Source organism: Aythya fuligula, chromosome 3 (assembly GCF_009819795.1).
Source record: "Aythya fuligula isolate bAytFul2 chromosome 3, bAytFul2.pri, whole genome shotgun sequence".
NCBI lineage: Eukaryota > Metazoa > Chordata > Aves > Anseriformes > Anatidae > Aythya > Aythya fuligula.
Genome location: NC_045561.1, coordinates 60,546,478 through 60,679,410, shown reverse-complemented (window position 1 = coordinate 60,679,410; position 132,933 = coordinate 60,546,478). Strand labels below are relative to the sequence as shown.

At 42.2% G+C, this 132,933-nt stretch overlaps 5 protein-coding genes across 10 annotated transcripts; 2 read left to right on the top strand and 3 right to left on the bottom strand.

Moving 5' to 3' along the window:
- Window positions 1–14,881: 14,881 nt before the first annotated feature.
- Window positions 14,882–24,734, bottom strand: C3H6orf163 (chromosome 3 C6orf163 homolog). 4 transcript variants are annotated; one of them, XM_032185392.1, is made up of 6 exons: window positions 24,403–24,734; window positions 23,971–23,996; window positions 20,845–20,939; window positions 20,171–20,278; window positions 18,373–18,575; window positions 14,882–17,100 (listed from the first exon to the last, which is right to left on the bottom strand). In XM_032185392.1, the coding sequence occupies exons 2-6, from the start codon at window positions 23,981–23,983 to the stop codon at window positions 16,602–16,604; spliced, it is 918 nt and encodes a 305-aa protein (XP_032041283.1). In that variant the 5' UTR covers window positions 23,984–23,996; window positions 24,403–24,734; the 3' UTR covers window positions 14,882–16,601. The 4 variants fall into 4 exon arrangements, 3 of the variants coding, with proteins under 3 accessions (XP_032041283.1, XP_032041281.1, XP_032041282.1); XR_004253129.1 differs by lacking the exons at window positions 23,971–23,996; window positions 24,403–24,734 and adding an exon at window positions 23,136–23,924 and having other exon boundaries at window positions 15,083–15,093; window positions 16,391–17,100; XM_032185390.1 differs by lacking the exons at window positions 23,971–23,996; window positions 24,403–24,734 and adding an exon at window positions 23,136–23,924.
- Window positions 24,735–25,479: 745 nt separating this feature from the next.
- On the bottom strand, window positions 25,480–27,805 carry SMIM8 (small integral membrane protein 8). 2 transcript variants are annotated; one of them, XM_032185393.1, is made up of 3 exons: window positions 27,767–27,805; window positions 26,943–27,084; window positions 25,480–25,820 (listed from the first exon to the last, which is right to left on the bottom strand). In XM_032185393.1, the coding sequence occupies exons 2-3, from the start codon at window positions 27,060–27,062 to the stop codon at window positions 25,662–25,664; spliced, it is 279 nt and encodes a 92-aa protein (XP_032041284.1). In that variant the 5' UTR covers window positions 27,063–27,084; window positions 27,767–27,805; the 3' UTR covers window positions 25,480–25,661. The 2 variants fall into 2 exon arrangements, with proteins under 2 accessions (XP_032041284.1, XP_032041285.1); XM_032185394.1 differs by lacking the exon at window positions 27,767–27,805 and adding an exon at window positions 27,676–27,723.
- An 8,808-nt stretch (window positions 27,806–36,613) lies between these two features.
- On the top strand, window positions 36,614–42,828 carry GJB7 (gap junction protein beta 7). Its single transcript, XM_032185091.1, has 2 exons — window positions 36,614–37,353; window positions 42,738–42,828. Exons 1-2 carry the CDS (start codon window positions 36,614–36,616, stop codon window positions 42,826–42,828), a joined length of 831 nt encoding a protein of 276 aa, XP_032040982.1.
- Window positions 42,829–43,026: 198 nt separating this feature from the next.
- ZNF292 (zinc finger protein 292) lies at window positions 43,027–99,864 on the bottom strand. 2 transcript variants are annotated; one of them, XM_032183784.1, is made up of 8 exons: window positions 99,737–99,864; window positions 70,734–70,888; window positions 69,593–69,671; window positions 67,380–67,515; window positions 57,636–57,838; window positions 54,639–54,775; window positions 52,810–52,951; window positions 43,027–51,129 (listed from the first exon to the last, which is right to left on the bottom strand). In XM_032183784.1, exons 4-8 carry the CDS (start codon window positions 67,495–67,497, stop codon window positions 43,942–43,944), a joined length of 7,788 nt encoding a protein of 2,595 aa, XP_032039675.1. In that variant the 5' UTR covers window positions 67,498–67,515; window positions 69,593–69,671; window positions 70,734–70,888; window positions 99,737–99,864; the 3' UTR covers window positions 43,027–43,941. The 2 variants fall into 2 exon arrangements, with proteins under 2 accessions (XP_032039675.1, XP_032039676.1); XM_032183785.1 differs by lacking the exons at window positions 52,810–52,951; window positions 57,636–57,838; window positions 67,380–67,515; ... (1 more) ...; window positions 70,734–70,888; window positions 99,737–99,864 and having other exon boundaries at window positions 54,639–54,754.
- Window positions 99,865–122,411: 22,547 nt separating this feature from the next.
- On the top strand, window positions 122,412–126,547 carry CGA (glycoprotein hormones, alpha polypeptide). Its single transcript, XM_032185590.1, has 3 exons — window positions 122,412–122,511; window positions 124,858–125,042; window positions 126,470–126,547. The coding sequence occupies exons 1-3, from the start codon at window positions 122,412–122,414 to the stop codon at window positions 126,545–126,547; spliced, it is 363 nt and encodes a 120-aa protein (XP_032041481.1).
- The last annotated feature ends 6,386 nt before the right edge of the window (window positions 126,548–132,933 follow it).

The window sequence follows — 132,933 nt, the reverse complement described above, 5'->3', positions numbered from 1 at the left end:
CCAGGGCGGGCCCGGGCCGCGGGGGGTGTAAAGGGGGGGTCTGGGGGCGTGCGGTGCCTGTGGAGGCATGGAGACATTTGGGTGGGAAGGGTCTTACGGCATCAAGTCCAGCCTAACCTAGCACTGACAGGTCCACCGTGTCCCCAGGCACCGCATCTGAATGGCTTTTGTATACCTCTGGGGATGGTGACGCCACCACCTCCCTGGGCAACCCGTCCCCGTGCCTGACTGCTCTTTCTGAGGAGAAATCTCTCCTCATTGGCAACCTAAACCTCCCCCGGCCATTCCCTCTGGTCCTATCACTGGTTATCTGTGAGCAGAGGCCGACCCCCAGCTCCCCACACCTTCCTTTCAGGCAGCTGTAGAGATCGATGAGGTCTCCCCTGAGCCTCCTCTTCCCCAGACCAAACACCCCCAGCTCCCTCAGCCGCTCCTCACAGGACTTGTGCTCCAGGCCCCTCACCAGCTTCACAGCCCTGCTCTGGACGCACTCCAGCACCTCGATGTCCTTGTAGCGAGGGGCCCAAAGCTGAACCCAGCTCTCGAGGTGCAGCCTCACCACAGCAGAGTACAGGGGGACGATCACCCCCCTGCTCCTGCTGGCTGCACCATTCCTGACACAAGCCAGGATGCTGTTGGCCTTCTTGGCCACCTGGCCACACTGCCGGCTCACGGTCAGCCAGCTATCGATCAATAAATACCTCCAGGTCCCTTTCCATCAGGCAGCTTTCCAGCCACTCTTCCCCCAGCCTGTAGCACTGCATGGGGCTGTTGTGCCACAAGTGCAGTGCCCAGCACTTAGCTGTGTTGAATTTGAGCCCCCCAACATCTTTGCAGTCCTCCTGAGCAGCCTGCCCCTTCCTCCAAAGGTTATAAACCCTGGTTTTCTTCCTGAGCTCTAGCCACAGCTCTGTTCAGCCAGGCCAATCTTCCACGCCGGCTTGTCTTTCGGCATGTAGGGACAGCCTGCTCCTGTGCCTTTAGGATTTCCTTCTTGAAGTGTCCTGCCTTCCTGGGCTCCTTTACCCCCTGGGAATGCTTCCCAAGGGATATTGTCTCCTAAGTCTCCTAAACAGGACAGCCTGCCTTCAGGAAGTCCCAGGCAGCAGTTCTGATACACCTCGTCCTTACTTCTTCTAGAATCGAAAGCTTTTATTTCATGATCACTATGTCCAGGACAGCAGCCAACCCTCACATCACCCCTGTCCACATCAACCCACATCACAAGTCCTCTGTTCACAAGCAAAAGGTCCAGCAGGAGCGACCTTGGCTCACTCACCAGCTGGGTCAGGAAGTTCTCTTCCACACACTCCAGGAACCTCCCAGTTTCTTCTCCGCTGTGTATATACACGTGCATGTCTGCATACATGCAAAGCATATGGATGCAGAGGCATAAGTATAGATGTGCTTGTGTATGTAAACATCAACAGGCAAACCGTGTATATAGAAGCGAAAAGCAAGCAGGCAAGCAAACAAGCAAGCAAGGCAATTATACATTTGCCAAAGAAAAACATGGTTTCAGGAGAGGTTTGCAGTCTCTGTTAGACCACAAAAAAATCATTTAGCTTGTCACTAAGCTACTGAAGTTGCAGAACACTATTTCGCATTAAAAACATTTGGATTGCTCCCCCATAATTTGTGTTAACTTTAAGTTTTAAACAGAGTTTCTGGAAATGGAGGCCTGGTTTATCCAGTGTTCTTGTAGCTAGAATTAAAGACCCATATTCCCTCCTCAAAAATCCCCTATGTCAGCTACATAGAGCCCGTGTCATACTCACTTGAAAGACAGATAAACTATTCCCTCTAGTGGTGTGTCTGAGCCATTCACTTCTAACAAAACATGCACAGTAAAGAGATTCTTAGATTTGTGGTGGAAGGATTTTAAATGTTAGTTTGCAGAATCATTAGAAACAACGCAGTAGTTTTAAAATTACTGCAGAGGTTGAGACCCTGGTCCTTTCTTCAAGGGAAGGCTTATCACCTGCTTGACAAGTCTGCTTGCAGCTCAGTTAGCTTCTACCTGTGCTCAGGCCTCCTTTGCTGGGTGGCTGCAGAAGCAATGCAGGGCACCACCTGCGCCTCTCTGAAGATGCACCCAGGTGCAGGAATTTATAAGACAATCCAGAATGCAAGCAGAAGTTGAGTTACCATTTGTTTCTTCATTGTTGAAGTTAAAACATGAGTTATGCAATGCAGATTTTTGTTTGCTACATTTCAGGGTCCTGAAGCTACCTTGATGCAGAAACTAATGTGCAATTGGTTGCCTTTCCATCTGAGCATCAGGAAGCACTTCTTTCCGTGCAGCTGTTGGAGCACTGGCACAGGTTGCCCAGAGGGGCTGTGGAGTCTCCATCCTTGGAGATCTTCAAAAACCATCCAGACACGGGCCTGGGCAGCCTGCTCTGGGTGGCCCTGCTGGAGCAGGGGTTGGAGCAGGTGGCCTCCAGAGGGCTCTGCCAACCTCAGCCACTCTGAGATTCTGTGATCTCTGCTTCTGTCAAAGGAGCAGTGCAAGGAAAGCACAAGAATGGAAAGCCTGTCTCTTTTAAGAGAGAAATGTCTGGCTTTTAATATTTTTATAGAATCACACAGAAGTCTCACAGTCAGAAATCTACACTGTGAGGGCAGAAGTGTGATGCCACCTTCCTGAATTTGTCTGTTCACAGGAAAACTGCTTTTTGAAGCTGAGAATGTTTTGGTGCATGGATTTTTATCCTCTCTTCCTTCTCAAGCCTGCACATCACCAACCAGAGGCCCTGTCCTCATGGTACCCTGCTCAGAGTACACTGGGATGCCCGCAAGCTGCACTGACCTGCTCTGCTTTAAGGACACCTTCACACAAGAGCATGCAGCACTATTTTAAGTTTCCAGGACTATTTTAAGTCCTGGAAAGCTATGCAAGTGGTAGGTATACACCCATTTCAGCCTCTTCGGGGCAAGATGCAGACTGCTTGTTCACATGTAAGGGAATCCCAGATGACATCTATAGCAATTATTTAAGGTATCATTAAGGGTTTGAGCCTCCCTGTTAAAATACAGTAAAGGAATATTAAATTGTTCTGCTCTCTTCTCCCAGCTCCATCATTTTGCTGCTGGGTATGCCTGCTCCGTGTCTACCCCCAGTTCCTCTGATATCAGACTTTCACCACAAGTATGAGGGTACCTGACATGGAGCACAGCCTTACTCAGTGTACAGAGAACTTGGGTCAGGGAAGCTGACGCTTGTCCCGGTGATGAGAGTCTCCAAGGCAGCAACATTTTGGTGGCCAAAGAAATCCAGTTTGGCTTTTACCTTGAAAATAATAACAAATAAAAAAACCTCCCAGATTTCATTCACAGATAGCACAGCACAAGAGGTTTACCCTTGATTTAAACATTTATAGGAAACAAAACAAAACAGTGATGTATAAACCCAGTTAACAAATACATTATTGTTAGCCAGGATCCTTTGGCCAGCACAATGGATGCACTGTACTTGCTAGGTTACAGAAAGGGTGGGGAGCAGAATTATTTGTCCTTCAAACCTTTTGAGAGGAGGGAGCGGAGAGATTCCAGACATACCATCACTAAGTGCCTCAACTGGAAACTCCTGCAAAAGATGCATTATGCAGCTGCATGCAGATGAATCACTACCTAAGGCTCCACAGCAACTTTAACATTTCAGTTAAGGCATTAATAAAAACAACACAGATCAAGAAATTTTTCCATTTATCATCCCTCTTTAAAAATGCTTTAAATTAGACCTGGGACACATACACTACTTGTTATAGATCAGGTAGTTCCCTTATATACCTTTTGAGTTATGTTTCAAAACAGGTGCAGCTTGGCCAGCAGCCCACGCTGGTATTTCATGGGTTAGCTAGCTATTAACTAGTTCTTATGTCCATACAGCTGATAAAAAATCAGTAACTTTAACATCCTTTTCACAGGAGACTACCTTCTTGCACAATGCTATAATGAGTCCTTGTAACAGTCCCAAATCCCACAAATATGCAAAAGCAGAAAAAAATGCAATACACTGATTTCCCTACAAGTCCAAGAGGTGTAAGAAACTGCTGCTGGGCAGCATCCCATCCTGATGGGACATATCAGGAGATCAAGGACTGGAGACTTTCTTCTTAGGCTATAGGAACCTCTTCCAGAGTCGTAGAAACACAACGTTCCAGCATGCCGACGAAGGAGGGAATTGTCTAGGAAATATGTAGTTATGGCTCTGACCCCATTAGTGGAGAAGAAAACTGCACTAATAATGGGACAGTAAAAATGCTGCAGTTTGTAAATCAACTTCTCACTCAGCTCACTCTTCCAATTACGGATTTCTCACTTCTGTAAAGGGATGCTCACTTCTGTACAAGGATGCTCTTTATTCAGCTGTCAAAATATAAGAGCGTGATCAGTGAGTCAGACTGGGAGGGGAAGAGGATTGTTATCCACACTACCCCAGAAACAGAAACTACCAGAAACTACCTTCCCTGCAGTGTTTTCCCCATGTCAAGACATTAGCTGGGAACCAACCCACCAAATGGATGGATGCCCTTGAAATTATGTACAAATTTGCAAATCTTTCTCCAAAATTCTGGCCTTTGTTGCCCCAAAGCAATTCTATTCCCAGTGCAGCTTCTCTCCCCTGCAGCAGCTATTAAAGCTTAAGATCCTGTAGATTTGTGATGAATACTTGAGTAACACTTTAGACAGCCGTGCCTGTAGCAACCTTCAAAAGGAGTGCTATAGACTGGAAAAAAAGTGATTTTTTAACATCGTGGGGTGCCTGGTAACTGTTAGAGAAGCAAAGAGCAGCTGAGTTAGCAGTTCTTACCTTTTACTTTAAAAAGGGAGTTCTAAGACTCTCCTGCAGATGCACAGCACTGGCCAGCTGCAGTTGTTTTTTTCAGTCTCACATGTCAGCTAATCTTGTTAATGGACATGGAAAAAATACTTAGATAGAAAATGCCACGAGGAGATAGGAATCCAATTTGTGAAATTACAAGTACAGAAAACACCTGACGTAGAAGTAATTTAGTAAAGTCATTTAGCCGTAGAAATAGAATATGATTGAAAAGGAGTTAGAGATGGGCATTAAGTCCATTTTGCTGAAACAAAGAAAGGAGTATTTTCCCTGGCATGCACAAATATTTAAGGACAGTTGGTTTTGCTTTGAATCAAAGGCACGTCGTATACGTATTTGCTGTCCTTGCAGTCTTGTCTAGGCAAAGTAATAGCATTTGTGCAAAGCAAATACAGTAGGGAGTTTTGATTCAAAGTAATCTGCAACACTAATGAACATGAGGCTGGCATTTCCCTGAGAATTCATTAGTTCAGAAGAGATGAGCTATGCTGGTTGGTATATGAGGGGCAGTCTGTATTTGGTGCTCTTGGTTTCCAGGAAAATTTAGGTGATCAGTCTCAGTGCTGAAGACTTGATGAAGCAGCAGGAACAGGGACACCTTGAAAGCATCTCTACAGCCCTGCGGTGACAAACCTCAGCATCGTCAGCCTTGTGCTCTCCAGCAATTCAATGAGGCTGCAAGGCCTATCCTGTTAGGTATTCATGAAATATCCTAATGCTTAGGAATAATATTGATGCTTCGAGTGACTGAATGAATTAAGTCCCTATAATTTTTCTTCCTTCAAAGCTAGCAAATCTTTAGAAACCATGCTGAGTCATTACAGCATGACCTAATAATTTGCCCCAAAAGGAAACAGGTTCTGAGATAGACTCATCCAGGACTAGTGCCAACAGAGACTATGAGATTTGATGTTGTACTTGTCAGCAGCCACATCCAGAAGAACTGTGAATGCTGAGGCAAAATTAGTAATGCTAGAGCTGCAAGGGTTTGTCTCAATGATGTGGAAGAAACATCAGGGAGTTATGTCCCCTTTTTTGCAGAGGTACATAATCTTTCATTTTTATTTGTTTTTTAACAGCTGCAGGTTCATCTTTTTGAATTTAATTTATTACTCTCTACTCGTGTGTCACCATCCAGCTGAAGTTTAAGCAGTGATCTGGAAATACTGCTCCTGGCTCAATTGCAAGCAGTTTCTCTATTCTTAAGTGAGTACAGTTCCTTTAGGCTCCCTATTATCAACTCAGTCTGGTGGTGCGAGCCTTGTTTTATAGCATTTGAACGACGGAGTCATTTGTGTTGATTTGATCTGCGTTAGTTTTCTTTAATCTTGCACACAGCAGGTTGAGAACACCCAGAGATTTCACCTGCCACCTCACTGGAAACCATAGCCTGAAGACAATTTAGCATTTAAATATAACTGTGAAGCTCAGGGTTTCACAACTTCTTTTCAAAGTTCAATTAGGGATAGGACGAAATTAAAAATGTAAGCAGCCTGCAGGCTGAGGTTTAGAAGACAACACACATTGACACAAGTGGATTTCACAGAGACAGAACTCAGGATCTGACCTACAACTGGCAATGTAGTTGGTTGTATATTTCTAAAAAGGGGCACTTTGAGCAAAGCAAGGGATTTCATGCCACCTCCACCACTAGTGGCTGCACTTGATGCAATTCTTTGCTTCAGAAGCTATTCCGCCCTTCCAGCAAGCTCTACTGCTCTGCAAAACAACATCCTGGTTTACTCTATGCTGAATAATATCCACTTTCTCTACAAATTTCCCAAGGAAGGCCTCACTGGCATTAAAGGCAGCTAATTTCTAACCTTTTTGGACAATTGTGAATGTAGAAAGTGATCTCAGAAATACCTGTGAAACTCTGGAAGGATATTTTGCTGGAAGACCACTGGACATTTCCTTGGGCTCTCGCTTAAACTTCCCAGATAATGGACATCGAAATAGGTAAATAAACACAAAATTCCCAAAGCAAGCATGGAAGTTTACAGCCTGCTGAGATCTGTATCCTCCCTACATCAGCGTTGTAGGAGTGCCTGAACCCCAAACCTTGCGTTAATGACTCCGTATCAATGGGTATATCTAGCAGTAAACCTGTTTATGCCTCAGTCAAGCAGAGCGTGCTCAAGCCACACCTTAAAATATGAGCAGCAGATCAAACATTTACACGATACCAGACTGGAATGTTATTGTACTCAGGGCAGGCATGAAATAGCCTCGTGCTTTGTTCCTGCCCTGCACCCCTTGATGCTAATAAAGACAGATATTCCCAGCACCCACATCTGTGGTTATCTAGGGGGTGAGGCAGTCATCGGACTACATTGCTTATAAAAAATTTCCCATCCTGGTAGCTCAGAGCAGCCTTGCAATGAGCTGCAGAAGGGGCTTCTGACCAGCACGTGAAGGAAAAGGCTCTCTCCATATCCCATGAAAGATTTGGGTCTAGCAGGAGGCCTGCACCTCAGGAAAAGGTGCTTCCCTCTTATCCGTCCTGACAGCAGCAGAGTGAACAATTCCACCATGGGGAGCTGAGAAGAGAAAAATGCAACAGGTAAGAGAAATTGGCTACGCATACCTCTTGGGGTGGGGGTGAAATATGCTAAGAGTTGACTGTATATGCGTATAGTAATTCTTCCAAAAGTCTTGTTTGTTAGCTTTCACACTTCTCTGTGCTTGTTCTGGCTTCCCTTGACTCCAGTAGATCAGACAAAACCATGGCAATAGCTTTAAAATTTTAAGTTTCAAGTTTCATTTTAAGTTTTCACCCTTCTGCATGAATCTTGTGTGCACACAGTGACGTTGCAACATGGTCGCTTCCAGGAGGAAGGAGAAAGAAACCACTACCAAGTACTGTTCAAGCTCTTGCCTCCAGCATAGGTTAAAGAAAGTCGCTCTTAGACTGTTCTCAATCCTTTTAAAAGCCTCCACAGATCCACCACTTCTCTGGTCCACGCACATCAGATTCGTTAGGATAGCTTGCAAGGAAAGGGGAAGGGCAAAGAGTTTTGCCAGCCTCTGTATAAAGTCACACTGATACCAGCTGACATCCAGCTTTTCCAGCACATTGAGGTCAGTATCACGTCTGCAGGACTTTTTACAGGATGGACAATTCCAATTTTTAAAAGTATAGTTCACAAGAAGGTGCTGCAAGAACATAAGCACTAGGAGTCCTGGAAGGAGGTTTGTGGTTGCACATGGAGTATTGCTCACAGTGATAAATCCACACAGCATCTTTGAACTTGGACATGCCTTCATGCCATGAATTGGTTTTACCAAAAGACTTGGCATCCAAGAGGAAAGAGGTTTGAGAGGAACATGTTGAGATCCAAGGAGAGGTCACCACCTACCACCAGCTGCTATCCCCCTGTGGGGTCGTGCTGTGTCTCTCAGGTTTTCCATTCCGCGTCCTGTGGCAGCATCTGGGCTGGTACAGATCAGTAAACTGCAGAAGCACAGATCTTTTTCTCCCACGTAATGCTGCAAGGCAATTAAAATAAAATGTATACTGAGTTTATGTTCAGTGTTCTAAAGCCAATTTTTTACTAGAAAAAAATGCAGATTTAGTATTTGCAGAGGAAAAGCGATTTTAGCAAAGGAAAACAACAACAACAACAACAAAACAAGCAGTAGGAACTTCAGAAGCAGCTTGTAGAGCTGAACCCATACTACTCACTTACAAATGAGCCCAGTTCTTTCAAGCAGTCTTTCAGCAACGTGAATGTCCTCTCCCTCTTCCAGCCTTTCAAGCCCCACTCCAAGTCACTCGGCATATTGCTGCTTAGACAGAACCCAGCACAGGAACAGATGAAGCTAAGGCTTTCAAGCTTTTAATATATGAGGAGGTTTTTGTTCAGGAGAATCCCTGAGCAGTGTGCGTTCCAGCATCTTAACCTTGAATTTCAAGCTGCAAAGGCGGGGGGCATGTACTGAAAGACTTCTGCTGGTGTGCACAGAGAATCCCAGGCTATTTTCCTCCTGAATGGAACAAAAGGAAGTTTGGCCGTCTTTTTGGCGGCTCTCCAGGCATCCTCTGGAGGGATCACGCTGGTCCCACGTCACGCTGCCAAAGGGCTGCAGCTCCTCATTGTCCTCGCTGAAAGCCCGGCAGAGGACGGTCACCCTGGGGCTCTGTTCGGGACTGGCAAGCCTGCAGGAGCTTGTGTCAGCTTGTGCAGCGCAGGCACGGCTCGAGGTCTCGGTCCCGGGGCTGCACCTCTAATTGACCAGCAATAATCATGTCAGGCATTACGGGTCGTGTCCCCCATCACACCGGGTGGCTGATGGTGCCTGTAGCAGCGCGGGGTTTTCAGCAGTCAGCCAGGAGCCCTCCAGTAGCCTGCCAACGCAGCCGCTTTTGGCAGCAGAGTTAAAGGCACAAGACCTTTCCCTTGGCAGTAAAATCACGAACTCCGAGCTTCCACTTGCAAAGCTCGGCTTACTGAACTGAACCAAGTGCTGCAGCTTTTTCCATCCAGCCACGCTGTGAAACAGTTTCTGTCACATGGTTTGTGAGAAGCACGGGAATTTTCTGCTCTTGACTACAGCAATTAGTTTCATCTAGCAGGGTGTGTAGCAGAGGGAACTGCTCACGTTTCTCAGCTCATGAGAAAGGTTCTTCTCATCAACAAATAGTTTTCCAAACCATTTAGGAGCCTTTGTCCAGGAGAGGTAAGCGAGTCATGGATGAAGCACTACCAGTTTAATAACCAAGAGATGGCCATTATTCAGTGCATTTATGTTCTTGAACGTTACTCCATTTCCATTCTCAATTATCTATAGAAAAAAATATTGTTTCTATTTAAGCAGCCACCAAATGAAATAGCTAATATAAGCAGGTGATGGAATAACAGTTTAGCAGCTGCTTTCTGATAGTGACTCAGTGCACTGAGGAACGGGAGAGGCGGCTATTTTTCATTTCCTTGAAGAGCCTCCTCTTTCCCATCACAGGGATGGAGTCTCATCTTTACTTTCTGCTTCCTCGTTATTAGCATCTCACCGCATTGTTTGCGTTGAATGTATTTATAGATCAAAGTCAGAAGTCAAACACACTTATAGTTTGTTTTATTTTCTGCTGGGGAATTTAAGAGTTGCCCTTTAAAGGAAGACACCCGAAGCAGTTTGTTTAAACCTAGCATCATCCATGCTATTACTCTTGAGTGTTCACTGGCGTGACGTAGTTTCTAGTGGAGAAACAAGTTTTGTAAAACAAACAAAACAAAACAAAAAAGAGTCAATCCCAGAGATGAAAGAGTTTAGGAAGAGCTTACCACAAACATTGCCGCAGCATCCAGCTCTTCTACATTCTGCACGTGGCTGACAATAATGCATAAAACATGCTAGCGAGCATTTACCTTGTTCTCTGTTGAATCAAGAGCAAAGGTCCTGTTTCATTACAAACGCTGTTACATAAATCTGTGTTGTCTAAACTCTCTGCTCCCCCTTCTCAAGAGGAATCGGGTCCCTGAGTCAGTTCACTGCACCACAGCAAACAGCTGGGCCAAAATAAAAGAAGATGGGGAGAACAATAATTTAATAGTTTTACCATGGGGTGCTTTGTTTGGTGAAAATTTAGCCTTACTTGAAGATAACGCTAATGCCTATTTAACAGAGAGTGCGTACTTTTATCATCTGATTCTGAAAGGGAAGGGGAGAAATGTTTCAAACATGTAGCTCCAAGGCCAGAGTTATTTTCCTTGTACAAAACTCATTTTGTGTAAGTGGGGAGAGTCTGTACGAAGAGTTACCCCAAATGATGCTACCTTTAGCACTCCCTTGTAGCCCTGCAGTACCCTGAATGACATTGACAGCCGAGTTTCAGGGCTGGCCCAAGCCAGCGTTGAGATGCTAGCTTTGCCAGTGCTGGGACCTCAAACCTCAAGCACAGGTCAGAGGTTTGACATACCTGGGATATGTGCACCCTGCCTCTTGTGGGTCAGTGAGTTTGCAGGCCTCTGAGATTTTCTGACGCTCTCCTCTTGTGTTTGCCAGCCACTCTTCATAAAGGTACTCTTTATAAGTACCATAAGCTACACTTCCCTTTTTCTAGGACTGCCCATCTTCATTCAGATAACTTGTGTGCATGTTCAGCCATGACAGCTCCTACGGTAGCCTGGCGAGAACCTCCACAAGTTTCTGCTATGGATTCTTCGCACCTTCTCTGCTGAAGTACCAGGTGAGCAGTACAGATTATTCATTTCTAACACCTTATCTTGCACCCCATCTGTGTTATTGTAAGGACTTCAAAGCAACTTCAGCCTTAGGGTGCCTTAAATATATCACGAGGCAATGCCCAAAAGCAGAAGTGCATTTTTTTTTTTTTTTTAATCTAGCTAGACAAAAATTGAGAAAACATTGGCTTTGAGAATGCAGTTACACAAAACCTTCTGTGTTATGGTTTGGTTCCACTAACTAATGAGCTAGTGACAAGACTCAAAGAAGCATTATGATTTTGCAACACCTTTTCAGCGTTGTACCTTCCTCTTCCTCAAACACAAAATTACACAGGACTTTTTTCTTGTGTATCGCATTTCATGGACAGCTTTGACTTAAAGCAAAATTGGCTTCACACACATTCTCTTTGTGTATTAGGAGCACCTCCTGAATACCACTGAGCTAAGCTCTGAAACTAGACAAGATGGTTAAGGAGGCCTTCTAGTTAGTTTACCTGAGTTATCAAGTGCTAGCACCTTAATTCCTCCGTCCTTGCAGCCAGGGAAAGTCGTAAGTCAAGAAGAACAAGTATCTGGCAGTCAGAAATGTTAGACCTTAGAGGAATGTTCAAGAAACACTTTCCAAGGCTATTTAAAGCTATGTCTGTGAACAACAGCTCATGCAGATCATTTATCAGCTCAGGCAGGGAACACAGGACAATAGGTGTCCTGAGGGTGTTGAGGCAGGCAGCTCTAAAGGTTTAATGCAATTAGATGCTCTAGCCAGGTTACCTTTCAAAGAACTCAGCTCCTCTTATTACAATGACCTTTATTTCAAAACTCTCCAGTTTTCCTTCCCATATAAAAGGAGGTCTTTATAATATGACAATATACGTAGTCATTTTCCTCAAAATATAGGAAAGGATACATGCCAGTAGAGATCATTATTGCTGTTAGAAATGTCCTTCCTAACTGAGAAATGAGATGAAACGTCTAGAAAGTTACCAAGGTGAGGTTCTTCAGCTAGGAGAAGGAGGGCAGCAGACACGTTTTATGGGTGAGATGGAACTGTCTAGTCTGTTGACTCAGAAATAAGCATTTTTTTTCAGACAGACAGACCTAGTATCTTAGAGGAATGTCACAGAAGGGCATTGGGTGCTCAGGGGAACAGCTAAGTGTCTCGTTATCAGAGTCCTTCAGATATAACAACGTTGCAAGATTTTTCTAGGTGATGTTTCAGGTTGAGGGTCCAGGTCACTGACTTTTAAATCCACATTGAAAATCAGAACTAGGTATAAATGGGGATTATAAACCTCATACTAAAGAGGGATAACCAGAAACATGTCAAAGTAAAGGGACGGTTAACACCTTCAATATGGAGTCAAAGTAGCTCAGATGCTAGCCTCAGATTTAGTCTGTTTGCAGTACTTTACAGGTAAGGAAAACAAAAGAAGAAGAAAAGACAACAGAAAAATCAAGAACAACTGTGGGATGCCATAGATAGCACAGGGAAGGGACTGCACCTTCAGAGGCAGTGGTACCCAGAGCCACACAACTAATCCGGCAGTTTAGAGACTAATCTAGAGACTAATTTAACAAAGACCAAGACAAATTGCTGATGATACCTAGAAAAAGAGCCAAGGTTTGGGCAGGCCACGTCACAGTTGGGGTACAGCAGTTTTATTTACCCTTCTACATGGAATTAGTTCTCTAGCCTTTGTTAGTCGAGCTGCTTATCTGGCTCTTGGTTTGCTCACTGGCCCAAAGAAAGCTCGGGTGATGTGTTAACTGCTAGTCCCACGGTCTGCACTGGAAGAGGCACAGGTTTCCTCACCCTCCAGGCTGTTTCTGTCAGTGTTGTTGGCCCATTTCTCCTTCTAGCAGTTGTCCCTTGGTCACTGTTGTCACTTCCACAGCCCAAACCCTGTTTTAAATACCCCCAAATCACTCATATAATGTCCCTACTGGCTAGCATTAATGCCAGTTCTTCCAGAATCTGCATCTCCCACAGTCACTTGATGCATTTTGTGCTTAGTCACCCAAGTTCCTTTACTCAACCTGTATTTCAACTAGCAACAAACCTAACGCTGAGCTGTTGCTAACTGTAACTAAACACAACAAAGGAAATCACGCCAGTAACTTAAATCTCAGTTACCCTTTTATGTGTGTGTGCACAGGCTGGGTGCATTCGTTCTGCGGTCTGTCCCCTGGGAGGCCTCCTCTGAAGACACTACAGAGCTCTTCTGCAGACCTTTGAGGGGCTAATGAGCAAGATGTCTCCAGTTTAATAATTAGCTGCTTATCAGCCATACTCCACAGCTCCCTGCTAGTTCAGCTGCAGCAATTAGACAGCCCATGTTTCAGTCTTTCAGAGCACTGCCATTGGCAGAAAGTTTCACTGTTCCCGAGACACAGAAACGATGGGACTTTCTGGCAATTTCAGACATAGCTTGAATGACTAATAGAGATACCCTGCTGTCTGCATTATTCATTGCAGCTCCCCATTCTAGATTTTGTCTTGTGCACTTGGCCGTCAACATGTGCCATCACCAGTACCCCAGTGCCCAGATGTTATCTGAAAGCTTCTTTATTTGCATCATCCAGGCACTCAAACCCCGTGTATTCATGCCCTCTCTGATTCAGAGTGCAAGTAAAGTGGGCAGTGTGATGTTTCAGTCACTAGTCCTTCTCAAGCAGCAAGAAAACCAGGCCAATGAGCATATATTCTCTCTGCTTCACACAGTAAAAGGCTTCCCTGTGTGTCTGAACTCCCCGTTTTTACTACTTACCCACAGCTCGTGTGCTCACAGATTTCACTAGGTAAGTATCTGACATGCAGGAACCTATGGAGCACCAAAAGCAGGTTTTATTCCTAGTTTACCAGTCACCCATGATAAATATTGTTCCGTGAGTACAACTAGAAGGGAAAAAATCTCATAAACCAGGCTTAGTTAGATACTTCATTTTCTAAAATATTTCAATTAAATACCAAATAGTGTTAATTGCAAATGGTTCTCCAGGTCCAACGCTGATCCTCCTGCTAGCTACCCTGTCTGTCCATTTATACTGCAAAGCTTGGCACTTACACCAAGCTGTGGTTCTTTCCATCTCCACACAGTGCAGGCTTAAAAGGACGCGTTGCTTCTGAGGAGAGCCATCACAATTTCAACTAAACATTTAGAAGCACTAAAAAAAAAACACACATTTTTTGCCTTTCCCAAAAGCTAATGAGAAGCAACACCACTGCCCAACAGGCTGTTATGTGCTGCACATACACTGGTGAGAAAATTCACTCCCAGGGCCTTGGTCTGGTCTGGATGGCCGAGGCTCCCAGGACTGATGTCCCCCCACAGGGTGCCCTGACCACAGGGTGCCCTGACCATGGTGTAGACAGTCCTGGTCTGTACCACCCAATTCACATACCACTACATCCCAGACAGAAGTGGGCTAACCCTACAAGACAGGGCGATTTCTCTCCCCCAGCCCCCTGCTTCTCATGCTGCCTCGTGCACAGACATGCACGCAACCAGCGTGTCTGGTAGCTGGACCAGGCTTACAACCTTACCAGCAAACCTCAGACCTCTCACAGTCTCCTCAGGCACTGGCTTCCATCTCCTGGTTCCTCAGTAGCCAACTTTCAGACCCTCTGTTCCTCTTCAGTATCGGGCCCAGGTTTGCAGCCTCTTGATCACTTGGTGCCTGTACCTCTCATCCTGTTTTTTGGCTAATCTGTCTCGATATTTGCTGGTGATTACGCACTGATTTATGTACCCATGCAATATGCACTCCAGTCTCTCCAGCTGCTGGCACACGGCCCCTGTGATCAGAGGTCCAGGATGACCTTCGTACACACACATGCACACAGGGAAAGTTAGCAAAGGAGTTTAATGAGAAGACAGGGCAGGCTGCACTCATCAGGTGCAGGGCTTGGCCAGGCATGACCAACCTGTTTACATGTGATCAGCGTCGTTTTCCCCCTTATCTCTCTATTTTCCCACCACTTTTCTTCTCCAGAACAACTTGATCTTTTGTTTTGTCCTCTAAAAGTGCCATGGTAAGCCTTGTACAATCCCGAGATGCTCTTCCCTACATCCTAAGGAGTCCCACAGCTCCTAGGCAGCACCCACCCTCTCTTGGAGTCTGCAAGGTGCTCCAGAAAGCCTCCCCCATTTACTCACGGTGACAGGTCTCGCTCCTGGTCCGTGGGGATCTGCTGTGTGTGTGAGATGTGCCTCCAGCCAGCTAACCCGCCAGCACTCCCCAGCTTCAGCTATTTCATGGAGCAGCTGCTAGTGCTCCAGTTAGAGTATTTTCGTGGTACGGTTTCAAAAGACTTTTATGTTTATCACACATGTAAATGTTTTTATAAAATCAGTTGAGAGACTTTATGGAGTGTTTCAGGCTGTTGGAGAACTTTGAGATGTAAACAGGAGTTTTATCTCGGGCTCTGAGCAGTTTATGCATTCAATTAGACAACTGTGAAAGCAAGGCTTGGATTCTTTTCATCTGGATTTCAAGAGGAAAAGTGAGCAGCCAGCATTAGCTGTACGGAAGGAGCTTCCACAGTTCTGTGGGGTAAGGTTTTATAGGCAGCTAGGTTGGAAATAGTATCAGAACATGCCAAACATCTGCTCAAAGTGCTTCATGTGAATTAAGCTGTTCCACAACAAACCAGTGACTTCATTTGTCTTTGCTTCTTGGTTTGGTAGAGCGATGGATTTTCACTCAGATTATTTTTTTGTTTTGTTTTCTGGGGTTGTTTTTGAGCATGAGGAAAAAAAGGCTGCACAGATTAGTCTTTTAAATGTTCTATTAAACAAGATGCATACAGATTTCATGGTATTACACTTCATGTCACCTGCAGTAAAGGGGAAGACCGGCTTGTTTTCATTCCTCAGCTCACTCTCAAGGAGTTCTACAGAAGTTCTACATTCATAATGTATTTTTTATGACTGCCAGCTTTCTGTCTTCTCTATTCATCAACACAACGGAGGCGAGCTCTAAACCTGTCCTACCTCACTTCCCTCTAAGTGACAGCTCAAAAATTGTGCAATAATCCACCTGAACAGACAAGAGGATCCACTTTACAGAAGAAGCATGGGTTGGGTCATCTTGCATAATTAATTACAGAAAATTATCAGATTCTCCCAGTGAACCCTCATTCTCACACTGTACTGCCTTGGGCCGTTTTTACTCCTCCAAGTGACCAGGCACGAACGGATCCAGAGATAATGAGTGTTTTTCATTAAAATTGCATAGAATAACCACCATGTAAATCTCATAACAAAAGCCACAAGTGTTCAAAGCTTGTCTGTGTGACTCCATACATCAGTATCCAGGGCAGAGCCACCAGTCCTCAGCCCTGGTGCTGATGCTTCACTACGAGACAGATTTTCTGGACTCTCTTCAGGAAGGAAGGATTCAGTGGGAACTTCTTCAGGTGCTACATGTTCTAACCTCTTCCACAGCATTTGTAAATGAGAGATTAATGGATAATTTTTAAGGCTTATCGCTCCTGATTATTTTTCTCTGAATCATTCCAACCACGCTCACGTAATGCACTGAACTGACATGACTTTATTTTTCAGCATCACCTACTTGAAGTTCTCTTTACCCACAGCTGTGAATCTCACACTTCCACTACTCCTTCTCTCACATTCCTTGTCACTTCCCTCTGTTTCTTCTGGGGTGTCCCTCTGCTCCAACGTTGTTCTGAAAGGCAGAATAAAATCCGCTTGTCCAGGGGACAAGTCAGGAAATGTGGCATCAATATACTTTTGAAAAGCTTCTCTTGTTGCTTGTATTTCATTTTCCAGGCTGTCCTTCCACGCTGTCATCTTTTCCAGCTTTTGCATGAGAGTCTTTACCTGTTCTTCTGCTGCTTTCAGCGTAGCCATCACTTTTTCCAGCTCATCAAGATGTAGGATCTCTGCTTCTTTGAGCTGCTTTTCAATCTCAATCTGATTCTCTTTTTGTTTGATGCTCAGGGCAATATTCATCTCATTACATTTTTCTTTGTTTAATTGATCTATTCTCTTACGATACAGTGCCTCAGCTAACAGGCTTTCTTCTTTGAGTTGCTCTAGGTGCTTTCTATTAAAAAAAAAAAAAAAAAAAAAAAAGGAAGAAAGGAAGAGAAAAATGGCAGAGAACACCTGCTATTAAATATTATTAAAAAGAAAACAATTTAAGTCTATCCTAAAAACCTTTCTTATTCGACTACAAATATACATGAAATCAGAATTTATGTAACAAAACAGTGTAAAAGAAGGACACTGGTAATAGAGAAGGGTAGCTGGTATCCAGCTGCAGAAGATTCTGTTTCTGCAATTGCCTCCAGTGATATTTTAATCACGATTACTTCCAGATGAAAAATATAACTGAAAGGACTAGTGTTACATGCTTCATTCAGGTCTCTCTTTGAGCTGGCATTTAAGTTCACACTAATTTTCAAATAGAGATTTAGCAGTTCTGCCCCCACGGTAAAAATGCTATCTTGAAGTGAAATCTGAGAGCTGATTTCTAGACTACAGATTCATCCACAATTTTTGATTAGGTTGTCCTGACAACATTTTTGTACAAGCAGGTCAGTAATAAAGGGCAGAATGTATAAGCCAAAATATTACGGGTGCTGTTCACCAGAGCTGGTGTTCTACTAACATGAGAATTAAAGAGGCTAACTAGTTTATGCAGAATGTGATTTCTCTCTGCCAGGAAGGGCAGGTGTTAATAGTGAAAATGAAGGTACTATGAAGGTACTATGTAGTGGATCAAAATTTGAGTGTGACTCTGTCCAGAAAAAGTAAAAAAAAAAATAAAAATCTTAAAATGGAACACTCTGGAAGAACCAATCTTTTCACTATGAAACTATAGTTATTTTGTCATTTGTGCTCTCAAAAATGAAATGCATTCATTTTTGTGTATTGGGGTGTATTACTATTACAAAATCAAAACTGTTTGATTCACAAAACTTTTTCTATATTTGTATATCCTGCTCCACCCTGCAGATCTCCTTAGAAACACTTTTTTTTTCCCCTCCAGTTTTGCACAGTTGTCAAGAATGGCACAACAGGCACATGACCCATTTCCAATTGACTGCAAATGAGATATAAAAAGCAAAACTTTGGGGTCCTCAATTTGATTTAGGATACTTGCATTTAGGAATAAAAATACGTTTCACTTTTACATGGAGTCAGTGAGGCAGAGAGAGCCTAGGACTCTTGCTAGTCACTTGATATTTCCAAGTAGCTTTTTTTTTCTGAAGAGTCTATTGATCTTTTCCTAGAAGACCTGCTACACTGACGAATTTTTTGTTGTTTCCTTTAGCACATCCACCAGCCGAGTCAGGGGAAACACTAAAAGCACCTGTGATGCCTGGCTGCTTCGTTCAGTGCTGCCTCCCGCTCCTGCTTCCTGGCTTCTGCCACTGCTTGAATCTTCTCCTGCGCGCACTCCATCAGGGCGCACCGCAGCCTGTGCGCCATGCGCTGCTCTGCAGCTTCGGCCTCCCTCCTCTGCTGCTCCTCCATGTACTGCTGCATCTCTGCCTTCGCCTTCCTCACCGCTTCCTTGAGTAAAGCGAAAAGTAGGTGTGAGCGGCAGGATTGTTCAGTCGTCTTCAAGCAAAGCCCGGCAAAACAACAAACAGCCTTCAGGGAAACATTACAGGGCAAGTGCAGTGCCTCCTTGCAGGGTCTTAGCTTACGAGTGGCCAGAGCTTAGTCAGCAGCTCAGGACTGTGGTGTAACAGGGGTAACAGTAACTAACACACTGCAATACATGCAACCCAAATAAAATGTTGGGGCTGTTTTTTAAATGTTTTTAAACGTTCGGGTATCCTTATGACTGCCTGGTGCCAGATCTGGAAGTGAAAACTGCCATTTTAGTACCATGCTTTCCACAAAGCTTCCCAGTTTCATGCCCTCTGCTTCCACGCAGCCCCCCTCAACACATCAGTCCCATTGGATATCTGTGTAATGCCTTGCTTGGCATTAAAAGTGCTTCTCTGCATCTTTGATCTCCAGCAAACAGGGCACTAACGCTCTTGCTCTGTCCTTAAGAGCATCATTCCACATCATCCATGCGTTCAGCTTAAGGCACTAAAAGGCACTGATAGATTTTTTGTTTCAGCTGTAGAATTCTGCCTCTGCTCTGCACTTGTACTGTTTGTATGGGAAAAAAAAAAAAAAAAAAAAAGCTCATGTTCAGACCCTGAGCACTCAGGTCTGCAAAGATATGTAATAGGCTTATGGCAAGTAATTGAATGGTTAAACACAAGGAACCCAGCCTCTGCCAACTATTGTTGGCAAGTGCTGTGACAGCAAAAGACAGAGCTGCCTTGGAAAGCAGCTCCATAAAAAGAACTCTGCCAGAAACTTCAGACCACTGTAAACCTCGCTGCTTTTGCTCTTGAAATGCCAAGCACACTGCTTTGACTGTCTGCAGCATAAACAGCTAGCTGTTTAGAAACTTGCACACGATAAAATTCCGAAGGAAAACGCTCCAGCGAGCGATTCCCTGGGGGCACCTCATCCACTGGCAGGTGCTGAGCAGTGCCTGGCCGAGGAGCTCGTGGATGCTGTGTCTTTGAGTCTTCTCCCAGACATCCAAAGAGCCATATAAAGCATGTGCTAAGTGTATATAGAAATATAAAGCTGCACTTGGTGTGCTTAATTTAGAAATATACATATGCTAGCAGTTTTCCTTCTCCTCCGCACCATTTAGGCTCCAAGTTCAGTAAATCAGATAAATATCTAGCTTTACAGGTACAAAGCTTCAGAACAGAGTTAAAGTTAAGCCTGTATTTAACTGCCCTTTAACAGGCACCTCATCAGCTTAAGCAGCTAGGGCCGTAGTATGGGAAATTTCCGACAGGGCCCACAAACTTCATTCAATTACAGAAAAAAGTGAAACATGCTGAAACTGAACTAAAAATCCAGCTAGCCCAAGCTCACATCCCACCTGGCACAAAGGAAACCCAGTCATTTTTCAGGCCAACCACTTCACCTGACGTTGGAGTTCAAACCTCAAATGAATGAAGGTCTTGGGTATGGCAAGCATCAGAAATACGTATATTTTAACGTGGAATGACATTCCTGGTTGTCAAAAAATGATTTTGTCATGATGGCTACTTCCGAGATAATAAAAGCAAAGCAGTTCATACCCTTATTTCCTTTCCAAGTTTTTGTTTAAGGTCTTGTACAAATGTATTGTGGTTAGCGGCTGCCTCTTTGAGAGCTTTATCCACTGCATCTTCTTTGTGCATTTCAGCCTTTAAAAGAAGTTATTATGTAAGTATAGCTGCTCGTGCTCTACTAATGTCCTATTAAGATAAAGCAGAGGTTATGTAATCAATAGTTCTGTATTTTCTCTTTAAAAAATCAGGGCAAGTTAAATTTAAAGCCAGACAGCAAAGCGCATTTTGGCCCCTCTGGCAATTTAATAAGAGCATCTCATTTAACATTTTAACATCTTGTTAAAAATGTGCTCAACAGCAATAGCATTGAGCTGCCACCATACGTACGTATAACACAAAGGGCAGTTTCAGAGTCTTACACAGCACTGTGGGGAACAGCGTTACCAACCATTAACTTTTGTGCTTTTTAAAGGCCGTTTTCTGGCCAGATGTAAAATTTGGTGTTGATTCAGAGTAGGCTTTGTTGGGATCAGAAACTGGGGAAATATGTGCACAGAGAAATCTGTGAGCAAAGGATGAGCAGAAATTAATGACAGCTCTGTAGGAGTGACCTCAGAGGTCTCTATTAACTGTCCTTATGCTAGAGCAATTATTCCAAAACATCGTTGTCATTTAAATGACAATGGTGCAATTTAATTTACCTGAGACCAAAGTTCAGCTTTCATTTTTTCGATGCGCTCTTGTATCTCTGTTTCCTTCCTTTCATGCTGCTCTTGTTGAATGCTCGCTCCAATCTCTGTACAACCAACAGAAGCGAATCATGCTCAGTAAACAAATGGATGCTGAAAACTCTGCCCTGGCCCCTTTGGTCCCACAGATAAACACCACAACACTAAAAGGCTGAAACCCAAGCACTTTCATTTCACATATATTTATGTACTGGTAAATATATTATTGCTTGTGTAGTTCCACAAATGTAATTATAGAAATTTGGCTTTAACAAAGGGCCTTGCCCATGGGGTTAGGATAGGAAACACAAAAAGACTTAGGTCCTTGGCACAGGACTTCAGAATAATTCAGTCTTCTTTCTGAAGGTGCTAATTTGAACTTCTCAAAGCTGAGGAAGGTGCTCAGGTGCCTTCGTGCCACTCCTTGGGGCACATGACAAATATTCCTAGGTGGACATTTTTTGGGTGTTTGGAACAGGGCATGCACATACAAAACTCCTTCTCTGTCTTTGAGGCTGCTGTGCTCATGCAAGACAAGACCCAAGGAAGACCAAGTGCTGCGGGAGCACAGTGAATCCCTTCTGCAAAGGGGGACTGGAGCAGCATGGAAGCGTGCCAAGCTGCTTCACAGGGTCCAAAACACCAACTGCTTCCTTTAATACAGATGGAGTCTAAATAAAATAAATACCAGCACCACCATCTCTTGCTGCAGACACACTATGAAAGAAAGTAGGTAGCTCTTCTAACGTATTCTAAAGAATGGTCTTCAGCACTGGTGGTTGCCCCCCAGAGGAGAAGCTGCTGCAGAGGGAAGTGGGTAAAGTTGACTTTCTGTAACCCCAAACTCCCCCCCAAAAGTGGGATTTCAGATCCTCCCCTCCTACTCGGTGCCTGGCCTGAGCACTGCTTTGGATCCCATTCTCCGTGCTTAGTGGAGCTAAGAGTCACATACTGTTACCCTGCGTTATTAGAAGAACGAAAAAGCACCAGAGCCACGAGACCAAGCTCTCAAACAGCCACTGGAGGGCTGAGTCTTGACATCAGTCTTCTTCCCCACTCCGCTTCTTGGGTGGGCAGAGCCCTTTTGTGGAGCTCACATGAAGCACACGCGGAATGGCAGCAGGATGGGGCACAGGGGCCAAGTGACTGCAATCAGCAAACTGAACAAGTCCAACAAGGCAGAAACCTTACCGAGCATGCTGGGCCCTGCCTGCATCGCTTTGCCCCAGTCCGATACGCTAAGCAGCAGCGAGAAAATAACCTAAGAAGACTTTCTGTGGCCTTCTGCATGTGGTTTACGTTGTGTATGTCAACACAGGGCTGAGGATTTGTCTCCTGAGGAATGTCCGGCATTCACCCAGTCCCTGGGGCTCTCAGCACACGGATCGATGATTTCTTGGCATTGTTTAAAGCACAAACCAAGCATACTCCTTGTGCACCACACGGTGATTAAAATGCACAATATAATTTCTACAAAACTTTACACCAGTGATCAGAAACCTCTAGGATAATTCGGCATAGCGTATGAAGGTGCTGCAGGCTCCTGTTAGATCCTCAGACATGGGACTCCCGCCACACGCTTCCCCTCCTCATTTTGTGGTGCCAGAAAAATCAACCCACAGCTCTGGAGCGTGTTCCTATCAGCACAGCATGCTTCGGAGAGGTTTGTCAGCTGCTTACCTCTTTCCAAAAATTAAGACAATAATTATGCTTATTTTTATTTTTCAAGTTGTGCAATGTGTAACAGAAGACGGAGATTTAGGATAACTATGCTAAAACTAGCAAGATGAAGGATATTTTTGGTCCTTATTCCATCAAAACTCTTTGTTGACTTAAATACAGTTTGAACCTGGGCTCTTTAGAGGCTCAAGCGATGGTCAGCTGCCAGAATCAGGTGTGAGAAGTTAGGAATCGGGTTTAAACATCCCAGCTGTGTCCTGTTGAAAGATGAGGGGATGATCTTTGCAAATGCCAGACAGGCGTAGTTCTTTCCAAAGTATGTGAGCTTTGAAAAACATTTGCAAAGTCTTACAGCGAATTCTGTTTTGCACCTCATTATGCACAAATCTGAGTGCGTTCATGCACCACAGGACAGCTGACCCCGCCTCCCTCTGAACACGCAGCATTTATTTATGTTCAGGAGGTCAGTGCAGTTTCCTTACCAAGATTCGGGTGCCTTCAGGACTCTCAACAACACGTGGATACTGCCACACTTGGAGTTTTCCTAAATCTGAGCTCGCCAGGAAAGGAATTCAGAAACTCACCCAGTATATCACGATGAGTGTAATACCGTGTCCTGAAGGGCTTATACTCCCGGATCCGATCAAAAGTGGCGTTAGAAGGCGGCGGTGGTATTATTTTTGAACATACAGCGCAACAAACAAAAGACTCCAGATCCGGACTTCTAATCATTGTGGTGTTCTAAGATCTTTCTGTAACACACTCACGAAAACACCAGGGCTCTGCTCCAGAGAGATCTCTTGCTCGCAGGCGAAACGCTTCTTGTTGCTACAGACAACACGCAAGCCAGAGAAGGGAGACAAATCACCGGCTGGTGTTTTGTATTATATGAAGCTTTTGCCTTCAGATTCAGACTCGCGCATGCTGAGAGCTCGGTGGCAGGCGGGTGCTGCAGGCAGATGATGAGGGAGGCTGGTATGAGGTGACCCCTTTCAGCCCCGAGGCGTAGCAACTGTTACCAGGCGGGACTCGGTGCTCACAAAGCTCCGGCAGCGGGCTCAGGCTCTGTAGTGCCTTTTTTCGTTGTCGAATTTCCACGATTCCTGAACAAACCGTGTCCTCGGAGGAGGTTTGAGGAGCAGAAGAACAGCCACTGCTTCAGATGTTTTAATCATAGCGTGTTGTTGCCCTTACTGGTAAAGATGTGAAAGCAGAGATGATGAGGGACTGGCAAAAGCTGAAAAAGCCTCTGCCCAGGAAATCATTTTGTTGCAGTTCCTGTCAAGCCAGCTATCATGCCTTGTAAATATTTACTGCTATACTGAAAACTAAATTCAGAATCAGGGAGAAAACAGAGAAAACAAGGAGAAAACAGGGAGAAACAGGGCAAAAGAGGCTGTATCAGTGCTGTTTACTTACCCTCCAGATGCATAAGGGGAACTGTCCTGTTAAAGTGAACAAATTGTTACTGATGTAGTTTTGTTTGGTGTATTTTTTTCACTTAAATCCCAATTCACACACAGTTTTTATGTGCATAAATAGCATTAAGAGTCACCTGTGCAACAGCTACCACAAATAAATACAGAGAAGATACTTGAAAATATGAACAAGTCTCAATATTAATCCTTCCTCCAGTCTGGCCACCAAACATACAAGACTCGTGAATTTTAATGATCTGAAGGGAGCTAAAATCCTGTGTAACCCTTTTTACAAGGCTATTTGTAATGATCCATCACATCCTACCCCCAAAAACATATTTTACAGGTTATGCAGAGCATCTGATAGTTCTGGGTATTTAATCAATTTACCAGGAAATTCTTTCACCCATCACAAGGCAGGTAGTCTGCTCACCTGCAAGCCTTTGGATATGTCCCAGAGCCTTGCTGTTGTGATGTTTCTAGGCTCACGAAGGGGAATATGCTTTTAAAGGCTGCAAAATGCTTTTATACAGCTTCATCAAAGGCAGAGCTCACTTCCCTTCCTGCGAGGGAAGCAGCTAAACCAAGGCCAAGCTGAACTTTGGATACCGATAATTATAAAACATGGGCAGGAAGAAAAACAGCGAGGCTCAAAACAAAGGATTTAGATGGAGACAGAGAAATCCCACAGAGCTACCGCTGTACCTCAAGGCAGCTGGTCACCTTTTTGTTATCTTCAATTAAAAAAAAAAAACACAACACAAACAAACCACTTTCCAAACAAAACAAAACAGAAACAAGTCCCAGAACAGGAAAGCAGATGCCCTTCACATCTTCTTTCTTCTTTGGCCTGACAGAAGCCACCTTGGCCAGAAGGGTTCAACAAGGAGGACTCTCGAGTTCTTGGCCACCTGTGGTGACGGTGTAAATAAGAGTTGCTGAACGGAAAAAACGCGACCAGAACAGTAGTAAGGGTGTGAGGTGGAAAGGGCCCGGCCTGGCACGCAGCCTCCCACCACGTGCTCTGCCTAGGAAGCTTCTGACACACCGACGTCGCTGGAGAAGCGAAGAAGGCCTCAATGCTGCAGCAGGAAAGTACCCACCCGTACAGTTGGCTCAAGGCGAAGGGAAGCAGGAAAGCTCATGCTGGGCAGCCTCACGTGCTAAGGAAACACCACAACTACTACCTGCCCTGCAGCCACCCTCACAGAGGCACCATTTGATAAAGATCTCTATCAGATCTCTCTTGCTTTAGAATTATTTTACTTTTAGCACTGCCATTATCAACTGTCAGCAGGTCAAGAGACCAACTTTTGCTTTTCACACAGTGCACTATATCCTCGTGCTTAAAAAATAAAAGACAAAGCCCCGCTTTCACTTAAGGAAAGAGAAATGACTTGAACCATTATATGAATTTATGAGGCATTTACCAGTCTAGACTGCACATCCAAGTTAATCGTGTCTCTTCTAACATACTGTGGAGATTGCAGATGACAATTCTTAAAACCAGTTTTATGTGTGTGTATATCATAATTACAATTTATTTGTACAGGCGCAGTATTTTATAATGGCACCTCAATTGGATTAAATGCCAACAGAGATATTTAAGCATTATTTTAGTGGGGAGATGAAAAAACAGTAGTTGCCTCGAAAAGTTCTGTGAACACTTTGCTTCTTTCCTTCCTTACGTCATCAGTCCCACTTGGAAGTTTTCCTCCTCATGTATCTGGACCCCTCACTGTCGACTGCTTCATAGAGCTCCTTTTTATTCTCTGCTGTTGCGTGCAAGTAACCAAGGTAGGCCACGCAGAGGGTAATTGCTACGAGCCCGAATGCCATCACAGGTTTGTTCTGACAAGAAAAAAAAAAATGCATTTTAAATTACATTTTTCATTCACCACAAACATTACGTTCTTCAATCTCAGCTTACAAATCAAAGAGTGAACTACTGTGATGTCTGCAACAATTACCATGCCTTCCTTCAGACTACTCCAAATGGCTTTGATCAGCAGCAAGAAGAGAGACACAATTTTCACAAGGCACAATGAATTCCCTCTGAAAAAAAGAGGGCTCTCCATTTCTGGAACATCCCAGAACATCCCACTGCCAGTGCACAGGTCCCTGTGCTGCTTGAGCATGGATGAACTGGCCACAGCCAATTTCTAAGGGTAACTACTACAGACCTCTACCAGAATTTATCTGGATATACTGCTGGGACAACACACTCCACTCCTGCCAAGTAACCTTGATTACATTTTTCTAGAACAAATCACTTATCATCACCAGATCTATTTTTATTATGTGCACAAAATTTCATCAGAGCTAACAATACTAGTAGATTTTCTAACAGCACAGAACCAGGTGACTCAGTCCAACAAAATGTGTGAAATAACTTATGCTACCTCTGGTCAACCAAGATGAAACTGACTATTTTACAAACAATTAAATTAACTCATTTAATAAATGAAAGAAAAACTGCATATACATGGACGGTAATAGAGTTTTATGAAGGATATAAGAAAGCGCACCAGAATTTTGGATTCCTGAAACTTTTGGCATATTAAAAACAGAGAAAAAGAAAAATCCAAAATAATGAAAAGCTACCCAAAAGCCCCTCCTTTCATATCAAAAAGTTTCCATTTTCTAATTTCTTCCTTTTCAAATATTAAAAAGGACTGCTGTGACTTAACCCGTCAAATCACGAGTAGTGACAAATTATTTTCTTCCTGAAGTAACTCAACTAGGTACTAAATAATCAGACAACGTAATAGTGAAATAAAAGCTGGAATAAACAATGCAAATTCTGGGCTCTTAACAATCAGAGTGGAAAAAAAGCAAAAATATTTTTAGTTATGTTACTGGGTGGTTTGCATAACAAGAGAGTTATATAATGCACAAAGCACTGCAATTATTATTTTAAAGCAAACGTGTCTCTCTAAGCACATTTAGTTTCTCTCCGAATAAGCCTCTTACAGGTTTGATGAAAAGCTCGGGGTTCACAGCTCGGAACAACATAGTTGTCTGAACACCCCTCAATCCTGGATTCCTCCCTTTGGGTTTTTCATTCTCATTCAGAGGTTTACTGGAAGACATTGTAATTGATGTTGAACACTTCCTAAAAACAGAACGAAAAATAAACGTCATTTGCATTTTAGAAATAATAATAGAAATACACTGAGCATGACTGCTCACTCTGCTTAGCTTGTCTTCTTCCATTGTGAATTTTAATGTGTTTACGTAATACTGACTGCTTCTGGTGTTAGGTCTAAGATTCCCTGCTTAAGCACACTGATTTTCAATCTTGTCAAATTTGCACATCCTAAAACACACCTCTGGCAGCGTGTAGTTTTATATACTAAATGCATGCCTGGGCTTGTTTTTGTTTCTTACCTTTGGCTAACGCGTTAGCTACCTGCACCCCTAGCACCAGCCTACAAAACACAGTCCGAAAGAACCTTGAAAGAGCTTTGCCACGAGAAACAGTGTCATGGCAGATTGTTTTATTTTTTATTTTTTTAATCTCACGGGTGACAGGACAGCCGGTGTGGGGCCACCCCAGCGAGGCAGCCAGCCCCCCCCCCCCCCCCCCAAGGAGCCCCCGGTCTCATTTCCAAGCACAAGGGCACGTCAGACTCGGCGAGAGGCCACCACCAGACCCTCGGCCAGGGTCTTCTCAAGAAAAATAAATAAATAAAATAATAAAAACCCTGTTGGAAGCGACGCCCCTCAGCGGCCCCTCACGCGGCGGCGGGCGGCCGTTAACGGCCACCTTCCCCCGCCCTTCCCCCACCGCTCACCTCCCGCCGCTGCCGGGGCCCTCCCGGGGCGGGAGGGGGGAGCGGGGCGCGCATGCGCGCTCGCGCCCCCTGCGGGGCGGAGGCCGCCACGCGTCCCCTGAGGGCTGGGGTGGGGGGGACACAAAATGGCGGCCCCAAACCCTCCCCAAATTCCCCTCTATCGCCCCGATCGGGAATCACACGTGCCTCTGGAAGTGCAGTCCGTCTGAGCAGGAAAAAAAAAAAATAAAGTTTTGATTAAAGCTTCCCCTTTCTGTTATTTGGATCCACAATTTAGATTTTGGGCACCCCAGTGCACTGCGCTGCGGTGTTTTGTTAAAATTATCCATATTAAGCTTCCATGGTGAAAATAGGCAGGCAGAAATGCAGTGTGATGCTTAACATTGAAGTTTTGGTATCAGGAGAGAATTCAGTGGTTAATATCTGTGTTTTCTGTCAACATTTAATTCACAATATACCATCTGCTAATCTCATAGCTATTGTTTTGGCACCATATGCCGCACAGCTGATTTTGTTCAGAAACCACTGAGTAGAAAAAAAAAAAGTCACTCTGAGTGAAGATGATTGCTCTCACTTGTTTTGGTTCATGTGTAATTTAAAGAAGCTAATACCAAGTTTTAACATGACCCTTGTGTTTTGGGGGGTATCTTGCTTTCTTGAGGTAAATCAGAGTTTTTACAGTACTGCAGGAGACATTCTGCATAGATCTCCAAAGTAATCGACACGTTTTACGTGGGGACACAAAACTTTTACATCGCCACCATGAGACATGCTCCCTTATCAGCACATGCACCCCTTCACAGCAGGTCACGCCATTGACTGACCGCATCCATGCAGATAAAACTCCTGTCTCAAAGTCAGCCTGGGCCATTATAATATTTTCCAGGTCGTGGTAGGATGGGTTTATGCCAGAAAGTGCAGCCACTTGGCCATGCAGACAGATTGTTAGGCTGCTGGTACTTCTCTGGCGCTTCCCATCTTTCCTATAAGGGGCAGGTAGGTCCCACAGACATCGCTGATGGGGGAAGAAAGCACACACTGTACCAAGAACACCTCTGACTGGAGGGAAATTGTTCTCCATAGGATGAGTTTTGGGATGAAGCATTATGCATACAAAGAGAGGGGCTGAGAAATGGGGTTGGGCTTTGGTGTGAGTGCTGGTGCTCAGCATGCATTATGCAGGTGCTGAATATACAAATTAGCTCTGCAGTGGAGGGAGGCTCGGGCTGCTTGCTGTTTCTAGTTTTGCTCCATGGCTGTGGAAAAGTGTTTTATTTTGTCTGCAGTGTGAATATTATGTTGGTGTATGACACTTCAGGATGTTGAAAAGCTCTGTCCATCAATGCTTATAAAGCTGTCTGGCATCTTTTTTTATAGAAGGTGTTCTTTAAAGGGTAGAACTGTAAACATCTGTGGTATTTCTGAGTCCTTACAAGTCAGCCATCATCTTATTATCTGAGTATCTCTCCTGTAAAGTCAACGCACACACACAAACCCTCCTTTTCAAAATCCAAGGCTGTTACTGAGATTTATTTTCCTTTTAAGCGAATTCCTTCGGGATTTCGCTTTCCCTATTGTGCTGTGTGCTGTGGCCATTCAGAACTTAATAGCAGCTCCTGCTTTTCCCGAGACTCGCATCCCCTTATCGTTTGAGCCGCAGAAGTCTCTGTGGAGGACAGAAGGGATCTGATAGCGCAACCCGCAGACATGGTTAGCATGCAGTAGCCAGCCTAATGCAGCACTCGGCACGGCGGCCTGCGCCTTTGCTGATTCACCTCACAGCTCCTACTCCTTTCAAGTGCCACACAAAGGGGAGAGCTCTGCGCTGTCTTCCAAATGAAGATAGGATGCCTCAAGCTGCCGATAAGCTTCGCCCTGTTTTAGAGACACACGGCTACAGATCTGCCAGGGACACAGAATTCTTCCTTCTGTATAAACACTGGGACTTCAGCACGGGTGTGACTTGCAGAGAGAGGCAATTTACACCATGAATTTGTTAGGATTTTTATACGTGACTGAGTACTGTGTAAATGCATGCCTGTTTTGCCTGCTTTTTGCAATGTTTTAGACACTGTGAGTTTATATTTTAATTAGAGCTGGCAATTGGGACCTTTTTTTTTTTGGCAGAAAAAGCTAAACAAGTCTGGAGGAAAGGACAGTGGGTGGGAAGGAAAAAAGCAAAAAATTGGGAATTACAGGTACTTCCTCTGCCTTAGTCACTGTTAATGGCAAGGGGAACAATAATTTCACTCATATCGAGGAAATAAATGCTGAAGAAGAAACAAACCGATGTGCAGCTAGACAGAGGTGCCATTGAGAGCTCTCTGTGTGCGCTGCTCAGCTCGTGTCAGTCTCAAGAGCCCTTTCAGCGGCTGCTGCTCATTCGTCTCATCCTCGCTGAAAGAAAGCAGAGTTTTCAGACAGCAGCATGCCTCTGCTGGGCCCCTACCACTGGTGATGCAAAATAGTTTGAAGGCAATAAACTCTTTAAAAATGAGAATCTGTTAAAGGGAATCTTTTGTGTTTCATAGCATTATGTATGTGTCTGTTAAAACACTTGTTAACCAGCTTTGTCTCTAGGAGACAGAAAAATCCCCCAGCCATGCTTGCCAGCCAAGATTCAAGCAATTGTTATTCTTCAGCTACTGATCAAGGTTATAAGTCTGTTGAACTGAATTCAATACAGAAGAGAAAACACATTCAGTTGGGCTCTACTTTCATTAAGGAGTGGGCAAATTGTTTCCAGTTGGGAAAAGAATAAAACAAAAACCCAGACCATCCCCTCTGGAAGGAGAAAGCCAGTTTCTCCTGAAAAGGAGGGGCAGAGAAACATTCACAGAGGTGGGATTTTTCTGTTGCTCAGAGCTGGGCACCCTTCAAGTTGGAGTCAGGGAACGCAGCTCCTGGCAGGACTCTGGAGGGCAGGAATTTCGTAGGTTTAACAGAATAAAATCCATCTGTCTCCGTAATCTGTGTGCTTTTTGACTTTCTGCACCTTAGAGTTGTCTTTTTAAATACAAATATCACCGCATACCGAAACACATCGCGGAGCAGCAGTGCCTAACATTTATGTACTGGTTAGGTTGGAAATACAGCAGCCAGTGGCACAAGATACTTAAACAACTTTGACATTTAAGTGACCCGATCACAACCATGCATTTCTGATTAATAAAGAATGGGCTGCCGGGGCTTTTACAGCTTTCTTTTCCATCTCTGTAATTGCTCAGGTGCCTTTAATGCTGTAATAAAGTCTAGCTTTAAAGTTAAATTCTAGCTTTCTCGCTCCCGCAGCGACTGCCCTTCAGGTAATGACAATATTCGTGCCATCGCTCTGGCCTTTCAATCACTGATGCGAATGAAACTTGGCTTGGCTGGTTGTGGCTTTTGTCGGGCACCAAGCTGTGTGCCCGGAGGCTTTTCTGGGGCCAGGAGCATCATGCTAAAAGGCATGTATGTTAGCTAATGACACCCTGCCTCCGCCAGCCTAAAAACACGAGGTGTGCAGCCGGAGAGTGCGCTCAAAGGATGAAAAGAAAGTTAAACAAATGCCTGGGTTTCCTGGCATCTCTCTGCTGATAGCGGCCACGTTAGGGCTCGGGGTGAAGGGTGTGCTGGAGGAGGCGATCACGTTTCACTGGGTTAGTTTGCATTGCCTGGGAGACGGGCGGTTTCCCTTCTCAAGGCTTAGAGCAGTGACTCCCTTTCTGGGAAATGAACCGCTGGAGGTTAATGCCACTAGAAAACGGGGGTCCAGCTGCAATCGCTCACAGCCACACAGGTGAGTTCGGGTTTCTTGTTATAAAATATAGTCTTACCAAACCAGGGGTTGTTTTTGTTTTTTTAAGGTTGAACGGGTTTGATAACAGCCTCGTGGCAGTGTCCCATCTGCCAGCATGAGACACCGATCAAATCCCAGTTTTGGTGCCTTGCTTGTACCTACTAACGAGCTGCAAACTCAGTGTAGCCACGGACAAATGACTTCGTTTCTAACACTTGCTGGTTATCTGTTTGGCATGAAGTTGATGGAAAATGCTCTACCAGTTGCACGGGTGAAATATGGGTGCCATTTCTTTTAAAGTCCTTTTGGCTTCTTCTGAGTTTCTATTTTTAAATTACATGATTTACCGAAGTAACAAAGGCAAGAGTGAACTGCGTCTGCCCTCTCTCAAAAAACATTCATCTGCTGTGGAGGAGAGACCACAGCAATTAGCAGCTGGCAAAGCAGCGCTCTCAGCAGCTGCTGGGTTATTAAGTGGGGTTTGTGGTTTTCCCAAGCACAAAACAAGATGGGATTTTGCCACTGCTGGCTGTGAAAAAGAATGCCACACATTCTTAAGGTTACGGAGCCTACTGAAGACGTAATTTATACGGGATGCTTTCAGAGAAGTGAGTGTTTGGCAGCTAAGGTAGTGAAGCCCAGAAAGGAAAGGGATTTGTCCCAAGCCACTCGGAAAGCCTGTGCCAAAGTCAGATGTAAATCTCCAATCATCCAGATGAACTTCTTTCCATCTAGCCTTTTCTTTTCCTTTTGTAGTCACTTGGCAAATAAATATCTAGGCTGATGTTTTTACACACCACGTCTATTTTAAGCAGGATTTAATTGTCTACAGAATTCTGCATTTAGTATAACTTACTGCAGTACCCTGAGGCTTACATAGGGACACATTTCTTGTTCTGAGGACTTAAAAGTTAATAATAAGCACGAAATAGCGAGAGCCTAAAATCAGTAAGCTAAGGAAGATGAAGGCAATGGACTGGGCTATGAGAGACCCTGGCTCTGTAGCTTTGCCCCTGATGTGTCGGGTGATGTTGGATAAACCCCCTCACCTCCCTTATGGACATCTCCTCCACAGCACGGGTTTTCCCTGTCTAGATTCTTGATGTTTTGAGCAGAGGACTCAATTTTTTATCAAGTTAATGAAGGATTTATGCCGGGGAAGTTCAGTCCAAAGAACCTACAGATTGATCTTAAGTTGATCTGCGAGAGGAAGCAGACGGGTTATCCAAACCACCCAAGGCTAGGTTTTCTGACCTCTATATTTTTTCATTGGCTCTTTCACAAGGACCTGGAAAACCACTCACGTCGGCACGCTGACTGTTGAGCAAGAAGCAAAGGCGCTGCAAGGTGAGTGACCTGCAGCAGTAGTTCTTCAGCTCCTGCTGCTGATGCTCAGCACCGTGAATAGCTGCTGCAGGCCCAGCTTGGCGGGGTGGCTTTGGAGCTGGGCTGTCCCTCTGCGTTCCCAGGAGGTTTCCTGCTGCCTCTTCTCCTGCAGCAGAGCGCTGGAATAGATGCACCACGGTAGGGTGGGAGCGGAGCTTCCATAAATTTCAGAGCAGGCTGAACAAACACCTGTCAGCAAGAGTTATAAGCATGACAAAGCCTTCTTAGGGGAACTGGTGAATCGGTGCTGCTCAGCCTGTGGACCTCAGTAAGGAAGCAGTGGGTAGTCCACGAAACAAGCACAAAGGATCAGCAACAGTAAAACTTCCTTATACCACCAAACAAAGAAAATAAAGGGAAAGTGAAATTACAAAACGAGAATCTGAAGTTAAGTTTCGTTATTTGTTTGGTCATTTACAGAAATCATCGTGCCAATGCTTTTATTCCTTTTCTCAAAATGCAGAGCTGATTGCTGTTTTAAAAGAAAAGGGCTGAGATTATGTTTTGTTTATATATATATATATTTATATATAAACCCTACATATATAAAAGCTCCAGAGGATGACCTCTCAAGATTGCTACCAAGTCTGCTTTATTATGATCCGATACTCTGTGTTCCTCTACTACTGTTCTCTGCTTTATTTTACACTATTTATGATTCTTTCCTTATCAAAAAAAAAAAAAAAGAAAAAAATAAAAAAGACAAGGTTAAGCCATAGGTGCACCAGAAAGCTCCCATTAGCAATGTTTGTATCAGAAAAAGGAATTGACTTTCCATCTCTCAGCCCGCAAGGCTGGTTGTGTCCGCCTGTGCGAGTGCTAGACCCGCAGTGCCCAGACCCATCCTTTCTGCTCTTTCTCACCCTTCCATTTCCATTTCCACTAATGCAGCACCTTTGACCTGTGATGTGCCTGCTTGCTCCGAGCTGCCTGCCCCCTGTGTGCCTTTAACAGTGCGGATGCTTTCCCCTCTTCCTTCTTTCTGAGTAGGTGGTTTTTGCATTTTCATACTTTTTCCCCCAATTCTCCTCTACACAGAGATACCTTGTCTGCTTTTAATGTCATTAAAGTAGCAGAGCCGACAGAAATCTAGATGAACTCATTCTCTGAATGCTCTTCAGCGGATGCATTACTCCACGCACATTAGCCAACCTTCCGTAGACCTCGCTAAAGGATGGAAAGGATTATTGGGTATGTTCAGCAGCAGTGGCGTTACCAAACGCTTTACTCAATGAATTCTGTTCCTCACTCCTGGAGCTGCTGGAGCACTCGGCTTGCTCTGTCTGCTCGGCAGAGCTTGTGGGCAGGCTTGAGGCAGAACTGAAACTACGTCCATATCTGAGGGAAACCAGGTGTGCGAGGGGTCTTCTGGTGACCTGTGTCTCACCAGGGGTGTCCAAGTCACATCCAGGACACACATTTTGTATGTGAAGAGGAGATAGACGTGAAGAGAGGGGATTAGCTGCTCCGGTTCCTGGCAGGGAGCAGAAGCAGCCCAGGAATTTGTTTTCATTCTCATCCCTGCTACATCAGGCAGAAGTCAGCAGAGCACGTCAAGGTATCTCTAGCCTTCATCTTTTGTCCAAGCTGGGGTGTGCGTATGTGCACAGGGAGTTTGAGTTAAATCTAACCTCAAATTCCTGCTCCTCTTGCCACATTCATCTTCTTGAGCACTTGGAGTTAATGATCTGACACTGTAGTGTCTCCTTTACAACTTCCAATAGAAGCTTTTCTATTTTTGGTGGTGGTCTTTATTTCCTTTGTGCCAAACAGATTCCCCTATGACCCATTTGTTGCTCTCTTTCTTGAACCTTTGACTCATTTAAGGGCCAGATTTCTAGGTGCCAGCCTCTGTTGCTGTATTTCTCAATATCTCTGCAGCAATTCCACCCATCCCATCATTTGCCTAGCTGGAATTTGCCCACTGCTCAAGACCTGCTCAAGATTTTTGTCGAGGCCTTGACCACTGCAGTCCCTGGGCAGGGAGACCCAGCCTATCTGCAACTTCTGGCCTCACTCATTCAGCGGGGGGCTCAGGACTGGTGCACCTCCAGCCACTCTGAAGGTGCCTGTAAGCACGGGCTAGTGGGTGACACCGGGCTTTTGGCATCAGGAAAGACAGGCACGGTTCTTATGGCCATTAGCAAAAACCACACTGGTCTTCCATGGAATAATAAAATTCACTCTTCCCTCTGCAGTGCCTGTGCACATCTAAAAATCCCAGAAAAAGGCCTTTGAGGCTTTCCTTCTACAAGAAATCCATTCAGGAGGACAGCTTGTTTGTGAGTATTGACGTGGATGAATGCTTGTACTTGCTCGTGTGAACGCTTTGTTTCCTGGCCCATGCTTTATCGAATAGCAGGGTCGGTAGCATCTTCACCCTTTGCTACTCAGCCCCTTCGAGGCTAATACACATATTACTTGCCTAGAAATCGTTACAGGCATAGTGCTCATACCTCAGAGAGCTTGATTTAAACATCTGCTTGAGCTCTAATTGCAGATGTAGAGGATAGAAATAGCTCCTTAATGAAGTCACCAGTCCACCAAATATATTTAAAAGCATATGTCTGATAGGATACAAGCCAAACGGTATTCCTGTTACTCCTTTATACCCACAGCATAAAAGAGTAGTCTGGTAACAAGTCGTGGTGAGAACATCTTTTCAGCATCCTTCCCAGTGTGAATTGGCCGTATGGCCATTCCTCAGCTCCTCCAGGAAGTCCCCAGCTCTAATGGTGCAAATTATGGTGCTCTAAATCTGCAGCTACAGCAGTGGCAGGAGGGTTCCCAAACACTGGGGCAGCCATAGGTGGGTGCATTTTCTCTCAGTAGATGGGACGAGGCCATGAAGATCTAAAATATGGATCTGGAGGCTTCTCAGATTCCCCTCCTGATGTTTCCCAGCCATTCTGCCTCCCGTGGATGGATGTACTTCTTGCTCGTACGCAGGGGCATCCCTTCGCAAAAGAAAAGCTCCAGAGCTAGGGCAGGGGAAGACTCACATTGAAAAAAACCTGTTATTATTTTTATATATATATATATATAAAATCTATAAATTCTGGGAATAAAGTTGTGCATTTCTTAAATGATAAGAAATTGAAAACAAAGCAACAACAAAACAGCAGTGCAGCAGTACAGGACTTAAAATACTGCATAAATTTACTGAGACAAAAAGAAAACAATTTGCATCCTGGTAGTCAATTTATTCTGGGATACTTGGCTCCTATGCATAAATCTGAAAGCTAAATGGGATTTGGTGATGCCTACTATTTGCAAAATGGATGGTGCTACATGGAGCGTGCCTTGGTGATGGAGCACTCATCTGAACTCAGCCAGGGATGCTCAGGAGGCCCTTAGTAAGAACAGGCACATCTACCTGCAGGGAGCACCGCCTGACAGAACAATTAGGCTTCAGCCTAATTGACAAGAGCCTACTTTAACAGCAAATAGTTTTCGTATGATAGCCTCAGAAGGTACAAGTTATTAGAGGTAGGAGAAGATTTGCTTTTTATTTTTTCCATTTTTTTCCCCCTTCCTTATTAATTGCTTAGTCAGTTTAAATTGCTTCAACTCCTGGCTGCATTTCACCTTGAACACGCTTCCCGTTCTCTTCAGCCAAGAGGAAGCATCTCTGATCTTGTGCTTCTTTTATACAGCACTTCCTTCCTCCCCCGAAGAGAAAGATGAGCTGGGCATTCCTGCGTGACCTGCTGAGTGGAGTGAATAAATATTCAACGGGAATCGGAAGAATCTGGGTAGCAGTTGTGTTCATATTCCGCTTGCTGGTTTACGTTGCGGCTGCAGAAAACATCTGGAAATACGAACACGATGAATTTGAATGCAACATCAAGCAGCCTGGCTGTGAAAATGTTTGCTTTGACCATTTTTTCCCTGTCTCTCACGTCAGGCTCTGGGCTTTGCAGTTAATCCTGGTCTCCACCCCCTCGCTCTTGGTTATTTTCCATGTTGCTTATCGAGAGAACAGAGAAAAAAAGCACAACCAGACACTTTACAAAAGCCCAGGTGAGATAGATGGTGGGTTGCTGTGCACTTACCTCATCAGTCTTGTTTTAAAAACAGGATTTGAAATAGTTTTTCTCATTCTGTTTTACAAATTGTACAACGGATTCAAAATACCACATCTCGTCAAATGCGACGTGAGACCGTGTCCTAATACTGTTGACTGCTATATCTCCAAGCCAACTGAGAAGATGATTTTCCTCTACTTTTTGGTGGCAACTTCATGTCTGTGCATTGTATTAAATTTAAGTGAACTGAGTTACCTCCTTTGCAAATACTCCGTGAAGTGTTATCTGAAGAGGTACACCAAGGAACATCGAGGCTCAGCAAGCGGCTGCCACAAATCGGGAACCATCAGTCACAGGAGAGCAGCAGCTGCAAGACCAGTCCATGACAGCCCCCTGTCCTTGCCTCTGAATGAACAAGATGGACAGGAGAATATCTCCCCACTGACTTGAAAGGTCGGACAACACCTTCCTGTTATACCTGCTGTATCTCGTGAATTGCCCTGTTCCCATCAGTGCTTCACAGAAGCGAAAGGAGAGTTATCTAGGAAGTATTTTTCCTCTATTAGTTCCTTCCCTCTGTTATACAAGCAAATAAATCCACTTGCATTATGTATGTCATGCATAGAATTACCTAGATCTGTTCATGTTGAAGAGGCCTGAAAATTCCACGGGGTTTTGATATCTACGCAAATGTTTAAGATAAATCACACTGAAACAACTGCTCGAACACCTGTGTTTTGCATATTACATGGAATTGCTTTGGTACAAGCAAAAAGGGGATTTTTATATCCAGAGATGGAAGAACCTGGAATTAAGATACCATTATTATTAGAGAACCTGCAATTAAGACATTGGACAGTGAGGGGATTTAGAGCGTTTCCCAGGTAGGTGGATCTGATAAATGTTGAGATAGTGACCAGAAGGTGTTGGCATACAACAGCTACTCGTGTCTCAAAGTAGGCTGGATCATCCCAAGCCCATCCCAGCTGTCCTCCTATGAAGCATTTCAAAAAAACGAAAAAATAATAAGGGGTAAATACATCTAGCTATGCCAATGGCGATAAAGGCAGAGCAGATTATTTAGCTATTTGTGGAACACCTCCTCCTGTAGGTACTTGAGCCCTTTGCAGTCTGTAGGACCTTTATCAGCAGAACACATCCCATAAGAAAAGGTCCTTGCTCACACAGGCATTGCATCCTGGCGTGTGGATTTAACTCCTGGTCACCCACACCGAGCAGCACCCCAGCCACCACACACCTCATCTGCCTGGTGGTTGCAGTGGGTGAAGGAAAAAAATCTTCCACAGTTCTCTAGGATCCAAGCAGAGAAATGTAGACTCTGCAATGCAGCAAAATGTGGGCCAGCGGTCCTAGCATTCAGTAGCCCCAAACCCGGTCCCTTTGGTAGGGCTGAAAACACCACTGCTCCTTCAGCAGATACGTGCTGTTGAAGATGTGCAATGTAAAGACACTCGCAGCCTCCCATGGAAACTCAGTAGACAATAATGACTTACTGCCCCCCAAATTTCAGAACGTCTCTTGAACACTACACATCTCCGCTCTTTGTTACGGTTGTAACATGGGCTAACAGGAAAGGGACAGAAATGAGTCTTCTTTTGAACTCAAGGTTCGGAGATGATAGAAATCATTCCTAAAAAGACTTATTTCAGGCTAGCATTCTCCTTCCTTTGCCGTGATCAAAGACCTGACATCAGTGCTGAGTCTGATCAAAACACACGCTTTTAGAGAAAAAGCTGCCTGCAATAAGCGGAGCTGCCAGGATGTTGCACCGATTTCATTCCAGGATACAGGAGGAAACAGTTAGTGAAAACATGTTAACTGTTTTTTCTCTCCAGAAACTCCAGCTGTGGTTACAAAGCATTACTTTTATGAGTACTGGGGCAGCAATTACACAATTAACTTTAGGAAATATTGAAAAAATTATGTACTTTTGACCATGATTTTCAAGCTCATGCGAGTTGGCTTTTTTTTTTTTTCTTTTTTTTTTCTTTCTATAAACCTGATTTTATAAGAGGTGAAAATACATTGCCTCTGCTGATCTTGCAACAGCAGCATGTCAGATACGACTAGCTTGCCAGCTTGCGGCCAGTTAAAGTTTTACATCTCGCACGGCGCGGTAGCAGCGTGTCTGTCGAGACAACGTGCTTTACAGCTCCAAACGTCTTCTGTTGAGTCTCTACATAGGCAGAGTGGCTCAGGAGAGGGATGCAATTACAATGTCTTTTATAACTACTGCACAAACCCCGTCAAGTACTGTGTGAAGCAAAACCATTGCTGGTCTGCTCCGTGTAACGGTACTGCCACCCTTTCAGTAACTGAGAAAGGAAACCAAAATTATCTCATCCTTCTTGTACACTAATGCATCATCTCTTAAGACAATGGAACACTATCCAAATGAAAAATGCTGCCATAAAGACTATTTTGCAATTATCGAGGACAGATTTGAAGATAGCACGTTAATGAAAAAGCTCTTTATTTTTTAAAGCAGGGTTTATTTGAGAGCAAAAGAAGCAAATGCAGCTTAGCTAACAGGTTTCTGATTAAATTTGTCATAGCTGCTCTCTAATATAAAAAATATGTTTAGTCAGGGCTTGAAGGGCTTCAGAGCATCCCTCCAAACTCTGCAGCTGGCCAGAACTTCCTGCTTGGACCAAAAATTTTCATGTGATACAAGAACTTTTTAAAATGCGTATACAAGTTTTTATTTCTCGCTAATTTCTATCCTCAACAATCATGAAATAATAAATTATATTCCAGATGACAGTGTTTCAAGTCTTGGAAGACATTTCAGGTTTGATACAACTAGAAATTATTTCTCATGTAAACCACTTTATTCTGACAAGGTATTATGGACCAGCTGCGTAAGCCCTGACTCCCTGGTAGCAAACACCCAAGTGGCTTTTGCATCGTGCTGCAAAATGAGAGGAGTATTTAGCAGAGCCATTAATGTAAAGGAAATGAGCATCACACAAGGCAGCTCTGCCAGATTTTACTTAACACGAGAGCAGGAACTCCTCTACTTTCCGAAGCCTTGCTTTTGTCCAGCATTTGGTCTTTTACTGGTTCCCTTCCTACCCCAGCCCCATTCCCACCCTTATCACCTTTACATTCCTTCCTCTCTAGGTTAAATCTTCCTCATCCACCCATCTCTGAAGTCACTCATGCTTGTGTTTTTGGTTCAAATGAGTTTGTAGACTCAAAGCCTAAACTCAAATGGCTTTTTTTTCCCCCCTCATATATCAAACTTCCATGCTACCCAGACAAAAATACCTTTTTTTTTTTTTTTTTTTTTTTTTTTTTTTTTTTTTTTCCCATTCTAATGCTGTATTTCTCTTTTTAAAAGCTAAAAGAACTGTCTCCTTTAACACACAGCAACTGGTAGGAAGCTGACCTCAGCCCTTACTGTAATGGAAAAATACCACAATCCCTCCATACACATTCACACAGAAATATTTACCTCATGCCTTTTTTTAAAACTTCTCCGCAAACATTGAAAAGTTCCAAACCTTTTGTAAACCCTCGTGTCCTTTAAAACCCAAGAAATCTTGTCTTTTGAGAGATAAGTTTTAAAAAAGTAATAGGGGAAAAAAACACTTCCCTATGTGCTGGTAGTTTCAGCACCCGCAGCCTCCTCGCGCCCTGCAGCTCCCCGGGGCCTGGTGTCAGTGCAGGTGGGACCCAGGCCCGGGGGCTCCTGTGGCACAGAACCCAAAGGCAGGAGTATGGCCACCTGCTTCTCCTTACCTGAGCTGAAATCTGCTTTTGGTGTTTCTTAAAAGCTTCTCTCCCTGACCTCATAACAGCCATGGGCAGGACGTGCCTCCAGAACGTCAATGTCGGCCATCCCAAAACAAGTGAGGACCTGCACTGCGCTCGATTAGGGCTCAGACAGTGTAAGACTTTCTTTTTAGGAACACAGTTAACCACAAGAGAGGCTAAAGGAGAGAGAAAGAGGTGGGAGAAGAATGGCGAGAGAGGGAGAAGCAGCAAGAGACAGGGATGGAGTGGGGAGAAGAGAGATGCTGAGGTAGAGAGGAGGCAAGGGGGAATCAGGGAGCGCTCTGGGCACCCCACAGGCTGAGGAGGCATCAATGGGGTTGGCCTCGGCCACCCCCAGAGCCCTGTCCTGTCCCGAAGGCACAGGTAAGGCCCATGGGGCCCTGAGGGGCTGCCAGCACGCTTGAGCAGGAGGCGTGATACATCACTCACGGGGAAAGGCCTAGATGCAAGCACCAGAGAAATTTATTTCATCAGCAACTTTCGTAAGTGGCTTTAGCAAACTACAGTACCCTCTGCAGTCTGTGACATCTCATACCAAACCCTCCTTTCCGTCCCTGTTAAAATTATATATAAATATATATTAAAAAAAAGGAAAAAAATACCATACTAGATTGCCTGTTGGACAGGCTGTCAGTACCTGTCTAACAGGTAATGTGCCACGAAGCTGGCTATGCTGGTCCTCAGAAGTGTGGATTATTGGGCTAAGAGAACATTAAAAATTTACTTCTCAGAAATTCAGGTCCTACATTCAGATCAGAATTTATTTCTTGGATGTTTACGACATTGGATTTTTTTTCCTTTTTTTTTTTTTTTTTTTTTTTTTTGGTTCTGTTTTATAGTATCGTAGTGTAACACTATGTACCTAAATAGTTTTACGCTATTCTCAGTCTAAAAAGTGCAAATGGTGCAGTAACTCTAACCGGGGACATTATGGTTGGAAGTATTTTACTTACAGAACACAAAAAGGGATTAACATCTAAAAAATTAACAACTGTGAGGTCTGTCGACAGTGCCCAGCCAACTGCCTGACAGCAGCGGGTCTCACGAGAGGCTCCGGGATCCCTCTCCGGAGGTGCTCTGCCCTCTCCTCCTGCAGATCCTCTCCTCTCCACACCCAGCTGCTGCCATCCAGCAGGAGCCCGCTCCTGAAGTCCAAGTACCTACAACCATCTCTCCTAGAGAGAAAACCCAAGCGTTTGTTTCGCCTCTATCGTTCTCAGATGGCACTTCTGATTTACTGACTTGTTGGAGCCAGCAGGTCAGTCACTCGGGAGGGACTGAAAGTTGCAGCAGCAAACGGGCCCTGCTCGAAAGGAAGCCTGTGCTTTGTGGGAAGGCGAGCAAGTTAGCACCGACAAACAGGAGCTACTCCCGAGGCTGAAACGCTGCCGCCTTTCTGCTTTCAGAGGTAATTTTCACTCTCCAAACAAGTCACTTCGTGTTGTCGGAGGAATGTGCCCTCTGAACTGGTATGCAAGTCAGCTGTCAAGGATTCCAGGTGAATAGCTTACAAGCAACGAAGCGCAGCATTTAATGCAAAGCGTTACACGGCAAGACAAGTTGATAGAAAAAAAAAAAGCAAGCCGATCTCTCCCAAGATAAAGACTATTTTATATTACTGAAGGTAGGTCACATCCAGTAACGAGAATAATCCAACAAAAAATTTTTGGTACCGCACAATCCAGCTGGCTTGTCCCACGGGAGTTAAGCATAATCCTGTCCTAAAAACACCACGGCAGATTCCTGGATACCGACAGCTCCCACTACCGCCTTCGCTCTCTGGGTTACTCAGCCAACTGGACGCCTGTCGTTTCGGTCAGCAGCAAACAGAGAAATCACTCCAAACCCGGGTGCTTGCTACGCGCAGCGCTGCTTCTGGGGCTCCTTCCAGTGTGGGAAACACCGAGGTGGCAGAAGGGCTGCCGAGCGCAGCCAGCGAGAGGAAAAGGAGTGCAGGGAGAGCCCGTGCCATCGATAGAGCACAAGCACCTCGGTTATCTGTAAGATCACAATCTCACTTCCCTTTCAGAAAGTGCCTCGTTTATTCAGTTTGTAACGGTATGGCATAAGGACTCATGTATTTTATAGATAGATAGATACCAAAGTGGTATTATCAAAATAAACCATCTGTTTTATAAACCCACTATTTACAGAAACGGTTTCTGAAGGTTTTTTTCTTCTTTCTTTTTTTTTCTTTTTTTAACAAAAATTAAACTATACACCAATCTAAGTTACAGAAACAAAAATAACCTTTATAAGATCACATGTATAAAACAAGAAATGAAATGTGATTTTATTTAAGGCAATACTGGGCTACTTCACAAATCACCACCTCAAATATATACACTGCTCCACACTACTAATTTTCTATCACATTCACAACGGATTCTTTAATACCAAATATTGTTTTAAATCTCCAATGTAGCAAACTATTTTTATTCACATTTCCATTTTTATTATGGAATCATAAATGCTTTGTATCCAATTAAAAGCAATGAAAAATGTAGCTATAAGAAAACTATTATATTTATGAGTTAACTACATATGAGTATCATCCATAGATACTGGATGTTAAATTTACAAAAATGAGTGTGTCAGTACGTTTAACCTATGAAATGTTATCTTATCCAGCTCCTCTCCTGTAAAGAAATGCTTTATGCAAAATAAACTGGATATGGCAGACTTACCTAGCTTTAGTTCAAAAGGTCTTAATTTAAAATGATTAAAGGACAGTTTTAAAAACTTGATCACTTAGTTACAAATTAAAATTCCGAATATAAATGTGTCATTTAATAGTTTAGACTTACAGACTGCTGGTGGCAGCAAATGATTTACAATAATAAATATATACAAAAAAAATGTATCTACAAATAAAGAGTACTGTTATACATGAGCAGTGACCTGGTGAAAGATACCAATCACAGACAATTCACAAAGATTTAGTTCATGGAAAGGACAATTTGATAGAAAGTTGAGGTTTTGATCAAGTATTTACAAAGCTGAAGCAATTATTCTGTTCTTCAAGTCCCATAGGGATAAAAACAAATAAGAAATTTACATGACTGATGCCATGTTTTTTGCTAGATTAGATCACTTCAAAATAAAAAGAGCTCCACAGTTACTAGCATGCTTGATGGCTTCCTATTCAAAATAAACTTTATTACAGATCACGGATAAACACACTAGGTTTTCAGTTTTGATTCCCCTTCCTCGTTACCCATAGCAGTTTCTTTTGCAGCTGTAACGTCTGGATTATTCTCCCAGCGTCCATCAAGTTTTCTCAAGCTGACGGTAGGTCTCATTTCCTGAAGCTGCTTCAACACGCGCTCAGTGCAGTCTTTAAGAGCCTTGTCCAAAACGATTTTTACATTTTCACTACACTGAAGCTGGGATGGATTGGCAAACTGTACAAGGGTTTCAGTTTCCGAACACGACCAAGTGACATTATTACTTGCTAGGGAGGAGGTCTTCTCGGTAGATTTCCGTAAGTTTGAATGAGATCCTTTTTTGGTTCCGCCGCCATGGTGGTCTCTTTCAGTGTTTTTCTTTTGCTTCACAGCAGACTCTTCCAGGAACTTGAGGAAGGAAACTTCAAAACCCATAGGCTTAAATGAACTCCAGTCGAAAGCTGCAGGTTGCTCTTCAGCTGTTTGAATAGCAACTGCAGTCTCTTCCTCCCTGTGCGTGCTACTCACTTCGACTGGCGGTACTTCCTCTGTTTTTTCGACTCTCCTCCTCTTACTCTGAGACACATTTTTCTCTTTGCTTGCTCTTTTTAAGTTGTTTGATTTTTGCTTCTCTGCCGGGCAGGAGTTGGTCTCCTGCGAGTCACTATTTACACTGGAAGAGATTTTTGCTTGGTTTTCAGCACTTGAACAATCCTCATTAATCAGTTTAGTAATGAAGAGTTCTGTCAGTTCGTCCACCTCGTCCTTCTCACCTTTTTCACTTTCATTTTGTGGTAACGTAGATGTGCTTGAATCATTATTGCTTGCTAACGGAGCCGGTTCTGCCTCTTTCACATCGCTTTTTTTATCAGTCTCCTCTTGCTCACACGGTGTTTCCTTTACTGGTGACACAGGGTGCTTTTTAGATACAATAAGAAGATTTCTGTGCTGCGAAGTAAATGCCTTGGACAATTTGTGACATTTATAATGCCGTATGATGTTACTTTCACTCGTAACCACAGACGAACATCCTTTAATCATACACGGGTACTGAGTTAGAAACCTGCTCGTACATTCCGACAGGGCATCGTTCCTCGCCTTTATTGAATACACGTGCTTGCCACGTTTCAGTGAATACGCCTTATTTTCTTGAATTTGCATTCCTTTGGAGTTTTTGTTTTCTAAGTTAATGTTTTTCTTTCGTTTTGTTTTCACCGACAGCCTGCTACTTTCTTTCCCCGATCTGTTTTTCAACCCTCTCTGTTTGGACTTCAATGGTTTCTCCTGATTTGCTTTGCTGGAGATGTTTTCCTGACCTGGCGTCAGCCTCCTGGGTCTTATGAGGTGATCTTTATGCCTGTCATTATGTTTATTAAAAATATGCCGGAGGAGGTTAGATCTAGTAGCATAAATACGGTCGCAACCTTCGCAGTCACACTTGAACACGCCATCATCTTCTACCTTGTTTGGCCTTATCTTAACACCATGTTCTGTCTCAAGATGCACGATGTAGTTAAAATACGCTGTAAACGAGGACTTGCATTGAGACTGATCACAAGAAAACCTTCCCACCTCTGGAGCCGCTTTCATGCTTCTGATTTCCTCGGGGGTCATGTTATGAAGCTTCATGTAATGCTGTATCAAGCTGGGCACCTCCTGGAATATTCGAGAGCAGTCGTTCACCTCACACCTGAATTCCCTGACGGCGGGTTTGGTTTCAGCCTCTTCCCGGTCCTCCTTGCCCAGCTCGTTCTCCTCCTCCACCTCAGCAGAGAAGGCAGGAAGGTCTGACTTGTGCACAGCTTGGTAATGAAGGATCAGGTTTTGCTGAATTGTAAACGCCGCGAAGCAGCCCTGATGGACGCATCGGTACGGTCTGTAGGGGCTGTATCTGGTAGGAAACTCCAGAGATTTTGCTACGGGCTTCCGACGTTTCCTCTCCTCTTTTTCCTTCCTGTGTCTCCTCGCTTTGCGCACTTTTGACTGTGCCTGGGAATTACCAAAAGCAGCTGCGTTAGGCTGCTCAGGCTGAACGGAAACCACTTGGGGAGGTTTTTCCAGTCTTTCGGGAATACTTTTTTCTGGTAGTAATTTTTCTAAGACCTTCACAGGCTCTACAGCTTCCTTTATCTGAGCTTCTTTCACCAAGGGAGCCGGAGTTTTGTTTTCTATTATTAGTGTCTGCACATTTTTTATTTCAACAGGGCGCGGGGCTGCGTTTGCGGTTTCATTTTGAGATCTTCTGCCATAAGGCCTTTTAATTTTTAATTTGACCATCTCCTCTGTTGTAAAGTGATGTACAAGCTGGCAGTGTGCTCGGAGGTTAGAGTTTCTTGTGAATGTTTTTGGACAGCTAGCGACAACACATTTAAAAGGAGCGTACTTCAGTTGATGCTTCTTAATTTCGAGTATCATTTCTGCAGTGTACTGATGAACCTTGCCATAGTGTTTAAATAACGCATCTTTTGTCATAGCACTATAGTTGCAGCCTTGGTCCTGACATACAAAGGGCTTATTAACTTTATCACTGAAGTGAATGTGAGTTGTCTCTGAGGCTGTCTGGACCAGGGGTTTACTTTCAGTTGATACAACAGGAACTGCTGGTGCTACTGTATCTGCTGGAGGACACTGGGAAACACTCTCAGAGACCTGGATGGATGAATCATTTTCTAGTTTCAGTTTCTGCAAGCCCTCCAAGATTTCCAGTATTTGAGTATCATCTTTCTGAGATGTTTCAGACTGAGCAGAGTTGCTCTTTGCAGCAGTGGCACTGCCTGCATGCACTGCAAACTGTGCGTGAGTGGGCAGCATTACATTATTGGAAGAGTTTCCTGAAGAAGCCTGTGCGTTACTTACTTGCGAGTTCTGCCCCGAAGCAGTGCCAGCATCCTGAAATTCCGTTTTCACCTCGAGTATCTGTGAGTTCATGGCAGTTTTAATTATTTCAAGGGTTTTTTCAAAATTCTGAATAACGTTGTCTTCTGAAATCTGTTCCTCCGAATTTGTCTGCGTACACGAATTTACAGCCACCATTTGGGAATCCCCATTTTCAGTTTTTACTGTTAATGGGGTATGAGTCTCGAGATTTGTTTTGAAGTTCTCTTTGATACTGGCCATGAATAACTGATTGTCAGCATTACCGAGTTTCTGTGTGAGATTTTCCACCACTGCTTGAGAGTCACAATTTGCCAGCAAGTTGGACTGAAAATTATCTCCCTGTATTTGCACATTTCCGTCAGTGCTTTTGGTTAGAAGTCCCATCGCTGTGATATTATTTACTGCTACTTTCTGTGCTGTGTTAGGTGCAAGCAAGGGTGTAGTTGCTTTTCTCTTCCTCTTTGAAGCACTGGTTCCCTTCTTATTTGAGTTACTCGATCCTGAATTATTGGGACTATTTATAACCGTAACTCGTGAAGTGTTCCCTGCAAAGGTTTGTGCTGCTGCAACAGCATTAGGAAGCGAGCTAGAACATAAGCCATTTTCAATTGTCTTTAGCATTAAGTCATCTGTTGCAAAACCAGGCAAACTCTTGCACTCATTTATTGAAGGTATTTTGGCATTGAGGGTCCTGTTTTGGTCTGTTAGCAGGGTGCTGGGGTTGCAGACTGTCTGCAACAGAGGTGACGCGGTTGAATTGGGGAGAACAGCTGCATTTATTTGCGTTGTACCAGTGACACAACTTGTGGTCACTACATGTGGAAGTACTTCTGTATTATCAAACGTACTTGAGATGCCTGCAGTTTCCAAGGCTTGTTTTATGATTTGATTCCCTTCCTCATTTCCACCGGTATTAAAGTTAGTCACGTTGGCCCGCGGAAACATCGTCTGCAATAAGGCTGTGGAACGATTTTCAGCTGCAAGCAACTGCAGGAAGGATGGGTCCTTAAAACACGACTCTGGATTGAAGGCTGACTCCTGGGGCTGCTGCAAGCTTAACGAATTTGAGGAAAGAATCATACTGGCGAGCAAAGACTGTCCATTAGCCTGCAGAGCTTCCGCAGAGATTTCTGACCCTTCCAGAGGCTTACAGTAAGACCTTTTGGATAAGTGACCACCGAGTGATCTAGGATTAGTAAAAACTCTGAAGCACCTACTACAGATAAATTTGCCGTCCCTAATTATTGCTGGCCATTTTGCCCGCTTGTTATGTTTTGGCTTCCTTTCTTTCCCATTTGGGCCCCGGCCACGGTCCTTTTTTACCTTGTCTGAGGTTGGATGTTGAGAACCAGTTTCATTAAAGTTATTTTCATTGCTCACTCGCAAGGGAAACATTTGATCAACAGTTTCTTCTTTTGGGAAAGCAGAACTAGTGTTCCCTTCTAGCTGAGACGGAAAGTTACTTGAACTATTTTCCAGTTGTGAGAAGACTGAAGTTGGGGCAGTCTCTGCTGGTGAAGGAAAGAGAGACATAGAACCATTTTCTGCGGGCAAAGGAAGAAAAGGATCTGAACCACCGTCAATATTCAGAGGCATGACTGTTTTTGCCAGATCTTCCAACTGGGAAGGTAGAGTTGCACCTGACAGATTTTCCATTTGCGAACACAAAACACTTTCAGGCTCACTTTTAATACGAGTAGACAAACTTGGGTTCATCACGCTCTCCACTACAGGCAGCATAGGATTAGCCAGATTTTCTAAGTGGGTTGGGAACAGCGGGCTGGAGACATGCTGCACTTGACTGGAACAGGTGGGATTCACATTGGTTTTGTTCTGCGCAGTGAAAGCAGCACCACTGGGATTGCCTGCTTGCGGTGGCATCAGATAGACGATCTTCCCATCATTTCCCACGGTTGGTAAATTGCTGGACTTCCGTGGTTTCTTGTTTTTACGCTGCATTTTAAAAGCAGCGTACTGATCGGGGTGTGCTGCCTTCATATGCTTGCCAATGCTCTGCGATGAGTTGTATGTTCGAGTGCACCCCTCGACCTGACAACTGAATTTCTGAACTGGGGCTGCCGGTGAGGCAGCTGGAACTAACGAGCTATTTATGTTAGGCTGCGATGGAACGAACGTAATACTTTCTAAAGTTTTTAGAGGCAGGTTATATAGATTAGCTGCAGCTTTAATACTGTCTTCAATTTCAAGCTTGGAAATGGGTACGCTGTTTCGGTACCCTGCCTGATTCTGCACGCTGAAGGGATTTACAATGCTCACTTGCCTTTCTAAGCTTTTGGATTCAAGGGCTTCTGGTTTTAGTGTGTCTGCACTCACAGGAATATTTTGACTATTTTGGGACTGACTGAGACAATTCTCTTCCTTTCTCTCCTGGAAAACTGGAAGACAAGAATCAACTGGTGAGCACAACTGCTGGGCTCCAGGTTTAGTGGTATCTGCTTTACTGGTAGCAGCAGCCAATTTACCTCTTTTTACAAAGTTTTCTCGGACCTTCTGGTTAACAGCAGGCACCTTAACACTGCCTGCTGGAGCTGCTACTTCTGTCTTCACCGAACCTGCAGCAGACTGCTCTGGACCAGCATTTGGCAAGGAATCACTCTGCCGCAGAGCGCCTGCAGGTGCGCTTACGCTTCCATTCCCCACGGGTTCTGCTTTGATTGGATTCCAGATGTTGTTTTCTCCTTCAGTAAAACCGCTGCGGTTGTCAGCCGGAGCAGATGTCAACTCCTCTTTAACAGCAACTCCAACAGTACTTTCATTAGCATTACAAGGTTGACCAAGATCAGATGGATTAGTCTGGCCTTCGGGCTGCTGCACTTTTTCAGGCTGCTTGTTGTGATCTTCAACGTGCTTTTCCAGTTCGTTCTGGGAACGGTACACTTTTCCGCAGCCTGTGAACTTGCAGGTATAGGTATTATAGTGTTGTGCTTCGTGATCATACAGTAAATAGGCTTCAGAAAAAACTCTGCCACATTTAGGAAACATACACTTGGCTCTGAAGACTTGATGCTCCTTCCTGTGAGTCAGCAGCTCAGCGTAACTGTTGAAACCAGCCTTACATTTCATCTGTATGCAGATGTAAGGCTTGCTGCCACAGTGCATTTGTAAATGATCATTCAGGTGAGTAACACTTACAAAATGTCGCCTACAGTACTGGCAAATCACTTTTTTGCTTTGCATTTCAAGAAAACGCTTAGCCTCCTCATTATCTTTATGCCCCTTTGCATGTGCTATTAGGTTTTTAAAATACTTAAAGCCTTTTTTGCAAAACGTTACAGGGCAAGTGAATTCATTAACAGGTAGTGGCTTTTGAACTGGCACTATCTCTGGTACATAAGGTTTATCTTTGTCATCATTTTCATCATCGGAGCCGTCATTATCATTGAACACAATGAAGTCTGTTGAATAGAGACTGTTCTTTTTAATGGGTCGCTGCTCCTGTTTGGATACAGAATCAGTTTTCTGATTCTCATTGGCAGTTGCTACTTTTGGAGGCCTTCCCAACCTTCTCAGTGGTTTCATAGCAGCCAGTCTCTCTTTGCTGGATTTTTTAACATGCAAAGTTACATGGGGAACAAAGTTTTCTTTAGAATTAAAATTTTGGGCACAAATAGGGCAACTGTAAATTCCATCTTTATAATGTTTCTGCGCATGCCGAACTATTCTATGACCTAGGAATTCTTTGTCGCATAACACACAATACTGCATATAAGCTTGCCAATTCCTAAATCTAGCTGATATGAAACCCCTCTCTCTGAGTTTTTTAATTTCTCTCTTTTTCTGCTTTTCGTCTCTGATACCCTTAAGAAGGCTTGTAGCGTCATCAAAAGTGCCAGCAAGCCCATTCACAGAAGTTTCTTTAGTCTCTTCTTGGCAATCCTCAACCTTCTCATAAACTTCGCTGTCGTTAAGTTCATCTATTGATGACACGATCGACGCCTCCTCTCCCATCAATGCCAGACACTGACGCTTTAGAGTTTTCCAGTCCCAGAATTCGGGATCAAAAGGCCACTGAGTTTTCAGTACAAGTAAGAGCTCACAGCGCAAGGAATTTGGTATTGGAAGATTCTCTTCATCGTACTTCTGGTCAGGCTGATTATAAAGCATTTCAACAGCATAATATGCATCCACAGTGGGTTCGAGAAGAAATTCGCTCAGCTGACAAGCACGTTTAACCTCCAAATCATCTGGAAGCAGACAGGAGATAGTCTTGCAAATAGATATCTTGACATCCGCATTTTCACTGGATTCCAAGCGCAAGGCTTTCACGCACAGCTCAATGCAGGTTGCAAGTCCAGCACCATCAATCTGTAAAGCAAGATTAAACTTAGTAAGTCAGCTTACCATAACCCTTCTTACATTTGTAAGTAAAAGGTATCATTATTTAATCCTCAGTGTCAGGAAAATACACTTATAGAATACTTTTTACTTTAAGAAACATGGTGGTTTATCTTTAGATGCTATTCTTTTAAGTTATGTCATTTGTCTTCATGCTGCTAAAAACCGTGGAAGTTTTCATACAACTAAAATACTCATCAATTTTATGCTCTGCCTAGTTTGATGACTTTTGGCTTGCATGGTAGGGGTGTTCAGTTTATATTAGAGAGCAATACTGAGACTTTTCTGTAACATAAAACCTGCCAGTTGTGTTATAGTTATTTGAGATAAGCTTCTATGGAGCACTAAGTTAACACTAGGTAGAATTAAATGATTAAAAGTGCTACGGCTACAGGAAGAGAAGCACATCATTTTCGAAAAGCTCTGTAATTTGGAAATCCTTTAAGGTGTAAGGGTTTATTTTTGTTTTTAAAGATTATACCACTTCAAAATCAACTGACTATAATTGAACACAAGGGCTCATTCCAACCGAAAGTAGTAAGTACAGGTAAATGTTCCATCACTTAAGTGTTTCAAAGTTCATGTAGATAGCCCTTTATCATTTATGCCCTCCAGCAAAGAAAATTATATTTATGTTCACTTTACACTTCCTCTATGCTGCCAAGGATACATAGAGAGGCCACAGTATACATGAGTATAAAGTCAAGTAAATTTATGAATGCATATGGCTTCTACACATATGGCTTCAAATTTCAGCCATCAGTAAAATAACCTACAGTTCACTAGGGAAAAATCAGTATGGCATGGAGCAGACAGCTCTTAATATCACAAGCCTTTTCAAAAATCATCTCCCCCCCTCTGATTTAGTTCAGGTCTAGAGGAAAAATCATCTTTAAGATTAGAAGCCCATGATGAGCCATGCCAGAGCACTGCAAAAAGAAAAAAGCAACTTTCATACTTAAACTGCATGGACTTACAGAAATCCTCCAACTAAAAACTTTTGGAAGAGTTAAACTTAGCTATAAACCTGAAATAATGCAACTACTGATAAGAAACTAGGAAAATGAGATAAAAAAGTAACTGAGATATATGAACTGAATTTTTAATGCAACACTGGCTCTAAGTCCACAAAAGGTAAGTACTGCATTTATCAAAACAAACCGTATTCTTTGTGGCTTTGGCTTTTGTGGGATTGACTTTTTTTTTCCTCTTTCAACGATTTTCTTATATATTAATACAGAGCCTTCATTTAGTCTCCATCTTTTAAAATATTTGAAATATGGAAAATAATGAAGGGGAATATTAGGACCTGGCAAAAAAAAAAAAATTACCGGACATAGACAATTGCAGAAGTCTACAACTTCACCTTTACATTTTATTTCATCTCAGTTGTGGCATCCAGATCCTTTGTTTATCCTTTTTTTTTTTTTTCATTCCACTGGAACGAAGAGTTCTAATGATTTAAAATGAATCAACTTAGAGTTTACCTACGCGAGGAGGTTGCTATGGTCTTTCCTAAAACCAATTATGATTGCTCCACAGCTGATTCTATACAAAGAGACTGCATGTCTAAAAGCAGCTATCATTAATTTTCCTGCTTACAGTTCCATTTAAAGTCCCATCAAAATATTCTTTCAGGATTGTCCTTACCTCTGAATTAATTACTTTAATCAGGAAGAAAATGTGATAAACAGTCTTAGTTAACACAGAAAGTTGACGACATCTCTCTAGATACACTTGAATAGAAGGCTCTACCCTTTGCTGCAGTTTACTCCAGAAAAGAGTCAGTTCCCTAGAACAAGAGAACAATATTTCAAGGCCAGCAACACAACCACTAATCTGATCAGAAGAAATGCAAGGTTGAGAACAGTATCTATTTTGTGTTTGGGAAAATAATAATATGAATTTATTCACACCTTATCATATAGAGAAAAGCTTTTATACTCACATGATTAATATTTAACTTTCAAAACTATCACAATGGCTCAATTCCAGAAGAACAGATCAGAAGAAAAGCAGTAATGCCACATATTATGCTACAGAATTTGCAGACTCATGATGTTGTCTTGAAAAACATCTTGCAAAGTAGTTTATTCTTTACTAACTGGAATTTTATGCTTCTGTATTCTTAGTAATAACTAATAGCTATAAGAGGATGGCTTTTCTCTGTGGTACCAACATTTTTCTTGATCTGCTCTGCTTTAAGAGCTGAATTTTACTCTGTTTTAGTGAGAAATTAATCAGAAAAGACAAACAGTAATACTGTATCTACATTAACGCACTACTTCACCCCTGACATTAAACATTTCCTAAGTAACAGGTCCTCCTTAGGTGCAAATACCAAGGAGTGCTTAGTATCCTACAGAATGGTGTAACCCACAAATATTTATTATTATCTGTTAATGCAAAATCCTGCATGCACAGGTGCTCTGCTGCTGCTGCACATGGAAAAGAGGTGCACAAACAGAGCACAGCAAATCCTTCAGGAACTGTACAGGTTTGGAAGCACAACCACGCTGCGAGCAGATGGGAGCTCAGACTAGCAGCTCCAGTATCTGCCAACAAAGACCAGTTATTTGTTCCCACATCACTGAAAGCAAGCCCTAAACAACAAATATTTTAATCTAGCTGCTTACTCCAGTTATAGAGTGAACAGCACCTCCTTTTCCAGAAATTTGACAGAGGAAGAAATATTGTGTTATGAAATAAGGACAGAAGGGAAAAGTATTTATGCGTTAAATTCATCATAATGCTGACTAGCTGCCTGCAGATATTAAATTCCTCATTTCTACAACACAAGATTATTGTCAAGAAAAATGATTAGTCAGCTACTAGTATTTGTTAATGCCTCCTCACACAGTACAGCCTTCAACCTCCCATAATGGAAGCTAATCTGATCAAAATCTTTTTTTTTTTTAAAGTCTAATTTTTTTAATCATAGACTGGTTTGGATCGTAAGCGACCTTAAAGGTTGTTTAATTCCAACTCCCTTGGCACGGGCAGGGACGCCTCCCACCAGCCCAGGTTGCCCAAAGCCCCATCCAGCCTGGCCTTGAGCAACTCCAGGGATGGGGCATCCACAGAGTCTCTGGGCAGCCTGTGCTAGGGCCTCACCACCCTCTGAGTAAAAAAATTTCTTCCTAACATCTAATCTAAACCTACCCTCTTTTAGTTTAAAACCATTACTCCTTGTCCTATCCTTACACTCCCTGACAGAGTCCCTCAACACTCTCCTGTGGGCCCCCTTCAGGTATTGTAAAGTTGCTCTAAGCTGCCCTGAAGCCTTCTCCTCTCCAAGCTTTTTTTTTTCTTTCTTTTTTTTTTTTTTTTAATTCAAACTTTCCAACAGCATTATCTCGTTCCTGTTTAGCTCAGATTTTATCAAATAAAGAATGTTAACCTATGGCTTAAGCATCAGTTCTATCTTCGCGAAATATTTTTTGTTGTTGCACTAGACATAAAACAATATCCAAACTCACCAGGCACAGTACATCTCTCCTTGCTGCAGTTGGCGAGACAAAAATGCTGCACATAAAATTAGAGCACTTTTTTCATCTCCATCAGATTCTAGGTTACAGATCATTTCTAGAGCATCTTTGCAATCTACTTCTGCAATCTGGGAGGAAAGAAAACAAGACCAAGACTAAGCAAGTGGTTTCATTTACAGACATAAATGAATCTAAACCTTTACAAAAAGACAATTTAGAACTTAGTGGGTAGTTAAATATCAAACTGAGATACATTTGAAAGCAAATCAGTGTGTTTCTAGACAGCATCAAAATTCATTATGCTAAGAGAAAAACTTTTTTTTTTTCCTGAATTGAATACAAACTTGTTTCTCAAAGACATTAGTCGTATGTCTGATGTCCCAGTTACTTAAACTTTTTGAAGTACAGCATTAGTTTTTCCTACATACTACATGCATATGGTAAGCGGAATAATAAGCAGATTTAGAACATTAAATCGCAGCCTAACACAAAAAGACTACTATTACCTGAAGTTCTAACCCAGTCACTGATGTTACTACTGTTTGAATACAGCAGGCGGTCGATAAATGAAGTTTAATGTGAGCATTCCAGTATTTTTTAAAAATCAAAGACTAAAAGAAAAGTGAAGCTATACAGCAAGGAGCAGATCAAGTAAATGCTTTCCTACAGGAATACTACAGTCTGCGCCATGTAATTTAAGCCACAATGTAAGCACTTAGTTTCATAGCACAACAAAGCAAAAACCAGTCACTCAGTAGTACTAGGCAATTGCATCAATAATGAATCAGCATCGTTGTTGTAACTACTACTGTCTATTTTGATTCTCAGCAGACTGATTTGATTACATCAATTAGCACATCTGGCAGGACATGCTGGTATTTATTCTTCGATGTTGGCAGCTGAAATTAAACTTGGCCATTCCAACAGCACTACCGAAAGTCTCTTTTGAGTAATCAGAAGAAATCCCAAAGCAAGAAACAAAAGCCCCAACCCAAATAACAAGATACTTTAGTACTTTGGATAGGGTGACAGCCCAGCTTGGTTTGGCATGATGGTTATCTAGCTATTTCCCCAGCAATTAAGCTACCATTCTGAAGAGTACAGCAACTCATTTTTTTCCTCTAAATTGACACTGTAAATCTGCTAATAACCCTTCACTGAACTTAGGCTTAAGAATCTCAAATTCATCTTCTAAAGAAAACCGTTTCTCTCAAAACCTCAGAGAGGATGGATAAACATAATTGTCATACCAATTCAGACTGAAGGTCTGCTTCACTCAGCACCCTCTCTCAGACAGAGACTCTCAGTTAAAAGCTTAGGGAAGAACACATGAAGCTGGTTTTAAAAATAAAAGGATTTTTTTTTTTTCTGATACGTTTTTCCAGCCTCTCTGGATTTATATGGACCCAGCTTCCAGCAATAGTCTGTACAGATCAAGCCACTAAGTCTGTCAGTCTAAGCACTTCAACGTCCTGCAGATTACAATTCTCCACATTTTTTAGCAATTTAAGATGAAAATGATTGCAAATGCAACTTTTCTGCCTATTCCGAATTGATATCAAAAGCTCCATAACGTTTCCGAGTGATCTGTGCTTTTTGTATTTACCTTGAATTTCCATTTTCTCCTACCATTCTCAGGCTATGGAAGGGCTACGAGCCCTTTCAGTTCAGAAGCCCACCTTGACACATTAATAGTGTACCTGCCTTCTGTTTGTAATACGTGAACTTCCCAAAACAATTAGTAATACTGCAAACAGTGCTGCCACTGAAGCTTCAAAGCTAAGCAAGCCAAGCTAAGCAAGCCAAGAAATACCTGCATTAGGTTATCTGGGATACCTCAGTTCTAACTCTTCTGTGTGCTAAGAAACACGGGATTCACGATTCATTCACTGACTGAGCCCAGTCTGCTTTGGGAGCGTGGCAGGGCTGAGTAATGAAGGAAGCATGTTTGCAGGGTCACACATTCCAAGTTTAGCACGCTAACACAAGTACAGTCCTGTCACAGCCTCTCCTACGGAGTTCCTGCTGGGATCACTGAGCCTGTTCTGAAATGGCCCCCTGCAGCCAGAGGTGGGAGTGTAAGACCGATCCTACCTCCGTCAGAAGAACATGCCCAGGGAGATGCTGTCATCTTAGAATTTAGTCTATATCTCGGGTAGGAAGCTCTTCCAACTCTAATCATTGCATAATTTTCATCCCTTTAAGACCAATTTCAACATGCTTAATACTTATTACGAACATAAAAGATGATAGAGACAAAAAACAGCAAAGAGATGCAGACAGACAAAAAACCCCGACAACTGAAGTTAGTTTTCCTTTATTTTCCTTTAAGAAGGAAAAAAAAAAAAAAAAAAAAAGCTCCAGTAAAATTTTGGGGTTGAGTGAGAAATGGAGATGTCACCTGAAAGAATGCAGAATAGCAAAGCTGTCATCTCTTTTTTGACTTTTGCATTTAAAAATGAGAAGAATTTTGTATTTCGAACCAGATCAAATATCTGATTTCACCTGCAATTTCACCTCCTATTAGAAGTAAATTGTGATTTCCTGACATGGGTCAAAACCATTCAATTCAGAGGAAGAATGTACAGTAGCACCTAAAGGGCTCCACTCTACGTGCTAGATATTATGCAGAAAGTTACAGTTAAATCAGTAAGAGTAGAAAAATCATTATCTCCACTTCAGGAAAAGGAACTGAGGTACAGATTTAAAATACTCTATGCAAAATTAAACGTAACGTTGTGGCAGAGGCACAAAATGCCTTCTAGTGACCTAATACTGCACCTCCACAAGCGTTCCAGTCAGGAATTATTTCTGATCAGTTTAGAAGTGCCTTAAACACAAAGAAAAGCAGAACACCCAAAGTATGTTAGATCATATTTTAAAACTAAACATCTTCTACATAAAAAACAGCCTAACTATATCTAGTGAGTTTATTATTATTAAAGAAAGAAGTCTAAAAAAAAAGTTCTTTATTTTTTTTTTACTTACTTCTTCCATTAGCTTTTCATTTGGTGATCCTGAACAAAGACAGACCAGGTAGGTTTGCTTGAAATTGCCTTTTGCACTAATTTCTGGATGATCAGAGCACAGTTTTGCCAGGGCAGTAGCTTGCATTAATTGCTTTGTTTTCATTAGGTGCTTAATACGCATATCCAGCAGGACAGGGCCTTCAAACACTAAAAATTCATTCACTTCAAAGAAAAACAAGCCAAAATGTTACATACACGTTTCATAGCAGATTACAGAATTAACAAATCACATTTACTCATTTGTGGTTAGCCCAGAAATTCTATGCAAATCGTAACAGGTACAAAAGGTACGAAGCACAGACGATAGAAAATCTGAGAACTGTACTTGTTTATTTATTACAAGGACTCCCTGCTACAGCAGACTTTTTATCTATCTGCAGGTTCTAATTCATTCTAATTTCTTGGTAAACAGCTGCACACAAAACAGATTTAGGAAGCATTTAAAAATTAAAATGATTAGGTACCATTTAATTATAGCTCTACAGAAAGACAACAGAAAGTCCCAGCTCTCACATCCATCTTCATGCTTTTCTGCCATGCCATTGCTAAAAGTTGCTTTTTAAAGACCTTGATAGAAGGATGAAGGTGACAAATTATCTGAAATTCTCTGAAATGCTGTTAAATACTGCATGTTAAGCACTTACACAGTGCAGTCAAATTCTCTTTTTTTCAGTCAGGTTTTTTACAAAAAGAGGCATGTCTTGGATGCATACATTTGACTGTATATAGGTTAAAATTCAAAGAGACACGAAGGGCTCGATTTCATTCAACTATATCATGTAGATGCTCTGTTACCAGAGTTAAAACTCCAGTGTGCTGCTCATACAATCCAAAGTTAAGTGCGTCAGTGGAAGGCTTATGAATCCTACAGAAAAGGAGAGCACAGAGCACGGGTTGTTCCAACTCTTTATGAATACAGCTCAGGTGCCATCAAGGTCTTCAAGATCAAAATTACTCGAGCTCTGAAGCATGAGATATACTACTACTTCCAAAATATTTAAAGCTAATTATTTAATCTAGATATACACAATCAGTTTTATTTAATCCTTTTGACATCAACCACTACCCTGTGACAACTGTTTCCACAAGCCAGTTATGTACTGCATGATTTTTTTTTTTCAATTTCCCATATCTTAATTTAATGAAACAGCATTTTAAACAATAAACACATGCTTTCCCTAAATACCTCCTCTGTACCATTCTTTTGTGAAAAATTCATGATATTCTCCCAGTGTTAGGGTAAACTCTTGGTCTTTACTAAATGGGATTTTTTCCAGCCTTTGAGGATTTGCATCACCCCTTCCTGAAACCTTCTGGGCATTTGCAATGCTCATTTTTTGATACATATTGGTAGAAACATTCATTATATTCTCCTGAATTTACTTGCATTGAATTTCACTTGCATCGTGTAGCCCATTCACCTGATTTATTATATTCTCTTGATTTCCAATGTCCTGTTTGGTCTTGATGAAATAATTAAATAATTTCAGCATCTGTAACATTGATTAATTCAGTCTAGTATTTGAAATTTTAGTATATTGAACATGATGTTTACTGAAAGGAAAAACGATCCATCTTTTATTCTTTACTTCTTCCCATCCTAGTTAGCTTTTGATTCATGACTGTCTTTCATTTTATCTCATGATTTCTCCTTCTTCTAGCTGCTCATACAGGATATTACCGAAAGACTATCTTACAATCAAAATTAGGTCAACCATTTTTTTTTTTAATCATTTTAGTGCACAGAATTTTAGGGCAGGAAATACTGCCTTTTGCAAAGGGCAGGCCTGTTACACCCCTTCATTATTTTTACGCATGAAGATATCTGGTTGAATTATCTCAACCAACTTGGTAGTTATTTGTTCAGGATTCTTGTGCAACATGACAAATGATCATCCAGGGCTCACTGATGCGTAAGAACATTCAATCAAGTAAGACTTCTTTCTTCCCTTCTCTCTGTCGATGAAGATATAGCCAGTTCTTGAAGATACAGCCAGTTTTTTATCCACATGGAAACAAAGTAAGACTACGTAGCACACAACAGACAATTGATAGATGGTAGCCATTTTCATGTTTATTATAGTGCATTTCTGTTTTAAACAGCAGAGATGTTCTTTCAGTGTCCTTTCAGGTGCCTTATTACAAATGTTCACACTCTTGTCAACCCACACCTGACCTACTGATTAATTACAGCTGATAGGCTTCGCTTTGCTCTTCCTCCTACCAGGTAGGACCCGTAATCCCTTCACCCACAGTGTTTACGGTCAGCTAGTCTGCTTGGAATAACACTGGAACATTTTACCTTATTTCTGTAACACAATACAGGAAGACCATGGAGACTTTAAGCTAGGTTGGTAGCGCAGGACATTTCATTCTGATTTAATTACTACACTTAATATTTTAGAGACTTTGTTCTATCTACTAATCCTCAGTAATCCTTCCCTTTAGTGTTTACTGCTTCAGTTAGCTTACCTTACGTAATCATTAGAACATTTTCTGTTATCTCCTCAACAAGACACAGGAAGACCTTAGGGTTAAAGCTACATATTAGCTCTTAAGTCTTTATTCTAATCCAACTGATTATAATCATTACAGTTATGTTTTGAGTGAGCTGTCAAACGTTAAGTTTTAATTATATTTATTTCGTAACTGAATTACGTGGTGTATTTAAAGACAAAAGACAGGACCAAGGTTGAGGGAGTAAGTCCATGGTGGTGAACAGCCTCAAGTGTAAGATTTTATTTGTTCCTGGATTTATTTTTTGCATTTTATAAATGTGTTTTATAGTATGATGTCTTGTTTAAAAGTTAGTGCAGACAAATTGCTAGTTTACTGTAACAAATATAACTTTATAAAAATACTCTGCTTTACATCTTTACAGGTCAAGGCAGTTAATCTCTGTGAGTACAGAACTTGAAGTATTTAATAAGAATGACAGTTTAATGATAGCATCATTCTTTGAAGAATTATTAAATGCTGTTTCTGAGCACTGTTCATTGAAATTCACAAACTTGTTTGTACAAGCCACGTGAAACATTCATTTAAAATATCCAGTTAACAGGAGAAGAAAAAAAACAAGCAGGTGACATCTGATGGATGGTACTCTGACCTGGGAACTCTGTCAAACCCGGTGATACTGGAATCTAACCTTTTGGGAGAGTTTCCCCATTATTCCCTTGCATGCCACAGTTGCTGTCTCAGGTCATACTACCAAGTGTTTCTACAGCAAGTCCACAAGAACTACTATGAGCTTTTATTACAGGTAATGCTTATAGCATACACACAAAAAAAAAAAAAAAGAGAAGAGGTAATCCTGAGATTAGTAGCACACAAGAGCGCACTAGCTGTGAGCACAGTTTTGTAAGTAAGAAGTTCTCCATGTGGACAGTCCACATGCATGTCACGTTTTGGCTGACTGGAAGACTTCCAGAACACAAAGCAATGAACATCTGCCTTAATCAAAGCACTCATAATCCTACTATCCTACCCTTTGCCAATTCTTGAGTAAGTCAATCTGCCAAAGACCTTTATTTCTTCTCAACCTCGCTCTGGCCAAGAAGGATGAAGGCAGGAGGTGAACGTACATGAAGACTATCCATCTCAAATCACTTCAGTTACTAGGGAAGTAACCTTCTTAGTCATCTTCAAGCATTAGCCCACGTGTGCGTTCACACTGGGGGTGACTCTGATCTGTACTTGATGCTTTGTTAATTACCTGGAGCTGAGTCTCAGAATCCTTCATGCAAACAACATCTCAGCACAATTCTGCTGAATGCAGCACCCATCCAGTATGCTTCTACGAGGGCACACTGTCTGATGAAAGGGTAGAAGTTCCAGGTGGCTGCTTTGCATATACCCAGGATGAAAACACTTTTTTTTTTTTTTTTTTAAGTGATGCTGTTGGTATCATTTGACTTCTGGTAGCAGCGCTCTGATTACCCAAAATAGTTCCGTGCTGGCTATTTAAATTCTAGCCTGCCCTTTATCCACCTTGATATTCTCCAAATAGTGATGGTTGTGTCCTTGAACATCTCTTCAGTGGACTGTACTTCAGAAGTCTGCCTGCTACATTTAAATCTATGAAAAATTCAATAACTTCATTCTTGACATCAAGGTTTAAATCTCTAAGGATAATTGGAATGAGATTTAATAAATGCAGCCGCCTCACTTTCTGTACTGTTATCTCAGATCATTTTCCTCTGGACAATTCTTCCACTCACCCTCAGTACCAGATGAGGCGATACCAACGACAGTACAGCCTTAGGTTTTGGAGGATTTCATGATCACTGCAAGGAAATGACAACCTCTAGGATGGAAAGAAGGTTCATGCTGAAGAGCACAAGCCACACTGACAGAAACTGGTAGCAGAAGTGTAATAGTAGAGCATTTTTAGCCATTGTAAAGGTTATTACATAACTCAAAATACATAAGCCATATTTCAATTTTCAGTCTTTCAGACACTAAGCATTAAGACTGACCAGATCAGACATACAACTTCAAGAAAGGTAAATTCTGGTTGTGTAAATTCTAATTGTCATGAATTCAGGTGAGTTTTGATTCAAGACCAAAATCAGTACTGACCTAAAATTAAAATCAATAGTTCATTCAAAATTAAAATGGTAGTTCAGGAGGCAGTAAGACAAAGGACTCACTATCACTTGAAGAATTAATACTGGACTGGTTAGGTAAGATAATGAAGCAGGGAAACATGAAAAATTCCTCACTCCAGATATAAACATCGACTGTTCATCAGCATTCTGATGCAATCTCAAAAAAAAAAAAAAAAAAAAAAAGCCTTGCAGTTGAAACCTGTAGTAGTGACAGGTCCAGTCATCTTGAATTTCATGATGTGGAGGAGATTATATTTTCATGTCTAGTACGTATCTCCCAGTTTTTTCCTGCTTTGGTGCTGGGACTGGTTACTCCCATTATCTGAGGGATATGGGAACTGGTTGAGTGTTGGTCCACAGTAAAGAATGTTAGCAACACATTCACAAGGCATCCCTGAAATGTTGTATGAGAACACCGGTACTTTGCTATTGTCATGACCCAATGGGTTCATGTAACTCTGGGTGATCTCTGAAGTGTCCCCTTTAGAGATTATATGTACGTATGGTGCTACATAGCCAAAACATAAATTTGACGCATTCTTTAAAGGCACAGGAGACAGGTTTAGGTAGAAAAAGAACAAGAAAATTTGCATGAGGAATTTACAGATCCCAAGCACACTTTTAAGAGAAAATTCTCTTAAAGAACCACGATTTGAATCAAGAAGTTGCAGGGCTGTTTGTTGTGCATCAAACATTTTTGTGCGTCATTTTGGATGGGCAAGGCTCAGGAAAGAGAAGGAAGAAGTTTGTGGAACCGATGGGAGAATCTCTTTTTGGGCACTGAACTGCTCTGAGGGCAGTGGAAGATGGTGTGGGTGTTCTTCAAATGACTGTAGGTTGATTCATGACAGACCATTCCAAGCAGGTTCAGGAAACTCAAAAGGAGATTCTCACAGCAAATCTCATGTGACAGCCAAAAGCAGTGCTATCGACTCAGACGTCCATCCAAGGGGCCCCACAAATGACATCCCAAGTCCCTATTGACACTTCGGTTTGTGAAAATAAGTTATCTTCAGAGTCACGGGTCAACAATAACAACAAAAAAAATATACCCCTCAGCTCATTAGGAATCCAAACTCCCATTTCCACCCTAGGACTCAAAGGCATAAAGAGAAAGCAAAAAGACAGTGCTGATGTTCCAGTTGTAGGAGGAGAGATTCGTTTTCTTCAGAAACAACTCAAGTGGGATTTCAGCATTGTAAGACTCGCCGTAGAGGAGATTCTCTTTTATTTGGTAACATCTATCACACAGAGTATGATAGCTTGTTGACAAATTTGTCAACATTTGTAATCACCAGTGTGCTAATGAATTAGGGCAATTCCAATGTTTGTCACTCAAAGAGGTGACAAATCAAGCACCTAGAGAATATTTACAGTTTGAAAAGATTTTATGCATGTATACACACAAATCTGTACCCGTATCTCTTTTCCCAGGTGACAAGTGACAGGGCACAATAAAATGGTCTCAAATTGCATCAGGGAATTGGACACTAGAATTTCTTTGTGGAGAGGGTGCTCAAACATTGGAACAGGCTACCCAGGGAAATGGCAGAGTCTCCTTGCCTGCAGGTATTTAAAGACACGTGGCCATGGCCCTCAGGGATGTGCTTTGGTGATAGGACTTGGTAGGTCAGATTCATGGCTGGACTTAATGATCTCAAAGATCTTTTCCAACCTATATGATTCTACAATACCAAACAGATAAATGCTTACACTAATTGTTATTTAAAGACTGAACTGATCAAACTTGACAAATGATAACATCTCAGTGTAACAACACTTGGGAACTTCTGCAATGTTGCCTTCACTGTTTGATGTTAAGAACAAGAACAAGATCTTGTAAAGAAAGTTTACTAATATTCTGAAGATTGTTATACAAAAATTAATGTTGAAAACTGCTGAGAGGCAGCTGTCCAGTGAAAGAGTGCTAATTGGTAACCAGTGGGAGTGCTGGATTACAGACAAGAAAGAAAACTCCCTGTGTTTTTGAGTTTTTATATTACTAAAATATCCTTCAAATTAGCAAGAGAGCACAAAACAATGCAGTATTACAGAACAGCAGTAGCTAAAGTACAGCTTATCCATATTCTTGATATTCAGTTGATATGTAATATTACAATCTTGCCACTGATAGAAGAGATTAAAAAAAACATAGCAACAGGACCAAACGGTTCACATTGGTTAAATGGATGAGAACATGGTATAAAATGATGGAAGGCAGACTGACAATCACCAGACTACAAACCTACCAACCTGGACCTTCAAGTTGAACAGAATGAGGTTACAACATGAAAATAACTTGAGTTATACTAACATCTAGGCTTAACGAGTCTCAAAGCCATACAGAAATACTAGTACAGACGTCAAATATGTTTTGCACATTGGAATCATTACCTGAATGGGGATGCAAACACCTTCCAATACAAAAAAAAAAAAGAGTCAGAGAAACTCATAAGCACCAAGCACACTATCAATGGCTTTTTTTTAAAAAAATAATCAATTTTAACACTGAACAGAATTCAGAAACAGAAAAACTCATCAGTAGCTTCAGAATTCTCTCTCTCCTGAATGTCATGTACACTGCTGTTTGGCTTTCTTTGTGGAAGGGGTAACTCTTTCTTTTGATGAGATTTTATCATGACATGTAATCTTTTGTAATTTAGGTAGGTACCATTTTCTACCATCAAGACAAGTAATGACTAACAGGAGTTGCTCAAAAGAGCAGTCAGTCGTAGGAAGAGATGTCCTTGAGCAAAAAACGTTCAGGACTAAAAGGAATCCAGAAACATCAGGAGAAGTCTTCATAGGAAAACACTGATAAAATGAATACTCATCACAAGATCCACAAGCAAGTTCTAAAGGAACTCAAATATAAGACAACTATACACTAATTCCAAATTTCTCATAGAAGTACCCTATTGTTGCTAAAAGGCTCTTGACGTGAAGCTAGTAAAACAGTATCCAAGGGGATTCTGAGAACTGTGTAACAATCCAACAACTGTATGAGGTACATAATAAATGATTAAGTGGCAAAATGCAAATCCTGCAGAAGACTAAATATAAGCTTTTTTTTTTTGATTTAAAACAGAATCGTGCTATACATTTATTGTATTTATCTGAGGGAGTTACGAGACTGAGGATAAGGAAGATCCAATTAATGTTCTAAGGGCATTAAAAGAAGTCCCTCAGAACCTGTAAATATACCAATCTTGTTATTAGAAACCAGATTGTTATATGGATAAACTATTAGTTAAATGAAAAAAAAAAAAAAAAGAAAAACTCTCAGTGGGTTCTATGAGGATCTCTACCAGGACCTCTGCTGTCCAGCATTTCCATAAGTATTTGGAAAAAGGGGAAGAGTACAAGCTGACAAAATCTGCTGACAAAGTTTATTTAAAAAGTCTATTGCAGAAGACCGGAGGACCACAGTACATTAAGTGACATAATGCAAAATGCACAGAACCACAGAATGGTTTGTGTTGGAAAGGACCTTGAAGACCATCTACTTCTATCCCCCCTGCCATGGACAGGGAGACCTTCCACCAGACCAGGTTGCTCAGAGCCCCATCCAGCCTGGCCTTGAATGCTTCTAGGGATGAGGTATCCACAACTGCTCTGGGCAACCTGTGCCAGGGCCTCACCACCCTCTGAGTAAAGAGTTTCTTCCTAATATCAAAGCTAAATCTCACCTCTTTTAGTTTAAAGCCATTCCCCCTTGTTCTATCACTACACTTTTTGATGAAGAGTCCCTCCCCAGCCTTCCTGTAGGCCCCCTCTAGATACTGGAAGGCCACTATAAGGCCTCTCCCCAAAGCCTTTTCTTCACCAGGCCTAACAACCTCAACTCCTTCAGCCTCTCTTCACAGGAGAAGTACTCCAGGCCCCTTGACCATCCTTGTGGTCCTTCTCTGGACTAGTTCTAACAACTTGTTCTATCAACATTCAAATGTTAATAAAACACTAAAGTGATTTTTGTAGGGTAAAAACACAATAACAACCTTATATGCAGAAAAATAGGCTGTGTGTCAGGGAAAAAATCTAATACTGTAAATTAAATATTCAAGAAACAAAGTGGTACTAAACCATTCAGTTTTAAGAAAAAACTGGTCTCTTGTATCTCAAGCAAAAAGCAAGTCTAAAGTTAGGAAATAACATGATAGGAACACAGAACGAAGCAGGAATTCACTACATATACATGTTGACTCATCTCATTTAGAAATGGGACGGTAGAACTGGAAGACAGTGTGAAAGACTGAAGAAACTACAGGAGAAACAGAAGCATAGGGATATGATAGCAGTCTAATGAATCATGTCTTACTGAAAGGATGCATTCATTAAAAGATCTGAGTAACAGTTCACCTTTTTTTTTTTTTTGTCAGTAGAGAATACCACACAAAATAAGCAGGTGTTGGGCTAAAAGGAGGCTGACAGTAAGAGGAACTGCTTTACTTGACGTGAGAACTGTTCAACTCTGCCACAGACACTTCTGTATGCCAGTTCATACAGATTCTAAACCAATTAGGCAGCCTCAAAGAATCATACCAATCAGCCAAGACTCATTAACACAAGGATACCAACTCTGAATTGCAAATCTCTGGCACCTGAAATAAAACATTGGGAAAATATCATTGTACACCTAACACTGTTCCTATACCTTTCCCTTTTCAACTGCTGGGAGCCAATCTCAGAACTGTGCTATAAATTAATTTTCAGTGCTATCCCACTTTGCATTTCATAGCTCAGTAAATACCACCCATTTTAAATATATTTTATGTAAAATAGTTTTTGAATACCAATACTGAACTAATCCCATCACAGAATAACCTATATGCAACCTCCCTTTCACGTAAGTTATAAAGAAAATGGCAAGAGATACCCATCTATTATTACATTTTATGCAAATTACTAACATGAAATTATTCGTACATTCTTAGGAACATACTGTTTTAATAATTCAAAGAGTCATACAAGTGCATTTTATTTAAAAAGCTTATAAATTATCACAAGCTATGTTGAAGATTAATTTAACAAAATAATATTCCGGAGTATTATAATAACGAGGCATATTTTTTTCTAATCATTTTGAATTTTACCTTTATCTGGATCCAACTGTTCCTGGGAAAGAATGCCACACAATATTGGGTTCTTCCACACTCCCTTCTCTTGAGTAAGTGTAGTTAAAATATGCAGTTCCCGGCTGCCATTTTCCATCAAATTTTTATGAGCCACCTGAAGGATACATTTTACAAAATGAAATGTTATAAAAAAAAAAAAAGAACATGTCTTTAATATTCCTTTATACCTTATGCTGATAACAAAACATCCACTCACCTACCAGATAAAGACTTGAATGTATATCAAAACTATCTTAACATTTATCCTATCAGTGTTACTTCTGCCTCCGTCTCCTAAGATTTAGGCAGAAAACCAAAGAGATGGAGCATCCCAAACTCACACTGTCATTTATCAACTAGAGATGCTACTTACATTTCTGAAACTAACTTTTGAAATATGCCCCCCTTTTGAAAACGGAGGTTGAGAAATCTCTTGCCCACATCTTTGTGTGGCATCAGCTGCCTCAACTCTTCAGCACTTGACTGTTTTTATGCACTGGGCACACTGAACAAAGTATTTTTGCAAAGGCAAAGTCTTAAGCTGTAAGACTTCACTTGATGGTTCTATACAAGGCAGACTGAATTCCTAAATCCAACCAAAATACCTTTTACTTCACTTAGATAGCAAGATTGATTCTGGAACCAGAGTTGTGTTTGGGAGCAAAGTAAATAGTCTAAATACTCCATGGATTAAATAGAAATGCGCAACTAACACTGGTCCTAGAATGAAGGGCTCATTTCAAGCTCTTCATTTTTCTTTTACTTCAAACCTGATCAGAAAGCTACAGAGCTTCCTGGCTCAAGCACAGCTCTTAAGAATTAATTTACATTAGGCAGATGCTAGTAAAAAGAATTGTTCTGAAAATCGCTTTGATTTTTTCTGCATTATTTAGGCTCAGAATCCTGTGGTAACTGTATCTCATCTTTTTCACTGTCATTATTTCATTCTCCTTACATCTCCCAGCCCCCATATTTCCAGCAAATTGCAGAATACCTTGAGTTGGAAAGGAGCCACAAAACCCCTGCACCCCTCTCTGCAGGGCTGCAATCAAGCCACTTGTACCCCAACCTACATGTACACATCCAGGATTGCACACCACCTCTGGTGCAGCATCTGGTATTTGTTCTTGGCAATTTTCATACAATTTGTTATTGCCCAGTGCTCTTACCTATCAAGATGTCACTCTAAGGCTTCTTTACCCTCAAGGGAATTAACAACTCTTCCTAATTCAGTACCTCCTAATTTAGGCACTCAAACCCAGTGTCCAGGTCACTGATAGTGACATCAGCCAGTACTGATGAGTACTGGCTCTAAAACTGAGCCCCGGAGAACACAGTGACTGTCTGCAAGCCTGATCTCACCCCATTTACTACAACTCTGTGAGCCCTACCCATAAGCTAATTGTTCACCCATGATACTGCGTGCATGTTTAGCTGTATTTTGGACATTTTATCTAAAAGGATACCGTGAGAGACAGTATCAGAAGCTTTGCTAAAATCCCCCCAAATCCATGTCCACTGCCTTCCCTTTGCCCACTAAGTGGGATAGTAAGATAGTAAGGCATGACTTTCCCTTCATGAACCCATATTGTCTTTAACTGATGAATTCAGTGTTGTTCAAGTATTTTGCAATAACTCCCAGAATAATCTTTCCCATAATTTTGCCAGGCACCAAAGTGAGACTGACAGGCCTATAATTACCAGGGTCATCTTTCTTGCCTTTCTTGAAAATTGGAATAACATTTACTAGCTTCCAGTCGACAAAAAAGCAGAACTTGCTTCAACGCCCTTCTCTGAAAGCAGAGCTCTAATCATTAACCAACTACTGCCCTGTGGAAGATCTAAAAATCCTGAAGCATCTTTCATTCATAAAATAAACCTCAAATGAACAACAGCAAACAGTAAAAAAAAAATAAAAAATAATAATAATAATAACTTCCACAACATTCAATTTCTAACAGTGTTGAGAGACAAGCAGCTTTTAAAACATGACTTCCTTTGAAGCATCTAAAAATATTTTTTCTCCAAAGCTGCTACATGAACTATGACATAGAGAAGTGATATGATTGACAGCAATTGCTTTGGAGTACATTGAATTTATAGCTGAAGGGCTTGATCTTTATCATCCAACAGGAAACAAGTCTTCAGCCATATTACATAATGTTACATGACATTACATGACCCAAACTCACCTGTACAAAAGCCTGAAATTCTTCCCATTTAGTTTCAGGTAAATCAAGAGGCAGACACAGTAAAAGTTCAATACAGCTTCTGGAATGCAAATGTAAATATTATTTGAGGCATCTTTTTTAAATGGATACTAAAATAAAGAATTGTTGATCATACAAAATGTCGAAGTCACAAAATTATTTTTGTCTGAACATATAAAGAGAAGGTCCTGCATACTCTTGCAGAACCTATAAAAGCAGGTTTTCTAAAAACAACTAATTCCAGCAAAACAATGGATTTGTCACTGAAGTCCAACCTTGTAATAACCTTTGTAAATTGATGCATTTTCAGACTGCAGGTGGATCAGTAGCGACAAAAATGCTTCAAGCTAGAGATGCTGGCTTTTCCTACATCAGGGGAGTCCTTCTGAAGACAGCTCCATTGCTAACAACCAAAGACATTCTTTCTCAGATACACCATTCACCATGAGGAATGTTTTTGCAACTGTTATTATGCTGGCTGGGATAGAGTTAATTTTCTTCATAGCTGCTTGTATGGTGCTGTGTTTTAAGAGCTGTGACCAAAACAGTGCTGATAACACAGCCATGTTTTAACTATTGCTCAACAATGTTTGCACAGCATCAAGGCCCTCTCTGTTTCTCACTCTGCCTCCCATGAAGAGACCAGGGGGTGTGCACAAGGTTGAGAGGGGACACTGCCAGGCAGATGGAGTGTTCCATGCCATATAATGTCATGCTCAGCAATACAATAGGAAAAAAAGGAGATTTACGTAAGCTAGTTGTCTTTTGCTGAGGAACTGTCCAGGCATCAGTCTACCAGGGGGAAGTAGCGACTGCCTTTACATCCCTTGATTTCTTCTGTTTTCTTTCTCCCATTCAGCTTTTCCTTTGCTTATTAAACAATTATCTTGGCACACAAGTTTTCTTGCTTTTATTCTTTTCTTCTTCTCCTGTTACATTGGGAGTGTGTGTGTGTGGGGGAAGTCAGCAAGTAACTGTGTGGTGCTTAGCTGTCCAACAGGCTTAACCCACACCACCAACCTATTTAGATTTTTTTATAGATTGCAAACTGAACTGAGAGTATTTAGGAAGCAAAAAGTTAATACTATACAGGTTGGTATTAGTAACTGAAAAAAATACTCACAGTGCTAAACGTTCAAGCACAAAGGCTACATTTTCACACTCGGAGGTAAGATAAGGTCGTGCTTTGACATAGCTTCGGATAGCCACTGTATACACCTCTAAGAGGGGCAGAGGATCTTCTGATGTTTTCCATTTTTCTGCATATTCCAGCAAAGTCTGTTTAGGAAGAGAAACAAACACAAAATTCAGGAACAATTACAGGTTTTTAATTTTATACTCCTCCCTAATAAAAAGTAACCATCAAGAAGGGTTATCCATCTCCTTAATATGAATTACATGTTCTCAAAACATACTTTTTGCTTAAAATGTATTGTTTCATTAAAGATTGAAACTTAACCCCCACACCCCCTAAAAATCGTTCTCTGATAATCCAGTAATATTATGGCTGACACTTCCCCCAGTTGTATCACTGTGTAATTCAGTTTACATTCATTTTTGTCCAAATATGAAGCCCAAAGAGCACGCCTGGGAACAAAGATACTCCTGTCCCCACCCTCTTCAATATTCACAATTGATGGACTGAAGTGTTTGTTTTTTTTTTTTTTGTTTTTTTTTTTTTTAAAGACACTCATCTCTACAGTTCAGCTTCTAAAGCAAGTAAATAACTTCTACATTTTTGGTAAGTTTTAATTTTCCTCTCTATTGCCATTTTGTTAATATAGGTATTTTCAGGATATTGCTTTTCAGGAACTAAGCATTTTAAAGACAGCATATACACCTGAAACTCAGTCAAAAAGCTGTTTTCCTATTTGCCATGTGAATACCTACAAAGGATGACTTAGAAATAAAACTAATTACAGTGATGCATACCAAACTGCAAGAGACGGAATAGCTACCACCACCAGAAGTACAAAAGGCTTCCATTTGTTTCAGACACACGTTAAGTTGAATTAGGCAAGCCTTGGGCAGTGCCATCTGACTGCAAGCCAATTCCTACGCTGTTGCATGTTGCCAACTGATGTAGTAAGATGATCAATGTTGCTGTATGCTTCTTGGGGGTGTAACAGGTAGAAAAATCACAATTTAGGTTGTCTAACAACCTGCTCAAAGCAAAGCTATTAGAGTAAGATGTCTGGAGTAACATCCAATGGATCTGTGAGTATCCTGAAGGACAGACATCCTACAGCTTCTGCGGGCAACCTCTTCCTGTGTAGGACTAACATTTACTGTGATTCTTCCCCGCCAGTACCCAGATGCAGTCCCATAAACATAAAGGGATTATTTCCCTCAGCGTGCTGGCTGCAGTGCTGTTAACACAGCTCAGGGTGCAGCAGCACTGCTGTGCGGGCACACCGCTGGCTGTTCAGCTTTCTGTGCACCAGTTCTCTGGGGCTGTCCCAGAGAACTGCTCCCCAGGCTGCAGAAGCACAGGGCTGGGCTGTTCCTTCCTGCACGCAGGGTTCTGCATCAGCAATTCCTCCAGGCTGCTGAGGTCCCTCTCAAACAATATCCTTGACCTGTAGCGTACTGAGTGCTTCCACCTAGTCAGTATCACCTGCAAGCCTGCTGACAGCGTGCTCTGTCCCCTCAGCCAGTTCACCAGTAAGTCAGCGGGACAGGATTTTCACCAGTGTTGAGCCTTGACAGGACGCCACAAGTAGCCTGCTGCCATCTGGACTTCGTACTACTAATTACAAGTCTTGGAGACCCACAGTTCAGCCACCTCGTTATATTGCCTGGGTGAGCGGACTATTTCATGGTTTATAAGGAGACTGGGAGACAAAGTTCAAGGCATTGCTGATGTCAGGTAAAAAAACCCATCTGCTGCTGTCCCCCCATCTGCAGAACCAGCTGGTTCAGTGTAGAAAGAAATAAAGTTTGCCAATGTGAAAGCATTTTACATAGCTCCTACCATCAAGGCCATTTACCAAAATTCATGCTTTCCTTTTTTTTTTTTATTAAGGTCACCCGTAATTAAAGCTTTTCTAGACAATATTGGTTCAACTCTGACAAGGTTTTTTCTGGCAAAGAAAATCAATCCTGTCAGAGCCCTCTGGGGCCCTCAAACCTCTTCTGCTAAAGAACCTCCCATACACCCGAGTAAAAACCAGAACCAAGTGTTTCTCAGCTAATTTGAAATATGCAAATATTACATTTTTATTTTAGCATGCAAATATAACAATCTTAATGAACTCTTTATGCCTGGGATATGATGCAATTCAAACTATAAAATCCAACTTCGAGCAGGCTGACTCTGGCGTTATGTGTTAGAAGAGAGCAGAACATTAGTTCTTCAGGAGAGACAAGTCCATCGCTTTTAAAGACAAGACAAAAGAAAACTAGGTTTATTCTAGTCTTCGACTCTACTAAATTGAGCATGAGTTACATTCAGTATTGCCTTGTCTACGTTATACATCTGCCCTCAGTTAGCTAGCGGTACTACTCAGAACATGCTTAAAATTCTTATTTGGTGGTATCCAAAACAAGCTCTCTCCATAAAAACTTTATCTGTATTAAATTCAATCAAAAAACCCACCCTGTTTAATGTGGTTATTTGCAGTCATTGTACCAAAGCCTGGTTAGAGCACAGACAAAACATAGACCCAGGGTATTCCCGTCAAGGATAACAGAGAAAAACATGCATTTTTTGGCAAACAGCTTCATTGAAACTGATTTTATCTTAAAAGGAAGCCTCAATACAAAGCCACCTTTAAGAGAAGTCACACACTCTACCTTCTGCTGCAGCAGAAGATAGCTTCTGTAGCACCTAGTGCTCCCTGCTGGAACCCTGGATGCTACCAGAATATTGTCTGCTTTACGATAGCAAATAATCTGATCCTCTTACAACAGCAGCTTAAAGGCACCACAGACCATGGCAGAGCAATCAAGGGAGAGCAAAACACAGCAGAAGCAATGAAGAGGCAGCAGCAGAGGAGGACAGGATAAACAAGCCACCAGTGCTAGAAAATGTCTATTCCTGCATCATTTGGCAAATCTGATCAATGTACTAGAACAACAAGATCATAAGAAGTCAGCTTCAAGGAATCAGAAAATCACAGAACAGTTTGGGTTAGAAGGGCTCTGAAAATCATTTACTTCCAGCCCTCTGCAGTGGGCAGGGACACCTCTCACTTGACCGGGTGCTCACAGCCCCAGGCAGCCTGTTCAAGGCCAGGAAGCCTGCACGTCCTTGGAGGCATTCAGCCTCCTGGGATCCACAGGATGGGTGCTGCAACCACCCACAGCTTCTCTGGGCAACCTGTGCCAGGGCCTCACCACCCTTTGAGTAAACAATTTCTTCCTTTTAGCTACACTAAATCTCTCCTTCTTGTGCTGGGGCCCCAGAGCTGAATGCAAGGCTCCAGGTAGTCTCACAAGAGCAGAGCAGAGGGGGAGAATCACCTCCCTTGACCTGCTGGCCACCTGCTTTTGGTGCAGCCCAGGATACAGTTGGCTTTCTGGGCTGCAAGCACACACTGCCAGCTTCAAACTTCTCAACAACCAACACCCCCAGGTCCTTCTCAGGGCTGTTCTCAATCCATTCCCTGCCCAGCCTGTATTTGTGCTTGGGATTGCCCTGGCCCAGGTGCAGGACCTTGCACTTGGCCTTGTTGAACCTCATGAGGTTCGCACAGGCCCACCTCTCAGGCCTGTCCAGGTCCCTCAGGATGGCAGCCCTTCCCTGCTGCGTGTTGGCCACACCACACAGCTTGGTGTCATCGGCAAGCTTGGTAAGGGTGCACTTGATCCCACTGCCTGTGTCACCAACAAAGATCTTAAATAGCATCAGCTCCAATATTGAACCCCAAGGAACACCGCTCGTTACTGAGCTCCACCTGCATCTTCTAAGAAACTCCAGCAAAGAGTCTCCCTCTTCCCAAATACTCACGCAGCCAGACATACTGTGATTTCTATTACTGATTTATCCTAGGTGACACGTTTAAGGATGCCAGTGGTAAAATTGCAAACCTGAAGAACAAGAACTGTAAGAATATCTTTTACATCATTCACTTTTTGGGTCAAGGAGCAACTGTTTGGACAGTATGCACAACAATACATCCACCTAGTTGAGTTGACAGAAGCATTCACGTTCAAAGAATGAACTGGATCTGAAGCTTTATTTGAATGCCACAGTTTTGCAGAAGAAAATGTTTTCTCATTAACCTGTTTCTTTCTTAAGAACACATCAGAGAAATCAATGCAGTATCTTTCACAGAGTATTACAGTATAGCATACAACGCACAAAATTTAGAAAAAGCATAACTGTGTAATCCTTTTTTGAAAAGGAATAAACTTCTCCTTTTAAGCACTCAGCGATGACATTTTTGCACTAGAAAAAACACGCAAGCACTTTGCATTAAAAATGAACAATATGGCTTAACTAATTCTACACTTTTTTGAAAGAAGTGAATCTTCCTCTCTGGTGAAAATGTGAAAGTTGTTGGTGACATTATGAGTAAGTGAGGAACAAACATGGTAATAAAGCATCCAGCACTGCTTACTGTTCACATGGATTCTTAAATTAGCCAGGAAACTTGCCTGCATTAGCACTGAATACAACCTCGCTGAAACAGTGAGGCAGCTTCATAATTAGGGATGAATTATTAAAGCTAATGTTGTCATGAATTACATTCCATTTTGATTAATTTGAAACAAGCTATTTCTCCTTTGTTTTGACTTAGAGCAAACAACAACAAAAAAATACAACTTGGTGGTAATCACCATATCAGATCACAGCAGTAGCAGGTTGTCGTACCACTGCCCTTTACTCTTATTCAGCTGATAGTTTAAACCCTTTACAGCCAACTTGGCCAAATGCATCTTCAGAAGCCCACAGCAAGCACCAAGATTAACACAGGCTTTGACACAGGAAAGAAGAAAGGGAGTGAGGAAGCAGGGAGATGTAACTTAAGCAACTGTTCATCTGAGAAGCATGACTGGAGAGGATTCTGGCCAGCTGCTGCGAAGAGACAGCAACACCTCGAAGAAGAAATTAATTGTGCTGGTAGACAGAAACCGAAGCAAGCTATGAAAAGTGACCACGCAGACAGCCCTGTAACAACCAGATCAGATCTCAAGTTTCATGGGGCAGGAAAGAGAGAGCTTGTAGGTAATCAGGATGCTGACAGATCTCCAGTAGGCACTATCGCAGTCTGATCTGAGTCAGGGAGGGTATTTAAGACCGCAGGCCTATTATGACAGAGCCCGGCTGGGATTCTCCCAGGTAATTAGGAACTTCACAGAATTATCACGTAGTCATTAACACCAGAAAACTGGACTGAGGAGGAATCACTGAAGCACTTGCAGAACCTACGAAAGCCCTACCAACACTATTCCAGTCCAAGTGCAGCTTAATAAATTGAAGTAAAGTTTTATTTTGAAAAAATGAGGTTTATAAGTAATCAACCAAATTAGAAGTAGACTTCATCAACAAATTGGCAAGTTTCAAAAATTATTTGGCATATTGGCCATCTGTTACTACCGCTACTGCTCTTTAAAAGTAGCAAGTGCAGACGCATACACACTGCACAAAGCGAGCAGGGAGGCTTGCACTCTAACATAGCGACACTGATTTCAGCATTAAATAGTGTTATTTGTATCTCACGTATATAGATCACCACTTCCAAGCCATTACATGAACTATATTAAGCACTTACGCCCACCACGCCCTTCAAAAGTATTCTTCAGGATGACAGATTTCCTTGTCTGGATGTCCCCAGACTATACAGCACTGCCACTGTACAAAGAAAATCAAATACATTCTGCTTTGCTAATGAATCATTGTTGTGTTCCGTTTACGACCATAAAAAGAAAGAATTTTACCCCCAGCCCTGGGCCTCATTAAGTTATTTATCTCCCTAGTCAGGACATGCTTGTTAATCAAGCCAAGTGCTGTATTCAGAGCACAGCAGCGAAGTTTTGTTCCTCTGTGAGACCCAAACTGCATTTTATTTCAGCTGCAGCGTACACACGAGAATGCTCAAAAAATGGAAGCATTTCAATTTGTGCAATTAAAAAAAAAAAACAAAACAGAAATGTCCTATCTGTGATTTAAGCTGTGGAAAGTACTTAGCCATGGGTAACGTTCAGACAATACATTTTTATCTTTTCCAACCTTTATCAGAGCACTTACACAAATGCTTGCAGTAGCAATGCACCTACCAGAGGATGTGTTTGTTTCTACTTCCAAATGTTACACTGGGCAACCTCCTCTGCTGAGAGCAGCCCTACAGTACTGCAGCTGTGGGAAAAATCCGTCCCATACAAAAGGAAGGGATTACTTGCTATTAACTGCAGTTCCACATGTGCAGTCCACACCTACATGTTTCTTCAGCTCCTCAGCTCGGATTCTTTCCCCTTGTAGACAGCTGAGTAAAGGCAAGCTTGCCCCGGTATGCAGGAACGTGCCTGGAGCTGCTGCCTCCATACCTGCCCAAGCCCAGGGGACTAACCAGAGGGGACACCAGCACATCCTTGCTGGAAAAAGAGCACAAGCAACAAGTCCGAGCAAACAGCCAGGCTGAAGGGTGACAGCAGCACTCCCTGAGATGCCCCAGACACCTTCCCACCACGGCAGGGCTCACCCTTAGCTGGCGCACCACCGACCTCTCCTCCAGCACGTGTCAGTCACTGGCTGATCCAAAACCAAAGCCATCTTCACAAGAAGCATCAGAAGGGGCTGATTCAAGAAATAGGGCAAGCTTTATTCATTCACAGCTTGTGTTGTCAGCCTGATCGTGAGCGAATTAGAATGAAGCATGCTGCAGCTGTAAGCGTGTGGTCACGGCCTGCCAGGTCCCACTGCTGGGCAGAAAGCTGATCCACGTGGGGCTTGGTACAAGAAGGTGCCAAGAGCTGGATGGCACCAAAGATCGCCAGCAGCGATGCCAGAGATGCAGCAGCTTGAGCAGGGAACCTAAGGCACTGCGGCAGTGACTCCTGAGTACTCGGTCTTGATGTCTCCTTCAGGAACGGCAAGGCCAGGTGAATTCTCCTTCACGTACCCAAATACTGAACTGGATAGGGCAGGGGAACAACCTCTAGCAACACTTCAAGGGTAAAGAAGTTTCTCTCTTCCATCAATGTGTACCTAAATCCACACACATGCAAATACACATGCAGGTGATCATATTAAGACAAGTTGCCTTTCAGTTACATTTTTCTTCATTTGGGACTACAATAATTCTGCTATTCTCAAGCCAGGCAAATTTGTTTGTTACCTGAAAATAAATTAATTTTACAAATGAGCTTAAACAACCACAGAAAGTCTAAGTAAGTCTATCTTGGAAACGATTCTAATTTCTTAGAAGTCATAAACTGTGTTTTCTGTAAAGCATTTCTGTAATAACTCAAAAAGACTCGAGTCTTAGAGCTCCCCTACAAGCAAACTCCACTCCTTCTCCAAATCTCACAGTACCAATTACTCTGACAGATCAAGACAACCACATCTGAACATTTCTGGCTAACGTACCACGTGAGCAAAGCTCAAAACTACACTACTTGGCATCTGAACATTTTATACAGCAAAATACATACTCTGTGGTATGTAAGAAGCTAAGTTCAGCAATAAGGAAAAAGCCAAGCTAAACAGGGAACCATTTATTATTTGAAACAGTGCATACTACTTTGGTGGGTGAAGAAGAGGACTTGAGATGTTTATTGGTGGTGGAGACTGTAGGGATAAAGTATCTATAATAAGAGCATAAGAGAAATTTCAAGTTCTAAACTCTCTCATGGACTCCTATCCAATTGGTATGTTCTGGAGTCATGCGACTTAGGGAATTCTTGCAAAGTGTTATATGAATGCAAGCAAAAAAATTCACACTTCATCTTCAAGCTGCTTTGCCAGCGCTCCTCCTCTCTCAGATACGACTGCTGTGCTTGCCCTCGATGTGGCAGGAAGCAATTTAAACCCCAAAACAATAAAAGTAAGGAATCCTGCTTCTTTTATGTGCATGGCCAAACCTATAGACACCACCATGGGATCCAGTGGTTAACACCTCCACTTATAAACACAAACCCCATCGTATCCACATGTTATCTAAGTAGCTACGGCAAGTAACATTACATAATTATAAAAATGATTAAGATAAGGTGGGTGTGACACCCTAGGGTGTTCACTGACACACAGACACCTAGCAGGTCTGTGATGTACGTAAGCCAAGCTCACAAACTTTAACTTTGAATCCACTCAAATCAAAACTCATCCATAATTAAGTTTTTAAACAAACAATGTTTCTCCACCTGTCAGTGGGACCAGCAAGTAGCTCAGTACAGGAATAAATCTTCCAGACGTAAGAAGTATCAGCACCACAAAACTTACAGCAGTTTTGATTTTTTACACTATTCAGCTGGCAATTGAACGAACATTGGGTACGCACCATTTTAAAATGTGACTATTTAGTGCTTAATTTCTGATGTTGCAGCACCTCATACTTGAACAAAAACTTTTGGTCGACTGTCCAACTCAAAAGCCACCCAGACTTTGGGTATCTTGATAAATTTCCAGCTTCACGGGACTTCTAACATTACAGCACTTACAGTTTATTATAAAGGATGCCTTGATTTAAGAATTAGCAAGTCCTGAAAATATTTGTTTTGCCACCGCTCATCTTTTCTTGAAGCTCTAGACTTGGAAAAGACTTAGGATTACATAAAACAGCGTATCTCAGAGAGGTATATAACAAGACATAGGCAACAGTAGAACAGATCTAATTTTTAACATGTATGTACACAAAAATATATGTAAATCCAGGTCTCAATACAAGGATCCAGCCCACAAAATTAACTCTGGAACCTGATCTGTGGGCTGTAAGCCCACAACGTCTTGGCTTCTGTTTAAAAGAAAATCATTTCTAGTTCTTTGATTTTTTTCCTGATGTTAGCTGATACAGTGGTGGCTATTTAACTCTTCAAATGGCATACCAGCCACCCTTCCCCACAAAACACCCGTACTGATCAAGGTCCTTGAGGCAACGCTTTGAATTCAATGAGCTCATTGCCCCTCTCTTGTTCTGCGGTGTCATCATGATTTCAAAAACAGAAAACCCAAGAAGTAGTGGGAAGGGGTACAGGGTATAGGTCTAAGCCAATAAATCCAGTTTCTTGCATAGGGGAACATCACAGTCCTCCTCACTTGGTTTCCAACTCTCAGGGGTTGAACACAAAAACAAACCACCAAAAATCACCACCACCATGGCCAGCTCCCAGTACAGACCAAGTTACACAGAGCAGAGGTGACCCCAGTTCTCTGCCCTGTCTCCGTCTCCTCCAGTTTAAGGGCATGGGAACATCTTCATTCTTTCCCTGCTCCACATGCAGTTCACTGCTAGAAGAACAGCTTTACATAGGTTAATACAAACAGAGAAGGAACAGTTTTTCTCAGCATCACTGACACTACTGTCAATTGAAACAAGCAGCGATTCTGTGCTTACTAGCACTAGCAAGCTTTACTTGCACTGTATGCAGCCCTTTACTTTCCTAACATTCACTCGTTATCATCTCTTAAATACCATTTATAGGGTAAGGGTTGTTTGGACCTTGAGGAAATCTGTGACCAGAGCTAATCCTTAATCAGCGAGAAACAGAACAAGATTTAATTCCTATCAGCTCCCCAAATACATTCAGCGTGTAGACTCAAGTGCTTGTGCTAGCACAAAGCAAAGAATGCAGAATTATTTCTTTGGAGGAAAGCGTTGTCTTAAGACTCTTTAACTACTGCATGAAATCAGTAGGACAACATGGACAGATATATCTGATTTCTTCTCTGAAGAACACTAATACCAACTAACAGGCAGTGAGTTTCATGGTAACTGCCTTGCAGACTGTACACTGTACGCTTTCTGAAACTAGTGACCAGAATTTGCTCTGAAATTGAATGAAAATTAAGAACTGGCCACAGATGTTTCTGTAGTATGTTAGGTATGCTTCATATACCTAATTAATGAATTGAGTAAGACCCGTAATTAAACTACTGGCCATAGAATTTCACTGGCCACAAAGTTAAAGCTCTCCTTTTGTTTTCTTTTAGGAGTCTTCTGAATTAATTTTCTAATTCCCTTCCATATCCTTCTCCCACCTCAGCGTGACTGCGCAGCTGGGCTGAAGACCAGCGACAGTCGTACAGAAACCGCATGCTATCCTGAGCGACGCTCTCAGGCATTATTTGCAAAGCAACAAGCCTAGATACAAACACCAAAGAATTAATTCTCATTGCACTGTACAGGCCCATTCTGGTTTTGTATCTTTCTTGCACCTGCTTCATTTCTCCATTTTTAATCCAACTGTGTACCAATACTGATACATTCAAACCACTCCGATAAATTTTCATTTCTCTTGATTTAGTGAAACAATACAAAACGTTGACCTGTGAGATTCTTTTTCCTCCCTAGAAGATTACAACTTCGGGAGTAGAAATTAAAGTGCACGGGAAGATGGGAAGCAACATATCCATGATTTTCCTTCTGTATTTGAACCTCTGAAGTTTGCCTTTGTAAGGCTTTGAGTTCACAAGACTGCTTTGAAAAAAATCTCAATTATTTTTGCCTTAGAGTTAGTTCAAAAACATCAACTGCCACAATCTTTATCCTTCTTTGTACTTTTTGTAGAAGGAGTTTCCTGTCAAAATCCTACATTTCAGATAGTGGGAAAAACAGACAATCCTCTTTATTTAGCTTTGAGTGCCAGAGACACACACACCTCATACAGAAACGCGTAAACCATCAGTCAGAAGCCTGAAAAAATTCTTTTCATTTGAAGGCTAAATCACTTTACTGTGGTGCTACTATTATCTGGCTTTAAGAGCAGCAGAGCATGCCACACATATGTATATGATTTAAATACATATTCGTTGGAAACTGCTGCCTTCTGTATTAGCTCTCATTATAAACTCATATTCATTGGCAGACACTGACTTTTGGAAACGCACAGCAAAAGTGAGCGGGAATATTAGCTGAAGTGCTGTGAACTGTTTGCTCCCTGTAAGTACTGCTCAAATGGTACTCACCAGCCGAGGCACTTTCTTTTTCCATACAAACCGGGGAAGGATAAAGGCTGTGGTATTTACTTCTTTCAGGTCATGAAATATATTGGCTGTGGTCAGCTACTGAACTATGCACAAAGAGTTTTAGTAACTTTAATACTCTAGCCTCCAGGAACTCCACATTACTATCTGCCTGCAATTATTTCACCTCTCGGCCTTAAATTTCATGTGTACTACCTCAATTGAGCAAGAACTGCCTTCTGAATTGACGCAGCTGCATTTTTAAGAACATAATGCACAATAAGGAGTCTAAGATGCCTCCTGCTTGTCAGTCTCTAAGTTACTAAAGCATGCAATGATGTGCCAGGTGAATTGGGCAATGCCAGATGACACAGCAGCTCTAAGGCCATGAAAATGCTTGTTGTGTCTTTTTGGAGTCTTCCTATCCCAAGTGACTGCTGCTGGATGTGACAAACACTGACAACGCAGCCATACTGACCTCTGGAGAAAGGAAGGGATGATTCCAACCAAGTCTGTATTACCAGGACAACCCACTCTTTTGGATTACAAAGTTAAAATGTAGTCTTGAAAGCAAGCTTTAACACTTCTACCAAAACTTCAACTGAAAACAAACATCACCTGCTGTATCCCAATATCCAGTATCCTATGTGTCCTCATTCTAGCACTAACTGCCATCTTTTTGGTTTTGACACTTCAAAAATAATTTTACTGAAGCTTATACAAGTGAGATTTACTGTGTCTCTTTTTTTTAAAAAAATCATTTCTTCCCCTTCAAGTATCAGTATTTCATTTTTTTGCCTTTTTCATCCATCTCTGTACCTTGCAGATGATCATTAACAGAACGTAAGGATTTAGAAGTCTGACTAGGTCACTCCTCTGATGTATTTTTTCTCCGACAAAGGAACTGCGTACTATTCAGAAACAAAAAATAGCCCAGTTAGTACATTAAAGACCCCCAATACCAACTCCAAGGGTCTGCAACATTAGGGCAGTTTTCATTCCCCAAACCCAAATCTGCTTCTCTTTGAAACAGTATTTCCTACATGCATGTTTCACGCTGGTGACTTCCCTTTAGGTGCAATAGTTATGAGCTCCAACTAATTGGCTGTTTAACTCTGGTTCAAAAGAAAAGAGACCAGTATTTCAGACAGGGCAGCTGGAGCAGATGATCGTTGTAGGTCCCTTCCGAATAACTCTCCTAAAGATTTTATTTATAGTAACACTTCCAGAAGTGAGCTATTTGTGCAGCAGGGAATAAGAATGCCACAAACCATTTGCTACACGGGTCTGTGAGATGAATTGTTCACCAGTGCTGGAAACACACATACAGGCACATGTCCATGCTCAGTCTTCAAAGTCTCTGCCGGTCACTTCTTACACGGTACACGTGGTCACTGAAAGCTCCTACATTCGGGACCAGTACCATAAACGAAAGACACTGATACATCTCAGAGGTACAGCACGGAGAAGGAAGCAGGGAGGGTAACTGAGCACAAACAACAGAGAACATCATAGTGCATATATTGGGATTCTGTGGACACCACAGCATTTTGAGATCTCAAGAAACTGGCAATTGAATTTCCATTTCAACAGTTAAGCCATCATATAAAGAAGCTTCAAGAACAGTCTCTTGAATGTACAGGCTTATATGCTTGCTCCAAGATGAGATTAACATGTTTCTTTAAAAAATAAATAGAATGGTGCTTTTTAATACGGATAGATTCATTAGCGCAACACCTACAGGAAACCCATATAAACCCCAAGTACTTCACAGATTAATGAGTTAGAATATTTCAAACTATTCTATAGCATGCGAACAGCAATATGAAAATAAAGCTATTATACACAACAAACCAATTGCTTAGATCAGGGGCAGAGCAACATGGTGAGAAATAAAATGCCTTTATCAAAGGAGTGGAAAAACACTGAATGGCTGTTGTAAGAAAGACTTCTCTTTATGGGAATAAGTACACCAGGAGGAAACGCTCTCTATTCTTTTTAAGGATATTTTTTCCTCCCTCTTCAAGAGGGAATTTCTCAATGTGCAAGCAGAGGTGACAAGTCCTTGAACAGCATCAGAGCATGGGTAATCAAGTGCTACAAATTGCAAGACAGCCTAATTCCTGACAGAGCCCCTGAACCTAGGTGATAAAACACGAGGAACATAACTATATCTGAATTGATCTGCATTCGGATCGAGTAGGCAGCTGCTGACGTCTCCTTCAACAGTGGGATAAGAACTTTTTCAGGTAACAAAGCTGGTATCTTGCTGGTTCTTCCGAAGAACCTGAAGTTCACCAGAACCTCAGGTTCTTCTGTTCACCTAAAGGAACAACAGAACCATCTTTATAGCTGTTTAAATATCATCACTCTCAGACTTAGTGATGTACAGCTCCTTAAAGCTGAAGACCACCTTTCTTGTGAGCTGCTTTCTCTCCTCCTTGTTGTTCAGTGTTTTACCAGAAGATGGAGAACAAACCTTTCATCATGTATAAGGAGTCTTGAGAAGTGCTTAAACTCGCCTATGATTTGCAACTTGGGAGAAATAGAAGAAGTTGATGCTTTTAAAAGCATTCTTCAGTTGCGGGTCCCATGCATTTGGGTTTGCTGCTATGAGAAGGAAGCTAGAGGCAGCTAAGGAACTACTGGGATGCAACAAGCATTAAGGTGCACATTGTGTGAGCACAGACCACTGAAGTGAGATGTCAGTCAAATGGAATATTCAAGGAGAAATTTGAATAGTTCTTGAACTAGTTCCACACGTTGAAGAAAACTTAATAAAATAATATCTAATTCAAACAAAGTCTACCTCAGATTTCCTGTGAGACTTCAATATCGAAGACATTTAAACAAGTACTACGGCTGAGATGATTTTCAAGGAGTTTTAAAGAGCAAACTACACCTCTACATTATCTTGCCTATCCATGACATCTCTGTAATGCATTAACCCTCTGGATCAAGGTATTTTTCCCCTACCACCATCACTGCAATCCACCTTTCCTTTCATTTCACATTGCCTCCAACACAGAAGCTCACACAAACAGCCTGTTCTCCTTTTGCTTTTTCAGTTGGCATGCTTTATATGCAAAGGGATTCTAAGCCTAGCACAAAAATTACACAGAAAGCCATAGACATTCACAAAAGCTTCAGACAGAACGGAAACCTCTGACATGACCCAGCCCTCACAGATACGCCTAAATAAAGAACCAGATCATATCAAGAAGACAACAACATTAGTTTTTATCTTCATTATTTAGATCTGTGCACGGAGAGGTTGTTTTTACAAAAAGTCAGAGAACTGCACTTCTAATTCATTTCCAAACCAGCTTAATTATGGAAATTAAGACTTATACCAGTTAACTTATTCTGTATTTGTTTACCAATTTGTTTACCACTGTTATCTTAATTTTGTAGCTACACAAACACTGTGAGAGTATTAGCTCTTACCTGTTTGGTATTATCATGCCATATAATCCAGAACAGAACAAAACTGCAGCAGGTATGGAACACAAGACTGCATTTACAAAATAAAGGATTACATCACCAAATACGATCACCTCTTCTACTGTGCAGGTACTATCTAAATTACAGTTAGGATTAACACATGATGGAAGAACATCAGTTCCAATTTTTACTCAGTTTTAGTTTTCAAAACCTTTCAAAATTAAGTTGCCAATGAACTATTTTTATTTTGAGTGCTGCTTTTGAATTGTTTCACAGTAAAGTTAAGCAAAGCACAGCTCTGGAAAGTCAAGATGTCCTTGGCTGAAGAGTCAGCTGATGCTGCTTTAATTCTTGTGGTGATATTGACTTGTGCCCAGAAGGGAGGGCTGAAGCCAGACTCAATTCTATCACTTACTACGAGATTGCATTTAGGCAATTATTTTCATTCTCAGTTTCTGCAGGCATCGTACAGAACTATCTAATTTTTTCCTCATTACTATTCCTCTTCTCCACTGAAAGGCAGCAGTTCCAACACTCCCTGTTTTTACCTTTTCCTTCAAACAAAAAATTCCAGCTGCTCTACACCCCCATCCTTACACCATCAGCTGCTCTATCCTGCAGTTAAAAGCAGAGCAAAGTCAAGATTACTAAGCACTGAATTAGCGAATCCAAACACTACTCAGCAAAGTCGAGAGACTCATTCAGAAATGCAGGTTAGCAGCAAAAACTTCTAAACTACACACCATGGGAGTTTGCAGGTAACTGCTGGTCCACAAAGAGCTCACAGCGACTTCAGCACGATGCGTTGCAATGAAGACGGATCCACACAGCAGAAGAGCTGGTGCTGAGTCCACAACACATCCACCCGTGGCTGACTAAGCCCCTCGGGGTGGAATGTGACTGACCAATAAATCCCTACGACAGAAAAAGGCTCCGCAGAGATGGGCAAGGAGGATGTGCCCGTGCAGCTCAGGGAATAACGCCGGGTGTGACTGAGCACTGCTGCTGCAAAGAAGCTGATTTTACCTCAGCACAAAGGGGACTGGAGAGTGGCCTTGGTTTTAGATAAGCAGCTATGAGCAGTTGAGTGGACCAACTGGCTGAATAAATCTTCCTCCCTATGTTCATTAAGCAAGTGTTAATGTCTCCCTGAGTTAGCCAGAGTGGCAAGTTGGGGGAGAGAATACATGGCTCAGCCCAAAGCACAGGATAATGTCTTAACAACTAGAAGAGCTCTGAACAGAGCAGTGGGCTTGAGCTTGCTTCAACCCACACTCCTCCCCAGCATCTGGGACACCCAAAATTGTGAAAGCAAAGCACAGAGACCAGTAACGGGCACACTTGTGTTAAGATCCTACCATCTACTGCAGTTGCTCTCTTGTGTTTGTATAGTTATTTCAGTGCACTGCTGTATCACTTTTCTAAATTAAAGCCCTGTGTAACATCATACATCTTCCAAGAAGAACACCTGGTATTAAGCATCCCACCGTCCATGCAGGGGATACCTGAAAGAACCTGGTCAGAGAGCACTGGACTCCGACAGCACCACCAGAGATCCCACCTGGGGCTGGCTTTCAGCTGGTTCCAGTCGCTAGATAACCTTGTAGTGGCTGAATTAGACCGCCTGCAATCACTTCTGAGGCACAGCTCCTGGTTTAGTTTCACCCCAAACGCAGCCAATTTCCACACTGCCAGAATGCTCCACGCTGTGAAATAATGTATGGTAAGCAGGGCTGCTGAGATCACCACTTTCAAAACAAAGTTCTGGTCTGAGCCACACTGCTAACGTACAGGCACCTGCTATTTTGGTGCACGCAGCCTTTATGGATATGCTACGTTATCTGGAAGCTGTTCTTTCAGCCATTTACTTTCATTCATCTACTGAACACAGATGTTCACGACACTATTTTTGTTAGTGTATAAACACGTTTACATGCCCTTGCCTCTATTAATGTTTCTCCTTCTGGAACACAAACAGTCCACTCTGTACGCAGTGTGAAGTACCACATAGGTGATGGCACTGAGATGTTGTATGGTATCTGCTGTACCCAGACACATAGGTATCCACGCTCTGCTGTAAATGACTGTCACTTCTCAAGAACTAATATGGTTAGGTGTTAGCTCAAGCACTTTCTACTTGCAGTTTTCTGAGCAGTTTTAAAGGTAATCCGTAAAACAGTATTGCAAAATTCCATACGTCTGCAAGCCTTGGGCAATATACAATATATATATTTTAAATAAGCATTCTCTCCTCACCACCCTCTTCGTTTTTCTTCAGTCTGAGTTTCCAGAACAACCACATAAAGCTGAATTGTTGTCTATCACACCAGAACACAAAGAATACATTGCATTACAATGGCACAATTTTCTTGCTGCAGAACTGCAGAAATAAGACACAGACCTAAGGTTTATGCTCAAGCCTTGCCATAAAGGGAAAAGGAGATGCACAGAAACAGCAGGAAATCAAGCCCTGTATGCTTATCTTGCAGTAACTCATTTGTATACCCATACTGAAGGAAAGCTCTCCTGGAGATTTTCAAAGGCAACAGTAAGTTAGTTCAGAAAAATAACTTTTCCAGGAAAAGGTACCTGCCAAAGAACTAACTTCTAATTAATTTTCATGTAATAAAGAGAATTAGAATATTCCTGAAATCCAGTAAAGTTTATCAATTACCCTGCAATGAATGATTCACCTTCTCATTGTTTTCAACCCCTTCATACATCCCTATGTACAAAATATATATAATGTATACGTACATCCACTATATACAGTAGTTTATTATACAAAATAAGTTTCTTGAATATCATCCTATGAAAATTAAAAAATATGGAAATTGAGGAAGAAGATAAAAACTCAATAATCACAGAATCACCATAGGGTTGGAAGGGACCCTTAAGGCCCACCCAGTCCCACCCCCTGCCATGGGCAGGGACACCTCCCACCAGCCCAGGTTGCCCAAAGCCCCATCCAGCCTGGCCTTGAGCACCTCCAGGGATGGGGCATCCACAGCTCCTCTGGGCAGCCTGAGCCAGGGCCTCACTACCCTTTGAATGAAGAATTTCCTCCTAACCTCTAATCTAAATCTTCCCTCTTTTAGTTTAAAACCATATCCTCTTGTCCTGTCATTATCTGACTGAGCAAAAAGTTGCTTTCCATCTTTTTTATAAGCCCCCTTTAAATATTGAAAAGCTGCAATGAGGTCACCCTAGAGCCTTCTCTTCTCCAGGCTGAACAAGCCCATCTCCCTCAGCCTGTCCTCAAAGGAGAGGTGTTTCAGCCCCTTGATCCCTCACGGCCCTCCCTCGCCCTGCTGGCCACACTTCTTTTGATGCAGCCCATTATGCCGTTGGCTTTCTGGGCTGCAAGTGCACACTGACAGCTCATGGAGAGCTTCTCATCAACCAACACCCCCAGGTCCTGCTCCTCAGGGCTGTTCTCAATCCATTCCCTGCCCAGCCTGTATTTGTCCTTGGGATTGCCCTGGCCCAGGTGCAGGACCTTGCACTGGGCCTTGTTGAACCTCATGAGGTTCGCACAGGCCCACCTCTCAGGCCTGTCCAGGTCCCTCAGGATGGCAGCCCTTCCCTCCTGCGTGTTGGCCACACCACATGGCTTGGTGTTGTCTGGACGATAATGATAATTGTCATGAGCTACTTTTATTTTTTTTTTTATTATTATTATTTTTTTCCCCTAAAAACATACTCACAGATCTATTTAGGTCTTCTTCATGGAAGTCTTTTACAAATCTCATAGTTACCATGATCATGTACTAACTGAACAGCTTTCATTACTCCCAAAGATGCAGGAGTACAACCATTATTTGAACTCCCTCCTCCTTTCCCTACATTCGTTTCCATCATGTTATTTAATGATCTTGGTGGTTCTCTACAACTACATGATTATAGCTCACATCTCTCTGTTGCACATCTACATGAAGGAGACTTAGGACTAATTGCAGGAAGAATCCATGCAATGATGATTGACAAAGAAACTCACACTGTGATTAATTTAATTTTAAATTCTTCTTAGAAGTCCATTTGTAAGGAGACGAGTGCCTAAGTCTCCAGTGCACAAGCATATGTAGTTAACCAGGCCTCTTACCACCTATTTCTACTTCACTTTGCAGGTAAAGTAATTGCCGTGACAAAGGAAAAGATTATCCAGCTGCATTTTCCAATGCATGCAACTTCACAGCAAATTACCACTGCCCCCAAATCACTGATGCTAAACCAGGACAGATACAAGAACGCCACCCGAAGACATATTTACATTTCTAAGGCAGAGTCTGCACTGGAGCAGGGGCTGACAGAAGCACCTCAGCTGCCACAGAGGCAGAAACAGAAGAAAGGCTTGAGGGGCTCAAGGCTGCCACAACTCTCAGAGCCATAATTAGGCTGCCTACCATCACCAAGAAAATATCACAAATAAAGACAGCGAGGAACGGAGACGACTCTCTCTGGAAAGTTAATTAGCAAACACGGAACTTGCTGTTAATTGATAGAGAGATGCTTTTCTCCCCAGATATATGTTAAAGGAGCAAGTACGCTGTATGTCTTTCATCAGGGCACGCTGCACATACTTCATGAGCTCAGACTGCTAATTATTAAATTGAGAGAGGCAAAATAAAAGGTGCCTTTCTTCCCATTGATTTTTAGTCACTATTTTGATTATGATTTGAAACCCAGCTAGTTTTAGAAACAGAAGTAGAATTACCTACAAAATGAATGGCCACTCTCTGCTTAAATCCATAAACTGCTTCAAAAAAAAAAAAAAAAGGTAATTACTTAAAATATCAGGAAATGACTTCATTAAGTCTCATCCTTTGTCACACACAGTAGCAGAAAGCAGAAATTATCCTTCCTTAGGCTTGCCTTTAATCTTTTAGCATTTTGCATTCAATATGCTCTTTCTGATCTTGTCAGCGGTTACGATTTCTCTCTTGCGTCCTTACATAAGGGGAGAAGTTACAATAGTGCCAGGCTACATTTCTCTCTACTCGAGTTCTCATCCAGGCCTCAGATTAATGTTGTCCTCCCAACCTTCATGTTTTGGTGTGTTTAGTTAAAAACAACATTCAGCAGTTGGCTATTAAACAGGCATTTCAGGAATGTGGTGGGATGTTCATTACAGTAAACTTTTATCCACTGCCAGGAAATGCAATTTACCTATTCTTTTAATTATCAGACTGGCATATGGGCAGATTAAAAATAGGAAGACAGCCAAAAATAACTATTACTAATCTGAAAAGATGTGTATTTCCTGGAATATAGATGACTTGAACCTGTTCTGGTGGGTCAAGTAAAATGAGATGTTACAAATATTTCTGTAGTTCATCTGCTTAACATACTTGCATTAGCCGTCTATCAGCCGTATGCAACTTCTTCTAGCACTACTGAAGACCTTTTTTAATTCTGATGAGAACCTAATTGATGATCTCCTCCTCCACAGAAAGGTTACTTGTCATTTTAGCTTGCCTGTTCAGTACGGTCAAACTGGCATCCCAGAGGATGCTTCCATCTGATCCAAATTTCCTGTGCAAGAACAAGGCAACGTCTGCCTGATTCAGAGGGAGTCCAATAACCAAGCGTGTCCTTACAGCAGTGCCAAGGTACAGCCACTACGTCCACGTGTGAGGAAGGAGAGGAGCCAAGTTTACACTCTATCCCATTAACAAACAGCCCATAGCAGAACCGGGAGCTCCTGCCATCACACCAGTAGGATTTGTAAAGTCCGCCTGGGTATCCAGAAGCAGGATTTAATTGCCACACCAGTTTCAACTAGATTGGTATGTAAGTTCCAGGGCTGCAGGACGTGGAGATGAAAAAAACGTACATCTTCACTATTATGTACTCATATGGATTTTTATCCCAGCTATTCCCTTTGTAACTATTGTCCCCCAACAATAAAAGAAACAAGTTCAGATTTTGTTTTCTGAGTTTCTAAATATTTTCTCTGCTTGTCCTCTTCCTTGTGTTCGTTCTGTTACAAAACAGCGTACTATCACAAATTCCTGAGGCAAGCAGCAATCACAGGACAGAGGAACTCCTTATTCATAATTTGATTTAATGCCCGGTCACTGAACGTACTTCACTGATTCACGGAAGTGATATTCAGTGCATTGTACGCATAAATATCCAACGTGATTTACCTGCTCCCCAGAATAAATAGCTCCAGACAGGGAATCATCAAGCCAGAAATATAACATACTACAAGACTACATAACCGCTATAGAAGAGAAGATAGAGAAAAAAATTGATTGGAATAAACCTGCAAAATTTACAGCCACGGTGTTTTTGCAGGTTTAGTCCTATTTCCTACTGGATGAGACTTATTGTCATGGAATAATTGTATAAAGTCCCATCACCTTTTTGATGTCACATATGCCTTTCTTTGTGAATGCCTTTGTTCTGCCGAGTACTAGGTATTATTAGATTAACTCTTCCCAAATGAAAGCAGTGCAGTTCATCCGTAGAGATGAAAGATCCCAGAAGCAATACCACAGAGTTGTCTTTAATGCATATTTGGAAAGGCAAATAGAATAGAAAAAAAGCATTCCACGCCTCAGAGAAACACCTGCATGCTTCTTAAAACACATTAAGTTCTTAACGTGTACAAAGACACAGACCTAATAAACAGGGCATACTATTTTACAAGGCAGTTCTAACCCACATTTTTACCTATTAACTTTCCAAGTCATTATACATCTCTATTTAAGAGATGCTGATGACACAAGAACATCATGCCAGCTTCCCTGACAAAAACTGAAGCATTGTAACACCCTGTACTGTAACTGCTCAAGGATTTTCACAGAGACCTTTATAAACAGTACTAGTATAATAAAGATATAAAATCAATGCCTGGAGCACTATTTCCTGACAATATGCTCTGTACATACACAAATTTCCAATAGCATTTGTGGCTTGTGTAAGACTTCAGAAACAACATCTTGCTGCCTCCTACTCGTGGTACCAGTTTGATCCCTAATCCAACAAAGTCTTACAGAGAATCACCTGCTATATAGACCCTGTATGTATAAAGTCTCGAGTGAATATCCACACACAGATATATATCATTTAAATGGCAAAGCAAGTGGAAAAGGCCACATGAAACTCCTTGTTTCTCAGTCACAGTGGAAGTAAAAGATTCTCCTAAAAAGCATTTTTTTTTGCTGCCTTCCCTGAAGTTTTAAAGTCACGAGCTGTTCATTCTCTAACGAAATAATAAAAAGTTTCAGAAAGTGTCCTGAACAAAGAGATAGATGCCTTCCTTACAAGAAACACAACATGGGTGTTTTGATATTATGAGATACCTTACTGAACATTAATATTATCAAAAATACACTCCTTATACAGTCCTGCACAATAAAGATATTCAGCATTCATCATTTTGTGTTTTTTTAAGCAGGGAAGGCTAAACAGTAAAGCTTAGATAATTGCCCTTTTACAAAGCAACATTATTGATATTGCTTCAAAAGTGAGGTAAAAAAGTCTGGATTTGTGAGGAAAAAAACTAATGGCAGAAATACATTCGCCAGTACACAAGTACCTTGTATGTTTAATTACAGTAGTACAGATGCAAACGCCGCCACCTACTACGATTAAACTGAAGTCTACAGTAAGGTCTTCAGATTTTTATTTTTAAATAGCTGAAGGGTTAGGTAAAGCAAGATTCCCCCCCCCCCTTTTTTTTAAAAAAAAAAAAATAAAAAAAAATCTCCCCATCTTTGTAGGATCAGTGTCAAAGATGCTATGGAGCAAAATTAGCTAATCTACACTTCATACCCAGCAAGTATTCATTTTTGGTTGAAAGTATTTCCTCTTCAAGAAATGGCAGTTTGCTGATAGGAAGGATTTTCTTAACTCCAGTAAAAACATCACGTAACTTTAATCCAGCAAAAAATCTGCATCAGGGTAACTATGAGGCAGCCTTACATGGATAGTCACCATCTTACTGAATTGCTTGTTCAGAACTGCGATGATTGGAGAAGGACTGAGGAATAGCTTTGAGAACATAAATGGTGCTTCCATCAGGAAAGGAATATGCTACTTTCCATGTCTACTAGGGATGGGATAAATCATAATAGTCTTAAATTCCCCCAAGAGATTAGAGATTAAATTCGGAAGCAAGGGAAACAAAACCTTTACAGACAAGCATAACTGAACCAAAACGTACGATCTATAGGGTTTGGGGAATCTTTCTTACCAGAATTTTCCGAGAAAAGGTTAAACAAGCATTTATAGTATTTACACCAAAAACTAATCCTGCTTTTGAATCACGGTCTATGTGACCGAGATCTCTTCCAGATGCGCGTTCTGTGTTGGGAGCGCACTGCCAAACCCAGCCAGTTCAAAAGGGAAGTTTTCCAAATTGAAACACGGAATTATCGTGACCGTTTTGACTTAACTTCTACCTTTATTTGAAGAGTTTTAAGTAAAGAAGAAAATTTTATTCCTGGTTTTGAATAAATTGTTATCCATTTTTACACTGACAGCAAGTAAAAAGAACAATAATGAAAATACAATTCCTATCACAGTAGATCTTAAACTCGTTTTAGTGGCAGTTTTGAGGTAGTCCCTGCCACCTGCCCAACAACACTATTAGAAGGCTGCTATTAAAGATTCAGCTCTTTTCATATGCAGTTTATAGAACACACACACATCTAAAACTAATTGCTCAAGTTCTAGTTGTCCAAGTAAGCTAGTAAGTAACTGGGTAATAATTCAAATAAACTACAGAAAACTACATTTTATAAAGGTGATCAGACTTGAGCTATAGCACAAATAAGTTAAGACATGAGTGAAATACACATTGAACTGAATGCACCACCTGAATGTGTTCGCTATCCCAAGAAGTCAATGCGTATCACATCCCAGAACTTCACACTCAAACATATTTGACTGAAATTATCATCAAGACAAAATAAAGGACTGACAGCATAGCAGAAGGTTTAGCATGAGTAGGAAAGCACATCAACGTGATTCTGATTTTCAAAGAGATTCACAGGTAGGAAAAATTAACTATTTCAATCACATCCACTTACTTTGATACACAAAGTTCTTATTAATTAAAAAAAAAACAACACACACCTTATTGGACAGAACTCAGAAGTTCTAGTGAAAATCAGCTCCTATCTGGCACAGTGCTAAGTAGCTCTGCCATTACTGAGGACAAAAACTAAGAACAATCAAGGTCATTGGTTAGACTTACCCAGAACTGTGAGGGTGCTTTTCCTAAGCACAGACACATTATGCCCAGATAAGCACCCATACCACATTTATCTGGAAAGATGACAATTCCCTTGACTCTTACAGTTTAACATAAAAACCAGGGGGTGTCTTTTTTTCAGGTCAGTAAGGTAGTATGTGACTTAACGTGGCAGGTCCGATAGTGATGAAAGAACAGAAATGTGCCTGAAGCAGCTCAAAGTCTGAACAAGGTTTTGCAGTGCTTACAGGTGCTTTTCTTTGCACCCTTGGGAACGTGTGTGATATGCTGCCGGTTAGAGGATTCACTGCGATTTCTGGAAGCTGTGTCTCCTGAACGGCAGATGACCTAGAGGTCACAGGGACTATTGTAAAACAGAAATATTAGAAGTCACGATGTGAATCTTACGCCCACAGTGGTACTGTACGTAAAGAAAATCTACTGTGAGATCAGGAAGAAACAGTGTGGTAGAAGCAAAAGCGCAGAGATGGAGACATCAAAACAGAAGCCTTTAAGGGTTAGCTCAGTGCAGAAATCACTCACTGGACTCTAAAGAAAATACTTTTCACATGAAAAATGGAAGAATACTGTAGAATTTGTGCATACTCAAAAGAAGATACAGAGACCTGATTACGCAGGAAATCATTAAACTGAAAGCTCAAGAAATAGCAAGAGCACAAACCATTCCACTGAAAATACTCTAGGCCACCGATGGTTAATGCATAATAATGTGTCTTCATAGATTCTGCTTACAAGTGAAGAACTTTACCTTGCCAGCATCCATCACCTGATTTCACCAAAAAGTCACTTTACTCCAGCAGAAAGTGACAGTATCATCCAAAGATCACGATTAGCTGTTGAGCTAAGCAAAATCAAGGCAGGATGCTGCATTTAACGAAGAGTTTGGTGAATGTTGTCTGGAGTAAGCAACCGGGCGTGCTATTAAGAAACAGAGGAAACGTCTTGTACTAGAAGAGCACCTGAAATTTTGCTGATGGTGTTTTTCACTGCCAGTGAATACTGATCATATGGTCTCATCAGGAGGAAGAACATCACACAGGTGCTCGATGAAACAGCAAACAAGTCCTTCAAAGGCTGCTGAGGTCTTCATACACACAATGACTCCTTGCAAGGGATCGTACTCTAACTCCAACAAGAAAAATAAAGACGCCTTCTGAAACACTCTTTTGTCATTAGATTAAGACAGTCTGGGTTTGGATAAATCCAAAAGTTGTAGTTGAAGGATTTAAGAAAGGCTTTATTTCCAACTTCTATGGACAGAACTGAAGATTATTTCAGTCATTTTGAGTCTGAAGAGAAAGCTAAGAATGTAGATACTAAAAGCAAGGAAGATGACAACAGTGAAGAACGTGACAGCATCATAACATTGTGAAGAAAGAGCCTGAGCTATAAAAACCAAACAACAATTCAGGCGCATGAAGAAAGTCAGAGTAACTTCCAGTACAGACAAATCACTGGTGATTACCTGTAATCAGTACGCAATAAAGTAATAAAGTTTTCGCTAATGATTATCAGATTAGTATTTCCCAACATTATCAAGACCTAACCTAGCACGTTAAGACATGAGCGGAGAGGAGGAGAAGTGGGGTAGGACCTGAAGGTATCAAGGTAGTTTTCTCATAACAGGCAGAAAACAGTGACAAGATAACCAACAGATGAGGCAAAAAAGCACAGGCTGAGTTCTTGAGGAAGGACAGCACAGCAGCCCAGATTATTTTCAGAGTTTTAATGTAACTCACTAGTTGTTGACAACTTGCGCATCAGTACAACAAACCTGACAACCTCTTAGCTCGGGAGAGTTTGTACCACAAAGTACAGCAGGAGAAAAAATATCCTCTGTAGGAGATTCAGAAAATAGATGAGAAGTCAAAACTAGTAACGGAGGGAAGACTGATAATATCAAAGATGCAACACACCAGCTACAGAAGGATACTCAGGGTAAGCAGAGGTACCCTCAAAGACCTCACAACTAATTAGCTAGAAAAGAAATTTTGTTACCAATTTAGCATTTAAGAAAATAAAGATTACCACGGTCAGCGAGCAGTGGAAAGGAGCGCAGCACTTACTGAATATGCCCCCTGGCATCATGTTCCCCTAGCTCTCAGGGGAAAAACAGATAAAAGTCATTTTGCTCTTCTGTAACTAAATACAATCAACAGATACCCTTGAAGAGCAAAGCCTGGAAAGAATCTAACCAGCTACGGCATGGCGACAAGAAAAATCCCTCCTTGGACCACTCTGAACTCTTGCAAAATTCACACTCTCAATTTCTAGTCGCTCCAGCTGAAGATGCTTGTTTTGTCTGCCCGTCTGCACACACAGTTTGTTGACAACATAACTGTTTGCCATGAATTTGCTAATTACGAAATTGCAACACAAGAGCATGAACCACAATTAAAAAGTCATTCTACATATATCCGTAACAATGAATTTGGCTTGATAACAATTAAAAATAATGCTCTCTACCGCATCTTGACAAGGGAGAACACAACAATTATGCAGATATGGTACGAGATCAAGGTACCGTCTATAATCCACTTAAAATTTAAGAATAATTGTAATGTTTCACTGTGCAGTCAGCTGCAAGGACAGAACCCAAATATTTATAGCTAATGGAATGCTTCATATAAAATTCATCAAAGTAAACTTTATTCTTCCGAGAGAAAAAAATGTTCTGGAATAACATTATTTTCCATCAAGGCGCAAGGTTTTCTAGTGTAAGGGTCCTGGTTTTCTGTGCTTCCAACAACTAATCTACAATGCTGGGTTATAATAGTTGGAATAGTTTAAACAGATTTCTAAAATCTAGATAAAGGATTTGGCTGCACATCTCCCACTTCATTTAATGAGAGTAGGATAGTTAAATCCCTCATTTCCCTTTGAATCCAAGTCTCTTTCAGTGCTCTACTGCAGATTCTTTAGCTTCCTCCAGTATGTAAATATGCTTATTTCTCACACATTATGCTACCAACTTTATTAATAAAAAAAAACAATTTATGGCTACAAGCTATATGGTTGCTGGTCTCTCCAGTGTCAACACCTGGCAAAATCAAATAAGGACACGAGATTTCCAAGTAGTTCTGCGTACTTACTTCATGCCTAGAAACTAGAGCATTGAAAATAAAGAGAAACAACAACCCCAAAACACGTACGTGAAGTCACACTGAGATAAACACTAAAATGCTTTTTCAGCACAACACTTCCAGACTGTTAAGAGATGCTTGGTTTTATACATATGGTCAGACCAATTATTATTCTTGTACGTATACACATTAAAAGACTTTATCCTAGAAATCACAGCAGGTGCACTTAAACTTATTTAAAACACAGACTTCCGAGATTGCTTTTACCATTACATGAATCTTCTATAGCCTCTGTCACGTAGTGCATGCTCAGTAGCTAAGCCTACTACCTAGATCACGAATGCATTTTTGTGTTAGCTCCAATGAAGCATTAAAACCATCAAAGAAGCTGAAGAGGTATTTTGGCACTACCAGCACAGGTGAACAGATTAAGAAACCAAAAACACCTCCGTTGAACCAGCAGGAAAAGCCCCCACCCAACAGCATTACCACTCGTTACATCGAGCATCTGTTTAGACCTCAGCCTGAAGTGTGAAAAGCAGCATCTTTCAATACTGCCTGGCACGTCTCCACTCTCAGTGTTACACATCAGTCTCCAGCCTGCAGAAACACACACAGCCTTCCCACTAACCTTGGTATAGAAGTGACGGTAACACATCTCCAGATAGCATAGATTTTTATCTAAGTCAATGTCTACGTAACTTTTTGGTACAGAAGACTTGTTCGGAAAAGGTGCGAGTTTCAGAAAGAATTAACAAATTCAGGCCTTACAATGGACCTCTATTAGTAGCCACTAAAATTATAACCATAATAATTAGGTTTTGCTCAACTTTAACATCAAGTAACTACAATGTCACTCCTTAAGCACACGCAAGCATAATTTAAGCGATAAATTTGCTTTTGACACTGCTGATCTACTTGGTAGCAGTCACAAACGGTGTCTTCATTCCCACTTACCCAACCCCATCAGATCACGAACAGCTCATTCAAAAGTCAGAAGCGGGCCAGAGGCAGGAAAGCCAGATTTCCACCTCAGCATGTCCAAATTTAAGAAAGTGGTCACAAAGCTTGAGCAGGCTGAGAACAAACACGGCGATCTGAGCCAACCTAAACCCATCTCGTTCCCGTGCATCTATGCAGGCATCCTACCCCAGTGCAGCGTGATAAATTTTGGTGAAAGAGAACCTAAAACACAACTGCTGTATATGTGACATGAAATATGAGAACGGTGCATGCTCAAAATATTTAGTAGTGAATCTCCCTGGTTACCAAAAAGTAGTGCCCAGTTTAATCCAGAAGTGACAGACATGCAAATGAGCACGCTACAATGGCTACCACCAGGAATAAACTCTTTAGAAGAGGAGATATAAAATCACAAATGAGACAGGAGTAAAACCGATCTTTGAATTGCCTCCTGGCCATTACACCTTTTGGAAAGTTGTCTATGGACCACGAAGGGTTGGCCGCAACACGTAAATAGATGTTACCACTGTTATTGGATATGCTGGTTGTGAAAATTGAGATTGAAGCTGAAGCAGTTTTTGCAAATTTCAGTGCTTCAGGAGTAAAATACGTAAGAATTTGTTGTACAGGTTGTGCCATACCCAATGCTGGATGAAGAAGGATACATAAGAGAAACGGGGATGATGTTTAAGCGCGTAGATGACCAAATGGGAGCAGCCGGCCCTAGCAGCAGGCAACGCCATGAAGTTTGCTCAGCCAGGGATGCTCGGCGGGGTCACCAGTTCAGGAGAGGCACCTGCCGAGGGCCCTGCCCGGGGCCTGGCCATGCCCAGGCACCCACACAATGGTGCTGAGCCTCAGCCCCCAGGCGGGACCCGGCTCCCTTGACAGGGCGAGAGGCAGCCCCATAAACCTTCTGCTGTCCCCAGGGGCTCCAATTCAGCCCCCTCACCCGTTGGGGGGCGAGACAGGGAAGGGGAAGAGGAGGAGGAAGCAGCAAGGGGGGGGGGGCTCCCCATGGCTCCTCACCCCCAAACCCCAGCCTGGGGAGGAGGAGGAGGAGGAGGCAGGCGGGGAGGGGGGGCCGGGAACAAAGGGCCCTGGGATAAAGCCGAGCGGCGGAGCGCAACAAAGGGGCCCGCAGCCCGCCGGGGGGAGGCAGGGAGGCGGCCCGGAACCCCCGGGGGGATGAGGGGATGAGAAAAGGGGGGGGGGGGGGGGGGGGGGGGGGAGAAAAGAACCGTTGGGAGCCAACCGCCCCCGGCCAACCGCCACCACCCCCCCCCCCCCCCACAGACACACACACACAGTGAGGGGAGGGCAGGGCAGGAGGGGGCCCCGCTGACCTGGCAGAGCTGCTGGCAGTACTCGCTGGCCGCCTGCACGGCGGGCTGGCCGCTCTCCCGCAGCCCGGTCTCCAGCTCCAGCAGCCGCTCCCGCAGGCGCCGCAGCTCGGGCAGGCCCCGCCGCCCGCTCTCCGCCGCCTCGGCCTCCTCGTCCGCCATCTTCGCGCCCCGCTCCGGCGCGTACGCAGCGCCCCCCCCCCCACCCCCACCCCCACCCCCCCGCCCCGTGCTGCACCTCCCCCCCCTCCCTCCTCTCCTCCTCCCTCTCGGCCTTCCCGGCCCCCTCCTTCTTCCTCCTCCTCCTCCTCCTCCTCCTCCAACCCCCCCCCCGCGCCGCGTCACGTGATTACACAATGCCACGTTCCGGGGAGGGGTCACGTGCCGCGAGGGGAGGGGAGGGGAGGGGAAGGGGGGGGGAGGGAGCGCGCTCCCGTCTGCCCGCCCCCGCGCGCGGTCACGTGGCGCCGCGCCCCGCCCTGCCGCCGACGGGTTTTGGCGGCAAATGGCGCCTCCTCCTCCTCCTCCTCCTCCTCCTCCTCCTCCTTCACACGGCTGTGCCTTCCATTTTGTGCGCCCTGGGGAGCCCCCGGGGGGTGGGGAGGGTGCTGTGTCTGCCCCAACAGCCCAGGGAACACCCTCGGCTCTTGAGGACACCAGAAGTGCTCATGGTGTTCAGTCACGCGAGGGGAAGATGGATCCGTGGTCCCCAAGCTTGTGTGGATGTGTGAGAGTCACAGAATCACAGAATTTCTAGGTTGGAAGAGACGTCCAAGATCATCGAGTCCAACCTCTGACCTAACACTAACAGTCCCCACTAAACCATATCCCTAAGCTCTACATCTAAACGTCTTTTAAAGACCTCCAGGGATGGTGACTCCACCACTTCCCTGGGCAGCCCGTTCCAATGTCTAACAACCCTTTCGGTAAAGAAGTTCTTCCTAACATCCAACCTAAAATTCCCCTTGCACAACTTTAGCCCATTCCCCCTCATCCTGTCACCAATTAGCGTTGGAGTCATTAGGGTTGGAGGAGACCTCCAAGCCCATCTGGTCTAACCATCCCCTACCACCAATGTCACCCACTAACCCACGTCCCCAAGCACCACATCCAGCCTCTCCTTCAACACCCCCAGGCATGGTGACACCACCATCTCCCTGGGCAACCCGTCCCAGTGCCTGACTGCTCTTCCTGAGCAGAAATGTCTCCTCATTTCCAACCTGAACCTCCCCTGGCGCACCTTGAGGCCATTCTCTCTTCTCCTATCACTACTTGCCCATGGGATGTCTTTATAGGACATCGTTCACAGTGTTTCATGCCCCATGGGTTGACTGCGTGATGGATGGTGTTGTGCTCTTCGCACTGCTGGTGTTACATGCAGGAAGGGAGGCAGGAATGCATTCCTGCAGGGAGAGCGCAGGCTGACACAATCGGGTGGTTTCTCCCAGCCAGCCAGCAGTGAGAGAAGGTGCACAAGCTAACCTGGGCATGTCACCTCATCTGGAAAACAAGGAATGCTCTGGTATCTTGCACTAGCTTAAATCAGGCTTCTCATTTTTTGTCTGAAAGAGACCATTACCTGCAGGTCCCTTGGCACTTTGTCCAGTCTTGCTCAGGCCCCAGTTTATTATGGCCTTCTACTAACCTCCTTGTGTGACCATCACACCGATTTGGTGATTGCATTCTCTTTTTCCAGTCATGAAAGGAAAGCAGCACTACCTATCTCTTGCATGCTGTTGAAAGCTGAGGTGTCTGATGGAATGAACACTACTAAGAGTTGGAAATAAAAGAGGTTTGTAAGAGATTGTAGAAACTCTGGCCTGTAAGTGTACAAGTTCACAGTGATGGTATTGAATATGCAGAACTTTGGAGAGAGGCCTGGGGGTCATGCTCAAAATAGACCCCGTCTCAAGTCACAACAGTAAACCCGAAGTGGTATGTTTCCAATTTCCAAGATAAGTATCTTATCTGTGGTTATAAGCCTGAAAGTCTTGAACGCTTAGTATACACAACGGCCATTCAGTCCCAAGTGGAAGGGAAAACTTTCAGCTTTCACATTTTAGACTTACTGTGGTACCAGAAAAATCTAACAGCATGTATTCCTCACCGCCAAACTATGTATTGCACCACTACTGATGAGTGATGCAAATACTAGTAACAACTGTACAAAAGCCTACGTACTCTTTCTAAATCACTTAATTTCTCTGTGCAAGCTAGAATAATATCTCTTCTGGATAGCTCTTTCAGTCGTATATTGCCCTATTTGTAGTTATTTTCACTTATGGGTAAACCACAGTAGCCAAGTTCATATTCATAGTCTGTCATTGTTCTAGCTTGCTGTCTTGTTTCCTCTTTGCCCAGAGGGTTTTCTGAATTGAGGCCGGGCCAGGATGGGAGGAGAAACAGAGAACATGCATTTCTTGCTTATACAAAAGATTAGTGCTCAGAGAGGGTAGAGTAAGCATCGTTTGTTTTGTTCTCATCAGGATCAAGTGGAAAGGAGCCTGCCCTTCATCTGTCCTGCTCTGAAGAGGACTTGTGTAAAGGTCTCCGGGGGCCTTATGTAAGGGAGGACTCCTGTCTTTAGTCGTGGTTCAGAGGCTGTTAATTGCTAAGCTTACACCTAAGGGACCAAAGGAGGAGTTACTAGAAGGAAAGACCCCAAGCAGCTGTGAATGAAAGAGGGATTCTCCTTTTTTTCCTCTTTGACAACAATAAGAATATGATGTCAGCTACTGAGGCAAGTGTATCAGTGGCCTGAAGAAGAGGTACAAAGACCAGGTACAAAGCTGTGATGTTCATCCAGTCTTTGAATCCTGACAGAAGCTACAGTGTGGTAAGTAGAACTTATGGAAGAGAATAACAGCTGCCTCAAAATGGTAGGAGTGACAGAGACCCTACAGAGAAGAATGGCTTTTCGGGTACTCATTTTCTCCATGGACTTGGGGGGTAGACTACAAGACAGTAACAAAAAGGGGAATATAAGACAGAGGAGACTGGCTATTGCAGGGGAAGTACGGTCAAGGAATGGACTTGTTACACTGTAAAATACACAGAAGAGACAAACAGAAGAGGCAGAAGACCGTGGAGGGGGAAGGTACAATGAAATCCCATGGGGGAGTGGGTTGAGAAGAGTCCACGGAAGAAAAAGGGGATGGAGACTGTTGGAAAGAACAGAGTAAAGATGGAATACTGAAAAGGGAAGAACCTGAGTTTTGCACTGGTACAAAGATGGAATTTCTTGTTAAGAGGAATCGACAGGCTTATTACTAGGGTGTGCCAGAAATAAAGATTTGAAATAAGGACTTGTAAAGATTCTTCATCATCAAAAATTCATTTGGGATTCAGATATGCTCTTCCCCACTCTTGCCGCTTCCTTGACCCGAGTCAATATATGCACAGCGTGGTGTTTTCCTGGCTCCGTGTTTCAGTTATTGTGTCTCAGATAAACCCGTCACCAAGAAGAGGCATGCCTTACGGCTTTTCAGGTACTTTGGTTGTATGTTTTGGGATTCCTGATCTAAGCTCTCCTGCATGTAGATTATGTACTGATCAGTGTTTTGAAATAGCTTTAAAAAATGAATCAAGTTGTGTAATATCATAGAATCATTAAGGTTGGAAGAGACCTCCAAGCTCATCTGGTCCAACCATCCCCTACCACCAATGTTACCCTACTAAACCATGTCCCTAAGCACCACGTCCAGCCTTTCCTTGAACACCCCCAGGGATGGTGACTCCACCACCTCCCTGGGCAGCCATTCCAATGCCTGCCAGCTCTTCCTGAGAAGAAATGTCTCCCCATTTCCAACCTGAATGTCCCACTATTGGTTTTAAAATGCTGGAAGAAGAAAAAGCCAAGTGAACAGGAGTACCAGAGGTGAAGACAATGGACGTCAAGGAGAGAAAGTTGTTTTACACAAAATAGCAATGAGAGTGCTTCTTAGATTGTATGTAGCTGACACTTGGGAGGAGAACTGTCAACTTTCCTAGGGAGAATGTCATATTGGCAAGGAACAACTACGATGTCTGTCTGTCACTGGAGCCCAGGAAACAACATTGGAGTGATTAAAACTGATTCTTAAACTAGGTCCTTTAGGGATACCAGAAGATAGGACAGACTAGAAATTGGGACAGGAGCACAAATAATAAGACATGATGTTTTGGAGGCAGAAGAAATTGTTAGAGGAATAGAATTTGCAGTGTGATAGGTGTTAAAGAAAGAAGCCATGATAAAAAATATATATATAAAGTCAAATTTGTTTGAATCATGGTTGGGGGAAGCTGGCAAAGACCTTCTGTTAGTATGAAGATGTGCCAGAGATGTTTCAGTTCAAGTCTGGAGATGAATAGTTTTCATGAGATTATTAGGAAAAATACCAACCTGGAGCAAAAGTAGGTTGATAACTGAAGTTCTTAATTTCAAAGGTCAGACTTTGAGAAATGAAGGGAATGAGTTAAGGATGACAACTGCATTTAGGTGGTTGAGGACTTGCGTGTGGAGAAGGCTTGGCATCTGTCAAGTCCCTGCAAAGCAGTATCTGCAATTCGTATCTCAAACAAGAGGGATGGCTGCTCCCAGCTGGATAAATAGCCACTTCAGAAGAGTTATTGGAAACAATCAAAAGCTTGAAGGGAATGGAACAAAATTATTGCTTAAAAATATGAAGAAAGGCAAGAACAAAGTGAGAATTGTCAGAAGCCCAGCTGAGTTTTCTTACAAAGGAAATTAAAGCAGGGGCTAATGAGAAAGAAGATATGGAAATGAATTTTTCCACATTTGAGATGAAAGCAAAAAACCTATCGCATACCCATCTGAAACATCAGAAGATATTTATTCAGCCAGAAACTGCCATTAATGATGTAGGTACAAAAATACGAGCTGTAATAATGAAATTTGCTGATGACGTGAAATAGTGAGACATTTTCAATAAGAGAGCAATCAAGACTGGATGACCTTGAAAACCTAAATAATAGTATGGGATTAATTTTAATAACACAAGGTACAAGGAGACTGATAGCAATACTTTCTGCAAAGGGAAAACTGATCAGTTGGGTATGACTGGATAGAAAGTGCTCATTGTGTTAGTTGAGAATGACTAAGTCATAGATATGATCCATGTGAAAAGAAAAACAATCCCCCTCAAAAAAAAAAAAAAAAACAAAAAAACAACCTCCACCAACGCTAAAATCATACGAGATGACGGGCCACATATTTCCATTAGATATTGCAGATAAAAATAAAACAAAAACGTTGGTCTCATCTCATGCGAAACAGTTTGTGCAATCGTGGTCAATATTGTTCAGAAAAGATTAGATTGCACTGCAGGAGGTGCAGAGAAGGACTCTGAGGATGACAAGTAGAATGGAGAATGCGTTTTGTGGGAGAAGAATAAAAACAGTTCTTTTGGCTCACTGAAATAAAAGGTGAAAAGTATGATTTTCGTCTGGGAATACTAAGCCATTAGGACAAAAGGCTTTTCAAGCAAAGGATGGTACTGGGTGAAGAAAACTTGCCGTTAAGTTCTGAATGCGTTGGAACAGACATAACTATCATGTTAGACAATACATACTGCTGTTTCCAAGGAGCTTAATGTGATCCTCCACAGTGTTATAAAGGAAACTTTGTGAAAGAGTCAAAAGGCAGATCTGCGCAAGGCAGCAATGTAAAGGATCTGATGATGAGAATCGATTGCAAATAAATTCCAAAAGGGGAACAAAATTCATCCCTTGTATTCACATCTTCCTTACTGCTGCCGGCTGGGGCTGTTTTCACCTGTATTCAAAATCACCTGTGTAGGTTTGTGTATTTCTCAGTGATCAAAGCAGCCTAAAAGTCCCTCAGGAGGAAGAAAATAAGTGTGCAGAGTCTGGTCTGTAGGTTGTCTCCAGCGTGAGCTGAGAAAGGAGAAAGAGGATGTTGCAAAACCTTTCAGATTGCCTGGAGAGTCCAACTTTCCAGAGGGAGCAAATTATTGATGAGAGAGGACAGCGCATGCAAAAAGCACAGCTGGACGGAGCTGTTTTCTCAAAAGAGAACCTCTCAAAACAGTTTCGGAGCTGTGTGAGAAGAAGGGGAGTGGTTATGTTCTCATTTTAAGTAATGTAATAGAAACCGCAGTACTGTTACCTGGAATTAAAGGTGCCTTTCTAGCTTTCCATTGTCTTTTCTGTTTATCATTGCTCACTAACTGATGCACACTGCCTGCATGCTCAATAGGTGCTTGCTGATCTAATGAATCTAACAGAGTTCTAGCTGTACTTGAAGAAATTACTGAAAGAAAGAAACGGTGTCCTGGAGACTGGTGTGTTTTCCCATCATTGCATGCTCCTTCGTTCCCTTTGCTATTTTGCAAAATAAACATTTAAATTAAGCAGGCTCCACAGAAACGCCTTTTTTTCTTCTTCTTCTTCTTCTTTTTTTTTTTTTCTTTTACTTTTTTTTTTTTTCTTTTTTATTTTTTCTTTTCTTTTTTCTTTTTTCTTTCTAATCGTTGTCTGTAAGAAGTGGATCTTTTTTCATGAGCACAGGAACAAAAGCTTCGCTGAGCATCAGGATGCGGCAGCTCTTGTGAACAACTTCGGGGAGGAGGAGTGAATGGGGAGTTTGAAATAATGACTGCCAATATCCTGCTGAAGGTAAAGGAAGCCTTTGCTGGCAGGTGTGAGGTCAATTAAAAGGTGTGACAGGTGTGAGGTCAATTACAAGAAGGTTTATTTCTTTATTTTGGTCTGCTTTTTGTATTCCTGACTTTGCAATTTAGCTCTTTTTTAGTCAGCTTAGTACCTAGTGGTACACTACACAGCTCTTTGCTGTCATAAAGCATAAAAACGCTTCTCGAAAGAGCATTTTACAGCAACGTTTGTATTTTAAGGAAGACTATTTCTTTGATTTTTTTTTTTTTCCAGCAAATTAATAAGTGAAAGTCTGTGGTGTAGTACAGATCCAAATGTCAACAGAAGGAAAAAAGAGGTACGCCTGCAAAGGGCAGGAAGAGGAGGCAGAGGGATGGATTTTAAACAAGGGTAGTATAAATGCCCTGTAATCCCTTACCATTCTCTTACTGATGATGAAGTACATGTACTGCCTGTTACAGAAATATTGATTGCAATCAGATGATAAAACCATTGCACAGAGAAAGAAACCACTGCAGTGAAAATGAAAAGATGGAAATGTAATGAATTCTTGATTCAGAAATGATTTATTGGAATCAAATGAAAAAGTCATTCTTAGAGCTGAGAGGTAGTCATGGGAATAACAAAATGCTGAAAGAATATAGCCATTTTTAAATAAAATTCATTTCAAACTATGTATTTATCTTCAACAGCCATCCCACACTTTTCATCAACATTCCTTATGCTGCAAATTTTCCTCTCACAGCCTTAGCTTTACTTACAATTAATCCATTGGTATTATAGTGATGGAGATTCTTGCTGGAATGCATTAACTTCCTCCTTTAAATCCCCCCTGAGGCAAACCACTTGAAAAATATTTCCTTTGTCTAGGACACACAGTTTAGTAGCTCTCTTCTTACGGGGAGATAGCAGTTCTTTTGCAGTGATTTATGCATGCTATTCAAATACAAAAACTGCATTAAATTATGTTACATTAAAAGATCTGAGACACGCATGCCATTACTTAGGCACAGTTGCAGGAGGAAAAATGTAGGGCTGATCCCGTTGCCGCTCAAGCTCACAGAAAGATTGAATGATTGAGACACGAGCTTACTGGGAGTTGAGTAACTTTTACCTAGAGAGGCCAAACAATTATCTTTCAGACTCAGTGATGACCTGTGATGTACACAAATACACCTTTAGTATTTTTAGTAGTCATACATACGAGGTTGCTGCGTGCTCTTTTGGAAGATTTAGGATCAGGACTTCGGGAAGGAGGATTTCACATTCTCTGAAGTAGCCTGGTTTAGTGCTTAGCAATTCTGCTTGAATGTGTTGAATACCCAACTTAAACCTCGGCTGCAAATTGATCTGATCTTTGTCCTGCCTTTAGTTGTCCCCATGGAACAATGGCCGCCAAATCTTTTATGGCTGCTATCTACACTTTGAAGTGCTTCTACAGTGCTCCACCTTGATCTCATCATTTCCAAGTTTCCTGCTTTATTCCTAAATTCCTTCGGCTGTCCTCGCAGTTAGTATTTCCTAAGCTTTCCTTGCAGTTGTACGCCCTCCTTGGAAGTGGGTTGTCCCCCTGTGGGTTGTCGTTACCCTCCCTGGGGTGCAGTGACCAGTTCTGGACAAAGTACTGCTCCTGCTGGGACTTCGCCAGAGCTGAGTAAAGTGGAGTGATTACTTTTTGTGTCACACATTACATTGTCGATGCTTTAGTTTCTGATCTCCCACGTTGTTTTCTGCCTACGCAGCCATTTCCTATTCTATATTTAATTTTTGTTCCTCGTTAGATTTCTTTTTGCAGAGTGGACCACTTTGTAATTGCCTGGCTTATATCTAGTCTGGTCGGTTTTAAGCTGCTTCTTGAATTTCTGGGGCTTGTTTTCAGTGCTCTTTCCATCCTTCAAAGCACTTTGCACTTTTTCCCAACCTGATGTCATCACCAAACCATGGAAGCACACCCATGGTCCGTCATCCAAGGTGTACATGGAAGTGGTGAATAAAGCTGGCCCCAGGACAAACACCTGGGGCTGTCCTCTGGAGAAACCTTCCCAGATTGACAGCAAACCACCCGTTACTGCACTCGGAGAAGATTTTTTCATATGTTGCACCTACTGATTGCCTGTGAACATGCTGCCTCTCAGCAGACTGAGGAAGATGCTGTGCGGAACAGCGTCAAAAGCTCGTCATTGTCAAGATGCATCATATCTGCTACTTCCCACTTATTTGCTAGGGCAATTATCCTGTCAGAGAAAGAGCTTAGCTTCAACTGATATAATTTTTTTCTTGACAAACCCATTTCAACTATTTTTTTTTTTAAATGATTATCATCATCTTCCAGGTATTTACAAATTTTGTAATACTTTGTTTTGTTTCAAGGAGTAAAAGTCAGATTGACAGGTGTAAAATGCTCTGAGTCCTCCATCCTCTCTTTTAAAAGTAAGTATTGGATTTCTACTTTTCTAGGGTTCGATCCTTTCTTGCTTACTCTTATTTCTTGAAAATGATCATTAACAGTGCAAAGATTACTGCAGAGAGTTCTCTGAACACTTACTGGGAATTTTGTCATAGCCTGCTAACTTAAGCACTGATAACATTTTTTTTTCTTTCGTCTTTCCAGCATCACGGGATCAAGGCTGGGCTGTCTAAGCTTATACTCAATGATTCTGATGCGATTGGCCTGATTCTCGAGTGTGTGTGGTTAGTGTCAAAAAAATTGTGGTAATCAGCAAAGCATGTGTGCTTATGTACACCCCTGCTCAGCCGGCTTGTAAGTACGTGATTAAGTGCTGCTGAAATCCCTGGGACTTACTACATTAGTGAAGTTAATGAGACTTCACACCAGTAACTGCTCTGCAAACAATCACAGGCTGCTAAACTAGGGACCTGGTGTGATCCCATGCCCTAGGTCATGTTTGAATGTCTTCTTGTTGGAAACTATTTCTCTGCTTGCCCAGATGAAAGGAAAGAGTGTGTCAGTGGGGAAAGAGAGCAGAGGTGAGCACAGTCCCAGGTGAGTGCAAGCCAGTTGTGTGCAGAGGTGTTAAATTAGGGTGTGCATCTGCCTACCCTCAAACACTGCATCTGTGCTTCAGGCCTTGAGCAGATGGATGTGACGAGCTCCATGCCAGATGGGGAAGCACGTGCAGAGGCACCCATGCGGCGCTGGCTCCACGTATAGACATGATATAGATGCACCAGGACATCTCTGTGCCTCTGACGATAAGCCTTGCGTCACAGCTGAGCTTAGTAATTCCAGGTGGGCATCATGCTGCTGTGCCTGCTTCTTTTGGGACCAAGCTGGCATGTTTGTATGGGCACACCACTCTAGTGGACGTGCTGATGCAGTTCAGTGCTGGCCGGATGTGTCTAGATCCTGGGCTGATGTGCCTTGGCCTTTTTATATCTGCTTTCAGAATCTCAGTATGTTTACTGAGAAAAGTTGTTGTGGTTGAAATAGGGAATAGGCAAAGAAGATTCAGGCAGGATGTTAAAAAATGAGCTTGGGGGCTCCTGGGGCTTGCTGTGAGCTCTGTCTGGCCAGATGTAAGAATGTGCAGTGCAGCTGTAGATACCTACATCTGAGCTAGTTGTCTAGCTTCCCCTTAAAACCAAGGAGAGTGGTCAATTCATCTTGTCATGACAGAGCTGTCAAAAAGAGGTTTAAAAATGCCTTTTTTTTCTCATCTGATTCTGAGGGAATCTAGAGAGCTAGCTCGGGTGTCTCTATGGCATTGCAGTTGCCCTCATTTGATCAGGCAAATCCCAGCCTTATTCAAGTCAGTTTTGCAGAATGTGTAGCCATACCCTCAAGGATATATCTCAAATATGGTAAACATGAAAGTATCTGTTCATTTTTTTTTTTTTTAAACTTCTGAGCCCTACTCTTTCATCTGCATTCAATTTGATTTTGTTAGGCTTTAATTTGCTAGACTGATGAATCACTTTCTCAGTGGTTAGTGCTTGCTCATTCCTCATTTGTAGATGGTGCTGATTGCAACTTTGTACGTAGGATTTGGTTGAGTGCTGGGAAGCATACACACAGCATTAAAACTTCTTGCAGACATTTTCTAGACCACCATCCAGATGCCTTGTGGCCCAGCAGTGGTTCACAGACGGCAGGGTAAGTAACTCTGATGTAAATTAAAGGCAGGCTCAGAGGACTCCTTTGCAGGGCCATTGGTACAGCCCAGGAAATTGGACCCATTGTTTGCTACATTCCCTGTCCAGCCAGGCTGCGCAGAGCAATTCTGTAAGCTGTGCTCTGAGGAGTACTGATCGTATCTATGCATGTGAGCCCTAATTCACAGTTTCCTCAGGACAGCCACTGGTGCTTTTTAAAGCTCTCTGTTATGGGTATGAGGGCTGAGAAGTTCCCAAGGACACCGCTTCCTCTGTTCTCCCACTCATTAAAGCAGGAAGAGCTACAGCAGTTAGGAAACTGTTAAAACAAAGACGTGGGCACCAACCTTTACTTTTCCCTGTCAGAGTGAGCTGATTTCACACATGCAACCCTTTAAACCAATAAATCAATGGCAAACTTGTGACCTTATTTGCTGTAATGAATCAGTTGTATTGCCGTGTTCTGCACCATATCAAAGAGCAGCAAATCTGGTTTAAATGGCCAGTGTGCTCTGCCTGCTTCAGTGTTGCAGTAAAGTACTGTTTAAAGTAAAAAAAAAAAAATATATATATATATTTACTTTTAGCTCGCTAAGGCATATCAAATATTAACATTTGTTACTTACTGGTACTTTACGTGGTAGTGCTTGTTTATAGCTAGTGGGAGTGACAAACTTATGCTCTCTCTGAATTTCCTATCTAACATTTAGATACGGCATTTTAAATGTTTAAAAAGTATGGAGAAAGAACTCTAAAGGGCATCCCAGGAAAAAAAGCAGTCGGCTAATGAATGGTGGTTAAAATACTAAGATGTTTTTATTGCTAGCCAAAAGCTCTGGCTACATGCTTGGAATAGTGTGCAGCACGCTCCTGAGAAAGAAATCAACACCCCGAATCTGGAACTGAGGCTTTGTTTGCAGAGGCTTTTGTGGCACTTAGGAGACTTGGTTTTCTCCAGTCACTGCGTTTAACTGCCTGTCCCAAATGCTCTAAAAGCTGAAGGAGCTCAATATGTATTTCTGTGACATCAAAACAAGTACCGTTAACTGCATTTTGTATTAGTCTGTGGGCTTCTGTATGCCTGCTGGGTCTCTGGGAAGTCAACCCTACATAGCAATAGCTCTGGGAAGGCTGTTATGCTCCTGAAAGTCTGCCTACTGTCATCACAGAAGCTGTCCTTGCAGCACCATCCTTTAAAAGCATGCGGTGCATTCCCTTCTTGGTATCCAGAAAGGCTGACTGTTGGTATTTGATAGTTAAATGTTCTAGGAGCTGTAGATACGGAGAAAGATAGTTTGAATGAGAAGATAGCCTTTGCTTCAGAGAATTTTCAGACCAAATGCCAAGTAAGACAAGAGATGAAAAATGAACACAGGCAAAGGGGAAGAACATAGGAAGCAATTAATAGATAAAGATCAATTCTCAACTTCCTCCCCTTCCTAGCCTCCTGGCTGGGCTGTAGGAAGTTTCAGAGAACTTGGGAAACAGCATGGACCCCAAATTGTCTAAGTGTGATAAAAGCATGATTATCTCTATTCCTTGTACATTAGCGATAAAATGAAAGAATCCTTGGGATGGATTCATCTGGTCAAGTGCGGACAGCTAAAAAGTGGGTATGACTGAGCCAGTTTTCTTGACCCTGTGGCTAGTTGTAAGGCATCACTCATTTCATGCTAAAAGGGTGCTAAGATAAGGTAGATAATGTGCAGTCTGAAAATGCCTGTTTCTTTGCATTGACTGTGGAGGTAGTCAGAGCAACCAGCTTGGACATTCACCGTCAGATGAATGACACCACAGATGTCTGAAGTTGGAGGAATTGAATCTGACGGCGTTATCCTTTCTCCTTCTGCACACTTCTGCAAGCGTCAAATATAAATGACCTGTACTTCTTGACAGACAGCACGTATTGAACATGCAGGTGATGAAATACATGATAACAGCCCTTTTGGGAAGAAAGATGAACAGCTAAAAAGTTGAATCTGGCTGGGCATTCGTATAATTTTGTCGTGGCTCTGTCCTAGCCCAGTAAAATGGCTTTTTCAAGTCAGAGTCTGTTTTGGACTTTCCTAACCACCAAATTTCTTACTGAAGCACATGTAGAAGTTTACATGAATGAAATAATACTCGAGCGCTGAAGCAGCGAGTGGTCTCCTGAAACATTTTGCACTGTTATTTTTTTTGTTTTGTTTTGTTTTGTTTTTTGTGCGTGTTTTTGTATCTGGAAGGGGGATGTAAGCACCATCTAGACCATTTCAAATAGGAGATTTTATTTAGTCCTATTTAATTTCTTTCATTTATAATCTAAGCTTAGCTTAAGAAATAGGATGGACCACAAAATAGTATCTTTTACATTTTTTGCTGGGTTTTGGATCTCCTTCCATGGCCTGTCTCTCCCCCAGGATGTACGGCTTAGACCTGTCTGGTCTATTTAGATAGGAACTTAGTTTACATATGAGACATTGCTATGGTTCATTGCTGTCCCTCTGATGACAGCCACATAATGTTGCGGGCAGAGAATGGCTGCTGTTCTGCCTCTTGATAGCAGTTAAATTTCAACAACATGGAAAATCAACTTCCAAAGCAGCTTTCTGAAGATATAGCCAAGTATCCAGCATTAATGCACCTTAAGGTCTCTACTGCAGTGTTATTATAAAAATGTAAACCCTTTTCATTTCTGAAAGGTAGCTGTACGGAGACAGGCAATATTGGCCTGCTTTGCTTTCCAGTATGGCTTTAATTATAATGCACTAGACCATTTTCCATGCACTAAATCACTAACACTGATAACCAAATGCCTTGTATAATTCCTTTCATTTGTTGCTCTGAAAGTCTGGCACAAACATGAAGCATATGCAATGCAGAGCTCCTCAGGAGGGGTTGGTGGCTGCAGAAAGGGATTGCTTAGATGTGTTGAAGAGACCACTGTGGGTATAGAAACCGACTTTCTGCACTACGTAGACCTAAAATCTCATCTGGAAATTTTGGTGAAGCCAAAAGGACTTCAGAATATTTCAGATCTGTTGTCTTCAGCCAATACCCAGGTGTCACCTGCACCTGAGTGGAACAGGAGTTGGAGGAAATGGCTTTATTCCTCCAAACATTAAATGAGACAATGAATTCTCCGGGGGGGGCATCTTTTCCTGACTTTTGTGCACAGGAGCATCATGAGATTGGCTGGATCGCTGGGACAAGCCTGCTGCCATCTCAGGCAGTGCTGGGCAGGCCCATGACTGCTAGATCTCGGTGTGGGTTTCTTAAGTGCTGCTGGAATAGGGATCTAAGCAAGGCGAGTTTGTTATTCAGCTGGATGACCTGACAGTCAGGTTTCTCTGTGCAGTGACAGCAGAGAGGCTAACGGCAACCTGGTAACAAGTCTCTTGGTAATGTGATAGAAAGAAGCTGTTTTCTTCAGTCTATTTTCAAGTTACGTTTTCTATGTCAGTGCATTTTTTTAAATATTATTATCAGTGCTCTAGGCTACTTCTTGCTTGCCACAATTTGATTGGAATTTGGTGGACTTAAGCATTTTTTTGCTTTCATCTGTAAAAAGCAAGAAATACAGCTCTATGAAACGGGAAAGCAATTTGTAATAGAAATTTCTCCTAGTAGAAGAAGTGATGCAGCAAGCATTTGAGAGTGTTCAGATTTGGGGCTACAGAGAGCTACTAGATAATTGTATGAACAATTATTTTTTGTATTAGATGGTGTGAGTCGCTGAAATTGTTAGTTGTATAAATGAGACATCCTGCATTATTGATCAGGCTTCTTTTCATCGGACTGGAAGTGTACATTTCCCTTTTACACGGCTACGTATCTGATCTGAACCCGACATGCAATGATTCATTCATATGTCTAGGGTTTTGTTTCTGTTTTCATTAAGAAAAGCTAAGTACTGAAGTGTGTTTAAAATAAAACCGCATTATCTGTCTCTCATGGACTACCCTTGCTTTGCAGGAGCATAGTCACTGACACAATCAGATCAGTAGTCTGTCAAATTTAGTGTTTTCCCTCTGAATAATAGTGAGCACTTAATGTTTCAGAAGTCTAACAAATCTAGTCAAATCTTCAACTGAGCAATGTTATACGTAAAAGCTATAGTCCTTTCTGACCTTGTAAGTTGGTTTAGTCACTATATGAGGCGTAGTTACTTCTATTAATTAAAAGCAGAGAAAAAGAATATTGAAATACAATCTTTAAAGGCCTTGAAGTCAAACCTGCATGTTAATGACATTTTATTTGCTGTTCCACAATACTGTGACAGTTGTAATATTATCCATTTTAATTTTGCTCAGAGGAGTTGGATTTCAAATAAACCTATTTCAAAAAGAAGCATGAGAAAACAGCTGAACAGAAGCCATCATCCTATTAGTACCATGGGTTGTCTAATAAGGTGCCATGAATAAACATTTTGACCTTGACAAGTTACAGAAGAAAGGAGAAAAAAATGTAGGTATTCCTTATAGTCTTACAATTTTTCTTCAGAGACAGAATTCTTAGGTAGCTTTGGTGAAATCCATCACCTGTAATATTAATTCCTTTAAAAAGCAAAAAAATGCATATTAGTGAAGTCTCTTTACGCTATGGTTTTAGAATTGAGGAGTCTCTGAAGTCAATAATTTATGTGGAATAAATACTAAAAGCCTTATTATCTCAGAATAATCAATGTTTGGCTGAAGCTTGAGAACACTAATAGCTAATCTTAAAAGTCCAGATCCAGTTTCATTTGAAAAAATGGCAGAACTCTTATTGATTTTAAAGGAAGGAGGAAGAGGCCAAAAAACATTGCTTTGAGAGGTAATTTTAGATAATCTGTTGAAGACATCCGTAAAATGGCAGAAAACTTGACTTTGACTCTCTGCATAATGCTATATGATATATTTCAGCGGGCAGGAGGTCTTTGTGTTAGAATGCCATATATCTGTGTGAAGAAGCCTTGGGGCTTCTTCAGCTTCTGTCCTCCAGGGTCTCTTGGAAGAGAGACCTTTCCTTTCCTTATCCTTTCTGCTGTGGGTAAGGCACAGCAAACCTTGTATTGCCCTTACTAAATCAATTCTGTTTTACAGTGCATATCTTTGATCACAGTTTTTTTTGGGGAGTAGGGACTATTTATCCATAGTGTGGACTGTCATTGCTGAGTGGAAGAATTTTTGTACTGAAGCCCTTTCTTTTGTACTGGAGCCCTTCCCCATTGTTTTACTGATGGAGCAGGAGGATACCCTGCAACTCCACAGAGTAGCAAAGAAGAAAAGCTTTCCCCTAGTGGGGAAAAGGCAGCATCAGGAAACAGCCTCTTGATAAGCAGATATCGCTAAGTAGGGAAGTAGGACAGATACCCTGAGACAGCATCTGGCAGAGACAGGGAGGAGACGTGAACCCTCCTTTCCAGAGAAAGCCTGAGAAGCAGCTGTAGGGATCCAGCTCCTAAAAAGAGCCTGAAGTTGTGAAACTGAGTAACACTTAAGTGCTGAGCTCACACTGATTTCAGTCTTAACGAGTGCTAAATTTAGTGTAACTTATGCTCTTTAATAGAGTCCTAGTCTAATTTAGGAGTATAGCAGCCTCGAAGAAGCTTGGAAATTTAAGCAGTTTGCTGCCTTTTTCCACCTCAGAATTACTTTTTTTGCTCCTAAAAATAGAAAACAAAATACTGATCTTGGCAAAGCACATTTGACGGTCAGTTTGGCAGATAGACTTAGCTGTCTTTTCATCCATTTACTTCTGTAAGCCATCAGATGGTAATATCAATGAAATAAAAACTGTGATGATATTGCTAAGTGATTTAAGAATACCCTCTTTAATAAACTGCAGTTTATTTTCTTCATACATTTAAAGTAGTGAGCGACGTTCTCTCATTTCTCATTCAGTGGCACATTAAGACAGATCTGACCAAGTATTTTTAGTTGGAGATTTGGAGCGGCTAAAGTCAGAAATCCTCTTAATAAAAATAGGAGCTTTTTTTAAACTATCTTTTATACCATTGTAATTCCATTGACTCCACAAGATTTATTTCTAATACATTCTGATAAGAAAGGAGTAGCAGGTTGTGGGCACTTTTATTTTTCTTCATGCTTTGAGGGTAATGTCATCAGTGTTCCCGAATCATTCTAATGAAAGCACTATTTTGTACCACATTTATTTTTTCCTATTTTGATGGTATACTGCAATACATAGGTAAATAAGTACCAAATATATACAACACGTATTTATTTTCCTGATGATGGGGATAGTTTTATGCTTTTTTTCTGACCATCACAAGTTAAGTTGGGCTTCCCATAGGACTACAAGATGAGTTGGAGTATGAAATTGGCAGGTTAGAGCCAAGTCAGAGGTACTCTGTAACCTTCAGCAATTTTCATCAAATATTAAGCTTCTGTCTTCCAAGGAAATATTTCTTAGTAAACTGTGTTTACCAGCAGCTTTCGGATTTCAGCCTTATGCTTTTTTTTTTTTTTTTTTTTAATTATTATTATTATTAAATGAAGCAAGGTTGTAGGGAGAGAGACCATCTTTTATTAGACCAGCTCACACTTCTGGATGAAAAACAGAATAAAAATCCATCTTCAGTTTTGAAACAGAAGTGAATTTCAAGCCAAATGTAGGCTGGGGACAATTGTTTTGGGTTTAGGCCTATGTCTCTTTGTTGACTACAGCGGCAGCCTAGAGTGAGCAACTCAGATTTAGGCAGGTAACTTTTAGACATCTGAAGTGAATCTTCCTCAAGGCTCCGTGACTAGCCGCGGGACCCAGGGCTATCTGCATTGCCAAGGCATGTTCCCAGGAGCTTCTTGGACATACACCTCTGCTTTGGGATGGGGAAGAAAAGAGCTCAGTGGATGCAGGCCCTGCCATTCTACTTGGTCTCGGTGCCAGCAGGCAGAGTGGGACCTGTCTTGTTTAGCCAGCATCAACACAGGCTCTGTCACTTGGGAGTGGGGACTTGCGAGTCCCTAAGCCTTAAAAATCTGCATCCGGATGCCATCTTCAAAAGTGCCTCCTTTGCTCTAGCTTGACTCTGAAAACAAGATGAGATCTTGCCTGACATCTGACCTTTAAAAGAAGTAATCGTTCTGTATCTATCCATGAATTTGGTCTCTGGGCATTAAATTCAAACAGAGATTATACTCTTAAATGTTTGTATGGATCTCTGCTGTTCTTTGTTATTCTCTGCTAAAACAATGCCATTGCTATAGATTTTTTCCCCTTTGGTTTAAGAAGCATTGGGAAACCTTAGTAGCTCTACCTTGTTTTAAAATGAGATTCTGTTCACTGCAGCAAATAACTAGATGCTGGATATCTGAGTTCCCCAGGAAACTTACGTGGCATTGAGTTTGTGCTTGCAAGCTGCCCTTTCTTTCATTATATAAGGAAATAATGGTCTCTATGAAAGTCAAGTGGAAGATAAGATCAGCATGGTGGGCTGGTAATTACATAAAGTGATGTTCAGTCATTAGACAAAATGTACAGTTGATCCTATGGCTTAGATGTGGGCGAGGAATATGATCTAACTTCACTGGTATAAAAGAAAGATGCAGCTTTTTCGTGCATCAGTTTCAGGAAGGTACATCCACACATCAAGGACAGCTTACATCGAACACCATCCTGCAGTTTCTCAGCTGATTCATTCTTGGTGAACAAGGGAGGTAATATATTTTTATTTTTCTGCTAAAGGGGAACAATTACATGCTTTTGACATCCTCTTCCCTCTCTCTACAAAACTTTTTTTCTCCTTCCATTCTGTCAAAGTTCTTGCTCTGAAAACTAACTGAAAAGGTTGTATTGGAGCTAAGACATCAGTACTTGGGGTTAAACTAATTTTGTAAGTAATAGAAAACAAGGTTGTAGGATTGCATGACAGCTAAATGGTGATATTTTGTGATTTCTGATTGCATCTGGTGATGCTTGATTAATAACCTGTTTTTCCCCTGGTCAACAGTACTGCTGTCAGATGTCAAATGTTATGCAGTTTCTGGTAATAACACATCTTTTAGAGTCTTTGAATTTCGAGTCATGACTAAACATAAAGGGGATAAAATGTTAGTCAAGATTTCTTATTCTTCAGTGGTTTCCTAACAGGTTGCTGCATACAAGTCGCAGCCAGAAGCGAGGTCCTGGCACTTCGTCATTGCTGTGGCACAATATGTCACTGCTGAGTGCTTTGGGAAGAAATGAGCACAGTGTGCAGAGTGTTTCGGTCTTGCTGGGCACAACATCACCACAGTCAGAATATACAAAAAAAAATATAGAGGGGCATCTCAAGTTTATGCTGAAGACCTGAGATTATTTCATACAGTCAGTACAAAGCAGACCCATCTAACATAGCTCTCTGGCATGTCTCTGCAAGGATGCAGACCACAGAATTTTAGTAGGAATTCTGGTACCAGGGAGCATGACATGACTGTAAAGGCATCCACAAAGTCCCAAGTGCACGTGACAAGAAGACCTGTTTGCAGTCACTGATGATCAGCTGTCCTTGTTGTGATAAATGGTAATTTGATAACTTTTTTTTTTTTTTTTTTTTTTTTACAGAAAAATACAAGTTATTGTAAATAGTGAGGTGAGACTGACTGCTGGGGAACATTTGAAATTACCGTCTTTCCAAAGAGCTGCTAGAATTCACGCCTTCTATAGCATTCCAATGGCTTAAGACAATTAATAGGGCAAAGTAAAAGCTTGCTTTGATTTGATGGTGAAGTGGTGTGGCTGTTAACTGGGTTAGCAGCATGGGCACAGTCAGGAGAGCAAAGGGGTTGAAGAGCAGATGTGTTCCACAGAGCAGAATAAGTCCATCAGGCAAAATTGCTGTCACGTCGGAAGAGCAGAGAAGATCATGTCTGGGTTTTATTGACATGTATCTTTGTTGGTTTTAGTGTGAGCCTGACAGTCAAACTCAATAGAGGAAGTGCAAAACTGCAATTTCAATTCCCTTTTTGGTTAATGTAATTTAAACAACTTCCCTCTGGGATGGCCTCAAACCCTGATAATGTACCAAATCATAATGCTCTGCATTCTTAGCAAAATGAGGATGAAGAACGCCACCTTTATGGTGTGGGCAAAGGTGACTTTTGTCCAGGGAGGAAAGCGCAGAGAGCTGGCAGCTGCCTTTCAGGAACCTGAGAGCCCTGCTGAAAGCTCCTGTGAGGCTATCCTATCACCCACCCTTGACTGTCATTCTCAGCATGGCCACCTCAAATTCATTGGGTGGACACAGTCAGGTCAAGCTGGTTTGGGTCTGCCTTAAAGATCTGAAAGGAGGAAGGGGAGCAGAAAGCTTGTCTCATCAGAAAACCTGAACAAAAATCAGGACAAGTGCTGGATATGTTAAAATAAAAGCTGAGCCTGAAAATAAAAGCTGAAGCAGAGATTCTCACCTCACAGATTTGGTGGGCACTACCCTAGCCTGCCATGGCTGTCCCTTGGGATGCAATGTTGTGTTATGCAGGCTTTTTATTTTTGATTGTTTAAACATGCATCCCCAGTTTCCCATGGAAACTTCATTTCCTATGATTTTGTTATGCCTGGTCAGGCAAAGGCTGTGTTCTCCTCCTCCTGCCTTTGGCCTCAGCCTCATCTGCCTGGGCGTGAGCTCTCTCTGACTGCTGGAAGCATGACGCTCTCCTTGATTTTGTTTCCTTCATTGTCCTGACTTCAAAGCTACATTTTATGACCGGTGCTCCACTGCAGGCTGACTGCTTCCTTTGATGACTATCTTGCAGCCTGTTTGCTCAGAGAACCAAGACATGCTGACCTGTGCCTAGCAGCCTCACATCCCCACATATCTCTGGGGATTTGTGGGGTGATGGGGCATCCCCCTGTTAATCCATATGCTCTTTGCACACACTCCAGTGCTCCAGGTTTACTCAGTTAGGTGATCATATCAGGCAAGGAGCTTCGCTCCTTGGACCCCCTCAGGTTTGCATCTCTCTCCAGACATGAGCTGGCATTATCTGAATCACACTTTCCCTTCCTGACTTTCTACTCTCTTTATTTCGTAGGGATGTCAGTGCCTTCTCCAATAGTTTGGTGTGCTTAAATAACCTCTACACCAAATCTCAAAATTAATGTCTGTGTTGCTGGCATGATTGTCCTTTTCATTTTCGGGGTGCTGTGGAGCCTGCCATTCAGACACAGCCCAAACCAGCACTCAGTTGGCTTCCAGCACGGGCTGGGCCTGTGACTGCAGGAGCGAATAGACCTGCACGATCAGATAAGGTTTCTGAGGAGGCAGGTGAACAGGTTGGTGGTTGGGAGCTGTGGGCTCTGTGGTGCTGTGGGCTGCTTGGGATCACTGCCTGGGGCACATTGCTGAAGCCAGGTTGGAGCAAGTGCATGCACTGCTGCATGGTCACAGCAAAACACCCTTTCTTTAGGGTGGATGAAAAGAGTGATGAGCACAGAGACCCTCAGGGGATAATCTGCAAGGGAATGATCTGTTGTGAGGCACTCTGTCTCAGCAATCGAAAGACCTTATAACTAAATCCTCCAGGAGAAAGCTGTCCCACGGCAGGCTGGTTGCACAAAGGGGTGCTGCCTGGCTCCATGCTCTGCTGTGCAACTGAGTACTGCAGCATCCTTTCTGCAGTGTTTTTTCTCTGTGCACCCAATTGCTTCCTCGTGGGATGTGAGTAATGCCTGCTCACTTCTGAAGGAAGGGCTCAGGTCTGTGGTTTGGAAGAAAAGTCAGTTTTAAGTGGGAAGTTCTGTTTTCTGAATGAGAGACTGGGCAAAAACAGTCTGATTGGACACTGAAATTGCCAGTCCAATTGCTCAGAGAGATCTGAGGTTTTGTGTCCTCCTCCATGAAATCTTACTGGGAATAATAATAATAATAGAAAGACAAGAAAATTCATTTTTAAAAATTGAGCATAGAAACTGAGATTATATTCATATGGCCATAGCTTATATGCACTACATCTTTAATGTTATTGTCCCCCATTTATTCATATCAGAGGGATGCATAACTCTGTGGCACAGATTTGATCTGGATCAAATACAGCCACACAACTGCATGCCTGTTTGAATGACCCAGAGAACATGTGATACGATATGTATGGCCACTTCATCTCGTGTGCTAGCTGTACAAGAACAGATGTGCTGTGCAGGAGATATTGCACAAAATTAACCTACTGAAAAGATTTTTAAAAGTTTGAGCCAAGCAGGGTGTGTTTATACCAAACCCGCTTTCTGTACTTTTGATCTGTCGTTCAGAACTGAAAACCCAATTTGGTGTGTCAGTAAGACAAAGCCTGACAGAAATCTCAGTCCTTAAGATAACGGTGACTCTGAACTCCCTGTGACTCTCCTGACAAGGCCACCATACCACAGAGGTGGCTCTGGAGCTATTCAAAGCCCTTCTGAGCTCCCCCTGGGCACCCTGTCCCCTTGGGCTTTCTAGTTTTCTGTCACTGTAGAGGTCAGAGGAGCTTTTTTCCACCAAGGGACAGGACTGTGTAAATCTGTTCGTGAGGTCTTGGGTACTAAAGAGGTCGGTATTTGTACAAATAATCTGACTCTTGGCTCAGGAAATTATGATCTAATGTGAAATTATTTCCCTGAAATGAGTCTTTCCATGGCGCAGATACTGCAGATTCTGTTGTCTTCTCCATAAGCGTTTGATGTCTTTCTCCACTCTACCATAAATATTAGGCAGTTATGATACTTGAAGTTGATGTGCTATGGTTTATGTTAATATTCAGAAAAGATTGTTAAGGCTAGAAGGAAAGGCACATTCTTGTTATGATGGTGGTGATGAAATCAATTTTCTGAGGCTATAAAATGCACATCAGTATAGCACGTTTTCAGTTTCTGATCCTGTTTCTAAATTGTCTCTGTGACTTGCACTGAATGCTGTATTAGTGTGTAGCTTAGATCCTGGTTCCATACCCAGCGTGAAATAGTCCTTTAAAATGTGTTTACTTGTATTTCCAGGAAGATCATGGATTGCTACGGGAAGTATGCAGCTGTCACTTTGACCATTTTGTCTGTATTTCTGCATCTTCTTCATTCTTTCCCTGATGGAGAGTTTCTCATGCAGGGTAAGCTGCTCTCAGTGTTCAGAAATAGGACAATTATGAAGAGTAGTAATTAAATTTGTTTTATAGATATGGTCATAAATCTCATCATTCTGTTGCATTTATTGATGCTGAGGTACGAAAATTTAATTAACCAAAATAATTTTGCTGTAAGTATCCTTCCTATTCCTTCTTTAAACGTGGTTTCTCCAGGTCACAAGTCTCCCAAATGACAGTGTCCTCATCTTGATGTGTGTGATCTTAATCCTTGAAACATTAATAAATAGGAATGTTTCATTTTGTTGTACTTCTGACATCAAAATGGCAACGTGACACCAGGAATAGTAAAACAATAGCTCCTCATCATGTATTTCCTCAGTAGAGGAATATATTTCCTCAGTAGATCCCAGAATATGGGATGTTGGGACTGTAGCATTCTGTAAAAGAAGCATATTAGGGATATTTTGGGGTGTCTGAGGGTTTGTTTGTTTGTTTGTTTTGTTTTGTTTTTTTCACTTCCTTTGTATGCTCTGTGCTAACGCATGTAGCACTCTGTTCAGCTCTGGGGCCCCCAGCACAAGAAGGACATTCACCTATTAAAACGAATCCAGAGGAGGGCCACGAAGGTGATCAAGGGGCTGGAGCACCTCGCCTGTGAAGAGAGGCTGAGGGAGTTGGGGTTGTTCAGCCTGGAGAAGAGAAGGCTCTGGGGAGACCTTATAGCAGCCTGCCAGTTCCTAAAGGGGCCTACAGGAAAGCTGGGGAGGGACTCGTCAGGGAGTGGAGTGATAGAACAAGGAGGAATGGCTTTAAACTAAAAGAGGGTAGATTTATCTTAGCTATATGGAAGAAATTCTTCACTCACAGGGAGGTGAGGCCCTAGCACAGGTTGCCCAGAGAAGCTGTGGATGCCCCATCCCTGGAGGTGCTCAAGGCCAGGCTGGATGGGGCTTTGGGCAACCTGGGCTGGTGGGAGGTGTCCTTGCCCATGGCAGGGGGGTGGGCTTTGAGGTCCCTTCCAACCCAAACTATTCTATGATTCCGCGATTCTGTGAAATTGATCTCAAGCTTATAAATACCCTAGAAGTATGACCTTTATCCCTCTAGAACCTCTCACTGGATTCAAGGGTTAGGAACACTGTGGTGCAACCACAGAAACCTCTGCGTCACAGAAGTCACCCAGTACAGACCGTAGTTACAAGGGGATTTGGCTCTGAAAGACCCAAATGGGTTTAGTGGGACAAAGCTATGGTGTACAATAGTATATCATAGAGATTCCCAGCATTATGGAGGCTTCAGTCTAGCCTCTAATTCACACAATATGCTGAGCACCACTTCCCAGCAGGGACACGTGCACACTCCTCACTAACAAGGCCAGTGCCATAGAGTAACATAGAGAGAAAGTGCCTTTCCTAGCACCCACTCGTAAACAAACAATCCTCACACAAACATAAACACAACTTGATCCTGATTGTCCTCTCTGGCTGACCAGGACAGAGGTTTGTAGTGTTCATACATGTGGACACAGTATGGGTCCCTCCAGTAGATGGGCTTAGACCCTTGCTTTAAGCTCACCTCCATGTAGTAGCAGGTATCAAGATCTTGGTCTCCTCCAGTTGCACCTGAACCTACTTCCCACCAGGGCCATCAGACTATGGCTTTTCCTTTGCTGGTATTGAGAACTGAGTGCTCAACTTTCAATGACTAGGTTAGGAGGAGTTCCTCTGCCTGTCATTATTCCTCTCCATCACCAAGTCTCTGTGTTCAACCTTTAGTCTCATAATTTAACAAGCAAACACTCTGATAAAAAAGCATTTTCACACTTTAAATGATTTAATCTTGTAATAGTGTCGAGCATTTGCCTCCTGCCAATTGGGTTTCTTTAATTAGCCTTGAACTGAATATAGAAAAATGCAAGCTAAAAAAACGTCTTGGGATCAGTAGGCATTTTAAAAATTCTTGATAATAGAGCCTTGTCTGAAGACAAGTGATGTCTGAGAAGCACTAGTTCTTAATCTTGCTGTTGCTAGCTAACTACCTTTAGCTAGTAGGTTTTTTTAGGGAGAACTAGTGTAGTAGAAATGCCAAAAAAAAGATTTGTCAACAAAATTAAATTGGAAGAATAGAAAAAAAGCAATGCTTGTGCCTTAGCTGGAAAGCCACACTCTAGTTTTACAAATAGGGGATGTTGCAGAGTTGAAGGACCCTGAAGGGGAGAGCTTTTGTTTCTGTGCCTTTCTGTTTTGCACACATCAAACCGCAGAATGCAGCCAGTAATTCCTCTTAATGCTTGCACTTTCCCTCTCTTTTTGAAAATGAAAATACAGCTGGCCATCAAATAAAAGTCTTTTCTGTATATTTTTATGGCAGGTTGTCCAGAGTGCAAGCTAGGGGAGAACAGATTCTTTTCCAAACCAGGAGCACCCATTTACCAGTGCACTGGGTGCTGTTTCTCCCGGGCCTATCCCACTCCAATGAGGTCCAAGAAGACCATGCTCGTTCCAAAGAACATTACATCAGAAGCCACGTGCTGTGTAGCAAAGGCTTTCACCAAGGTGAGGATGTAGATGAGACCATTTAAGCTTGTTTTAGGTTGCAATTTTTAGCTGAAGTAGTGAATATAAATAAATACGTTTTTGCTGGAGAACACTGAACAGCTATTTGAAGGAAACATCCTTAGCATTATATCATCTGTGCTTGGGTTCATGCTTTTTTTTCTAAAGTGTTGGCCAGTACCAAGTCTGATATTCAGCTGGGATGTGGAAACTGGTGCAGTGCCATTGATTTCAGTGAAACTACTGTGACTTATAATGTGTGAAGGTCTGGTGGTGGATTTGTTGTCCCCTCATTTTTAACTCTCCTGGAGGTGTACCCTGTCCTTAAATGTCATACAATGTGGATTTTATTTTAATTAGTCATTTTCCTTGCTTCTTTCCTGCATAGGCAGGAGTCCTCTGGGAAGGTGGCTGGTCAATACTATCAATTGCATACATGGGAATGAGGGACCCAAACTGTCTGTGATTGTGTTTACTTTTGATAGTATAACCAGGAGGGAACTGTAAACATGTGCAACTACTTTCAGCATCTAACAGTCCTGGAAGGTTCTGCTATAGTTGATTGTTTTGGGAGTGATTCAGCTCCAGGTGAAGAAAACTTAAATTTGATGTAATCGATGGTGAGCTAGCTGATAGAAGCTAAGGTATCTATCATTGTGGTGATCTGACTCAGGATCAATGAGTGTGTTGACTAGACACTCAGTTCAGTTACCCACTCACAGATTCGGTGCTATTTGAGATACCCTGGGGTACCCAAAACATCTGTGTATGGCTGGCAGACACAGGACCCATAAAAGACCTTCTGCAGTGGCAGCTGGAGGCTTGGTGGGATCCTCTCTCCCATCTCAAATGTCAATCAACCTTGTGGTGTGTGCAGCTGGATAAAGCCCTGGGTCTCCTCTGTCTGCAATGAGAGCTAAATACCTGACTTACCTATACACCCTTACAGCTGAACCCATCCTGCCTCATCATCTGAGCAGAGCACAGATCTTTTTCTAGGCCACCAACATTATACCTGCCCTGAAACAGCAAGTAGAATTTGGTTGAGCTTAAAAATAACTCACAGTGTTTTGTGGTCTCTGTTTTTATATTCTCCATGGGAAGTATTCTAAGGGCACTTCCTGATTTTTCATAGATTGGTTACTTGACATTTTTTGAAAAATAGGTGCATGAAGAAGTGCCAAATTAAGGACACCAGGCTGCATGTCGCTACTGAAAACCATCTCATTACGGCTCCAAAAGCCACTGATGATGCAGCTTCAGCACTGGTGTTCAGAGGCCATTCTAGTTCATGTGCTTCATAGAGCCTGCATACTACTTGGGGTTAAGAAAAAGGTTTCAGAAATCTTTTGCTTGAGAATGTGGTTTTAACTGTGTAGCTAATCCTAATTATGTTTTTACATGTGTGTGTTTTCTTTTTTTTTAAGATTACCCTTAAGGACAATGTGAAGATAGAGAACCACACAGACTGTCACTGCAGTACCTGCTACTACCATAAATCCTAAAGCCTGTCCCTTTGTTAATGATCAAGGACAACGGTGAATGGAATATTTGTTTTTCAGCTTTTATAGCACTGCTGTGTAAAGTCTTATGTTTTCTGGTCAAGACACTGAGTAGGCCCTCGAATAAGATGGATGGCTGTTTTATTTCCTCTTTGCTTCTTCATGCATTTAAGTAAGTTTAACTATTTCTATTAGGGATAAAATATGGCACTTGCATGACAACCAAAGGCTCAATTTATTTTTAAAATAAACTGTCAGTTAAATTACCAATGTTTCTTGAGGAAAAACGATGATTTAATAGCTTAAAACAAACAAAAAATATGCTGGAGTTAACTTCTAGATTTTTTTTTTGAGGGAGGGGAGAGGGAAGGAAGGAGGAAGAGAGGGATGGAATAGTGTGCGGAAAAAGAAACAGTAATTTCCCCTTATTCATTTAGTGATGTTTGGATTTTTTTGGAAGACTCAACATTTTGTTTTTGCTGGATCTCTTCTGTTTTTTTATTCTTTACCTTGTGGGTAGAAAGCTTAACAGTAGTTCATCTGTGTATCTTGCCCTGTCTTTCTCTGCCATCTTTGATTTTTCTTTGAAGGACTCTCCTCCTGTATAGATAAACAGGTGCAGAGTGATATGTTAGAAAGAACCGTGCAGTTTGGTTTAGCAATGGTGGAAGAGGGGCATAGTGCAACTGTATTAGCTATTTAATGTGTGGCTGAGCAGCATGGTATTGGGCTTTAGTAATTCCCAAATGCAATGTGTCAGACTGAGATATACAAATAGGAAGGCAAGAGGCTGTGTTAGGTCAGAAGTGGACCACAGAGTATGTATTCAGAACACACGACCTTAAAATTGTAGACAGGGATTTTAGAGATAGCATTTGTTCAGTTGCAATGGGTTGGAGCAGGGCCTCTGCTTGTGAGTCTGGTGCCTGCCCATAGGAACTGAAGTAAATTAATTCCACTCCCTTAGCCCAAATATCTGGGATGCGAACATCAGTCCTGCAGTGATTGCTGGATGCAAGGATTTAAATATGCTTTCTCAAAAAGCCTCAGATGTATTTGCGGGGTATTTCACTGCAGCAGGTGCTGTGAGGGTAGCAGTAAGGATCCATTGCAGAGTTTCTGATGGAGAAAGGAGAGGCTGCCTTGGGGTGAGGCTGTGAGGGTGGCTGCTCGGTCAAGGGGCATGGTCGTGGCTGATGTCTGCTGCAGTCCTGAGTGACTGCAGTGCTTTAGATAGACCTCTGGGGCTGAGCTGTGATGGGGCCCTGGAGCAGCCCAGGACTGGCAGAATCTAATGATGGTTTAAATCCACAGTACACCCACCCTTCTGTCTACCAGAGTGTAAATTCACTGCTGTTTTCTAATACAATCACAGGGCTTTGTGGTGAAGACTTCTCATAGATAGAGGAGATCAGATTCTCAAAGGTAAATTATTTAGCATATGTCCAGTAAATCCCATCAGCCTGATCCCCATGCCTTACCCCATCTGATTCAGTCTCACCCCCAGAACCACCAGTTTGATCCAGTCCCATGTCTTAGCACAGAATCAGATATACTGAGCTGTTCTTGGGAGCTGTTTTGCCTAACTTGCTCTTGAGCAAACTTCCAGTGGTTATTCCTGAAACTGCCAAAGAGACTGACCCTGTTGCTTCACAGTTGTTGCTATGCCAGAAAATATCCCTCTCCAGGAAAGGTTTTTTTTTTTTTTTTTTGGTAATGTTTTATCTGTGACTTGTTTTCTTCATTATTACTTCTGGTCAAAGGGGAGGTAGTCCAATAGGGTGGTCTTTAGGATGAGTTTAGTAACATCAGCAGAATAAGTTTTCATACGGAGAAGTCTGATTTCTCATTCTGGATCATCACTCAAGACATTACAGGAATACATGTCAAGCAGCTACTAAAGCTGACTCACAATTCCAACCTGTTGTGCGATTTTATTAAATGTGATTGATGCAGATACTTCTGCAGGGGAGCCAGGTCCCGCCTGGGATTTCCAGGCAACGAGAGAGGAGTCATCTGAAGCTGCAAGCCAACTGCCTTTAGGAATGGTATTGCTTTCTCTCATAACTTTGACAGGAGTGAGATGGAGAGCAGGGAGACGCGTTCTCTGAAGTCGTGGTGGAGATGTGCCTTTTTGCCCTGCCAAACCTCCTTGGACGGCCTCTTGCTCAAGTGAGCTCCTCTGGCAGCATCTTTTACTTGCTTGTCTATCCATTCCTGTGCTGTCCACGACAGCAGGTTGGTGATGCGATAAACTTCTGCTTGCATGTTCTGGAAAAAAAAAAAAGTTCATATTTTTCATTGTAAAACCATAGAAATATTCAGAAACAGCAACAAATTAGAGTGAGACCCATGCTTTAGAGAAGACATGGGATGGTGTAGCCCCGAGAAGATGGTGCAGCCCTGTGTCATTCTAGGATGCCTGCTCTATTTTTCACTCTCGGCGGCCTTTCTCTCCTGCTTGTACAAAAACTGCTTACTCGTGAACTTCTCAACTCACGGGTCCCTCTCCCCCCTACAGGGACCTCATGCATCAAGGGCTGGCCAAGTGTTTATTGTGGGGGCGCGTGGAATGTGCGCGCATCCACTTCATTATCTGGTTAAAGCCCTGCAGTTTAAAAGAAACCCCGCATAACAAGGAGGGTGATAAATTAAACATGCAGATACACAAACCTAACAGCAGGTGATAACGGAGACAATAACAGAGACCAGACCTCTTTCAGCCACTGCCTGATGGACCATTGCCTCTGCCGTGGAGGGGGTGGTGGTGGTGGTGGAGGAAACAAGCCTGACCTGAGCATGGGAGATATCTGAGGGAGGCTTGCCAGTGAAAAGCTGTCTATGGGGTGTCAGGAAGGGCAAAATTTATTGTGGAGAGGTGTGGGTGTTACGTGTCGTAAGAAAGCTCATGTGGCTGACTGTAATAGAGAACAAGTGGTTGAGAAGCTGCTTGGGGTGTGAGTAGGGCTATAGGCTGGAAGGCAGTCTAGGCTCATGCATGTAGAGATTAAATACCAGATGTCCAGGAGGAATGGAAAAGAAAAGTATAATACAGCTTCCTCACATTAGAAGATGGCTGGGGCAGAGGCTAGATCACTCATATATATTCAGGAGGGCGCGGAGAGACAACATCACAAGATCAGAAGAGAGACTAATCTCTTGTTTACGCCAGTAGCCAAAGTGCATTTCTGTATTTCAGGCACAGGGTGTTTGAGGATGAAGATAAAATGAAGTCCTTGTCAGTGTGGTTTATAAGTAGCAATAAATCAGTCAGGCTAATACTGCAGATTAAAAATGCTGGAGATCAAACTAGCTGAAGATATAAATGATACATTTTTACTGTCACAGTGACCTACATAAACCTACATCACCATCGCCCTAATAACAAATTCATTCAGTGTGGAGAGAAGCAAGCCAGCCAAGCTATTTCCTAAGGGTTTGTGCCCAGCCTCGCTGAAGACCCATTTTGCCATGTCCTCAGCACACCTGCCTCCTTGCAGAGGTCTGAGGTATTTACTCACCGCTAAAAAATGCTCAAAACTGATCAAAGGGTTACACAATTACTGAGAAGCAGATGTGCAGATGGACAGACGGCGTGAGTGCCTCCATGCTGTAAGGTACTGGGCGAAAAATCCTTCCAATGATTCAGAGAGATTGCAATTTCCAGTCCCCAGCTGGCAAGATCAGGAAGGGTGAGCTCTCAGTAGGAAGATAAAGCTCTCGAGCTGTAGGGATTTTAATGAAATGAAATTTCTGACAGGCGTTCTTACTCTTAGGAAGTCTGGGAAGCTGCAAATTAGCAGTAGCCTTCCATTCCTCATCCTGTCACCCTGTCTAAACAATGATTTTAAACAGTGGTGAGGGGGAAAGAGAAGCTTATCCCAGGACCTGTGCTGGCTAAGTACAGACTACAAGCTGGGTGAAAGAAGGCTGCTCTTTCTGGTTTGGAAGAGAGCTGAATATATTTATATATAGCAGGAGCCTCCTGCAGTGGGGAGAAGGCTGTTCGGCTACGTCAAAGAGCATCGCCATGAAGAAAGAGAGATTCGAAAATAACTTTAGTAAATGTGTAAACACATTTTGTGACAGAATAAAAGTAACAATTCATTAGTGTCTGGAGGATTTCCTCCTTCTTCCTTCCTCCCTGTTGCTCTGCAGTTTCCTATGTCTCTGGCACATGCTAACCCAGCAAGTGGCCCGCAGTCAGGTTGCAGTAAGATGCCTTCTCTGCTTATGCGTTATATGCACACATGTGAGCAGTAAATGTCACAGTTACTGTCTTGCCAGACCATTCAGGGTGTTGAGGTATGATAGAAACAAGTATTCAACAAGGGTAACAAAAAAAGCAAATTTGCTTTGTGAGAGGGCTTCAGCTCACTGCAGTTTCTTGGGAATTTGTTTTTTATTTATTTGGTAATTTGTTCTTGAAAACATCTTTCTCTCTCCACAGTTTGATTGTTCTAAAAGCATGAGAAATGCCTTTCAGGTCAACGCTTTCATCTGTCAAGCCCAAGGACTCTGTTTCTGACTCTGGCCATATCAAATGCTGCTAAAGGGCACACATGAGGCTGGCCACTTCTTGCAGGCAGTTCCCTTTGTGTCACCCCCAGTGTCCACATTTGTCTGATGGGGGTGTTAGAGGGTACTTCTCTTCCTTGTCCTTTTTGTAGCTACCTGTGGACTTCTTTTCTATGAATTTATCTAGTCCTGTTTGAAGCTGCTGCTATTATCTACCTCCATAACCTCTTGTCACAAGTTACAGAATTGTAAAAAGCAAAACAAAACAGAAACACGCTTTAATCTGTTTTAAACTATCTCCAAATATTGCCTTCATGATTTTGTAATCCTCAAAAGTTTCTTTGCTTAGCATTTTCCTCTCCATGACAGAGAGCCTAACATTTCCAGGTTCTCCACTGTCAGGCAGCTGCTTGATCATTTTGGTTGTTTTTCTCTGTACCTGTTTTAACTTTCTTGCATCCTTGCTCAGGTGCAGAGAGCAGACCATGAACTGTGCTCAAGTGTGGTTAATCCAAAGTTATAAGTAGCAGCAAAATGATGCACTCAGCCTTCTTGGGACTGTTTTTCTTGATATTGTTTTGGCTTTTATTGATGACCGGGGACCTGTTAACGATGACTTTTAAGATCTTTTTCTTTTTTGACATACTGCTGCTAGTTTTGGATCCAGCATCACATAGTTGTGGCCTTGATTATTTTTCCCTGCTTGCATTTGTCTCCTCCCAAGCTAATCTGCCGTATGGTTGCCCATTTAGTTGTGTGTGGTCTTTCTGGAGTTATTCATCAGCATGACATTTGGCTGCCTGAAAGACTTGAGTATAATGTGGAAATTTCACTGTGGGTTTTCTTCACCAGATCTCTTACGAATATGTTGAACAAAACTGGTTCCAGCATTTTACTTGAAAAGTGAAAAGCCATGTTAAGCCCTATCCTTCATTTTCCATCCTTTAGCCAGCTCTCACATCATAAGAGAAGCCTTTCTTCCAACCCTGTGGCAACCTAAGTTTCTTTAACAATGCGCTTCCAGCATTATTTTGGCATGTCTCCATTCTCTGTGTTGTTATGACTGTAAAACACCCCAAATCTTAGCATCCAGGTCAAGCTGCCTCAAAGTGCTACTTGATACAGACCGAACAGCTGCCTTTACTCTGCCACTGGGTTTGGGGTCAGGTTTGCTTGCAATGGAGCCTGTTTTTCTTTCCTGAAAAATCAGTGTGGGTATGTTCTTCTGGACCAAGCCTAGCTGTAATTAGGCTTGGGGAAAGCAGGATCCAGGTTTCCTGGCTGCATCTCCACTTCCAGCACCTCTGCATGGAGCGAGCCCAGAGAAGAATGGGGCCAGAAACAAAACCACTGCTCCGACCACAGCTCCTGTCCCTGCTTCTCCTCCTTCCAGGAATTATTATAGTAAGTTACTGTTAGCCTGTATCAAAACAAGAACTTCCACCGCACAGTTGCAGCTAATAGTGCTGAAAGAGGAAGAGCCAGCATTCTCTTTCTCTTTTTTATTCTTCTTTCTTTTCCATTTTTTTCCCTTTTGCCGTTCTCCGCCCATCTTTTCCACAGTGATACTTTGGTGAGTGCAGAGGCCCATCAGCTCTCATCCTCAGCAGACAAGGCTCGAGGTTGTTCTTCCTTGTTCTCACTCTTTTACAAGAGCGTACAGTCAGTAATTTGCCAAGTAAGATAAGGCCAGGCGAGGGAATGAAGGGAGAATTATTATTTTTTTTTTTCCCCTGAAAGTTTTTGTGTTAGCTTGATTTGGAATAGTTATGTTTTAACACGTGTTTGTCATTTCAGTTGTTTTATATCTTTATCCTAAGCAGCTCATAATGTTCTTTTCATGCAAATATCCTCCCAGAGGAGGATATAAC

Bases quoted from the DNA above. Each gene is read 5' to 3' on its own strand.
- C3H6orf163 (XM_032185390.1), bottom strand. From the start codon at position 23,283: ATGATTAGAAGTCCGGATCTGGAGTCTTTTGTTTGTTGCGCTGTATGT. The intron at 18,576-20,170 runs GTATGAACTGCT...GCTTTACTCAAG, and splicing joins AACTTGGAAAGGAAATAAGG to GAAGCGGTGAGGAAGGCGAA. The intron at 17,101-18,372 runs GTGCTTTTAGTG...TTTTTTTAATAG, and splicing joins GAAGCAGCCAGGCATCACAG to AAAGCACCTAGAGCAACTCA.
- SMIM8 (XM_032185393.1), bottom strand. From the start codon at position 27,062: ATGTCTTCCAGTAAACCTCTGAATGAGAATGAAAAACCCAAAGGGAGG. The intron at 25,821-26,942 runs GTAAGAGGCTTA...TTTTCTTGTCAG, and splicing joins CCGAGCTTTTCATCAAACCT to AACAAACCTGTGATGGCATT.
- GJB7 (XM_032185091.1), top strand. From the start codon at position 36,614: ATGAGCTGGGCATTCCTGCGTGACCTGCTGAGTGGAGTGAATAAATAT. The intron at 37,354-42,737 runs GTCCTTGCCTCT...TGCCATCGATAG, and splicing joins CCAGTCCATGACAGCCCCCT to AGCACAAGCACCTCGGTTAT.
- ZNF292 (XM_032183784.1), bottom strand. From the start codon at position 67,497: ATGGAAAATGGCAGCCGGGAACTGCATATTTTAACTACACTTACTCAA. The intron at 54,776-57,635 runs GTAAGTAAAAAA...CTTTCCTCCCAG, and splicing joins ATGAAAAGCTAATGGAAGAA to ATTGCAGAAGTAGATTGCAA. The intron at 52,952-54,638 runs GTGAGTTTGGAT...CTCTTGTTCTAG, and splicing joins GGAGAGATGTACTGTGCCTG to GGAACTGACTCTTTTCTGGA.
- CGA (XM_032185590.1), top strand. From the start codon at position 122,412: ATGGATTGCTACGGGAAGTATGCAGCTGTCACTTTGACCATTTTGTCT. The intron at 122,512-124,857 runs GTAAGCTGCTCT...TTTTTATGGCAG, and splicing joins TGGAGAGTTTCTCATGCAGG to GTTGTCCAGAGTGCAAGCTA. The intron at 125,043-126,469 runs GTGAGGATGTAG...TTTTTTTTTAAG, and splicing joins TAGCAAAGGCTTTCACCAAG to ATTACCCTTAAGGACAATGT.